Here is a 144,179-nt window from a genome sequence, read left to right as displayed (position 1 = left end):
TGCAAAAATGAAGCAACTTCTCCAAATCATGTTTAAGTATGTGCAATGGTATTGTACAATATGTAAATAGTAATAATGCTTGCACTATAAAAACGGTTTATAAATGATATGTGCAATTTTATTTTTTAAAGTAGAACTGGACTTAACAGTAAAAATGATAGCCCTTCACTGTATCAGGCAATGCCAATGTTAAGTTGATCATACTGAATCCTGTAAACAATTACTAGTAATCTGGTAAATACAAGAGGCATTGTTTTAAAGCTATCTGCATTTAACTAATTAGTCCTATGAAATTCTGATCAACCTCATAATTGGCATAAAACCTTACAATCTGTTCTTAATATAATGCTTTCTTTCCCTTCAGTGATTCTTACTAGATGAATACTTTGCATAGAAAATTAAAGAATTCAGATTACTTTAAAAGGGGGGAAAATAAAGAAGATCCATACTGTAAGTCCATATCCTATTTTTCCATGTCTCAAATTAGTAAAATTCTTTTTAAAAAATTAAGATTCTAGTTTTTTATTACATTTGATTATTTCTCTCTTACTATATATTAGGAGCTCATAATTCCTATTAAAAATTTATGTTTGAACAAATTTTAATCTAGTAATTGAAACAGATCATGTGCGATTATATAATTTATTCTATAGTTATGTGCAAATCATAGAATATTAGGTTGGATGGGCCTTGGAGATCATCTACTCTAACTCTATACCAAAGCTGAGAGTTGGCTTTATTTTTTTCAGCTCATATTAATGAAGTTATTTCTGAATTCCTCCCTGTCCGAGACATCACCATTCTCTCTCATAAAAATTCATAAGATTGCTCCAAATTCTAAGCCAACAACTTAACTCCATGTTCAGAAATATTTGTATTCTTCTATTTACAAAAAGCAATTTGCTCTTTTAAAACTTTGAAACTATTTTTCTAAACTACTGATTATTCTTTTATAAAGCCTCTTTCTGACATTATTCTGACAGAATAATGGACTACTTCAGGCTGAATATCTTGCCTCTTCCTATCTCTGGGAAGACACTGTTTATATATCACGCAGCCTGTCTTGAGCTATAAACTAGTTAAGCATAATGGAAAATATTATTTGGTCACCAATGTTGAGACATGATTCAATTGCTGCTAGTTTCTATACATGAGATATAGGAAGGCAGGAAAATGTCTTAGGCTACTATCTCTCAGGATACAGTAATATATATTTTTCTTAATACATGACCCATTGCTGTGAATGACGATCTCTTGTTTACATTTGCCTATTTAAATATATAAAATACATGGATTCACTTCTTAGAAGCTCCCTCCCTTGTGTAAGACAGAACAACTTAAACATCTGCCATAGTCCTAAAGACAAGGGGAAAACAGCTGGCCAAAGCTTTACCGAAGGGAGTTCTAAAAGTTGAGAGCAGCTACTGGAAATGTTTCCTTATAAGGCCTTCTCAGGTAGCTATTCTATAGGGATGAAGGAAATTGATCCTATCTGATCTGGTCAGATGGGCAAATTAATACAAGAGAAGGGATTCTGCTTTTCATTTTTATGGGAAAAATAATTTTATGCTTTTGTCTGTTTCTTGCTGCTTATAGTACAGTCCTCCAAGTTCTTTTGCTAAGAGCCATCCTCTGTTTCACTGAGGGATATTCATGTTCTTACAATTGAAATTGAGTTTTTGCAGAAGTGCTTGAAGCCACAGAAAGTGCACAACAGTGAAAATATAATTCTATTCACTTGTTTGTGTGTATGATTCAAAAGTGTTAACCTAGAGATTGTCAGACACCATGTCAGACTATCTCTGTTTTCTTGAACCTTAGATAGCTTCTTGTACATTTTTGGTTGTCATTTTAGTTCAAAAATAGTTAGTTGCAATTTTCTAACCAGAAAATTCTGGCTTTAAATTTTAACATCATTTAGACATATGCTACACTGCCAATATTCCTGTGTCAAATGTAGCTTGCTTAATTAAATGACTGCTGTTTCAAAGAAATCATTGACTAACTTAAGAACTAAAGAATGATGTAATTGAATTTAGCACTGCTGAACAAAGGCAGCATACTAAAAGCATTCAAGATGGTTTGCAACCAGGTCACCTTGCTATAAATAAACTCCATCCATAAGTTTAGTCAGATTGCTTATAGATATAACAGCACAGCTTTTCCTGAAGTTGGGCTAAATGACGTATCCAAACATTAGGCCCTAACATGTCAATGTCTTTACAATTCCTATCTTAAGAGTCTTTTAGACTGAAGCCAAGAACCAGAATATTCATTTGAATGCTTCCTACATTTCCCCCCCTACATCAACATTTTTTTCTTTCTGTTGTTTGAAGAGTCAAGCAATCGGGAATGTATGGGAAATCTTGAATCCTGGAATAGTTATATCATAACTATTGCTTTAGATACCTTGAATGAAAAATAAACTATGATCATTTTAAATACTAGATTTAGAAGGCAGAATCCCTTCTCTTGTATTAATTTGCCCATCTGACCAGATCAGATAGGATCAATTTCCTTCATCCCTATAGAATAGCTACCTGAGAAGGCCTTATAAGGAAACATTTCCAGTAGCTGCTCTCAACTTTTAGAACTCCCTTCGGTAAAGCTTTGGCCAGCTGTTTTCCCCTTGTCTTTAGGACTATGGCAGATGTTTAAGTTGTTCTGTCTTACACAAGGGAGGGAGGTAATTATTACTGAAAGTGAGATTTGCAAGTGATGATATATTACTTGATTCTTTTTTTAAAAAATCATTTTTTAATTTTGTTTATACATACATACATACATACATACATACATACATACATACATTAATTATCTGGAGGAGTGGGCTTTTATTTTAAGATTATTAGCCACACAAAGCTTATGGAAATAGATAGCAAACAACTAATACAAACAAATACTCCTTCTTCTGGAGCAACCTCTATGTTGGGCCCAGTGAAATTGCCTTAGCTAGATCTGTCATAGCTCACTTAAGTTTACTTAGTGAGGCTGTATGAATTCTGAAGTTACCAACTGGGAAGATGTTGGCAATATATCAAATCTGGAAACCTTTCACATTTGAATCTGACAGAAGGGAATGCAGCAAATAAAAAACTTGAAAACAATTATTGGGATCAAGGAAAATCTGTTTCCTGGGTTACAAGTTGCAATTCAGGTGTTTCAGAAAAAAATGGAGAGCAGAAACTCAAGTAAGACTGTAAGCAGGAGATTGGAAGCAGAAGAAAGATGAAATTGTCTAAAATCAATTTCAGAAGAAAGATGAAATTGTCTAAAATCAGAATTAGTATGATCACATAAGGTTCTGATTCTCAACATTTCCTACACACATGTGCATTAAACAAATTGGGTGTTGGTCTTACCTGATATACCCTTTCTATATCAGACGGGCATGGCAGTCATGCCTTGGAGTGACATAGCTTCTCCTCCAATGAGACCGGGTCTGCTGAAAGTTTTAAGTCCCACCTCTTCCTGTGTAGTTCAGTTTTGAGACGAGGTAGATCACAGACTGTTGTGTCTGTAAGGTAAGAAAACATATGAAAGTGCCACCCCCCCCCCCGATGCCCGGGAACGGCCTAGACAGGGAGGGGCTGACTGCTGTGCCTGCCTGATATAGAAAGGGTGTATCAGGTAAGACCAACGCCCATTCTCCTAATGGTGGGCACGGCAGTCATGCCTGGGACATACCAAAGCCAATGTCCGATAGGGAGAGGATGTAGGCCGGATCTGGGAAATATTCTCCAGGTGTACTCCTTGCAATACTCTCCGACCGAAGGACGCATCTGCCGAGGCGTAGGCATCCAGTCTGTAATGTCGGATGAATGGTGTAGGAGAGGTCCAGGTGGTAGCCCGGCAGACCTCTTCCAAGGGAGCCCTGGTGGACCAGGCCACTGACATGGCTGCACTCCTAGTGGAGTGGGCCGTTATATTCCGAGATACCGGTAAGGACTGGGCGGAATAAGCTGAAACAATGGTGGCCCTGATCCAACGGCCGATTGCCGTAGTGGACAGCTTGGAACCCATGGAAGAGGGTTGGAAGGAGACAAATAATGCCTCTGTGCGATGGAAGGAAGATGTGTGGGCAATGTAAATTTTAAGCACTCTGCAAATGTCCAGAGTGTGCCATATCTGTTCCAGCCGGTGCTGAGGGGAAGGGCAGAAGTTGGGAAGAACTAGTTCTTGTGACCTGTGGAAAACTGAGTTGATCTTTGGGACAAAGGCCAGGTCAAGATGAAGGACCACTCTGTCTGTGTGAAAAATGCACAGATCCTTACAGATCGACAGGGCTGCCAACTCCGAAATACGGCGAGCTGAGGTTATGGCTACTAGGAATGAAACCTTGAAAGAGAGAAATTTGAGGTCAACCTCCCGCAGCAGCTCAAAGGGAGGTCTGGTGAGAGCCGCCAATACCTTGTTAAGATCCCACATTGGGAATCTGTGGATGGCCACAGGACGGAGGTTAGTAGCCCCACGTAAGAAGCTGCGGATCAGTGACTCCCTAGAGAGATATTGATGAGGCATAGGACAGAATGAATGAAATAGCGGATACCTGTCTCCGTAGGGCAGTGTTTCCCAAACTTGGTTATTTTAAGTTGCATGGACTTCAATTCCCAGAATTCCCCAACCAGTATGCCTGGTTGAGGAATTCTGGGAGTTGAAGTCCATACATCTTCAAAGGGTCAAGTTTGGGAAACACTGCCGTAAGGTGTTTGGGGAGAGACCTGATGAGAATCCCTCTTGCAGAAACCAAGAATTTGAACAATCGATACTGAGGCAGGAACTATCTTGCTCCGTCTACACCAGTTGGAAAAGGCCCTCCATGTGGCATCATAGATATGGGTCGTAGATTGACGGCGAGAGGCTTGGATGGTAATGAGGACATCCGGAGGAACCTGCGCTTCTGTCAAGAGGAACCGCTCAATCTCCAGGCGGCTAGCTGGAAGGACTGAGGATCTGGATGAACAAGTCGCCCTTGTAGGAGTGATGTCTGGTCATCTGGAATCTGCCAGGGAGGAGCTACGGACAGTGACACCAGGTCCACGAACCATGAACGTCACGGCCAGTGAGGAGCCAGAAGGATGAGCTCTGCCTTCTCCCTAAGGAGCTTCCGGATCACCCTGGCTATGAGAGGGAACGGGGGAAATGTGTAGAGAAGAACCCCCGAGGGCCATGGGTTGTGCAAGGCATCCCCCGCTTCCACTCCCGGAGGGGGAAATCGGGAGAAGAAGTTGATGATTATGCTCTGAGGCGAACAGGTCCACCAGTGGTGTGCCAAATCATTTCATCAGTTCCTGAAAGAGAAGAGAGTGCAGGCTCCACTCCACCTGGTCGATTGTAGTGCGGCTGAGAGAGTCTGCCTGCACATTGGCTATCTCCAAAATGTGTTCTGCCCGAAGAGACTCTAGATGGGACTTGGCCCAGAGGCCCAGGCGAAGAGTCTCCTGTAGGAGAGCCCTTGAACGGGTCCCCCCTTGCCTATTGATGTGTGCTTTGGTAGTGATGTTGTCCATGAGAATAAGAACATCCCTGCCTAGAACAAGGTATTTGAAGCTCAGAAGAGCTAGATACACCACTCACAGCTCTAATAGGTTGATGTTGAGATTGCTTTCCAGAGTGTACCTCTTGCCTTGATCCATGTGTGTTCCTAGATGCGCCCCCCAACCTATGAGGCTCGCATCCGTCGTGATGACTACTCTGTGAGGTTCCTGGAACGTGCAGCCCTTGGAAACTGCTTTGGGAGTCCACCATCTCAGAGACTCGACGACGGTCGTGGGAAGAGACAGAAGGAGGGACGAGTTACTGCTGAGGTTCCGTTGATAAGGGAGAAGCAACCACTGCAATTCCCTGCTATGAAGACGAGACCAGGGTACTATGCCATATGCGGATACCATTTTACCTAATAAGCGGGACAAACCTAGGAGGGTGGCAGACTTTTGATGCCTAAAATGGCGGGCAAGGTCAGTGAGACTATCCTGACGATCCTGAGACAGAAAAACCTTTCAGGCAACGGTATCAACTACCGAGCCCAGGTGTTGTAGATGGGTAGAAGGGGTTAGATGGCTCTTTTTCCAGTTAATGGAAAAACCATGAGCCCTCAAAATCTGGACGGAAGTGGCAATATCCCGGTGAGCCTTGGCCTCAGACTGGGAAAGGATGAGAATATCATCTAGGTAAAAAAGTATCCTAACCAGGATAGATGATATATGGGCAATTAGGGCTGCCATATCTTTTGTAAACACTCTAGGCGCTGAGGATAGTCCAAATGGGAGGGCCCTATATTGGAAGTGTCGGCCAATATAACTAAAACGGAGGTATTTGTGATGAGCAGGAAGTATAGGGATATGTAAATAAGCCTCCGTTAAATCAATTGAAGATATGAAGTCTCCAGGTCTAATAGCTAACAGAATAGTTTGTAGTGATTGCATTTTGAACCGGCGGTAAAATACATGCCGGTTCAGGGATTTCAGATCTAGAATAGCCCTCCAATCCCCCAAAGATTTCTGCACTAGGAACAAACGGGAATAAAAACCCTGTCCCCATTATTGACAGGGGACAGGTTGAATAGCCTTAATGCGGAGAAGATGTTCAATAGCCGAATCTACACGGGCTTGCTTGGTCCTGTCCAAAGACAGAGGACAGCGCAGAAAAAAATTGGGATTGGAGCGAAATTCAAGAGCTAGGCCGAATCGAATTGTGTCTTTAACCCAGGAATCTGAAATGGTGGCATCCCAGTGATTTGCGAAAAAAGATAATCTGCCGCCTATCATAAAATCTGGAGGAGAAGGGGCTTTGTCTTACCTGAAAGTTCGTTCTGAGGATCAGAGGGTCATGAGAGGGTTAATGACCAGATCACGCCAATCGAGTCAGACAGAAGATAAGCCCCTCCTCCTGCTGCTGCTTCCCAGCTTTCGGACGAGGAATGCGATGTCTGACGACCCACCCGCCATCCTGAAACTAGAGAGAAAAAGGAAAGGAAGGAGTGCTACGGACACGCGGACCAGCGGATGAAGAGGTGGGAATGACCACTGGTCCTTCCGTCCTCAGAACGGGCATTCAGGTAAGACAAAGCCCCTTCTAAGGAGGGGAAGGACCACTGGTCAAGAGAGGGACCTGCCAAAGCCTGAAAACTATTGGGGGGGATCCGCCCGAGATGAATTGGTCCGCGCACACCTGCTGTAGCACTCGACGTCCAAATGCTGCCTCCGCCGAAGCAAACCGGTCTATCTTGTAGTGGCGGATGAACGGTGTTGGGGACGTCCAGGTGGCTGCCTGACAAACGTCTAGGAGAGACGCCTGGGTGGCCCAGGCCGCAGAAGTTGCCGCACTCCGAGTGGAGTGCGCTGTGATCCTCCTGGGGACCGCCAAGGACAGGGTCTCATAAGCTGAGGTGATAGTTGCCCTCAGCCACCGGCCTATGGTAGGTGAGGAAACCTTAAGGCTCAGGGAGGAAGGCTGAAAGGAAATGAAAAGGGCCTCAGACCTACGGAAAGAGGAAGTCCGCCGTATGTAAATGCGTAATGCCCGGCGAACATCCAATGAGTGCCAAACCTGTTCCCTGGGATGGGAGGGATGAGGACAAAAATCAGGGAGAATCAACTCCTGAGACCTGTGGAAGAGAGAGTTGATCTTCGGAATAAATGTAGGGTCTAAACGGAGAACTACCCTATCTGGATGGAATACACAGAGGTCATCCCTTGTAGATAGTGCCGCCAACTCTGAGATGCGCCTAGCTGACATAATGGTGATTAAAAAGGAAACCTTGTATGAAAGGAACCGAAGTCCCACCCTACGTAGGGGCTCAAACGGTGCTCTAGTAAGAGCATCCAAAACTGGAGAGATTCCACGTGGGAAACCGGTGAATAGATTGGGGTCTAAGGTTAGAGGCTCCCCTCAGGAAAAGTTGGATTAAAGGACGATGGGCGAGAGACCGCTGAGAACCTCAACAAAGGATAGAAGACAAAGCGGCTACTTGCCTGCGTAAGGTATTGGGGGCAAGCCCTGCGTCCAACCCTTTCTGGAGAAAACCAGTACCTGTTTGGTGGACGCTGATCGGGGTTCCAACCCTTGCGATGTGCACCATCTGCTGAAGGAACGCCAAGTAGCTCTGTAAATCCATATCGTGGCCGGATGACGAGCAGCCAAGATGGTATCGACTACATGTCTGGGAAAGTTGGTTCCAGTTAAAAGTTGCCGCTCAACCGCCAAGTGGTCAGTTGAAGCCAAGCGGTGTCCGGGTGACGAAGAGGTCCCTGGCGGAGAATGACATCGTCGGGAGGCAGGTGCCAGGCAGGACGGACTGACAGACCCTGGAGGTCGGCAAACCAAGGCTGGCGCGGCCAATGTGGGGCGATAAGGATCAACTCCGCCCGTTCTTCCAGGAGCTTCCGAATGACTCTGGGTAGGAGGGGAAGGGGAGGGTAGGCGTAGAGAAGGTCACTTGGCCACGTGCAGTGAAGAGCATCTGTCACCTCCGCCTGTGGATCCGGGAACCTGGAGAAGAACCTGGTCGTCTGGCGATTCTTGCTCGAACAGCTGAGTGATGTGCAGGAACAGAGCCAGGTCCAGTTGCCACTCTCCATGGTCCATGGTTGACCGGCTCAACCAGTCTGCTTGTGTGTTGTTCAGTCCGGAGATGTGAGACACCCGAAGGGATCTCAAGTTGTCCTCCGCCCAGACTCCCACCCTCTCAGCCTCCTCCATAAGGGGGCGAGAGCGGGTCCCCCCCAGGCGGTTTAGATACGCAGGAACAGAGCCGGGTCCAGTTGCCACTCTCCATGGTCCATGGTTGACCGGCTCAACCAGTCTGCTTGTGTGTTGTTCAGTCCGGAGATGTGAGACGCCCGAAGGGATCTCAAGTTGTCCTCCGCCCAGGCTCCCAACCTCTCAGCCTCCTCCATAAGGGGGCGAGAGCGGGTCCCCCCTAGGCGGTTTACATGAGCCTTGGCGGCTACGTTGTCTGTGCGGACAAGTACATGATGGTCCTTGTCCTTGTCCTTGAAGACTCGAAGGGCCAGGTGAATGGCCCGGAGCTCTAACCAGTTTATGTTGTGAACCCGATCCTCTGAAGACCAGAACCCCTGGGCTATATGAGACTGGACATGGGCACCCCAGCCTTGTAAACTGGCGTCAGTTGTCAGAATGATGGGATCGGATTCCCTGAACTCCCTCCCCTTGAGAAGGGCTTGGGAGGACCACCATTGGAGGGACTGAAGCACAATCGAGTTAAGGCGAACAATTCTTTTAAAAGCCGAAATACGGGACTTTTGATACGGGAGAAGAAACCACTGCAGGACTCTGCAGTGGAGACGGGCCCATGGTACAATGCCAATGCATGAGACCATCTTCCCCAAGAGTTGAGAAAGAGTCGCCAGAGATACAGGATACCCCTGAGCGACGGAGCTGACCAGAGACTGCAGACTGGCTAGACGCTCCTTGGAAAGGTAGACCCTGCTCTCAACCATATCAATAACAGCCCCAAGGTGTTGGATGTGAGTGGTTGGTACCAGATGACTCTTGGCTTTATTGATGGAAAAGCCATGAGCTGACAAGGCCTGGATGGTGGAGTCCAGATCTCGCCGTGCCCGGACCTCTGAACTTGAGAGAATGAGCAGGTCGTCCAAATAACATTGGATACAGATCGGCCGAGCTCGGAGGTGTGCCACAATGGCGGCCATTAATTTGATGAAAACTCGGGGAGCCGAGGAAAGGCCAAATGGAAGGGCATGGTACTGATAGCGGGCCGGAAAGGACCTGGAAGAGCGAGCCCCTGAATAGGAATTGAAGGAACGAAAGGAACGAAACAGGGTGGAGGAATTCCGCTGATCCAATCGTCTAGACACAGAGGGAAGGATACATCATTTGTGTTTGGTCTCAACTAACAATGGTTCCAAGGGAGCCCCAAAAAGGGAAGGACCATCAAATTTGGAAGTGGCCAAACACCACTTGGACTTGGTGTCCGCCTGCCAATTACAGAGCCATAACAAACGTCGAGAGGTCACAGAGGAACCAATCGACTTGGCCGCGAAACGGGACAAGTTAAGTGTCGCGTCTGCGGAAAATTCCAGGGCTGCCAGAATTTTATTAAGATCCTGATGGGATCTAGTGTCTGAGACTGGGAGTCTATTCTGTAATTTCTTTACCGACAGGATGGCAGCCCTGTTAAAAAATGATGATGCCAGAGAGGATTTGGCTGCCCAGGCCGAAGCCTGATGAGCCTTGACCAACGATTGTTCAAGGCATTTATCCTCTGGCCGGAGGTTATCCTCAGGAGGTCCAGCTAGATTGGAAGAAGAGGATAGAGCAGCTACCGGAGGGTCCACAGTAGGAATTTGGAGCAGGTTAGCCAATTCTGGGGCAAGATTATACATACGCCTGTCCAATTGATTGGGGTTAGGCCCCGAGGTTGGACTTGCCCACTGTTTCTTTAATACCTCCCTGAACAATTTAGGTCCTGGGATTTCCTCCGTCTCTACCACTGGTTCTTCAAAAAGGGGAACTGAGGGATCAGCTTCTCTGGAAGAAGAAGGTTGTGATGCACCCAGCCAGGTGGTCAACTTAGCCTTATGTAAAAGAGAACGAAACAATTGTTTAAACAGGCCCACAAAAGAGGGTTGGTCAGGAGGCAAATCCTCATCATCAGAGAGGTCAGCCTCTCTAGCATCCTCCCCAGAAATTGACAAATGGTCAGATAAAACAACAGAAGGGCCCGCAACCCCAGTTGGAACCTGGCCCTCATCTAACTGAAAGCCTTCCCCCTCTGCATATGAACCTGAAGCTGAAACCCATGATGAAGTGCGGCGTTGTAACTCGGCTCGAACTCCTTGTTGTATGGCAGATTGAAGAAAGGAAACTAATTCTGGGGAGATATTAACCTCCTTCTGAACAGTCCCCCCATCTGAGGCCTGCAAATCAGGAGCCTGAGCAGGAGGCACCTCAGCAGGGTCCCTTGAAGGAGAAGGGTCAGATTGAGCCCCAAATAAAGCCTCCGTCTCCTCCCCTTGAAGGGGAGATACATAAGTCCCACCATCAGGGGATGGGTGGGTAGATCCTGGTTAGGGGCTTGAGCCATCTCAGAGACTATGGGGGGTCAGGAGATGCCATGCCTGGAGTGGAGACCTCAGGAGGAGCGGGAGTTGAGACTTCCCTGATAGAGGCCTCTTTGATGGCCTTTTGAATAGATTTCTCTATTGCCAAATGCAGCCAAGGAGGAAGAAGTTCCTCCTTGGCCTGGGCCTCTGCCTCTTTCTTCTCCTTAGAGGAGGAAGACGTTTTTGATTTTTTGTGAGGCCCTGCAGAAGGGCCTGGGCCCGTGTCCTCGGGAGCCAAGCTCTTGGAGGCCTTGTTCTGGCGACTAGCCATATCTCGGGGATGAGACGCCTCCCAATTCTACAAGGAAAAGAAATGAATGCCGCTATTTAAACTGTCCCCCAAAAATGTCTTCCAACTATTAAATAGAGGGGCAGGCCCAAAAAGGAGCCTAGTAGGCCTCTAAAGGCCACGAGGAAGCTCCAAAATGGCGGCCGCTATAAATGAAACCAAAATGGCGGCCGCCATAACAGAATCCAAAATGGCGGCCACCAGTAAAAACGAGGCAGACAGCAAGCCCCGAGCCGAAAAACGCTTCAACTTTACCCTCCAGAAGATCCCGAAATCGCCGCTGGTGCAGAGAGCGTATGGGGGGATTCCCCAGGAACGCTGAAGCCGCAGGGAAGTTTCCTTGCTGTTTCGCTAAGTCCAGTAATGCGATGAGCGGCAAAGCGGCTTGGCTGCGAAGGCGGCTAATGAAACTGCTGAGAGGAGCCATTTTGCAAGGAGAATCCCCCTCCTTGCCGAAGTAGCCGCCTGAAGATCGCAGCGCTGGAGGGATAAGGAGCCAATAAATGCAGGAAGGCTCCAACAGCGGGTTCGGGCGTGAACCCTTCTCGCTGTAAGGGGAGAGGCTCAACCCTAGGGAGCCTCAATCCCCTTGACCACAATGGTCCAGCAGGCTGGGGCCGAAGCCCTGTTGTGCTGAGACACCTTCAAAACCCAATAAATTTCTTTAACCTAATTATTCAATTTAGAGTGTTCAATTAACAATTTTTAAAAATATAATAAATTCTTTTTAAATTTGATTCTAAAAGGAGCAATGGAGGGTGCATCTGATCACTAGCAGATCGAGTCAGAAAGCTGGGAAGCAGCAGCAGGAGGAGGAGCTTATCTTCTGTCTGACTCGATCAGCGTGATCTGGTCATTAACCCTCTCATGACCACTGGTCCTTCCCCTCCTTAGAATTATCGGGCTTGCCGAAAGGATCGGCCCCTGGAACCTCTAAATGGTCTCCTGGAAGAGAACCTGTACCCATGTCTAACCTGAGTGTCCTGCTGTTGAGACCCTCTTGATTGAAAGGAACCTTGGGAACGCTCTTGGTAGATGTTGAATTCTTGGCCACGAAAGGATCCCGGACGAAAGGAGCTCTGTGGACGAACCTCAGACCTTTGGGAAAGAGAAGGCAAATTTTTTTGATGATCTTTAGTCTCAATAAGAAGGGGTTCCAAAGGGGCCCCAAACAGCTTTTCTCCTTGAAACGGAGAGGAAGCCAGACACCATTTAGCTCTTTGGTCGGCTTGCCAATTTCTGAGCCAGAATAAGCGTCTGGAAGTAACAGAAGAACCAATTGATTTGGCAGAAAACCTAGCTGCGTTAAGGCTGTGTTAATTCTCTGCTGAGAATTCTACTGCTGCTAAAATTTTATTTATGTCCTGATGGGATCTAAGATCAGCAACTGAAATCCTCTCCTGGATTTGTTTCAGCCAAAGGATAGTTGCGCGGTTAAAAAATGAAGCTGCAGAGGAAGCTTGTACCGCCCAAGCAGAGGCCTGATGCCCTTTAATGAGGGTCCTCTCTGCCCTTTTATCCTCTGGGCGCAGGGATTCCTCCGCTGGGCCTGTCACAGGTGATGATGATGATAATGCCACTACTGGAGCATCCACAGCAGGAACCTGCAATAAACTAGAAAAATCAGTTGCCAAATTATAGAAGCGTTTGTCCAGCGAGTTAGGCAGGGGACCTGTACTGGGCTTTCCATTGCCGTTGAATTACATCTGAGAATAATTTAGGTGCTGGAACAACCTCTGTGTGAAGTTTGGGTTCCAGAAAAGCAGAAGTAGTAGGATCAGAAGACAAAGAAGTTGGATCAGACCTAGCGCTGGGGTCACCCAGGCGAGTGGTGGTTTGAGCTTTAAACAACAATGATCTAAACATCTGAGGCCTGAAAAGACCCACAAAGGAAGGCTGATCCGGTTCCAGACCCTCATCCTCAGATAGTTCTTGGTCTGGAATGATCTCCCCTTCAGAAAGAGAATCTTGGCTGTCAGAATTAGGTGAATCATGAACCTCATGTTGAGCTGCAGAACCTCTGGATACCTGAGGTCTATGTGAATGGCTATGATGACTCCCTAAGTCAGAAGCCTCTGAAGGGGCACGTTGGTAAAGGCCTTCAGCAATACCTTGGTGAATGGCATTGGATATAAGAGAAGCGAGAACAGGTGGCATTTCTGAAATTATATGATCTGCTTTGGAATTGCACTCCCCAGAGGTAGAAGCCGTATCAACTGGTTCAGCTTGAGAAGTATCTTGAGCCTCAGCAAGGTTGTGGCTAGGTTCTGCAGGAACAACAGGAAATACTGATGATGCATCAGCTATGCCTGAGCTTTCATGTAGAGATCTATCCGGGGATAGAGAGGGAGTATGAGAGGGCTGGAGAGTAGAGGGGTTGAATCCCTGTGGCAGTGGCAGACACAGAAGGTGCTGAAGCCTGAGTATGGCCTGGGGCATTACTATTCTCAGACTGAGCTTTTTGAATAGCACTTTCTATCGCCTTATGGCGTCTTTCTTCATCCCTGGAGGATTTTGAGCCCTTGGATGCAGATGGGCAAACTAATTTAGAGGCTTTATGCTGATGAGAGGAGGAACCCTCGCCTGGGTCAGCCTCATGCTGTCTTTTCCTCCTGGAAGACTTGCGGGAAGCCTTGGCTGCACCGTGTCAGCCATTTTGAATTTTACAACCCCCAACTTGCAGTAAATTCAAAGACCTCTAATGCCTTAATTACAGGCCTGAACGAAATTCTACACAATGCAGGTGTTAATTAGTTAACACAAAGCCCCAAATACTTGCGATTAAATGACTTCTCAGGCAGTTCAGAAATCGCTAGCTGTCCGGTGTGGCGCGATCGTAAAAGACGCGGCAAGCTCTTCGTGCCAAAACCGCTGCAGAGCAAAGGCTCTATAAGCAGCAATCTGCCCACTCCAAATTGTGGCCTGGGGGGCTCAGCAAGTGCTATGGAGCAAGCTCATGGGCGCTGCTTCCAGAGACCTGCCAGCAGGCAGTCCTAAGCCGCTCAAGCGGCTCTGAGCGGTTTGCAGGCAAAGCCTTCCTCACTCCTTAGATAGCTAAAGAAGAAACGGAATAATATAAAACTAAATTAAATTAAAAGACTTCCAGAATGAAACCAATTGGTTTGGAACAAAAACAGACACGACTGTCCCAGAGAAGACCGAGTCGAAAAACTGAACTACACAGGAAGAGGCGGGACTTAAAACTTTCAGCAGACCCGGTCTCATTGGAGGAAAGCCTATGTCACTCCAAGGCATGACTGCCGTGCCCGCCGTTAGGAGAAGATGTGGCAATGTTGGAAAGACTGGGCCTGGTAAATAAAAATTACACCAAATAATGCTCTTTCTCTGCATATATGTGTGAAGAGAAAACAGTGATCTGATAATGAACAGAAAACCCAAATAACAAATTAATGAATTAATATAAAAAAGTTCAAAAAGTATAATATGCAATTTTAGTACAGATATTCTACAAAACTGATAATCCTTGAGCTAAGGAGATAGCATTTAAATCAGTTTGTTAAATTGTATTATAAAGGAATAAATTAGTTAAAAAAGCACTTTGAATAACAGCTAATCCTAAGTATTTTTGCTTGAAAAAAAACCCTGTGTCTTCTTATGTCACATCCCATCCTGCCTTGTTAATCAGGTTCTCTCTGCTTGGCAGTGATGCATATTATATTGGTTTTAGTCAAGTCAAGTCAACATTTAATTTCAAAATTACACACACAGACATACACCGTACACCAAGATATTTGTAGACTATTTTTATTAATAAAATCTTTCCAAGAAGTGAAAATAAGATAAAACATAGTAATTAAACAGCAACAATAATAACCAATGGTGTGATACAACAGAACCATGTGCACAAGTGATAATAAATTAAACAGTACAATTTAAGCTAACAGAAGCATATCTTCAAAGCCTTCTTAAAAGACTTAAGAAGGTGCCTCATAAATCTTCAGGAAAAATTCATTGAAATTACTGCAGTATCCTTTTCTTTCTGACCTTAAATTGCCAGTGAACAAGGGAGGTCATTTCTTGCAGTAATTGCACATTTGTATATACACTGTCGAGCCAGCAGTAACAGCCAATTCCAATTTTTTGGGAGATGTACTAATAAAAAACCAAGATAGCTGTTTTGATAAAAATCAACTGAGGAACAATCTTGAAATTTGTTCTTTCTCCCTTTGTACAATATATCTACTGGGAATATGACGGACTGTTTCCTTGCTATTAGACTGCCTTTGCATTCATTTTGTAGTTTCCTATTATTCTTATAAATATGGACATGCAAAATAGAGAAAAGGCAGATGGATTATGCCATGCTGGAACATTGGTGTTGGCTGAGGGAGGAAGGGAAGAAAAACTGTGGGGAAAATGAGTGCCAGACTAAGAGTATGGACAACAGGTAATAGCCTTATTCTATTGCTCTGTAAAAACATCTGCGATCTCGGCAAATTTTGTTTCAGCTGAAACCCAAAATGATAAAACTGTTCTAGGTTTTATTTCTGCTAATCCAAAATGATTTGGCAGAACTTTAAAAAATATATTTTATTGGGGTTCAAAACTTTTTTTTTTTTACAGTTGATGAAGTATATTATTTTTTGAAAACACGTGTCTGTTTGCCAGCCCCACATATATTGGATTATTTTAATTTTCATTACTGTATATTATTTTATATTTTTATTCTCAAATTTTATCTCATTTATGGAATTGTATGTTTTACTTCCTCAAACGATCAGTGAAGACTGCTTCACTATTGAACACAGTAACATACAGTTTTGACAATAAGCATCAAGGATTTAAGTATGCATATTTTATTATTTAATTCCTTCTAAGAAAATAAAATCTTCGTGGTAAGAATTATTTGTATTATAGATTCTATTGCATCATGTTAATGACATTGATTATAGAATGAAAATGTGCAATATAAAACTAAATTGATAGTGTTGCAATTTTTGCATTGAATAATTCATTTTAATAACATTACAGACTACTGAAACATTTATAGAATCATCTCATGATAGGAATTTTGAAAGCAGTGCACATACTATTTGCATGGTGAATGATTGAATTGTTGAACTGTTTTGTAGATTTTAATTTATTACCTATATTTCATGGAATAAATTTTACCTCAGGCAGCCTTTTTCCTCCTTATCTTTCCTTTGTAAGATAATGACAACTGGGCATCATTGATAAATGTTTAAAAATCTACTGAATCCCTTTGCACTGAACTGACATTTTGTCATTGTATATGTAACATATAATCATGCCATGTTTGTTTTGTGGGGCACTGCAAACATTTAAATGTGCTACTATTCTTTATTGTGTTCTACAAATTTCATAGGGGATTAGAATTGCCTCAAGGACACACTGACTTTTATTTTTAAATAAAGTTTTTAAATGTAGTTGGTATTGTTTATTTAAAATATCTACTGAACTATCCAATGTGACACACAAAATAGTTTGGTATATGTAAATTCATTTTCATGTAAACTTTATTTTCTTATTACAATTGTTTTAATTATTTGTGGAATGATTTATTCAGTCAGATGAAGATTAGAACAGCAGTGAAATCTGCTGCACATCCCCTTATAGGAAATAAAAACTTACTTTTTAAAAAAAAAAATTGATTTATATGCCGCCCTTCTCCGGAGACTCAGGGCGGCTTACAATGCGTTAAGCAATAGCCTTCATACTTTTGTATATTTATACAAAGTCAGCTTATTGCCCCCACAAACTGGGTCCTCAATTTACCTACCTTAGAAAGGATGGAAGGCTGAGTCAACCTTGAGCCTGGTGAGATTCGAACTTACAGTAATTGCAGAAAGCTGGTATTAATAACAATGCTATCAGTCTGCTGAGCCACCAGGCCCGCAGATTAGAGGAGATGTAATCACTAGATCCAGTTGATTTCTCCAGGATGGGAGGATGTTGGTATTTACAGATAATGTGTTGGCATGACAGGCAAATTAAAATAGGTCACAAAGCCTGAGATTTGTATCTGCATTGCAGGACATTGAATGAAGAGTTATAGAGATGTACCAGATATTTTACCTCCCATGAATAGATTAAAAGTAGCCTGTTACTCTATCCACAACTATTTGCACTTTGATTTATTTCAGTGTAAAAGAAATTATACAAAATGGTATAAATGAATATTGTACTTAGTACTAGGCTATTCCCTAATAAGTATACCTACAAAAACCCTGGCATATTCAGAAAAGGATGTTCTTGGCACTTGGCCCAAGAACAAGCTTTTAGTCAGAATAAAATGAATTTTAAAATATAAAAGGCAGTCAGAAACAATTGCACTTTGGGGGCTTAAGTGTAGACCATCTGGAAGGTTCTTTGCAACAATCGACTGCCAATGGACTGCCAATGCAATATTATTCACTGCCTTGGACTCCTTCAAATGCCTTGTGCTTCTCTCTGACCTTCACATTTCATAGCAAATAAACATACATAAGCATTGCCCATAGTCCTTAGGTATGCTTATTACCCATGAATCCTAAAAGAACTTCTTGGTTTGGTCAGTAATTGATGCTAAAGCAAGATTATAATGATACTTAGCTAAGAAGTGATATGATGTTTAGCCAAAGGGATGAGAAAGAATAACCTGAATAATAATAATGATAGTAATAATACATCAAGTAAATACATCAAGAGAATGAAGATCTTAAAATCCAAATTCAATGGAGGAAATACCATCAAAGCAATTAACACCTGGGCATGTAATTAGATACACAGCAGGAATAATGGTACTCAAGCAGAACTAAAAGCAATGGATAGGAAGACAGAAAAATAATGACAATGAATCATACCCTTCCATCCTCGCAGTGACATTGACAAACTCTACTACCAAGGCAAATAGATGGGCGTGGAATGTTGCAAATACATCAGATGGTTGAAGAAAAAGAAATAGCTTTAGAAGAATAGCTGAAGGACAATGATGAAGATGTACTGACAATTTATTGGAAGGAAGGTTTACTGACTACTGGAGAGACCAAACTGGTCTATAAGAAAGTCCAAATGAACAACAGAATGGAGGCATGGGAAGACAAAGCACTACATGGACAATATATTAAAAAAAATAGCAGGGAAAGCTTATAATAACAATACCTGGCAATGGCTAAGACCAGGAAAGTTGAAGAAAGCAACTGAGGGACTAATTCTGGCCTTAAGGATAAATGCATACAAAGCCAGAATTGAGAAGACAGCAACAGACAGTAAGTATGCCTATGCAAAAAAGCTGAGGAAACGGTGGATAACCTGGCAAGCTGCTGGAAGAAGATTGCACAGACGGACTATAAGTAATGGATATGACAAAGTAGCAACAATGGTGCATTGGAAGATCTGTAAGAAATATCATTTGTTTGCAAGCAAGAGCTGATGGGATCATAAAATAGAGAAAGTAATAGAATATGAAGAAGTTACCATATTTTTCGGAGTATAAGATGCTCCAGAGTATAAGACGCACATTAGTTTTTGGGGAGGAAAACAAGAAAAAAAAATCTGCCTCTGCCTACCAGCATCCATTGGTATTCATCTGGCTAGTGTCCTTGCAGCAAATAGTGTGAGTCTCTTCTATTGAAGTAGGACCCTGGAGTTTAGTCGGGCTTGTTGGTCACATACCTATCTCCCAGCTACGTTGCCACAGCCCTGCCCGCATTGCTCGATCTTGACTGAAGTGGCACTTGAACTCCCCAACCTTTTGGTTGTGGGAGATTTCAATCTGCCTTCGATCGGTGAGTCATCTGAGACAATCCAGGAGTTCATGGCTTCCATGGCAGCCATGGACCTGACTCAGGTTATTCAGGGCCCAACTCATAGGGGAGGACACACACTCGACCTGGTTTTTCTCTCTGGGCAGTGGATAAATGGTCGTGGTAGGGGGGAACTTTCCATTGCCCCCCTGTCATGGACCGACCATTCCCTCCTTAGACTGGACTTTCAATCTGCCAACCCTTGCCGCTGGGAGGCGGGACCCATAAAATGGTTCCGCTCCAGGCGCCTGATGGACCCAGAGAGGTTCTTGACGGAGCTTGGGACATTCCCCACCTCTCAATCCTGCGATTCAGCTGAGGCTCTGGTGACATCCTGGGAATGGGCGGCTGCCAACGCCTTGGACCGAATTGCACTTTTGCGGCCTCTGACCCAACGCAGATCCCGGGTCGCTCCTTGGTTTTCCATGGAGCTCCGGGAAATGAAACATCGGAAAAGATGCCTAGAGGAGAGTTGGAAGTCCTCCCGGTCTGAATCTGATCGAACACAGTTAAGATCTTATCTAGTGGCAATGGAAGCGGCGAAGCGAGATTACTTCGCCACCCTCATTGCATCTGCAGCGGCCCTGTTTCGTGTGACCCGCTCCCTCCTCAATCAGGGAGTGAGGGAAGACCCTTTACAGGGCAGAGCTGAGGATTTTGTACAGTTTCTGCATGATAAAATCGCTCAGATCTGGATCGCATTGGACTCTGACTGGGCAGAATCCAATGGGGAGACTAGGGTAGGTCTTGAGAGTAATATCTGGGTTGAGTTTGACCCTGTTTCTGTCAAGGAAGTGGACAGGATTATGGGTAAACTTGGTTCCTCCACTTGCTTATTGGATCCTTGTCCCTCCTGGTTGGTTTCAGCTGCCAGGGAGGTGACTAGAGACTGGATCCAGGCAATTGTCAACATTTTGTTGAAGGAGGGGGTCTTCCCCGCCTCTCTTAAGGAGGCGGTGTTTCGACCTCTCCTCAAAAAGTCTTCCCTGGATCCAGACTCACTTAATAACTATCGTCCCGTCTCCAACCTTCGCTTCATTGCGAAGGTTGTTGAGACTCTGGTGGTGCAACAGCTCCCACAGTTCCTGGAGGAAATGGAATACCTAGACCCATACCAATTGGGTTCCGACACGGGCACAGCACGGAAACGGCATTGGTCGCTCTGGTGAATGATCTCTGGCGGGCTCGGGATGGTGGTTATTCCTCCATCCTGGTCCTACTTGACCTCTCAGCGGCTTTTGATACCATTGACCATGGTATCCTACTGCAGCGACTTGTGGGGTTGGGGGTGGGAGGCACTGTTTTACAATGGTTCTCCTCCTACCTCTCAGGTCGCTTGCAGTTTGTATGGGCGGGGAGGCAGAGGTCCACCCCAAGGCCCCTAAATTGTGGGGTGCCTCAGAGGTTGGTTCTCTCCCCCCTGCTCTTTAACATCTATATGAAGCCGCTGGGTGAGATCATTCGTGATTTCGGGGTGAGATATCATCAATATGCTGATGATACGCAGTTATACATCTCCACCCCAGACCACCCCAGAGATGCCCTTTCTGTGATGTCCCGTTGCCTGGAGGCGGTGCGGGCCTGGATGGGTAGAAACAGACTCAGACTCAACCCCTCCAAGACTGAGTGGCTGTGGATGCCGGCATCTCGGGTTTCAGAGACCCCATCACTTTTGATGGGTGGGGAAAAACTTGCCCCCATTGATAGGGCTCGCAACTGGGGTGTCCTCCTGGATGCTCGGCTGTCCCTAGAAGACCACCTGATGGCCGTCACCAGGGGGGCCTTCACACAGGTTTGCCTGGTGCGCCAGTTGTGCCCTTTCCTGGACTGAGATGACCTTCGCACTGTCACTCATGCCCTGGTTACTTCCTGCTTGGATTACTGCAATTCCCTCTACATGGGCCTGCCCCTGATGTGCACCCGGAGACTCCAGCTGATTCAGAATGCAGCCTCACGGGTTGTTACAGGAGCCTCTCGTTACTCCCATATAACACCTCTCCTGCGTGAGCTGCACTGGTTACCAGTAGTTCTCCGGGTCCGCTTCAAGGTGCTGGTTCTCACCTATAAGGCCCTACATGACTTAGGTCCGGGATATTTGTAGGACCTTCTCCTGCCTGTCTCTCACCATCCTGTTCGCTCACATAGGGCTGCTCTCCTCAGGGTTCCAATGGCGAGCCAATGTCGTCTGGCGGTGCCCAGGGGTAGGGCATTCTCTGTGGGTGCTCCCACCCTCTGAAATGAGTTGCCTACTGAGCTCCGGACGACTCCTGATCTCAGCGTCTTCCGTCGGGACCTGAAGACTTGGCTGTTCAAGCAAATAGGCTGACTCTGATTCTGGGTTTTATTATTTATTACTTAATTTGGTTTAAAATGGGATTTTATGGCATGTTTTTAACTTGTGTTCGCCGCCCTGAGTCCTTCTGGAGAAGGGCGGCATATAAATACATAAATAAATAAATAAATAAATAAATAAATAAATAAATAAATAATAAATATAAATAAATAAATAAATAAATAATAAATAAATAAATAAATAAATAAATAAATAAATAAATAAATAAATAATAAATAAATAAATAAATAAATAAATAAATAAATAAATAAATAAATAAATAAATAGCAAGCAGCCTGTCAGCTTCAGCACACTATTGCAGCCTGAATCAGCACAAGCAGCTGATTGGTGGGTGGACCACCCTCCCAGAATACCTCCAATCAGCTGTTCCAGGCTGCAGGGATTGCCACAAACCATTGCCGCCTCATGTTTTTGGCCTCAAAATGCTCTGTTTTAGACCCCTTCCAGGCTGCGGGGATCGCCACAGCACATTGCTGCCGATCGCTGCCTCCATGCCTCGCAGTCTACGTGCTTTGCGTTTTTGGCCTCCATACGCCCCATTTTTGGCCTCTACGCATTGTGTTTTGGGGTGATTCCACATGGAGGAGATTGCCGCCACTGCCGCTGATCCCTGCCGGCTGGAAACCGTCCAAAAACATAATGCATGGAGGCCAAAAACGTGATGTACAGAAGCAGCGATTGGCGGCGATGTGCTGTGGCGATCCCCGCAGCCTGGAACTGGTTTAAGATGAAGCGTTCAGAGGCCAAAAATGCGACGCGCGGAGGCCAAAAATGCAAGGCACAGAGGCAAAAAACATGAGGCACGGAGGCAGTGATGTGTTGTGGTGATCCCCACAGCCTGGAACAGGTCTACAACAGTATGCGGAGGCTGAAAACACGAAGCATGGAGGCCAAAAATAGCCGAAAGGTGGGGGCCAGCGGGTGGGCGGGGCTACATTTGGTGTATAAGATGCACCCAAATTTTCACCCTCTTTTAGGGGGAAAAAGTGCATCTTATACTTTGAAAAGTAAATTGCTCTGGGACTTTAGAATTCAAACAGACAGACCTGCCACATAACACCCCAGATTTAACCATTGTCGATAAGAAAGACAAAAAAAGGCTGGATAGTGGATGTGGCAGTGCCTGGAGACAGCAAAATAGAAGATAAAGAATTGGAGAAAATAACAAAATACATAGACCTACAAATAGAAATAGAACGACTGTGGCAAAGGCAAGCAAGGGTAGTACCAATAGTAATAGATGCCTTGAGTGCAACCCCAAAACAATTGGAGCACCACTTGAACACCATTGGCATTGACAAATTCTCCATCAGTCAACTGCAGAAGGCAGCTTTACTGGGAACAGTTTCCATCCTGCGACGATATCTGTAACACCATCAAACATCCACATCTGCCTATCCAAGGTCCTTCAAAACTTTTTTTTGCAAAACTAGCAATTTTTGATAGCTTTGTAGCTTTGTAATTTCCCCATTCTACATTTATATGACAATTTTATATTTTTTGATTGTCCATGGGGTCGCAATGGGTCGGACACTACTTCGCAACTAACAACAAAAATTTGTTTTTGACTCTCAGCAAATCATTGAAGATTTCAAATTTAACTACAAAATATGCACAGACCTAATATGCATCCTGTAAGCAACCTAAACCTATTTACATTTAGTCTTAAATAAACTTGCTGAACTGTATCTAATTTCCTCATTTAAAAAAAGGACAGGAATGATGCCTATTCTTCAGCCACCTATCACCCATGGCTGCCACAGCGATGTAGTCCTATGCATTCTCATCTGGCCACAGGTTCCATTAAACAGGGATTTTTACAGAATGCTTCAGTATCAGTTTGATAACTTTTAACCTGAAAGAAAACTCTGTAAATTAATCATGAAAATAACAAAAAAAAAAAAAATTACCATCCAAGTTAAAGTTAAATATTAATTCAACGATGATAGAATTTCTGCAATGCTTAGTGACCATAATGTGGATGGCAAAGAAATAAAAGTAGTTGTTTTGTTTCCTTGGTTTCAAGAAGGTAAGATTGTCACAGTGCTAGAGAAGTAGAGATTCATCCCAAATAGAAGAGCAATGTCACATTTTCTGTAGACAAAATAGAATGCTGTACAATCAGGCCAGAAACATTAACAAGGGAGATCAGAGCAGCAAAAAAAAGCTATTCTGAAAAGCTAAGGAATCAGTTCTCAACAGATGAACCAAAAAACATGTGGAAAACTCTCACCGGTTACAGCAAACCTCCTTCCCATGCTGAAGGAAATCAACAACTTGCAGATGACCTGACTGTGTTTTACTGTAGGTTTGAGAGAAAACTACTGCCACCTATCTCCACAATCCCCATCTCAGACACACCAACAACAGCCAAGTCTCCTACAACTGACCCCATCCCGTTGGGCCCACCACCACTGGTGATTAAAGAAAATGAGGTGCAAGGTCTATTTCACAGGCAAAAGCCAGGAAAAGCACCAGGCCCAGACAAGATAACTCCTTGCTTAAAAGCCTGTGCTGACCAACTGGCCCCCATCTTCACTCGCATCTTTAATAAATCACTAGAGATGTGCTATGTTCCTTCTTGTTTCAAATGCTCTACTATCATCCCAGTGCCAAAGAAACCCTCCATCAAGGAACTGAATGACTACAGACCAGTTGCTTTAACATCTGTAGTTATAAAAACCTTTGAAAGGCTAGTGCTGGCCCACCTGAAAACCATCACAGATCTGCTGTTAGACCCCTTGCAATTAGCCTATGAGCAAATAGATTGATAGATGATGCTGTCAGGATGACTCTGCACTACATCCTACAACATCTTGAATCTCCAAAGACCTATGCAAGGGTCCACTTTGTAGACTTTAGCTCAGCATTCAATACCATCATTCCAGGTATTCTTCTAACTAAATTAAATCAGCTAGCTGTACTTGACTACACTTGTAAATGGATCATCATCATAAGCTTCCTAACAGACAGGAAGCAACAAGTGAAGCTAGGCAAAATCACATATCTGTAAAATTAGCACAGGAGCCCCCCAGGGCTGTATGCTCTCTCCACTTCTCCCTATACACCAATGATTGCATCTCAAAAGATCTCTCTGTTAAAAGTACTGAAGTTTGCAGATGATACAATAGTGATTGGTCTCATTCAAGACAATGACAAATCTGCATACAGAGGGGAGGTTGAACAACTAGCCTTGTGATGGAATTGGAACAATCTTGAACTAAGCACACTCAAAACCGTAGAAATGATGGTAGATTTTATGAGAAACCCTCTTATATTACCATCTCTTACAGTACCAGACAACACAATATCAACAGTAGAGTCCTTCAAGTTTCTAGGTTAAAATGGACACCTAACATCAAAAACGTCATCAAAAAAGCACAACAAAGAATGTTCTTTCTGCGCCAACTCAGAAAGCTCAAACTGCTCAAAGAGCCACTGATTCAGTGGAACTATTGAGTCTGTCATCTGCACCTCTATAACTGTCAGGTTTATTGCAACCCAACAAGACAGACACAGACTTCAGAGGATAATTAGAATTGCAGAAAAAACAAGTACTACCAACCGGCCTTCCATTGAGCACCTGTATACTGCACGAGTCAAAAAAAGGGCTGTGAAAATATTTACAGACCTCTCGCATCCAGGACATAAACTGTTTCAACTCCTACCCTCAAAATGAAATCAAACTATTTACTAAGTTTGCACTACTATTAATCTTCTCATCGTTCCCACCACCCATCTTCTTCCACTTATGACTGTACGACTGTAATTTTGTTGCTTGTATCCTTACGATTTATATTGATATTGTTTTCTGATTGCTTATTTGTACCCTATGACTATCATTAAGTGTTGTACCTTATGATTCTTGATGAAAAGATTCTTGATCTTTTCTTTTATGTACACTGAGAGCCTATGCACCAAGACTAATTCCTTGTGTGTCCAATCACACTTGGCCAATAAAAAAATCTATTATATTCTATTCTAGTTGTTCTGGTGTGCAGTGCTCAATAGCGTCATTTTGAGGGTAGGAGTTGAAACAGTTTATGTCCAGGATGTGAGGGGTCTGTAAATATTTTCACAGCCCTCTTTTTGACTCGTGCAGTATAGAGGTTCTCAATGGAAGGCAGGTTGGTAGCAATTGTTTTTTCTGCAATTCTAATTATCTTCTGAAGTCTGTGTCTGTCTTGTTGGGTTGCAGATCCAAACCAAACAGTTATAGAGATGACAGACTCAATAATTCCTCTGAAGAACTGGATCAGCAGCTCCTTGGGCAATTTGAGCTTTCTGAATTGGCACAGAAAGAACATTCTTTGTTGTGCTTTTTTGATAACATTTTTGATGCTAACTGTCCATTTTAGATCTTGCGATATGGTCGAACCTAGAAATTTGAAGGTCTCTACTGTTGATACTTTGTTGTCTAGTATTGTGAGAGGTGGAAGTACAGAAGGGTTTCTCCTAAAGTCTACCACCATTTCTACAGTTTTGAGTGTGTTCAGTTCCAGATTGTTCCGGTCACATGACGAGGCTAGTTGTTCAACCTCCCCTCTGTATGCGGATTCATCATTGTCTCGAATGAGACCGATCACTGTTGTGTCATCTGCGAACTTCAGTAGTTTAACAGATGGATTGTTAGAGATGCAGTCATTGGTATACAGAGAGAAGTGGGGAGAGCACACAGCCGTGGGGGGGGGGCTGTGCTAATTGTACAGGTATCTGATGCGATTCTGCTTAGCTTCACCTGCTGCTTTCTGTTTGTTAGGAAGCTTATGATCCACTTGCAAGTGTGTTCAGATACCTGTAGCTGGTTTAGCTTAGTTAGAAGTGTGTCTGGAATGACACACTGGTATTGAATGCTGAACTAAAGTCTACAAAGAGGCCCCTTGCGTAGGTCTTTGGAAATTCAAGATGTTGTAGGATGTAGTGCAGAGCCATATTAACAGCATCATCTGTTGATCTATTTGCTCGGTATGCAAATTGCAAGGGGTATAACAGCGGATCCATGATGGTTTTCAAGAGGGACAGCATTAGCCTTTCCAAGGTTTTCATGACTACAGATGTTAGAGCAACTGGTCTGTAGTCATTCAGTTCTTGATGGTGGGCTTCTTTGGCACTGGTATGATAGTAGAGTGTTTGAAGCAAGAAGGAACATAGCACATCTCTAGTGATTTATTGAAGATACGGGTGAAGATGGGGGTCTGTGTCAGCACAGACACAACTAGACACAAGAACAGTTTTTTCCCGAACGCCATCACTCTACTAAACAAATAATTCCCTCAACACTGTCAAACTATTTACTAAGTCTGCACTATTATTAATCTTCTCATCGTTCCTATCACCCATCCCCTTCCACTAATGACTGTAGGACTGTAACTTTGTTGCTTTTATCCTTACGATTTATATTGACTGTTTCCTAATATGATTTGATTGCTTATTTGTACCCTATGACCAGTGGTGGGTTGCCCCCGGTTCGGACCGGTTCTATAGAACTGGAAGTAAAACCGGCAGGAGGGTCTGCACACCAACCCCGACGTCATCAGAACGCCTTTGCGCATGCCCCGTTGCAAACCGGTAGTAAAGGTAGGTAGAACCCACCCCTGTTTATGACTATCATTAAGTGTTGTACCTTATGATTCTTGATGAATGTATCTATCTTTTCTTTTATGTACACTGAGAGCATATGCACCAAAGAAATTCCTTGTGTGTCCAATCACACTTGGCCAATAAAAAATTCTATTCCATTCCATTCCATTCTATACAGAATAATTTCTATAACAAAAATCAGAATCCTAAAGGCAATTGACTTGTGCAAATTGAAAAAGAGGGAAAGAACTCCTTCAGATACTTTTGAGTTATATCTTTTAAAAACTAGATAATTTAGAGACAAATATTACGAATAACTTGGACTGCAGTCAATAAAAGTTGGCAGCTTCCTTGGGGAAAAGATCAATAAGCAGAAACCCAGGACATGTGGAGACAGGTGGAGGAAGTTATGCTTAGGAGACTGAGGAAAGTAGAACGGAGAAGTCAGCGGACACATTGATGGATGGGACTAAGCTATCTGCTATTCCGAGAGATAGCGAGCGCTCAATAGGAGTTCTGCACACAGCACCTAATCAAGGAAATTAACATCGGAACGAGGATTCCAATGCCGTTTCTTTACCACAAAAGCAACCACGGCGACAATATGATTGGCTCAACGCTAGAAAGGCAGCAACAAGCCCCGCCTCTTATCTTCCCGCGTCACCTCGCGCTTCGATTCCCATTCCAACGCGGCGTCCCCTTTTCCGCATTCCCGTGGTGCTTAGCGACGAAAACCTAAACCGACGAGGGGTCCGACCTGCAGTTTACAAAATGGAAAGGTAAAAAGTGCATACGGATCCCGAGAGGTCTCAAATAAAAGCAAAGGGGCGGGGCAATAATCCCGAGGCGCCATTTTTAAACAGCCGAGCAGGCACCCGACGCCTGCTCTGAACTGGTAGGTGAGGGAAAGAGGGCGGAAAGGGGCCGGTAGGGTTAGGATACTTCCCGAGACATTTGGCGACCCACGGTTTTTTTCTTCAAATGTGACTTTATTGCAAAATTTCGTAATGTACAGGGTTGTTTTTAATGAACTCATACGCTTTCGTGTTAAGTCTGCGACAGCCTTTCTCGGCCTACTAAGTATTATCCTTCCTTGGCTGGAAACTCTCGAATTTATAATGTTGATACTTCAGAAATGACGCTTTCTTTTGCTGAGCGATGAGGGGAAAAAAACACTATCGGGTGTGGTCTTTTACCTGATAATCACTTGAATGTTGGGGAGTTGGGCTGTACAATTTAGGGAAAATTGATGTAAGACATCTCAGCTATGCGGAAATCTCCACAAGAACCCTTTATTGATATCCTAAAACAGACTCCTAAAACAGACTTTGCATGCTCATTGGGTGGAGGTGGGAATTACTGGGGTTTATATCTGAGCAACTGCTTATGAGATTGTGCTGGATAAGATTTAATGTGTCAGGATCTTTCACCACCTGAAGTTTAGAAAGCAAAAAGGCAGGAAAACTTTGTATTGTAACACTCAGCTGCTTACTTATTTTTGTATGTAAAACAAAATTCTGCAAACATCTGCTTCCATCCTTGTTAAGTTGATAGTGATAATAAGAATATCATATAAATAATAGATTTATACTGATAATTGTACCCAAAATATGTTATCTAAAATGACTCTCAATTTTCCTTGGTAAGGCACCTTGATGCTTGTTTTGATATTGCTGTTTTTTGAGTCCCGAAACAGAGGTTTTGTACGTTCATTACCACAAACCCCTTAAAATGCTCAAATAGTGTTTTGTATTCACTCTTATTCTCATGAATAAAACAAGCAATTTCATCAGAATTAGAACTGGACAAGGAATAAAAAACCACTTCTTAAAAGATCTATATAACTTTCACCATAGCCTTTTGACATAGGTTTGCTTTTGTTGCAACAGTGATCTTTAGCTTTGCTGTTAGTATCACAAAAACTTTCCATTTTAAAATAATGGATCAAAAAGCCGGACTTCATTAACAGACTAAGCCAATATTATTCTAGGCCTGCAACTGTGATTTTTAAATTGTTTTAAGAAACATTAAGAAACATTTCACTTTAGACTAGGAACAACTCAGGCAGAGTGGAATTGCTCTCAATTTTCTACTCTCTTCTACTTTGCAGAAGCCAGCTGCTCCCAGGACAAGCCTGTTCAGCTTTTTTAAAAAAAAAATCCCCTAAATTGCTTGCAATCAAACCCTGAATTGGGTGTGGCCCACAATTTGAGCACCTGTATTGTGATTTCTTAAATGTATTCTTATGAAGGTAGTCATTTTTGGTAATCCATAATACATAGTTTAGAATTGTATACAAATCCAATGAATTGTACTTTATTAAGTAATCCAGTTGAGTATGTTTCAGTAGTTTCTATGAAAAGGAAGAAGTGTTCAAAAGTGAAAGAAGGGGGTAGATCTCCTCATCTACTTTTGGTTCTGACTATAATATTCCTTAATTCAGTGAAGTCTCATTGTACAACCCTAGCTGTAATGGAGTGTGTCACAATGAAAAATAAATTACCCATAATTTAGACTAGATAAATTATTTTTATGTTTAAGTATTTATAAAAAATCCCACAAGATGTCAGTAAAATCCGAATAATTTTATTATTTTTTCTTACTAAATCATTATGTTTAATAGTTAATACACAATTTTAAAAACAGTTTACAAAGAAACAAAACTAAATTTGAGCATTATATCATAAGTAAAATGTTTAAATAGGGAGCCCCCTACATATTATTACTGTATACAGTGGTACCTCAGTTACTTGGTTCCAGGAGACATGCTGAATACTAAAAACAAACTAAAGTGCCAAAATAAACCAGGTGACTTACCATGTAAGCCCTTGTTTTGGCTGGGAGGAACTTTTTGAATATTCTTTTTCCTATGTCAGTGACCTTCCCAGCATGGCCAACTTCCTATCTGCCCTCTGCGGCTGACCCCTTCTTCCTTTTGCACCACACCAAATACCAAAGAAACTACGAATACTGGGACAATATTTTCACATCAAAATGTGTCAAGTACCAAATTTGATGAGTTTTGAAGGAGTCGCATACCGAGGTACCATTGTAATTTTCATATATTTGGTATTTATATTTAATAGTTAGATTGTATCCGATCTTCTCCCAGGAACTCAAGTCAGTATGCAAAATACTCACTACCGTCTTGAGAAGTGTAGGTTTAGTTAAGAAACAGTAATCAACTTAAAGTCATGCAGCAAGCTTCTCAACCTTAGTCTTACTCATTATGGTAGCTCTGTTTTTAATGTCCATAATATTTAGTTGAAATGCCATGTATTTCAGACAATTTATAGGTAGCAGTGCTGCACAAGGTAGAAAGGTATTTTAAGGATTAAAATACAAAATGTTATACAATTTTAAAAAATCACAGCAAAAAACCCTGTTCTATTTCAAAGTTTGAGATTTTCTCTTTTAAAAATATGTATTTCTTCCTTAAGGTAATTTTAAATCCTGAAAGGGTATAATATGACCTACTGTACTGTGTATACTCTGTTACTTTTAGGTTTAGCGCTCATAACAATAGGATATTTTAGCAAGAATAGAAGTAAGGGATTCAGATATTATAATAGTGGAGTTTCTGTATAGTTAAGCCAGATACATTCTCATCAAAGGACATGGTCAACTTGATTGGCTTTCATGCAAAGTTCACAGTATCCCTCAGGAATAGCTCTTTTACACCCACAGGGACAGCCAATACTCTTGTAAAGAAAAAAAAGTTCAGATAATTGTGAATTGCATGTATTGTTCACAATTTAGCATATTTGGTTTACTTTGAATTGAATTGTAATGCATGAATATAGATTCTTAGTGAACGTCTGTTGTTTGGTGGCAAAATGAAGTTTTGCAACATGTATTTAAGAAAGAGGTTTTTTTATCATGATGTACTAACTATTAATTGGGTGCTTTTTTGTTTGTACAGATAATTTGGTCTCTGGGGATGTCCTTATGGGAGAAAGCAGTCTCTATGACGGTGATAGTTTTGCACTGACAGCATTTTTACCTGATTGTCATCTCATTAGTATTCAGTCAAAATGGATGCTTTGCCGAATATCTTCTCTCCAGTGGGAGGGAGTGGTGATCTTGTCAGTTCACAAGTAGAAGTGCAAAAGCTGTTAATTGATGAAAGGATGCGGTGTGAACATCATAAAACAAATTATCAAACACTAAAAGCAGAACATACTAGGTATCACATTTACTTTAATAAAAATGTATTGGTTGCAATAGATTGAATATATCAAAGCTATTCTTTCATGAACTTTTTATAGTAATGTGGTTTAAAAAGTTGAATTTGTATGATAAACTATAACACAAGAACAGTTTGCCCATAAAACAAGTGGCTGTAAGAAGCAATTCTAATACTATTACCTTGTGTAAAATAGATATTAGTTTCTTGATCTTAAGTTTATTATGGAGAAAAGCACTTTTACTATTTTAAGCCTTATTAACATGTTTAGCATGAAAAAATATTTTAGTTGTCATATTTTATTAACTAAACTTAAGTATATATATTTGAAACGATTATGCCTCAGTTTATTGTATTTCTCTTCCTTTGTTATTTTTGCTGCAAGTTATGGATTAGTCTTTTGCAAGACCTTTGGTAAAAGTCTCCTCTTCATACACATTATAAAGCATAAAACAGCTGCTTGGCTGCCTTTATGATCCCCTAACATTTTCTGGGTGTATGTGAAGGACATTTCTGAGTAGCTGGTGTGAAGCAAAGTGAGTACTGCTTAGCTTTGCCAGTTGTCCTTGATAAAGTATCTTCTGTGCATTTGCATGCATGTACAGAAGTCCTTGAAAAGGCTAAAAAGTAGCCACACCAAGCCTTCAAGTACCTCCTTTATGCACGTATTTGTTGCATGATTTAAAATTGTATGCATCTTTTTGCAGGCTACTTGATGAATATACCAAATCACAAAGTGAGTTGAAACAACTGTTACATGAAAAGCAAACTGTCCATGATAAATTTCAGTTGCTGCTTGCTGAACTTAGAGGAGAATTATTAGATAAAACTAGAGAAGCAGAGGAATTAAAATTACAGGTAAGACAATATTTCTAAGTTTTGAAAATACTAAATTTCTGGTATATTGTTCAGTATCATAACCTATAGGCCTGATAATTTATAGTTAGTGTGTTTTCATCAATGCCTATTTTTATTAAATAGACTTTTATGTCAAGAACTGCTATGGCCAATCAGGCGGAAGGTTTTTCAAATTAAGTGTAAGATTTTCATATTTTGGGCCATTTCAAACCATTTGCCAGCATTAACAAGGACTGCTGCTACAGTAGAATCTTTAGACTTTCTTTGGATTAATAGAACTAGTTTCATTTTTTAAAGAATTGAAGTACCGTATTGTATATTGCGGTGTGTCATAAAGAAATACCATGAATATTTTTCAGCCAATATGGGGAACAAACGAAGAGCCTAGAGTATTATCTTTGGGAATGTTGTATTTGAAAACTTTCCTTTCTTTACACATCTCAAAAAAATTGCAATTGCATATTCTTAAAAAGCAAATATCATAGGCTGTCACAATTCTCTGTGGTTTATTATGCCAACTTAGTTTGATTATTATCCACATTGAACTTTTTTGGGATTGTTGAAGAATTGTGTAAAATTATGCTTCTTTTGTAAATGTTTTACTCGTCCATTTTTGTTTCTAGAATAGAAAAGCTAGATTTGATTAGTAATAATTTAAGAGAATTAATTTCATGGCTTGTGGACCTAAGAGGATTTGGGTCATATAAATGATCCTATTTTATAATAGTATTTTATACTATTATTCCTCCAAAAGGTCATAGGAGCTATATTATTCTTCCTGTTATCTCATGAAGTTAATGCAAGATAAAAGATAGTTGCGGGACTTGCACATCATGTAAAGTGATTTTATGGGGTTTTGGTGTTACATTTTACTAAATGAGTTGGGCAAATTTAGCACTATAATTTCTTTGCCCCACCGATTCCTTCCTACTAACCCCAATTCTGTTCCCAGGGCCTCTGCTGTTAACCTTGATTGGGTTCTGTAGTGTACTTACTTGCTTCTTCCCATTCCTGCAATCTGTGTGGTCGCTCTATTCACATCATCAAGTAATGGCTAATGCCTGTGACTCCCTTCAAATTTGCTTGTCCCCTAGATCTTCCCTCACAAAACGTTGGGAGATAAAATGAAATAGAGACCACTGAAAATCATCCAATCATCTAGTAAATGCTTCAGTACCATTGCAATTTAGTTATTTGCTTTATAGCTACTTCTACTGTCCTGTAGGTAATAACTCCCCAGAAGCTCGAATTACTGAAAACACAAATACATCATGAATTAGAAACACCCATGAGAGAACGCTTTTGCAAGCTGGATGAAGTAAGTAAAATGGGAAGAATTTTATTATAACAGTAATTTGTTAAACATTTGCTGAAAATACGACAGCAAGATTATTTGGCAGATTTATTCCATTGATGAGAACTTTTTTTAATGGATAATTCAGACATCTCCTAATCTCGTGTTGGCGAACCTATGGCAGGCGTGCTGGAAGTGGCATGCAGAGCCATGTCGCCTGGCACGCGTGGCGTCGCCCATTCCTCTTCTGGGTCTCCAGGGCACGCATGCGCACCAGCCAGCTAGTCTACTGGTTACTGGTGTGCATGCATGCGCGACAATCAGCTGGCCTTTAGCGCGGGTGCGCAACGGCCATGCCATCATTGCCCACATACAGCCCCGGGATATCCATCCCTTGCCAGCCAGGAGCACTGCCACCAGTCGCTCCCCTATGCCCGGCTACCTGCTTGCCTCATCACCGCCACTGTCACTGCGAGGAAAGGCCCCGAAGCTGCGCTGCCTGGAATCCACATGGGCTGCCGCAGGGGGCGGCCAGGTATGGCTGCCTGGATACTGCCCGAAACGTGAGGATGGCAGGAGGACGAACAGTTGTAAATTGTTGTGGTTGCAAGTCACGAGATCACATGACTGGACCATATTTGATATTTTAAACCACAATTAAGATTGATACTATTTATTTTATTATTTCTCGATGACTTAAGCAATTTAAACATTAAAGTTTTAATTATTTTTAATCAACACTGTATAAATACCATTGTATTAGAATAATACGACGTATCTTTTACATCAATGAAATAATGTTTAATGTTTGAAAAAATCCACTAATGTTAAGCATAACCAATCCTATAGTTCAAATATTAGATTTAACCAATATTTTTAAAAAAATTTGTCTATATTTTGGTTTCTAATAAGTCCTGTTCCTTTTCAGTGTAGCATGTTTGACATTTTATTTACATCATTTATATAGTTGCTCATTTTACACAAGTAATTCTGGACAGTTTACAAGATTGGAAACAAGCAAGCTCTCCCAAACATAACATAACATGGAGAACTTGAAATAGTTTGCCTTTAAAACAAAACTCTTTTCAGGAGGTTGACACCGGGCGTTGATTAATTGAGCTCCTTAAAGAAACTGTACAACATTTTGACCTCAAATGATTTGAATGTTGCTGGGAAGTACTATAAAACACAAGCAGCTTTCCTTACAACTCTATTAGGCATTTAGTAAGCTGTTAGTATAAAAATACTTCATGTGGTACTTCAGTAAGAACACTAAAATAGTAAAAGCTTACAATTTTAATTCTATTTATGCTACATATAATTTGTCCATTCGGAAGGCCAAATTTTTGTATTTTTCTTTGCTTTGCTCCAGTTGAATCACACATGCTGTTTTTAATTTAGGAAGTAGAAAAATATAGAACAGAATATAACAAACTTCGTTATGAACATACTTTCCTCAAATCAGAATTTGAACATCAGAGAGAAGAGCATGCCCGTGTATTAGAAGAAAATAAAATAAAATACGAAGCTGAGGTAAGTCCTAATGTAAAATTATATCAATAGAATCATTTTAGATTTTTTAAAAAAGAGATTGATCAACATATCCATCTTACAATATGAGTCCGTGTTTGTTGGTAACGTGATTTTTTTTCATTGAGCTAAATCCCAAATAGGCTTGTTTAGGATTTTAATTTTAAATTGTAATCATGATTTGAGATGTGTAAGTGGATTACTTTGTTTTTCTTCTTTTCATTTGTGAAATGAAAGTAATAGGGCTGTATACTGAATTTGCAGTTCAGGGTCCATTTCAGAAAAAAACTGTTTCTGCTCAGATTGAAACAGGGTGTCTGCTTTAGCTTGATCCAAGAAAAGATTTATCTCACTGACTAGCATGCAGGGAACAAAAATGGCTCATATTTTCCCCTTATGGAATGGAATAGTCTTTGAAGGAATATAAGGAAATTGCCCAAGTGTTAATTATTTAGGTTGAAAGAGTCAAAAGTGATGAAAAGATTTTTACAAACGTTTATTTAAAGTATGTGTGGGAAAAGGTACTGCAATCGGACAGCAGTATTACTGGCAATGTACAGGGTGCTACTATTATTGCTGCTTCTGTGATGGGAAGAGCGCTATAAATTGGCACAGTCAATCATTTTCTGATCATAAAGTTGATAAAGTAAGACATTTGTCTCTATCATCTTCCTAATCCTGGTGTTTTATTAAAAATGAACAAAAAGGAATGATTTTTTTTTTTACAAACAAATGATTATCAGATTGAGCGACTTCTCCTTTATAGAAGCACAGTAAAGAACAGAATCATTCATAAAATATTTCTAATTTTGGTTGTGTTATAGGGATCCTCTTAAAACATAATCAGTGTCCTGCTGGATCAGACCCCTGGCCCATATACTCCAGCAATCTGTTTTTACGCTAGCAAATGAAGGAAGTCCATTAGACTCCCAGCAAGAAGCATAATCATCACATTGACTTCCATGAATTAATCCAAACTTTTGAAGTTAGCCATATAGATAGTCAATTTGGAATAGAGGTGAAGGCACCAGACTAGAAACTGGGAGACCAGGAGTTCTAGTTCTGCCTTAGACACAAAGCCAGCTCGATGACTTGGGCCAATCTCTCAGCCCTAGCAAGCTGCTTCAGAAACCTTGCCAAAAAACCCTGCAGAGACATGTCTAGGCAGTTGCCAGGAGTCAACAGTGATTCAATGGCACACGCAGACACGTAAACCTGGTAGCAAATTCCAAAGTTTAATTATGCATTGAGTAAAAAATAATTGTCCTGATTCTTCCAGGATTCAATTCAGAACAATTTAGTGTCATCAGCAAACTTGGCTATTCCTCTAATGTTTGATTGTAGAGCCTTTAAAAATTTGGGGGAAATGTTAGAAACATTTTTAAAACCAGTCCTAGGCCTTTTCTGTCTCTATGGAGACAGAAGTCGTCTAAATCTGCCTGCTTGAATTCGTTTTTCAGATTTTGTCTGAATTTGATATATAGATCTGATTTAACAGATGTACTCATACTTTAGAAATATTATCCCAAACATGACAAGGAGATATTTCTTGTCCTGCTTTTGCCATTCTCTCTATGCTTTATACTTTGAGTGCCCCTGTCTTCCTGCCATTGCCTGATGCTAGTTGCTTATCAACCACATTTCCTCTTCGATAGCTATTTTAATAAAGTATGATGAGGTCTGGTCAAAACATAAATCTCATGTGTGATGGATTCTTGTATTTAAATTTTCCCATATATCGTAAGCTTTGATATTGTTCCATATGCGACTACCCTGAGTATAGTGTTGGGACGTTACTGTTTTCTGTTCAAATTCTAACAGATAACAAGGCTGGATAAAGATAAAGAAGAATTGCATAATCAACTGCTTAGTATTGACCCTACAAGAGATAACAAGCGTGTTGAAGCACTGTTAAGAGAAAAGGCCCAACTATTGCAGAAATTGAAGGGATTAGAAGCTGAAGTAACAGAACTAAGAGCACAGAGAGAAAATTCTGGCATGCAAGCAGAAAATGTGCAAAGAATACAGTTGCGACAGTTAGCTGAGATGCAAGCTACAATGAGAACTTTGGAGGTAAAAAACCCCACCTGAATTGTTTCTGTATAGGCATACTAAATGCACGCTATGTGTATGAATTTCAAGAATTTGGTCAATGGTCTAAATGCACATCAGGCTATCAGTGAATATTAATTATCAACCTTTTTTAAAAACAGAAAACAAAAATGTACAGTACTGTAAAATGTATAATTTTATACTTTTACACTGGTGAGATATTATGTGACTAATTAAGTTTTCATTGTTGCCTTCTGAGAGGAGGCTTCTTAGTATCTGAATCAGAACTAGATTCTGTAACAGCTTTATTCCATATAGTATCAAATTTGTTAACTCTCAAGACTTTTCCACTAGGTATTGAAAATTGACTGTGATTATAAGTTTTTGTGCCATTTTTGTATAACTTGGCATTTTTGGTAGTATTATATTGTTATCCTTGGAATGGTGACATTGTTCAGTGGGTAACATTCCTTCTTTTGAGAACTGTGCATCAGAATTTCATTTTAATGTGTGTTGTTGTGTAGACAGGTAAATGGCAATAAAGGTTATCTTATCTTAATCATATTTTTGGAAATTTTCTAACCCCAGTTTAAACACTTTACACCTATATAGTTATGTACGCAAAGTGTAGTAAAAGAAGCTTTTTCTCCCTCAAATTCTACACATCATAATCCGTAATCATTATCTTCTGCTTCTTAAAGTAAGCTCTTAAGGATTTCAGAAAATAATTTCTTATAAATTGTTCTTTTTAAAAGTTGTGGGTTATTTTCAGCTATGAAGTCTAATATTCTTTGGAGAATTGGATGACACAGCCCTTTCCTTAAATCATAATTAGCACTGAGCATAGTTCTGACCTATAATAAATTGCTATTAAGAATGAAAGTCATCTGGAAGAGAGAAATGATAGAAGAAAGTTATATGTGACAAGATTTTTGCACATTAGGCTAAATCATGATTTAACGTTGCATGCTAGCTAGACTTTTATTACATTAGATAAGTTTATATAAACTAGATGATTTATTTTCCTTAGTCTTTTCCCCCACACCCACTCCTTTATCTTTTATATTTTATCAGCAATCTGTAAAATCACAAGTGCTTTTGAAACAGGTTTGGGAGCACTAAAAACAATATGTTTCATATACCAGTATGGAACTACTATTCCCTATTCTGTGGTAGTTCTCTTTGGTTCCAAACTGAGTTTCAATTGAGCTTACTGAGGTTTTTTGTTTTTTGTTTTTTTGCTTTTTAACTGTTGTAAAAATATCTATTTTTGCTTTGTAAAAAGCACAATAACCATCATAGCCTCACAAAGTTAAAATCTATTGTTATCCAAATGGACATTCACTGTAATGTTAATAAAAATATTATGTTTGGATAAATACTCAAGACTACAACCTAAAGGTAATGTAAGATAATATAAAGATAATTTAATTTACATCAATAGAAATGCTTCAATGTAAACAAGTTTCAGAATATAATTCAAATAATTTCAACAAATTCAATTTATTAATACAATTTTTTTTCTAATTTTAAGGCAGAAAAACAATCTGGTAAATTGCAGCTTGAACGCATTGAAAAAGAATTGCAGATAAGCATTGAACAAAATACAGACTTAATAGGAAAGCTTCACAAAGCTGAAAGAGAGATTGATGCCTTGAATACTAAAGTAAGTGTTTTATGTATTTTAGCATGTATGTTCAGGTATATTGAAGGAGACATGTTTAATTGGGCCATATTTAATTGCTGTTATTATGAACCAATGAAGCTGCCTTATGTCAAATCAGAATGTTGATTGATCTCAGTGTTATCATATCCAAGATTCTGTTCTCATTTGAAGTAGTTATACTGATTCTGGCCGAGTCATTTCTTGCAACAAATCAAAACTCAAATGATAAAATATTCTTTCATTTGACAACTTTCTGTTCACCTGGAAAAGTAGATGTCCTGGAGAATTTGAGTTTAGCTTTTATTTTAACATATTCACTTTCTATTTGGAAGATACGGACAACATATAATAATATTTAGTCATGTGAATCCTCACTGTTAATATAGTAGTACAGTATTAGAGCTGTTAGATTCCCATCTCTAAAAATCTGGAAGACCACCAGGTGGCAGCAAAGATACATATAATTCTTGCAGCCCTGACCCAAATAATCCCACGCCTAATTTTTGAGAGCTTGAACCAAAAATGCTAAGGACTGAGCTTGGTATCTTATGGTTTAATTAGTACCATTCAAGCAAACAACTAGTAATTTAGTCCTAATAATCTCTGGGATTATTTAAAGTCATTTCTCCTTCAGAAATAAAACCAAAATGTCAGTGTAAAATGGAGGCTTCATTCTCCATTTTGAAACTAAAAATATTTCATAAAATGCATCTCTTGTAATACAAAGATTCTCTTCTGCTCTACTCTATTCCTATTCCTATTCATTCCTGATTGGCCCAATAATGTATAAATGCATTAACTGCTATGTAATTTTCTTAAAAGTTTATTATTGAACTTACATATTTTTAACCTTGTTTTACTATTTATATACCACAAAAGTTTAAAATAGTTAAAAACTACCTATGAAAAGTAGTGGATCACTACGTTTTGCTGAATCTATCATTCTTTGGAACCAAGCCCATATATATAGCGGATACAGTCTTAAAATATAATGAACTGTATACGTCATATATAATATTTAGAATAATAGAATAACAATAATGTAATTTCTGATTCCAATTGAAGAGAATATATATAGCCCAGGTTGAACTCTGGAGTTGGTGTTCTCGAACTTAATTGTTTTCTTACAGGCATTTCATTAACAAATTAGGGAACACCTTGGTTATAGTCGGGAGTGGGGTTTGCTTTCTTATACCATTCTGTGAAGCAAGGGTGGGTTCTATTTACCTTGACTGCTGGTTCGCATCGTGCATGCGCAGATCACTTCTGATGACGTCCGGGTCAGTGGGCGGAGTCTCCCGCAGGTTTTACTTCCGGTTCTTGTGAACCGGTCTGAACCCGGGGCAACCCACCACTGCTGTGAAGGCTTGCATTAAAAAATCTGTTCTTAGATTTCTTGGTTAGCTCAACTCACCAATGTCAATTTTCATAGAGAAATTTGCCCTGTGAGTATTGGTGGGAGTGTTGGTTTCTCCTTGGTAGTTCCTTGATTGAGGTATTATTTACTGTTTGATTGTTTGTCAAGTATTAATCTCTGTTTATCTAGGCATTTGAGAAGGTGTTCTGGTGATGTACCTTCTATGATGAACTGTTTTGTAGCATAGTTACTGATATCAAAGAAATATCGTTTTATTAGCAATTGGAGGTTGCCAATTAGATAATGTAAAATCAATCTGCAAAGATATAAAATCTTTCATTTTAATGAAAGGGCCTTTAATGATAATTAAGAATTTTTGAAGAGACATACCATATATTTATAATATATAATAGTGTTCTCTAGCTGCCATTTTTATGGGAAAAAAGTGATAATCAAAATTAAAACATGCTTACTTTTTTTGAACTTTCACACAATAGCAGATTATGGAATACATTTAACATTGCAGATGAGTTTCAAGAGCTTTCCTCTTGCTACTTAATTGTCACCAACATGTAATTATTGTACAGAAAAGCTTAAACTATAGAATGTCTCAGTTCAGACTGTAATTGTCTTTTGGATTTAAATTTTCTATTGAAAGCTAGTTTTATGTTGTTTTTTAATGAGGCAGGAAGATAAATACATTTAGCTTCCAAATTGTGTTGAATAGTAAATGAGCATGTTGTAATTTCTAAAGATAGCATATTCAGTGCCTGCAGAATATAAGAAAATGGAAGAGGGAACAATATCAGTGAAGAACATCATTGGGCATGATTTAACTGTAGTTAACATGAGCATTTTTCTGACATGAAGATGCATGTTATTGAGCTGACAGATTGCAATTATAAGCATAAAGAAAGAGGAAACTGGTTGTGTCAGAAACTGCTTACTGGTGCTCATAAAATGCTTTAGAATGTTTTGCTTTCTGAAATACTCATGATCTTAGGCTTCACAACCAACTTGCATTTACAAAAGTTGCAGTATCCCATGATTGTGATTTGTGACCTTTCCTGCCTGTTTAGCACAAGCAAAATCAATGGAGAGGCTGGCAGGGAAGGTTACAAAGTACTCACATAAGTCTCTCTCACATGCAAACCCTACCCCAGCCCCTCTGCACTTGCTGGCCACCCCCACACACTTTCCCTCACCCATCAGCAGCCACCTGAACTCCCCTTGCCCCATACATCCCCCACTACTTCCACCCTCATCTGCACTCCCTTTCACCTGGTGGTAGCTACCCCAAACTGCGCCATGCTCACACCTTCGCTGCCATTCCTGCACCTCCTTCCACTTGGTAGTGGCCACTTCAAACTACTCCATTTCCTGCTGCTCTCACATCCTTTTGCGCACTCCCCTATTTTCCAGCAGCCATTTATCTGCCTACTGGCCTGCCTGGGATTTCAACTTCTTGATGGCTTCCCCACTAATTTTGATTGTTAGTTTAGTTTAATGAAAGTTCTGATAAGATGGAGGAGGGAGGTACTGAGGAATAAACAAATGTAGTAGTGATTGGAGATAAAATACTAGAATTAAGGCAGGCTATTTTAGAAGGAAGAAAATATGAACGTTTAGAGGAAAGGGGAAGTTTTAGGGAAAAGAGGAAATGAAAATTAATACCCAGACGGGGTTAACACTCGGCCAACAATTAAGCAATAAACAATACCCCAATCAAGAAATTACTAACTCAGGTAAACAATCAAATAGTGAACAACAAGGAACTACAAAGAAGAAAACAACATTTTCACCAACACCAACAGAGCAAGCCACTGTATATAAACAGAGCAAATCCCACTCCATTCTAGCACTGAAGATGTTACCTAATTGGGTGACGAAAGATCTACAAGAAAACAACCAAGCTGAGAGAGCACCAAGAATTCCACAGATATGAAAACTGTGGCTTATTTATGGGGCCCTTGGTGCTTTCTCAGCTTGGTTGTTTTCTTGCAGACATTTCATTCATCATCACAATATAAACTATATTGTTTGTTTATAAATCACATTTATAAAAGGTGCCCAACTCATTCAGGATAGCATATATATTGAAAACTAAACTCTACAGTAAAATTGATGATGATAGTTAGTAAACCAGTCAAACTAGATATTAATAGGATTTTTACTCTGGGGCACATATCCCACTTAATCATGGGGGAAAATCCAGATCTTCAAGGCCCATTTAAAGGATGGCAACGTTAGAGTAGCTTAAATCTCAGAGAGATACATATTCCAGAGAGCAGGCACTGCAACCGAGATGGCACATTCTACTTCCCATTAGAAATCACTATTTTAAAAAAGGAACCTGGAGCACACCCACTCTGTCAGCTCTAACCATATGGGCAGAGACAAAAGGAGATAAGAGTTTTGTATTAGTGCATCATCATCAATTCCAAGGAAGATGGGGAGACATAAGGCTCATCCATTGGGAGAAACTCACATATATCAGGGGGGTCTCTTCTAAAAGTCATTAGGTGGGAGGTTTGATGTGTGTAATTGAGCCTAAGGGATAAGCTAAGAATAGGGGTATTAAATTGGGAAGGAAGGAAGGATGTATGTGCCTGAAAGTCCTAGCATATTGCTCCACAAGCATCATTCCTTTTTAAAAATTGTTTATATTCCCTGCAAAGATATGAAAAAGCTTGTAAGCACTTTTTAGTCACCTATCCTTTGTAATATACAGTACATACAGGTAGTCCTTGGGTTAAAAACAATTGTTTAGAGACCATTCAAAATTATGACAACACTGAATAAATGGTACTTACAGTGGGGTTTCCAGGTATTGTATACCTTCCTGTCTTCCACATATAACCCTTCGGCACCCATGATACTCCCATGCTCCTTACCTCTTCCAGCTTAAGGACCCACACATCCTAGGGTTATATCCGCAACTGGGACTGCTGTGATTGGCATCACTAAGCAATGCGGTCACTAGATATCACACTTCATGACCATATTACTTAGCAATGGCAATCCCAGTCCCAAATGCTTTCATAATCCAAGGATGCCTATAAAAAGTGAAAATGAAATTCCCTAGTATTAAATTAAAAAGCATTGAGCAATGTCAATATAGGGCTGGTTTTGCACTAAAGTAAGAAGATATGAAAAATCAGAAAATAAATCTAGTTGTAGCTAAAAGCAAGGAAAGAAAAATAAAGTACATGATGATTTAGAAAATCTCTTTAGGGAAGAGGTTTTTTTAAGTGGAGATCACTTGACAAAATATCTTGCTCTTAACAAAACCTACAAAGTCTCATTTGGCAATAATACCTCATGCAAAATATTTTATCAGAGGAGTGCAAATATTACTTCAGGTTTTTAGCTAAAACTAGGTTACCTTTGTAAAGCAGGGAGGCTCAGAAGAACAGTTGGTAGTGTTTGTGAGTCTTGGCAGTAAGATAAGGTGGAATCAGGTATTAATCTTACCATTTTACTACCATTACAAAAAAGACAATTTTGCAATATCTTTTAATCAAAACTAAAAATTGATTATACATTCTTTTTCTATAGATTGAAGAACTGAAGCATTCACAAAAGATAGAAATAACAAACATTAAGTTGGAGACAGCAAGAACAAAGAGTGAGATAGAAAGAGAAAGGAACAAAATTCAAAGTGCACTGGATGGTAAAATATTAGTATTTCAATTATTTAATATACCAACTACAAATATTATATTGGGTGAGATATAATACAGGTAGTCCTTGTTTAGTGGCTGCTTTTGGAGAGTGATCATCCGCTGTTACGATGGTGATGAAAAAGTAACTTTGCAACCAATGCCGGCATTTACAATCTTTGAAGCATCTCTCTGCCTGTGTCAGCTCTTCCAGGTAAACCAAACATGAAACACAACTAGATGAGCTAATTCTAAGGCTATATTAACAGAATCTTGCAAGTTGCAAAGTCAAAACTTTCCACTATCACTTTTTAACTGCTTGATCCATTTGGGCATTTGATCTTTCTCTGACAGTTAAACCACCAGGGGCTCCTTCCTTTCTTGTCTGATTGTGTTGTGGCTCGCCAGCAGCCTGCGGGGTTGTGGCTGATCCCGACGACGAGGAGGCTGGTGTGGTGTCGCGACAGCAGCCTGTGCAGCCGGCGCTCGCGTCGGACAGCGAGGAGGCTGAAGAGGATGTGGTGCCAGAGGCAGAGACTCAGCCAGGGCCTTCAGAACCTCCAGAGGCTCCTTCAAGTGCAGAGAGTGAAGTGGAGGAGCCTCTCCTCAATGCTTGAGCATGCAGGGCTGGCAAAAGGCAGGAGTGGCTACTCAGGAGGAGGAGATCTCGAGAGCAAGGCTTGGGGCTAATTGGCCACTCCCTTAGCCTATTTAAGTTGCATGCAGTTAGCAATTGTTGCTGGAAACAATGTTTAATTATTACGCAGAGCATTTTGGAGAGTGAGTTTCTTATCACATCTTGGTTTCTGGGCTGGTTGCCAACCTTTGTCGGACTTTGTTTATTCTTTGTACTTTATAGCAGGCTGATAAGGACATTTGCACTGAAAGCCTGCATTTTGAAAGGGGTCTGTTTGTAATAAACGAAGTTTTTGGAGCTTGGTGAGTGTCACACTCCTTGGGATCCGGAGCTGGGGCAGAACAGATTGTTCCTAGGCAGCATCTCTTTTCCTCATTCCCTAAGATCATCCACACATTCCCTTACATTCAGTCACATTTTGCCTTTACAATTAGTTAGTCTGTCCTGTGCCGGACCCATTCCCACCCCACAGAGTGGAGAGATTCCTTAAACAAAGAATCTTCTTGAGCTGCTTTGCTCTGCAGTGCAGTGCATCCCTAAAATATGCTAACAGCAAGTTAACAAACTGACCTCTAAAGGCTTTTGTTGGCTCTTAAGCAGCTCTTGCTAATTATCCCAGTGCCGGGGTGACCACCCACTGCTTGGGATCATATGGCTATTTGGGGTTGTTTCATTCTAATACTGTAAAGGAAAGACTACAATAAAATTAGTAAGCACAGTTGTGGTCACATGGTTTTTAGTTTAGCGACTGTCTCGCTTCATGATTGAGTTGATGGTCTCAGTTGTGGTTGCTAAATTAACAATACCTGATAACAACAAGAACAGTCACTGATATTTATTTGATGACTTCCCAAATGGACTTTGTGTATTTTTGAGCAGGTATAGATAAGCTGGTCCCTACCGTTAGGACATTAGGCACATTCCTTGGTGCACAGTAGGCTCACTATACTATTTTTAAAAAGCTTAGATTGTTTTTATTAAAAAAAAAAAGCTGGCATACTGCAGAGCATAAGATGGCAGAAACAGCATTGTCCAGCAATGGCTTAGTGCCACCATATGCTTCTTAGAAAATAGAAGGCATGGGTGATGCTACCTAGGGGTTTGGTTTTTTTGGCTACCTATCTTTCTGGATGGCTAGAGTGAATGACGGAGAATTTATCCAGTAAATATTCAGCTTTCCATCCTTTCTAAGATAGGTAAAATGAGGACCCGGTTTGTGGGGGCAATAAACTGACTTTGTATAAAATATACAATAGTATGAAGGCTATTGCTTAATGCATTGTAAGCCACCCTGAGTCTTTGGAGAAGGGCGGCATATAAATAAAAAAAAAGGGGGGGGGTTGTCACTGGCCACAGCATCTGTTTTGTCACTAGAAAACTCTTTGACTGTCATTTTGTGATAATGCCCACAACTTGTTCTTAAAAGTTCCAGTGATCCCAGCTGCTACACTTAGTATAGAATCAGTCAAATGTAGGTAGTTATTCTATATAGCAGGAGGAGGATCATGTTCATTATTTTTTATAAATTAAAATTTGACCATTAATTTGACCATTCATGATCATGAACTTGATCTTCTCTAATTACTGGTATTCAAATATTACCCCTACCTATAGCTCTGAGCTCACAGAAATAAATGTAGCAATTGGGGGGTATTATGATAGTAATTCCTAGATGAGAAGAAATGTCTGCCTGGCTTGAAAATATTTATTGTTTGTTTCCAGTGCGATATTTCTTTAAAATTTGTGACATTTTGTTTTTAGGTAAGGCGTCTGTGTGTCCATAATAAATTATATTTGTATATTCCTATTAAGAGGTTATGTTATATGAAACAGTGCAAGCCTATACAGGTAATCCTCAACTTAAAACCACAATTGAGCCCAGAATTTATGTTGCTAAGAGAGAAATTTGTTAAGTGAATTTTACCCCATTTTATGACTTTTCTTGCCACATTTGTTAAGTGAATCAATGCAGTTCTTAAATTAGTAACACGGTTGTTAAGTGAATCTGATTCCCCCATTGACTTTGTTTGTCAGAAGTTCGCAAAAGATGATCACAGGACTCCTGGACACTGCACCCTCATAAATGTGAGTCAGTTGTCAAGCAACTGAATGTAAATCATGTGACCATGGGGATGCTGCAATGGTCATAAGTGTGAAAAATGGTCATAAGTCACTTTTTTCAGTGCCGTTGTAACTTCACTGCAGTTCTGGTCACTAAATGAACTCTTGTAAGTCAAGGACTACCTACATTTTATTTGGAAGAGGGAATAACCCAGAATGTCATTGGTTGTCTGGTTAGGCATAGTGTGATGCATAGGAACCAATTCTATTTTTCCGGTGTCTGCATAAAGATTTTAATATTTTTAAATACTCAGCAAAATTGGGACTATAGAACAATAACTTTTTAAAATTTATAATGACAGGATTACATTCAGATAACGAAATACTTAAGACAACTCTTCAGCGGCACAAAGCACTTTCAGTAGAAAAGGATCGTGAATTAATACGTAAAGTACAAGCTGCCAAAGAAGAAGGCTTCCAAAAAATTGCAGCGTTACAGGAAGAGAAGTAGGTACATTTTTGTTAGTTTTTTTCCAGCTTTTTTAAAAATAAAAACAGCAATGTCTGCCTTTGATTCTCTTTGATTATAATTCATTGTGCTCCCTGTCCTGGCTATAAAATTGATATTTTTTCAATTGCTGTTGACATTTTTGTTATACTGTTTTGGATTATAATACCTTTTTTTTGATATCTCATTTCTTGCTTCCATTCCTTTCCATTGCCAAAAAAATGGGTTTGCTTATGTCATATCATCCATGAGGAAATATATGGTATATACAGTTTTTGCTTTACTCCTAGGGCTTTGCCAGTAAGAGATATTTTGATGTTACAGAAGTTGTATGTAAATACTTTAGTGTGATACCAACATTTCTTTATGGCATGGGTATCTGATACCTGGTCTGGCTATGAAAGTCAGATTAGTATAGTGGTGAAGACATCAGACTAGCAGCTAATCCCATTTTACGGCAAAGCCAGCTGGGTGACCTTGGGCCAGTCCGCCTCTCTCAGCCCTAAGAAGGAAGCAATGTCAAACTACTTCAGAAAAACTTTGCCAAGAAAATTGCAGGGACTTTTCCAAGCACCCGGAGTCAGGGCTGATTTGAAGACACCCCCCCCCCCCAAAATCTGGCCTATTAAACATAATCCTATTATTTAAACAAATGCTTTTTATAGTTATTCACTATATTTTAGGTTAGAACTTGAAACTAAATTAACTGAACTAGAGAAAACCAGAATGGAGCAAGATGCTCAGAGGCAATCAGAGAAAGATCAGTATGAAGAAAAGGTATCTGCTATGCGCTTGGAAGAAGAGTCCACCAAAAGGGAAATCCAAAATCTTAGGTAAGGTACTATGTAAGGATTTAATGTATTTAAAAAGTTCTTAGAATGTAACAGTTTAGCTACACAAGATGGATATTAAAGCAAGCAGTTAGTTTCCAATAAAGATAAAACAGATTTACTAATCCTATTTATAAAACACTTTATTAAGTCACCAGTTTTACATTAATTTGATAAGAATAAAAGTTTTTTTGCAGCAGTTTCTTATACAGATTTTGCTATCCATGTCTAATTCTCCAACATTTTTACTCCTTCAGCCTTATTATTTTAGTTTAAACAAAATTTATTAAAATGCATTTTAGGATTGAAAAATTAATTGAAAAATCCATTTTCAATTAGGAAGAATGAACACAAGAAAAACAATGGGATAAGATGGGATAAAAGCAGAAAAAACAACAAGAAATGGCTTTTATTTTGCTGTTTTATAAACTCAGAAAATGTTTAAATTACTTTGTATCTCCCTTATATCTTTGTTACTTCTTCCTTGGCTACCAGATTATTAGCATTTATCACATCTAAGGATCAATATATAATTTGGCCTTACTTTATCATTTATGCAATAATAATGCTTTCCTGAGTATAAATCCTTGGCTGCTTCTTTATTATAACTGATATAGTATTTTACAATGTCAGCATTTTACAAGATTTATGTTCCATTTAATTAATTTCTTGAAATTCAACAGTTAACTGACAGCCCTAATATGCTTGTTCCAAATTTTTTCTGTATCCCAAGCAGTGTGACATTTTATGCTCAATTAAGAATTAAAGGAGAATTTAAGCTATTCAGAATATTTGCCAGCTGCAATTGCCCTCAGGCCTCAGCTTCAGCCCCAGTGCTGCTGCGGAGTGTTGCCTTTAGCACTCCAGCACCAAAACACAAAACCCTCACTGCCCTGTGCGCCACAAGTCCTGCCACACCCAACAGGCCTTAGCCATCTTCCTTCTGCTGCTGACAAAGCACTTGCAGCCTGGCCCTATACGAAGCAGCTTAGGGCCAGATCAGGCCTTCTTCCCAAGGCCACTCTTGCCATCCTCTTAAATAGTGCATCATGAGACTGGAACGAGCTATTTGCAGATATGTAGGTGGGAGTAGTTCAAGATAAGGTGATGGTTTGGAAAGCCTTTGAAAAGCTTCTGAGATCTTCTCAAGCATTGTGACAATGGCACGCTTGCTGTTCTCCAAATAGTACAACCCGTTCCTGTAGTGCTTTAGAAGGCCCCTGAAGTTTTCCAAAGGCTTTCCAAAGCATCACTAGGACAGGGCATAGTATTTGAAGATAAGTGGGTGGGACAGATTCAAGAGGAAGCAGTCTTTTACCTTATCAAGGCTCAGGACCAGGAATGGCTTGGATCAGGGTGGGTCCTTGTCTAACAACTGGTGGGATTTGGCTAACAACAGGGAGTGCTAGATTTTCTGTCACTGAGCAATGAGGTCATGTGATATTTCCCCTGGCAACCAATTAATGATTGTAAGCCACTCAGAGTCTCTACCAGGTGAGATGGATGGCATATAAATTGTATGAATGAATGAACAACAGCATTGCTTAGCCATTGAAATTTCAGATCCAATTATCATTTAACTCAAGGACTACCTGTATAGACATGTTTTTAAGAAAATATTTTATAGCTCTGCTTCGTATTGATTTGTAGAGTAAAGATTCAAGAACGAGTTACTGCTTCTGAGGATCTAGAAAAAGAGAAAAGTGAAAATGCAAATCTAAAGCAGGTACGAAGTTGGTTTATATTCTTTCATCTATTTTAATTTGTAGCAGTTCACGTGATGGTTTTGTTTTATTTCATATTTTGGTTTTTTTCTGTTTTGATTGCCATCTTCCATTTCAAAAATAGAAAAAGAGTCTTCCTTGGATACAAATCAATCCAGAAATCATCGGTATCACATACAAGAATCTGTAGTTTATTTGGTCACGGTATTTGGTGTTAGGAAGAATGATACAATTTTGAACGTTCATTTTGTTTTTGTTTTTTACATGTTCATATTACATGAGAAATTTGGTATTACAGTGTATTTATTTATTTATTAAATTTATATATCACCCAGCTCACTCTAAAAAATGAGTCTAGTGTATTATTTTATACATCTTGGTAATAAACACCAGTATCTTCCTTAATGTACCTTTAACCTGTTCTTCCAACGAAGTTGTAGTCAATAATGACTATGCCATCTATTCTTTCCATTGTACCAGGTTTCCATTCTCATTTGTGATCTCTAAATTCTATGGCTTGGCTTGGAGGTTTCTAGCATTGGAATGAGACCTTCTTACAACCTTTCTTAACATAATTATCATAATGTATATCCATTAACCACTTCCAATATTGGCCTTATTTCTTGTATCCATTATTTCATTGCACCTGACATGTTTTATTTTTATTTTTATTTTATTATTTCTTTGACTGCTCGGGCAGCATACAAGTTTAAAAGATGCTGATGTTGATTTTCTGAAACGTCTATGCCTTTTTGAACTGATTGGTGCCATCACTTGCCAACTTTCCCTCCGAGGCTAGTTTAAAAGTTGCTTTTTTGATGTCACCATCAGAGCTTAAAGATAACAAGCAGCACATTAAATAGCACCTGAAATATACTGGAAGCCAATGTATCTCATGCAGCTATGGTGTTGCACAGGTGAACTTTGGAGTACCAGAAAATGCGTGCATCGCCTCATTTTGAACCAGTTTAAACTTACTAATATTCTTCAAAGAAAAGACTCATTTAGAGCACTTCTGAAGATCATTTTCCGGGAGACTGCTAGGTTTTCTTACTCAATTTCTTGGCCAATATAAGAACAGACTGCTGGATCAGATGGGCTGGGATTTTACAGCAAAACAACTGACACACAACACAAATCTGTACAAAGCCCCCTCTGGCTTACATCTACCACCTGCTTTTTGAGCAGAAGCCATGAATCTATGAGGACTCCTAAATTATGCAATTATGTATAGGGTATGCTCCATATTGTCTCTCTTTTTGATGTTAGTTTCTGGAAATAGGAAGTCAGGATATTCCTCCCACCATTTTCTCTACTAAATTTCCCAGTTTTGCTTCCTCCATCACTAATTCCCCTGTTCCTCTCTCATCCTCTTGCTCTGGTTACGACCTTTCAACCGACTTCACATAATTAGAAACGTGTGAGGTGAAGGATATCTAAATAGGGTCATCTATCACTTTACTCTCGTTTTTAAATGAGCCATATTTTATGGTGATGAATTGTGATAAGCAGTTTCTGATTTTGATGAAGTGCTTCTGCTTTACTACCAATCAATTTTTTTAGCTATTTCTGACTATTTTTTAATATCTAATTGATTACCTTTATAGAGCAGTGTAAATTTTTAACACTAAAATATTCAATGTTAATTGTTCAGAATTCTTGATCATGCAGAGGTTTCTTTCATATCATATAGTGCCATGATGGCGACCCTATGGCACCCATGCCACAAGTGGCACACAGCACCCTCTGTGGGCACACGAGCCATCACCCCAGTTCAGCTCTGCCACGCATGCGTGCACGCCTCCCACTGGTCACCTGGTCGTTGGGTCTCTGCTGTGTGGGAGGCAGGGCTCATGCGGGGGCCATGCATGTGGGACTGTGAATGCATGCGTGGGGGGCAGGGCACATGTGGGCACATGTGGAGGTGGGTGGGGCCCATGCACGCACATCCATTGCATTTGGGGGGGTTTGGGCACGCGCACACATTTTCACATGCCTGCACTATGGGCATTCGGTCCGGAAAAGGTTAGCCATCACTGATATAGTGTGTTCAATTGAATCCCACAAAAAAGAGCCTTGGTAGTACAGGGGTTTAAGGCACCCTGTTATTAAGCTTATTAAGACCAGCTGCCTGCAATTACTGCAGGGTTCGAATCTCGCCAAGGCTCAAGGTTGACTCAGCCTTCCATCCTTTCTAAGGTAGGTGAAATGAGGACCCAGTTTGTGGGGGCAATAAGCTGACTTTGTATAAATATACAAAAGGATGAAGGCTATTGCTGAGCACATTGTAAGCCGCCCTGAGTCTTCGGAGAAGGGCGGCATATAAATCAAATTAAAAAAAAAAAAACCATCTTTTTTGAACTAAAGTACATATTTCAAAATAGCAGATCTGTGTGAAAGTGGCTACACTGAGGATCATAGAAACTATGTTTATACCTACTCTAGAACAGGCATCACCAACCCCAGGTTATGGCCCACTACTGGGCTGTGGCTCATTTGGAACTGGACCACACAAGTGGCAGGCGAGTGTCCATGCATAGCTCCATTTTGTGAGTGGTAGGCACTCACACACACGTGTGCAGCTCCATTTGCATGAGCAGCAGATACTTGCGTGCAAAACTCCATTTGCACGAGTAACAGGCTCATGCAAATGGATTTACGCATGTTCACACGTGCGCCTGCTGCTGACATAGAACCCTCCTCTCCCCCCCCCCCCCCAGTCTGCCAAGCTGGAAAGATTGGGGACCGCTGCTCTAGAATTTGATAAATGAAATTGATTATTTATAAGATATTTCTATTACAGCAACTGCATGATCTGCAGCTTCGAGTGGCTTCCTTTTCACAGTCAGAGAATGATTTTTTGGATTCCAATCAGAAACTCAAGGAAATGCTGGAGAGGTTAAAACATGAATGTCGGAATGCACGAAGTCAAGCAGAAAGAGCTCAAGCAGATTCAGAGAAGTATGATTTCACTGTTAATGCAATGCTACTGTTGCATATTTTGCAACCAAAAAATTGGATGACATGAAGAGCAACTTGCCCTAGACATCTAGTATAGGTTCATGGTCTGTAACAGAATTTTCTCTAAAATATCAAAATTATTTAACCATTTAGAGTCAGAACATTTTAGTCTAGCTTTCTGCAGAAACAAATTCTAAGTGGTTCTTAATAGGAAAGTAGAGCAAAATTAATGTGCACCACTCCTGTGTCCCTTCTTCCTCAGGTTGGCCAATTTGTCAGACTGCCAATTGATCTGAGCACATTCCTGACCATAGGTATGGCTGGTCCATATAACTCTCCTCCAGCTTCCGTAAGCCACCACTATAAAGTCCAGTGACTTTGCTTTTTTCCTGCAGTCTCCTGCTCTTAGAACATTTACTGTGTATTCCAGATGCATGCACAAACCAAACACACATGATCCAGGTCTTTGTCCAGAAAGAAGCCTAGTTTGATCTCTGTGAAATTTGGCTTTTCCATGCTAGGAGGATTTTCCAAAAATGTCCTTACCCTAGGGGGGTTCTCAGTTACATGCCTTCTTGGTTCTCTCAACTGTTGTCCTTCCTTCCCCAAACATCTGACTCCTCAAACAGTAATCAATTGTAAGTAAATGAATAGAATATGACTTAAAGCTGATACATAGAATTAAGTGGACAAACTGTTCTTGACCTTTCCTTCTGTTCAGATTGGGTTTACTTGTATATATTGCTTTTACAAAATACGTTTAGTTTTCAGTCGTATCATTTTAATCACATCAATTGTGATTGTCAGTAATTCACATCAATTGTGACTTACTGATGTTGTAGAAGATGAGGTTTACTTAACCTTTTGTCATCAATTCTGAGTCAGTGGTTTGCTTAAGATTATGGACATGTTAGTTGACAACTTGTTTCTGGAAAAAATAAAGCAATTGGATTCTTAAAATGCTCACAGTTTGTTAAACAATCTATTTTATATATACTGGTATATGCACAGATGATGGCTTCTTAAAGTCACTTGAGAAATTAGGCACATAACGATTTCTATAGCTGTATATTTTGTATTTTTAAATGCTCCTAAAAACTTTAAACACCTAGCTTTTATCTTAGCGTCTCTTATTATGTGGATGCAGTCTAAATGAAATTATTTCAGATAAATGGAACTGGAACATTTGAACAAGCTTTCTCCCCCGATGACACTGCATATCTCTGTGAAGAATAGAGAACCTGAATTAAGATTCTGAAGCTTTTACGTTTATTGCCAATGCTACTGCCTGATTTTGGGCAGCTCTCAAGCATGATTCTCTGATATTTGCTTTGGATACTCTCGTAATAATTGTAGCAATTCCTCTTCTTTTGGTCCTATCGTCCCCATGACAGTGGCAGCAGTATATGGTGGCTGAGTGAAGAGTTTGCTTCTGAAGGAGGGAATTTGAGAACCCAATGTCTTATAATCTGTTTTAGAATCCTTACCACCAAGATTGTCTTATAACAATATTTATATTCTATGTCAAAGTGTTATGACAGGATTTCACATACTGTTCTTAATGTAAGTGACCCATTATTTTCAGAATTCTTCAGTAATTTTGGTAGCACAGTCAGTGCTTTATTCCCAATGAATAATATTCTTGAAAAGACATCCAAAAACAGCTTATGAAGCAGCTGCCTATGCCTGGAAAAAGACTAAAAATTTGATAATATATGCTTTCATATATATTATAGAGTACTATATATTTTTCAAAAGATTTGCACAATCTTAATAAAAGTAGGTAGCAGGGTGATAGCAAAGACCTGTATAAATATTTCTGTATTTATTTAAAAGATTTATGTACCGTATTTTCGGGCGTATAAGACGACTGGGCGTATAAGACGACCCCCGAATTTTCCTGTTAAAATATAGGGTTTGGGCTGTACTCGCCGTATAAGACTACCCCTCTTCCAACGCACACCAAATAAAAATTAAAAAACATCAACTGGCTCACGCACAATATAAAAGCAGCTGTGCTAGCCCCAAAATGGCCCCTGCAACAAGCAGGAACTCACACAGCCACAAACCCCCCGCCCCAAAACAACTTTCACACTTTACACACACACAACACAACACAACACAACTGGCTCACCCACAATGTAAAAGCAGCTGTGCTAGACCCAAAATGGCCCCTGCAACAAGCAGGAACCTCACACAGCCACAAAAAGCCCCAAAAACCCAACTTTCACACTTTACACACACAAAATTCCACATACAGCTTTGTGAGATTTTGTGTGTTTGTGTAGTTAGAGTGAAACACTACAAAAACACACTAAATCTCAGAAAGCTGCACAAATATTATTTTATTTTATTTTTATTTTTATTTTTATATGAAAGCTAAATTTAAAACTTCCTAAACTTTAAATGGCTAGGTCTCAAAAAGAACAACTAAAAAAAAACCCCAATTAACTATTTTTTTTAAAGATCCCAAAGGGGAAAAAAACTTACCCAATAGAACAGGGGTCTCCAACCTTGGCAACTTTAAGACTTGTAGACTTCAACTCCCAGAATTCCTCAGCCAGCTTTTTTTTTTTTTTTTTGCTGGCTGAGGAATTCTGGGAGTTGAAGTCAGAGCTTGGATTGCCAGAGCCATTTAAGGCTCGTCAGAGCCTTTCGGGCTGGTCTGCCTGGTTACAGGAGAACGACACCCAGCGTATAAGACGACCCCCGACTTTTGAGAAGATTTTCATGTGTTAAAAAGTCGTCTTATACGCCGGAAAATACGGTACCTTCCCCCAATCTTTTGTACCATGTACCCTGTGTTACGCTGGCTTAGTAATAAAACAGCCAAAACAAAACAAAAACCAAGAACTTCCTGCACTCCAAAATATATAATACACATATCAACATTCACCTTTGTTGAATTCCTGTCTCCTTGTACCCTAATATTTGTGGGGGAAAGCCAGCAATTCAAGGCATTCTGGAAACCTAGGAGTAGGGGCCTGCTGGATTTCATGGGGAAGGGAGGTTTTCAAAAGGACTGATTCCTCTCAAGAAGACGTGCTGCTTAGGGCCCACTAGAACAGCAAAGCTGCCTGAGGAACTCTGGGAGTTGAAGCCCACAAGTCTAAAGTTGCCAGAGTTGGAGACCCCTGCACTAGAAAGCAGCCTTTATGAGAAGGGATTCACAGAGACTTTTCTCTATAGCTGAATACAGTTTATTGTAGCTTAAAGAAATTTTTCTGCAGCAAGTTTTTAAAGTTTTTTTTGACACTTAAGAAATTCAGTTTCTCAGCATGAAATCCTTCACAGATTATCTTTTTTGCTTAGTGTTTATATTATAGAATAATAAGAAACATGCTTTTTAGGATTGTCTGGAATTCATCTGGGCATATCAAGTATTCTCTATACGTTCAGGAAAGATGGCAGTCACATCTGTGGATTTATAATGTTCACTTCTGTGAAGAAGTAGAATCAATTTGTAAAATAACCACTGTTTGTTTTTTAGGAATTTGGAAGATAAACAGCTAAAGTGGCTAGAAGAAAAACATAAACTTACTCAGCACGTCACAGAGATAGAAGACAAGTATAAAGTAACAAAAGAGAAATTGTATCGAGCATCGGTTGCTCAGAAAAAGGCAAGTCTCGTATGCATAATTTTGAAAAGCTCTTCATTTTTAGTTGAATCAAAATTTGTGCCATAATTAAGCTAAAAGAAGATCCTAATCTGTAAATAACATTATAACATAATTATATCTATTACCAAAGTTTCTTTTAAGTTTGTGAGGCTGAGAAGCCATGATATATATTAACTTAATATAAACAACATGATGCTAATATTAATTGTGCTAAATGTAGCCTTTTCATATGAGTTACTTTCAAAAGAACAAGAGTTGATTCACTCATTACTATTTCTCCTGATGAATGTTTGTGATTGGGAAAGTTTTTGGTCAGGCTGCAAATATTCAGCTACATATTTAAACATGGGAGTCAACCTTAAAAAATATAAATTTGTATATTGTATTAATTACAGAGAAAGACACTTAATGACAACAAGCAAAAGAAATTACTGAACAAGATAGAGCTCTTAGAAGCCAAGAGAGAAGAACTAGAAACAGAAAACCAAGTGTTAAACAGGTATAATTTTATGTTGTTTGATTCTGAATTGCATAATGTTTCATACTGTTGCTGTTAAAACATTTTAGCTACAGTCTTTGCTGTCTTACTTAATGAGAAAACATTCTATTTTGAAAGGAACCTACAGCTAGCCTATCTTGATCAAGACCACAGACTAATTAAATTCATTGGCAAATTTCTGATATTTTTTTTTTATAAAACTGTATGTACTATATATATATATACATATATTTTGTTCTTAGCACTACTGTTACCTTGAAACCATGATACTATATTTCAGAAACTGTTTTAGAAATATAAAAAATGCTTCTAACTAAAAGAACCCTTTTTCAATTGGAAACAGTCATTTCATGTTGAAAATAAGCTGTTCCAATCTTTTGGAACTGTTCTAAAGATGTTTAAACTCTACAGGAAGCATTTTGAAGTTAACAGGACAATATCAAACTTGAAGCATTTCTACTTGCCTTCAAGCAACCTATTTCAGGCTCAAAATGTTTTTATTTTATGGATCGCCAATGGGGGATATCAAAAGGTTATACTTAGAAGCAATAATGTTTTATTGGGAATATGTAAAGGAAGCAGTATTCAGTTTTAAAATCTTGTGTTGGATTTGCCCATCAGCATTTCATTATTTATTTGAGAGATGTTTGGTGTAGTGGTTAGGGTATCAGGCTAGTAACCAGGAGACTGAGTTCTAGTCCTGGGTTAGGCATGGAAACTGGCTGGGTTACTTCAAGCCACAGTGTCAGATTTGGGTGACAAGTTATCTGTCAATTTGTATCGCAACCAATGGGTCAACTCTTGGTTGATTTAAAAAAAGACCGGTCCCTACACTTCAAGGAAAACATTAGTAGGAAAAGAATTTTTATTTAGTTATTTATATTTGTTATAGGCAAAATATTCCTTTTGAAGAACATCTCCGCCTTCAGAAAAGACTAAAAGATTTGCAACGTAGACATAATGAGTTCCGCAGACTGATTCTTTTTCCCAACATCCCAATACTGAATCCAGCTAACTTATTATCTTCATCTTTGATTCCTGGGCCAGAATTACCCTTCCCTCTCCTTCAGGTATGTAATATTCCCATATGACAGAATAGGTAATAGTGTTTCAAAAACCATAAAAAATAAAATTCATATTTTCCCCAAAAGTTATATGATAAACAAATCTTAACCTTAATTATGCAAAAAAGTAGCAATACCATTTCTTTAATTCTATTGATTTTGGTTAAAATCTTACAATTTCTGATTTTTACAGAGAAGGTTACCTAAACTTTTAGTTAATCTATGTAATACTCTCTTAATTCCTCTGGCTACAGGTAAGTTCCTATAAATCAATATAAGCATCTTTATTGTCTCCATTGTATTAAAGTACTGGGTTTGTTTTTTGCTTATACAATCAGAACATATCATTGAAAGCCAGAACCAGTAGCTTGAATCTTCCACGGCTCTACAATATCTTTAAAAATAAAAGTGCTAAATAATGTATTATATTTCTTTCCTCATCTCCTTTACCTCTTGTGAAGGAGGAACAACATCAAAGAGAACTTTCACTGCTTCGCAAACGTTTGGAAGAACTAGAGACCACACAGAGAAACCAACTGCGGGAACTTGGTGCTTCTGCTGAACGACCTCAGTCGGAAATAAGTACTGAATCAGACAGAAATAAGCTTGTGGAACAATATGATCTGTCATCTGGAGATGCCAAATAAACCATTAAACACTTTTCATCTTTTGCCAAAAATTCATCTACAAGTGCCGTGAAATAGGTAAAAGCTCTGTTTTACATCATTTGTATTATTTTTAATATTTTTTAAAAAGAATTATAATTGAAATATTTGGAAAATAATTTTCTAGTTTTAAACTCTAAGAATCATGATGCACTGTAACGTTTTGCTAATAATACTTTTTTCAAATTTTTAATAGTTTTACATTGAAAAAAAAATTCTCGGAGTTGCCCCTTCTCTATTGTTTTCAGGTTGCTATATAACGTTTCCATTTCTTGTAATTCACCAAGCTGGACCTTTGTAATCTTAAAATACTGAGAAAATGGAAAATAACATTGTTTGAGCTCTGTTATCATTATATGAATTTTATCCACAATTTTACCTTTGAAAAATATTTTACTATCTGCACTTTAATATATTACGAAATATCAAGAAAAATAACAATCACGTTTTAAGTGAATATGAATATTGCTTTTCCTACATGCAAAAAAATGTGTGTTACAGATCAAAGTTTTGTTAACTAATCAAATCTATTTATAATATATTTTTTTAAAATCTGTCTTCTCTGTGTTTTATTTATTTAACAGCCATAAAAAATTTTGAGATTAGTGGATTGTTTTTATTTTACAGCTCCTTAACTTTTAATAACCTAAGCAACAAAACAATTTCTAAAGCAATTCATTAATTTGTTTTGAGCAGTTTCCAGTAAGTCAGTAAATAAGCATAAACCAGTGATGGTTAACCATTTTGTCATGGCGTGTGCATGCTGGCACCCATAATGCAATGTGCTTGTGACACCCCCCTTGTGCTCCCCTGCTCGCCCATGCATGTGTGCACAACCCCTCCCCCCGCCCCGTTTTGGGCCTAGCAGGCCTCCCTGCAGCCTCCTGGGATAAAAAATGGGCTGGAGGGCATAGCGCACCTTCCACATGTGCCCCACGCATGCGCAGCAGAGACCTGAAAATCAGTTGGCTGGCAGGAGGTACGTGTGCATGCACGGTGGAGCTGAGCTGGGGTGATGGCTCATGTGCCCACAGAGAGGGCTCTGCATGCCACCTGTGGCACGTGTGCCATAGGTTCGCCATCACAGGCCTAAGCTAAATGGACAAATCATCTCATGAATAATAATAATAATAAACCTCCCTGCAGCTCAGATTCTGCATTTCTTCAGGGATTTGATGCTAGAATAGAATTATTCCACTGTCCAACAAATTTAAGTGATTCTGCTACTTTTACTTTTTTTTTAGGATTGACATATAGGTGAAGACTATTTTTACTGCCAGTTCGTAGGTTTCAAGTGACTAAATCTGTAAATTAATCAGAAGAGTTACAAAGTTAGTTGGTAGTGAAACATCTGTTAACTAGCACTTACTCTGAATGGCTCTTGAACTGACGTATCACTGAAACTTAGCTAAATGAAGAGTTAGGACTCATATCTCCAATGGGCTAATCAGCAAATTTGATAGGAAAACAGTGTGGGTGGGACAGTTCATGTGCTGCTATCATTGACTTTTCTTGAGCTAGCTAATGATCTTAGATATATTTATATTTATATATTTATTATAACATGTATTTATTTATAACATGTACATGGCCACTCAACTAGGTAGCATGCAAAAGAAAAAGAAAGCAACTAATGCAACCACACAGAATATAATGCAATGCAACTAAAAACAATAAAATGAAAATCAGACCAAAATGTATTATAGTTCCTCCAATTGGGATTCCACTCATTCTGATTCAGAGTGTGGAAAAGAACCATGTAAAGGTAGTCCTTGACTTACAGCCATTCATTTAATGACCATTTGAAGTTATGACAACACTGGAAAAAGTGACTTAGGACTGTTTTTCAAACAACCACTGCAGCATACTCATTGTCACGTAATCAAAATTTAGATGCTTGGCAACAGACTCATATTTATGACAGTTGGCAGTGTCCCGGGGTCATGTGAACATCTTTTGCTATGGAATAAAAGTTGGCCTAGATAGTTTACACTACAGATAGTCCTTGATTTAGACCTCAAATGGGACCAGAGTTTCTGTAATAAATTGTAAATTGAATCATGTGACCGGAAATGATTTAATAATTTTTACTGTGATTGTTAAGTAAACCATGTGATCATTAAGCAAAGTCAACTTCCTCAATTGACTTTGCTTGTTGGAAGCTGAAAAATTGTGAATTTCAATTACATGACAACAATGTACATGTACATGCAAGCTGGTTGCCCAGCATCCGAATTGTGATAGAGAGTAGTGTCGTAACTTTGAGGACAGATCACAAGTCACTTTTTCAGAGGCTATCGTAATTTTGAACCATTGTTAAATGAACAATCATAAATTGAGGTCTATATTGTTTCTAAGCACTCTGTTCTGTCTCAAGAACCACAATAGCCCTTTGCACTTCACAGCTTTTGATGTCACCTTTCGCAATAGTCTATGGACCACTTGGCAGGATTGGCCTTGAGGTACTGTTTTGGCTACAGTTCTTCCAACTGGACTGATTCCAGAAAGTAATTTTAAGAGATCACTGTTTGACACTTACAGAATCTCGTAGAGTTTTGTCTTATCGTGTACAGTTCAGTATCTACATATAAGTGCTGGGGCAGTATCTACATATCTCAGTATCTACATATAAGTGCTGGAAGTCTGAAATGAGGTGCCATCAATAATACCAATGCCACTGGAACTCCAAGGAAGCAGTAAGTACCATTGAATATTGCCTATGTTCAGTAATGGGCATGGGGATGTGGTGGCAAAGTGGCTTAATGATGTTGGAATTGCTGGCCAGAAATGGTCTGCCCTCCGGTGGTTCGAGCCCAGCTCTCCCACCACTCACTCCCTGGCTTCTGCCACGTGGCAGTTTGAAAGCATGCAATATTGTGAGTTGATAAATGGATACCACTTCAGTGGGAAAAAACTAGCTGGGTTCGTGTGTGCAGAGAGCGGAAGCTGGTGTTGGACCTGGCCAGATGGTGGGCAATGCAACATGAGGCAAAGCAAGGTGTAACCCGCAGAGGAGCCTGGAAGAGCCAGCAACCCGAGCACTGCTAAGTCAACTGGTGTAAGCTAGTTTGTCCCCCTAGGATGCAGCAAGTACAGGCATGCAAGCATCAAACGGAAAAATAGCAATTTAGGCTGTCGGAACTGCATTTTGTCTAGCATTTGTAGAGTTCCCTGACATCATATGCCATATGCTAAATAAATAAATAAATAAGTAAGTAAGTAAGTAAGTAAGTAAGTAAGTAAGTAAGTAAGTAAATAAATAAATAAAAAGTAAGTAAGTAAGTAAGTAAGTAAGTAAGTAAGTAAGTAAGATGGACATTAAGCTGAACATTTATTTAGTCATGACTCATGCTACTGGAAATATAAAAGCAGATTCAGAGTATAGGTTTGTATAGGTTTACAATTTCCCCCAAAAGAATATTACTAGATTCCTAAATGAAGGCTGAATTTGCCCAATTATATTGTGTGTCCATTCATGAGCTATCCAGCTTTGGTCAACACCTTGATCCCAACATTGTAGGATTATACTTGAAAAGGTACATGGATGAAGCAATTGCACAATTTGGCACATAGGTAATTCAAGATACAGGAACCAAAAATTTGTGATGTACCAGGCAGAATTGATAGTAGTAGCATTAATTTTTTATGTCCTAAATAGCTTAAGGTCTGACTTTCTGATGGATCACTTCTTCCTTATAAACTTTGCGGGATGCTAAATTGCTGGAAAGGCTTTTTTTTTTTTTTTTGCTGTCAGGCTCATGTCACATATGGAAGGGGACTTTTCCTGTTTGTCCAACATTTCCTTCAGAATTCAGTTGGCCTCCATTCTCTTCAAACTTAAGAACTGTAAATCTTCATTTTAAGCAATTTTAATACAAATTTAATGTGCTAACTTTCTGATTTTTTTCAAAACAATTGTTATCCTCTTTGTGTTCTCACTAGCTGAAGCATTGGCAATAAATACACAAATACCATTCTGGTTGATTGATAAAAATTTTGAAGTTTATTTTTTTTCCAGTTATGAAAATTATAATTCTGGAATAAAATTGATTTCCGTAAAAAAAAAAAAAATTCTAAGCTATCTGCCCATTTAAAAATGCTATACTTGTTTTCACATTGATTTTCTTGAAAAACTGGAATATATACTAAAGTTTCAAATGAAACAAAAACAAACATCACAGTTTATATATGTGAAATGAAACATTTTACATGTTCATACAATATATTTTCCAACTCCATTTACACTTGTAAACAATTACTTTAAGCCTAATAGATTGGAATTATATGCATCTATAAAATTTAAAATAAATTTAAATTGTTTTATACATTTATAGTAGGAATGCTAAAATTTGGCTTGTTTCCAGAGATTGTCAGAAATATTTTATTTCAGTAGTTCCTCTCAATAATGCAATATACAACAAATACATTGAAATTTTCAAAGAACTTTTTAAAATCCCGTGTACAAACTCCAGCTAAAACCAGCCCTAGACATTCCCTGCCCCACCGTATGCCTCCATATGTATATGCTTATTGGAAATTATTTTCCCCATAAATGAGTACAGTCCCTGGTCCCACATGTATGAATTTAGTAACTACTGCTCAAAATGAAATAAAGTGCTCCATTTACAGTACTGATCCTTTCTGCATGCACAAACCACTTTCACGCAGAGAAATATAAATATATATACACATTTCCCAGTGGAAATAGAACATTAAAAAAACAGCATGACAATTCAGGAAAGAGTAGCTGTTTGAGGAGAAAAAGAAGGGGGGGAACAACTGAACAGAAATCACAAAATCAGGATGAAAAAAGGGAAGAAAGAAAGCAGAGGGTCATATTTAGATATTTAAAAAGGGCTAATTTTTTGGAAATCCCATTCTGAGTACCTTCCTTGCTGCTCTCCTTTTTTGAGTAGGCTTAACAGTTACTGAATGCAAAGCAACTCTATGATGCATGACAAATAAGAAGTCTGAATGGTCTTTTTCATATTTTTTTTCTTTCACAAGCACCATCATCATCATTTTGCCCTTCAAAAGGGCAGCCCTGGTGCCTGGGCAATAACTGGCAGATATTCTGAAAGCAATTTACATCTGTCTGTGTTGTGCAAGTGTTTAACTCAAGCTGGTTTAGAGCCATCATCACCCCCTTTCCTTTCTGATTCTGCTGAATAAGAGTAACTGTCTTCAAAATGAAACTGAATTCAGGAACTAAAGTCAGCAAGTCCTTCCCTTTCCTGTTAAAAATACAGTTTTAAATATGGGGAGGAGAGGATTGCTTATTTCCAAAGATTATTATGGTTATATTATGGTTTGATATAAAAACTAAATGCTAATTTTAAAAAATGTTATACTTATTTCTTGCCCAACTCTGATCCCAATGTAATCATTTTAATTTTGTGGGGGATGGGAATATACAAATTCATTGTATCACGGATTTAGTTTGGGAAGCTCTGGTCTAGCCTTCAGAGATATCCATGCTCAGTTGTATGCTTTGCTCATTCCTATGTTACTCATCCAATAATTAATAGGTAATTATTTGGGGGAGAAACGTTCGGCACCTATTGGTAAATAAGTCACATTGTGCATAATATTCTTTTAATTTTCTAAAATCTACTTTCCACATGATGTAAAACATTTTCTGAAAAAAGGAAAAAACAATACCGGCCTCAATGGTTTGCTTTTTATTTTTACATAGATATATTCAATGAAAAATATACAGGTCTCTACCTGTTTACACCTTAGAAGAAACAATGTAGGAATAGCTTTTCCCTCCATTTTCCTAGAAACAATGAGTGGTCTCCACCTTTTTGGTTTCACAGACCGGCAGTGGCAGGCTGAGATGGTTTCAGGCGTGCAACTTAATTCTGTACATGCACAAATAAGGCTTCATGTGGTCACCTGCTATTTGCACCGCCCAGTTTCCAACGGGCTGAGGACTGGTACTAGTCTGCAGCTGGGGAGTTGGGGACTCCTATATTAGAACACATCTATTTGTATGTTACAGAACAAGCTAACCATACTGGCTTGGGAATTCTGGGAGTTGGAATCCATAAGTCTAAAAGTTGCCAAGGTTGGGCACCTTCGCCCTAGAGAATCCTCAGCCTATAGTGGCTAGTTAATCTTTTCAATGTCATTAGAATTTTCCTAGCAAGAAGTAGTGGGATCAAAACCTACTATTTGAGGCACTTTTAAGTTTTTCTATTTAAAATTTTAAAAATTGATACAGCATATGCAAACATCTTCTGATGTGTTCCCTGTAAATATTACTCTGAGCAGGATGTGATAGGCAACAAAGCATAGCAGTGCTTCATATTTGAAATCAAGAAAACACTTTAGAGCAGGGATGTCAAACTCGCAGCCACAGGTTGGATGCATCACGTGCTGGCCATGCCCACCCCCGTTTAGCAAAGGGGGAAAAAGTTGTGATACGTCACGTGATGACGTGATGTCGTGTGTTTGATACCTGTGCTTTAGAGTGTGTACATAGCACTCCTTACACCAAACCTATCTATTCCTGAGATTCTGCTATAACTTTGGTGCACCACCTCAATCCCAGGAAAAGATACAACTTCCTGAAGGAGTTGCAGATAATATGTTTTTGCCTTCAAATGCAGGCATTGCAGGGCCCTATAAAATATAACTGAGAAAATTGGTATTCCAATAGCAGGGAAGGCATAGAAGCTGAGTGGAAGAGCCTATATCTATGTGATGCCCTCATTCACATTTACTTTATAGTCAATAATAAAATTATGATACGCTTATGAATCTTCAAAGTTGTTAAAAAACCCTCTTTGTAATTTTTATTTTTGCCCTTATATTTACAATGCATGTACCTTGTTTTCCCCAAAATAAGACATCCCCTGATAATAAGCCCAATTGGGCTTTTGAGCGCATGGCAATAAGGCCAAGCGCTTATTTCAGAGTTCAAAAAAATATGTCAAGGTCTTTTTTTCAGGGAAACATTGTATATACTAATGAAAATACAGATAGGAAAGGCTACCAGCTACCAGCTCCATTTTTAAAAAGTGCAGATACAGTGATGGAAGAATTTCAAAGTGTAAATTTGCGTTCGGAAGACAGAGAATGCAAACCCCTTCCATGATCATGCCAAAAAATTTATATGGATGCGTCCATGACATCTTCAGCGGTAGAACTAGATATGAAACCAACTTTATCAAGAGGTGAATTGTTTGCTGTATCAATGTGCTGGGTGAAAATTTCCCCTCTGTTTCAGTCCCACGTCACTTTTAGTTATGCCACAATGTGTAACTATTTGGGGGAAGTTGAAAATCTACACTTCATTATAAAACCATGTAGCAGTTGAACGCTCTCTAATTTTGATGCTCAGACTATGAATAACAAGAATATATTTGTGCTTATCAGAAACCAACTGAGGTCTTTTTAAGGCACATAAATTGCTGAATGACAGCATAGAAATTAGATGAAGTTGTGAACGATAACACAACCAGTTTGTTTATATAAGATCTGTATTTAAGGTTGTTTTTAATGCAAAAAAATAAACCAAAATTGTTTGATTGTATCTATATAGGAGGGACGATCTGCATAGAGGGATTGCTTCAGATGCCAGCAGCAGGCAGATATACATCTCAGTCCAGGCTCCACTTTGTTGACACATCTGGAGATGTCTGTTCCAATCTGAGGGCATCGGTTGTTGATTTTGTGTGAACAGAACTAGTTGGCCAATATTTTGAATTTGGTTCCATAATAGCAGCAATTATAAAATTAAATTCCTAAGCCCATTTGCATTTTTTCTTTTCATCCATTAAACCTTTTATATTTAAGAGTTGCTGTTGGGCTTCTTCCAATCCTCGTTCTGTCTCTAATTTATTCAGTATCTATGAGAACAAAAGAATGTATGCTTATTTTGCTTATCTAAAAAAAAAAAAAATTTCCCCCCAATGTTAAAAAGTAAGCTCTGCTTAAGTAACCATTCCTTCTATAGCCAGGCTATTTTTGCATCTTCCTTTGCAAGTTATTATTAATCACAAGATGAACACTTCTGTTGGCACTAGCAACCTCAATTACAGTCACAAGTGTTTCTGTAAATACAACTCGAATAGCAATAAATGGATGTTGTATATCTGTTAAAAGCAAAAAAAAAAACACCTCCAACTTCAATAATCAAGAGGAATCAACTATCTAAGTATAAATAATGGCATACTGAGTGCTAAAACATTTTCATTACCTGCCAGCTAGATATAAAATGCTTTTGAGATCATGAAAAAAATGGGATATTCAGTGTGTTTGGAAACTAATTATATTAAGTCAGTCTAGTTAATCTACCTCACATGCATTGACTTCTTTGTTTTATTTATAGAAATCATAGTTTTCCATAAAATAAGATTTGTTTCTAAAAGGTTGCACAAGACAAAGAAGATAGCAATGGCAGGAGACAAAAGAATGTAAAACCCAAAGGAACTCTGGGTTCTCCTAAATTAAATTTTGGCACTTATTAAATCTTAGAAAAGGGGTGGGTAACTTATGTACTGGGCATGGCTTTACCAAACTACAGGTTGCTTTCTTCATCTCTCCCCCCCCCCCCCCCGCCAGACGATCTTATTAGCCAGCCTGTGAAAAACAATGCTGTATTGTCAGTAGGGAAACAGGACTGGCCTTAAGAATAAAATGCAAGGTGCCTGGGGTAAAATAGAAAATAGAGGAGTGGAATGGAATGGAATAGAATAGAATAGGAATATATGTAGATATAGATATAGAAATAGGGTATAAGGACTCAGTCATTATAAAAAAGATCACAACCTATTGCTTCAGGGCCATTAATCCATATGAATTATTAATCCTTAAGGGACAGTTTATTCACTTCCAGTTACTTTCTGTCCAGTTCCTCTCCCTCTCCCCTGTCCTAACTAGAAAAGCAGAGATAAGTATTGGGGGAGGGCCAAACAGGAATTTTAGAGTTGAAAATTGCCCACATATATCATGTGCATTGCTAATACAGTAACCACTTTCTTCCCTAATTGGAATGTTCCTGAGCCATTCTATGGCTATGCCATTCAGTAGCCCACAACTAGCCAGGCTAGATGATTGGGACTCTTACCTTATCAAAGTATCTTGCGATATATTGGTAAATTTTATTCAAGGCCTCGGCCTCATTAAACTCATTTTCATGTTTCTAGAAAAAAAAAGTTTGAGGAACTGTTTATATTTAAAGATACCATTATTATCCATAGCACAAAAAATGGTGAATAATAATTACAGTTGCAAGAAAAAGTATGTGAACCCCTTGGGATTACGTGGAGTTTTGCATGAATTGGTCATAAAATGTGCTCTGAACTTTATCTAAGTCACAACAACAGAAAAACACAGTCTGCTTAAAATAATACTACACAAACATTAGATGTTGCCATGGTTTAATTGAACATAACATGTAAACATTCACAGTGCAGGGAGGAAAAAGTATGTGAGCCCCTAGCCTAATGACTTCTCCAAGAGCTAATTGGAGCCAGAAGTGAGCCAAACTTGACTGCAATCAGTGTGATGATATTGGATGTGTTGCTGACAACTGTCCTGCCCTTTAAAAACACACACCTGTTTTGGGTTTACTGGTTTCAAGAAGCACTATCTGATGTGAACCATGCCTCGCAGAAAAGAGCTCTCAGAAGACCTACGATCAAGAATTGTTGACTTGTATTAGCCAACAGGTTGATGCCAGTTATCCAAGAGGTGATTCATGATGATCAAGCGGGATTTATAGAAGGCAGATTTATGAAGGACAATGTAAGGCAAGTTATAGATTTATTGGAATATCTTGAGAAGAACAAGCAGATCTCTGCAGTGCTGGTTTTCTTGGATGCAGAGAAGGCCTTTGATAGAGTGGACTGGAATTTTCTATTAAAGACTTTAAAAAAGATGGATTTTGGGGATCAATTTATACAGGCGGTTTCAGCAATCTATCAAGAACAAAAGGCACAGATTATTATTAATGGAAGTTTGACAACGGATTTTAATATCGAGAAAGGAACAAGACAAGGTTGTCCGTTATCCCCATTGTTATTTATTTTAACACTAGAGGTCTTGTTGAATACAATACGGGACTCGAGTACCTTGAAAGGTATAGTGATAAGGCAAGAGGACTACAGAATAAGGGCATTTGCAGATGATTTGGTTGTTACCCTAACACAGCCGATGGAATCAATAATCCAGATGAAAGACATTATAAAAGATAATGGTACAGTATCAGGATTTAGACTGAACCAGAAAAAAACTAAGATGATAGTTAAAAATATGACACAAGATCGAAAATACGAACTTGAAAGGAGGGCAGGTTTTGAGATTGTACCAAAGATTAAATATCTAGGAGTTCAGGTTGCAGAATCAAATATGAAATTGTTTCAAAATAATTATGAGGTGTTGTGGCGTGATGTACAGAAAGATAAAGAGACTTGGAAAAAACTGCAGCTGTCTTTACTTGGAAGAATAGCAGCAGTTAAGATGAACATTTTGCCAAGATTTCTTTTTTTGTTTCAAATGATTCCGGTGCTTAAAAGTGATAAACAATTGAAAGAATGGCAAAGTGGATTGAATAAGTTTGTCTGGAACGAGAAAAAACCGAGAGTGAAATTGAAAATTATGCAAGATGTTCCAGAAAGGGGAGGTCTTAAACTTCCGAACCTGCAATTATATTATGAAGCAGCAGCCTTGACTCAACTGAGTGATTGGTTTGGAAGGAAAAAGACTGGAATATTGAATATAGAAAGCTTTGATCTTGAATTTGGTTGACATGCTTACTTATTTTATGAAAACAAAGTGGATAAAGTATTTAAAAGCCATATACTTAGAGACTCCTTGATGAGAGTTTGGAAGAAGCACCGATTCAAATGGGATTACAAAATACCGCTATGGCTGGATCTTGGTCATATTGTCACTCGGGGGGTTTTTATATAAAGAAGTTCTTTTTACAGATGCGGGCAGATAGCAACTGAAGACATTAGAGACACTGTTGGATGAAGGGATTAATTTAACTTGGTTACAGTATAATCAACTTCAATTGAGGTGGAAAGAGGACCAAAAAACTGGTATAATGATGCATGAGAAGGAATTGGTTAGACATAAAAGAGAAAGGTCCAATGCATATTAAAAGGCTTTATTATGTTTTGTTAGAAAGGGATTCAGAAACTGAACTGGTTAAAGATTGCATTATTAAGTGGGCACAAAATTTTGCAGAACCAGTGATGTTGGAAACATGGGAAAAAATTTGGGTTCAGAATGTTAAATTTACACAGTCGCAGAATTTGAGGGAAAATTTTTATAAAATGTTTTATAGATGGCATTTAGATCCTAAGAAATTGTCGTGCATGTACCCTAATGTTCAACCAAAGTGTTGGAGATGTGACTGCTTAGATGCTACATATTATCATATTTTGTGGACTTGTAAGAAAGTGAAGGCTTTTTGGATAAAAATTTGGTGGGTTATGCAGAATGTTTTGAAGAAAAAAATTCAGTTTTCTCCACAATTGTTTTTATTGGGTATAGTTAAGGGTTTTACACTGGGTGAAATAAAGTTGATATTGTATATGATAACAGCAGCAAGATTACTGATAGGTCAATATTGTAAAAATGAAGCTGTGCCCACTATCGAGGAATGGACTTTGAAGATGGCCAGTTTTGCAGAGATGGCGAAGATTTCAGCATATCTAAAAGATCACTCACAAGAGACTTATGAATGGGAGTGGAAAAAGTGGATAGATTATGTGCAGAACAAATATCAGACTAGGAAGTATCAGATAGCTTTTAACTGAAAGTGTTATATAAAGATAGAAATATTTGAATTTTGTGAAGATGAAAAATATATTGGGGATGGAGGGGTTCAAGTTTTATAAAAAGGGGATTTTGATTTGGATTATATTCTATGGAAGTCCGGGGGGGAGGGGTGGGTTAGGGGGGGTTGGGGAGGCTAGGGAGGGTTGGGGGGAGGAAATGGGGAGAAAATGTAATTGTAAAACTTTTCCAATAAAAAAAAAAAAGAAGAATTGTTGACTTGCATGAAGCTGGAAAGGGTTAAAAAAGTATCTCCAAAAGCCTTGATGTTCATGTGTCCACGGTAAGACAGACTGTCTACAAATGGAGAAAGTTTAGCACTGTTGCTACTCTCCCTAGGTGTGGTCCTCCTGTAAAAATGACTGCAAGAGCACAGCGCAGAATGCTTCATGAGGTAAAGAAGAATCCTAGAGTGTCAGCTAAAGACCTACAGAAATCTCTGGCACATGCTAACATTTTTGTTGACATATCTACAATAAGGAAAACATTAAACAAGAATGGAGTACATGGGAGGACACCACGGAGGAAGCCATTGCTGTCCAAAAAAAATATTGCAGCACGTTTGAAGTTTGCAAAAGAGCACCTGGATGTTCCACAGCCCTACTGGCAAAATATACTGTGGACAGATGAAACCAAAATTGAGTTGGTTGGGAAGAACACACAACACTCTGTGGAGAAAAAAAGGCACAGCACACCAACATCAAAACCTCATCCCCACTGTAAAACATGGCGGAGGGAGCATCATGGTTTGGGGCTGCTTTGCTGCCTCAGGGCCTGGACGGATTGTTGTCATTGATGGGAAAATGAATTCCAGAGTTTATCAAGACATTTTGCAGGAAAACATACGACCATCTGTCTGCCAACTGAAGCTCCGCAGAGGATGGGTTATGCAACAGGACAATGACCCAAAGCATACAAGTAATTCAACAAAAAAATGGCTTCAACAGCACAGAATACGCCTTCTGGAGTGGCCCAGTCAGAGTCCTGAACTCAACCCGATTGAAATGCTGTGGCATGACCTTAAGAGAGCGATTCACACCAGACATCCCAAGAATATTGCTACACTGAAACAGTTTTGTGAAGAGGAGTGATCCAAAATTACTCGAGATCGTTGTGCAGGTCTGATCTGCAACTACAGGAAACGTTTGGTTGAGGTTATTGCTGCCAAAGGAGGGTCAACCAGTTATTAAGTCCAAAGGTTCACATACTTTTTCCTCCCTGCACTGTGAATGTTTACATGTTATGTTCAATTAAACCATGGCAACATCTAATGTTTGTGTAGTATTATTTTAAGCAGACTGTGTTTTTCTGTTGTTGTGACTTAGATGAAGTTCAGAGCACATTTTATGACCAATTCATGCAAAACTCCATGTAGTCCCAAGGGGTTCACATACTTTTTCTTGCAACTGTACAAGTAAACATAGAAAGACAAAGGAAAATATTACTGGAACCTTTGATATGTGTCTGAATAAATTCATTAATGGGAATTGTCCTTTAAATACGGTAAGATACAACTCCATTTACAATATACGTTTAAGTTCCAACTACAGCAGAAATAATAGATAGATACCTGTGATTCCAGAATTAAAAATTCTTCCAGCTCTGCTCTGGGCAGTGGAGGCAAATCCCTTATTGCTTTATAGAAAGCTTTAACTTCCTCTTTATAAAGTGGTATATCCTTAGCATACAGAAGTTTATTTGTTGGCGCTTCCTTTGAGGAGGAAGAAGAAAAGACAGGTCATAAAAGTTAGCAAGATGCCTCATTTGTCAGTGAACCCATTGTATTGTCAAAATTAGGGAACAATCAGTTCTGGTCATCAGTCATATCAGGCAATCTTGGTGAACATAATAGACTATTTGCAGATTTACAACCATTCTCTGAAATTCCTGAGTACAACGTTTTAGGAAAAGTGTCTTATGGGACATCAGGGCCACCAGTGTCATTGGAATAGTCTTCTAGCCAGCAGGCAAATACATGTCTGGTTCTTGCCAGGTGCACCAAAACTTTCCTAGGAACAGCGACAGAAGAATTGGGAAGCTCAGAAAACTAGCATGAAGTCCTTTTCAGGATACAAAGGAAAGATAGGGCAGTTGGTCAGCCCTAGAAGAGAAAGGGGCTTTTGCATCTGGTCCCAACTTCTGATAGTGTGATTCCCCCACCCCATTTGTGCTCTGGGCACCCTCCTGCCTATGAGTCCTTTCTTATAAAAGCAAACTTTGCTTGTGCTAAATGTGGCCCTTTCTCAAACTTATCATCACAAGATTTGATAACAATTCATGCAAAATGATCAGAGTTTTCTGGTAATTAGGAAAAATTAATAATTTGTTCACACAAACTGGGCTGAACTGGCTAGATAGCATCCCGTGTGATCCTAGTCTAGCAGACATCATATCAGGAAGCTAGGTAAGAGCTTGTGAAGCTAATACATTTCTCTATGCAGGTTATGAAGCTATTCTAAAAAAAAACTATGGACATAGAAGGTATGAAACTATGCTCCCAAAAGAATGTGGACATGGCTCAGGAAATATTTTTTCAGTGAGTCAAATTTAAAGATGAAATGACCATTTTCAATAGGAATAGTATAGTGCTTGGAAGACTGTAATCCTGTTAACTCACTTATCTGAAAGTTAGTTCTGGACAACTTAACAGGACTTACTTTTTAATCCTGGTTTCTCTCTGAGCTTGGTTGTTTGCAAAATCCACACTAATTAGTACTCATGATGCTACCTAGTTGGGTAATGAAATGTCTGCAAGCAAACAACCAAACTCAGAGAGCACCAAGAATTCCTCTGTAAACCCAAGAATGACAAAGATCAATTCAGCCAGAGTTCAGTTGTTTATTTGCTAACGCACAATAGACAGAATCTTGCTAGACTGAATCCTTACTACTATTATACTAACAAGATGCTAGGGAGTGACTATCCTAACTCACTTCCTCTGTCTCCTATCCAGTTTCAGACTGGGCTGCCTCTTGCCTCCCCACCTCCCATTCTGAATATGTTCCCTCCTTCCTGGGAAACTTAAAAAAGAGATTCTTGGTATGCATGAAAAATAAGACGCTACCTTTCCCAAATGTTGCTCTGACAGAGAAAATGCATCCATAAATGCTTGTGCAATGACTGACAGGCAGCCATCTATATGTGGAGTCTTTTTAATATCAAAGACAAATTGAGGATTCTTCAGAATATTCACCCAGAATCGAAGAGGCAGACTAGACAAAAAAAGTATTTTAAAAAGTTATATTGAAATAAATATAAATCCTTCATCTAAATCCTTCATCCTGCAAAATCTAGCAAATATTTATTGTAAAAAAACACTAACCAAAAGTAATATAAAAATCATTTTACTGTCAATTGATGAACACATTTTCAACATGCCCTGCAGTGCTAATAATTTCTGAAATTGTTATGTGTGTATGCATGCATGCATATATGTATGTATTCAGTTCACACAATTTCTTTGCGATTCTGGATGGCTTACAATTTTTTTAAAAAAAGAATAATATTAGAGATACAAATAAAAAGGGACCATGGCTGACTGAAGAACAATACATCCAGCTATTCAGCATACACAATTTGCTTTGGGGAACAACCATGTTTTTAAAAGTTTCATAGATTTTTAAAAGTTTCCAAGGGTGAATGCTCCCTGAATGACTGGAAAGATGTTCCAAAGCCCAGGCACTGCAACAGAATAGCATGCTTCCTCAGTCCCACAAGATGGCACTGTTTAATCTTTGGGGCTCAAAGCACAGCCACCTTGCTTGCTCACACTGGATGGGCAGAAACAATTGGAGATAAGCAACCTCTCAGAAAGCCAGGCCTAAGCCAGGCCAAGTACTTTTTTCCACTTCTGCATTCTTGAAACTGTGGCTTCTGGATGGTTTTTAAAAGAGGTCCAATCCAGAGCATGTTATAATAATCTAATTGTGAAATGACTGGTTAGTAAGTGACTATCTGAAGGGCCTCATAGTTCAGGAAACTGGTGCATTAGAGACTCTTCAAGCAGGAACTGAGAGTCCAGGAGGAACCCCAGATTTCACACCATCTCAAATGGGGAAGTACATCTGACTGCAAGTTAGTATATTGGGGGAGGGGCTTGAGTAAACATAGCAACTTGGTCTTCTCAAGACTGAGACTAAGTCAGTTTACTCCATCGTATCCATATAGCCTGCAAGCATTAGGCTAGGATTTTAATGGTGTTACTTTGCTAATTCAGTCAATATATAACTGGAGTGATAATACTTGACCTCAAACTGACAGTTGACCTTACCCAGCAGTTTTATGTATATTTTAAACTTGACAATTTCATGTATTATAGAATGGAAGAGAGCCTGTAGTACCTAAGAAGTCCTCCCAATTAACATCAGTTGATACTAGCTGCACAGAAATTCTATCTGAGCTAATAGGCTTGTTCACTTCCTAAGGAGTCACAGAATCAAATTCACTCTAAATAATCCCCCAGAACCACAAACAACTTTATCTGCCAAAAAGCAAGAATATTCTATATGCTGCCAAATTACAGTGGGCACATAAATTACCTGTTGGTTTTCCATATATGGACCACATCAGGATCTGTAATTTTTTTATTTTCAGCCTGAGCATCCAGAAAATCAAAAAAATATTTAATAGCAACTGGGGCTTTATTGTTGGGCAAATTCCAAATGCTTCTGAAGAGCTTTTCAACAGTTGAGTGGATAGCAACCTGTGACAAAACAAAACAAAAAATTCATTACTGTGTGTGTGTGTGTGTGTGTGTGTGTGTGTGTGCGCGCGGGCGTATGTTCATCTAGGAAAATTGACCCAATATATGTGATTTTCCTCAATCACCATTCCCACAAACACTTTATCCTCAATCATTTGATCAAGTGTCATGAAAGCAGCCTTTCTTAGAGCTCCTCTATGTGTAATTGAGACTCCAATGAATCTCAACTTATGTAAGTGAAAGAGGAAGCCTTCTTATATATATGGATGCACACAACCATGATTTAGTGCATAATTATACTTAATTATGTATTTAATAAGGTCAGTATTCAATTATATGTAAAGCATTTCCAAAATGCTGTTGCTTTACATATGAAATAGAAAGTTTTGTCATATATTCCTTTCCCCAGTGCTTTTTAGCTTTCACATGCAAACAAGTCATTTTGTAAGTTAACAGAATATACACTAAATAATTATAGCATTATAGCATTCTTTTACAATAAGAAATAAAACTTTGGAGTCACCTTAGTAGAGAGAAGTTTAGTGAGATACATTTCTTTGACTTTAAATTTTTGTTTTCCTTTATGTTTTGCATTCTGTGTTTCTTTGGCTGCTTCTGCATCTGGTAATATCTGTAAGAAAGGTTTACACAGATGTTCATGGAAATGCTGCGATTAAGGAGCTAAACAAATGACTAATTACTAGGTATTAAGCTGACTTACCAGATGGCAATAGTCCTCAGAATATTCTCCATCTGGTCAACATGGTGAAGAGGGGGGAAAAAGGGTAAACTGAATGTACACATAAAGATCAAGCTATGACCTAGAAAGTAGGCTGATGCTCAGGAAAAATTCACTGAAACATGCATAGTTAGCTAAATTTATTCTTATTCAGATTACTGCCAATGTAGATGGTAAGATCTTTAATCGTGGTAGTCCTTCCTATTAACTGGTACCATTAATATTTAAGTGGAAATAGATGCTTGCTTACAAATATCAGAAAATAGTAATCCCAACATCTCGTCCTCGACTGATGTTATGTAATGCCAGGTCGGTAATTAACAAAGGCCCCCTCATTTGTGCTCTTATTGTGGAGTGGGGTGTAGACCTGGCTGGGATTACGGAGACCTGGTTGGGCCAGGAGGGGGGGTTCCCCTAGTTGAAATCAGCCCTCAAGGCTTCCGTGCATTTCATCAGCCGAGGGCCCAGGGGAGGGGGGGGGAGTAGCGGCAATTATTAGAGAAAGTCTTTGTCCGAGGGAGGCCACTGTTCCTCAGATAGCCGGATGTGAGTCCCTTTTTGTGAAGTGGGGTCGTGGGGTGCAGATGGATTTGCTGACTACGTATCTGGCTCCCTGCCACATGGTGGCGACCCTGCCCGAGCGGCTCGACGTGATTGCCGGGGTGGTGGTTGATACCCCCAGATTTATTGTTATGCGGGATTTCAACCTGCCATCCATCGGTGAGACATCAGAGGTGGCTCGGGAGTTTATGGCTTCCATGACGGCCATGGACCTGACCCAGTTAGTGCAAGGCCCCACTCACACAGGGGGACACACTCTGGACTTTATTTTTATTTCTGGTCAGTGGCTGAATGATCTTGGTAGAGGGGACCTAGACATTAAACCCTTGCCATGGACAGATCATTCGCTCCTTCGCTTAAACTGTCAAGCCGCTTCCCCCCACCGCAGGGAGACGGAACTGACTAGATGGTTCCGTCCCAGGCGCCTGATGGATCCCGAAAGGTTCCAGATGGAGCTTGGGCTGTTTCCTGAGACTCTGGCACACGACTCGACTGAAGACCTGGTGGCCGCTTGGGATAGTGCGGCCGCAGGGGCTTTGGACTGTATCGTGCCTTTGCGGCCTCTGACCCAATGCCAATCTCAATTGGCTCCTTGGTTCTCCGAGGAGCTGAGAGAGATGAAGCGCCGGAAAAGACGCCTAGAGAGTGTTTGGAGGACTAGTCAATCCGAATCTGACCAGACACAGGTGAGGTCTTATATCAAGACCTACCTAGTGGCGATAAAAGCGGCAAAATCTAACTATTTTTCCGCTCTTATCGCATCTGCAGAGAACCGCCCAGCTGCTCTGTTTAGGGTGACCCACTCCCTCCTTTGAGTGGAAGTGCGGGAAGATCCCTTGTAGGCTCGAGCTGAAGATTTTGTGCAATTCCTGCATGATAAAGTCCTCAGATTCGGGAAGGCTTGGACTCCGACTGGGTGAGTCGGGGAGGGAGACGGGGGTGAGTCTTGAGAATATTATCTGGGAAGAGTTTGACCCTGTGGCTTCCGAGGACATGGACAGGATTCTGGTGGGCTTAGTGCTGCCACATGTTTATTGGACCCGTATCCCTCCTGGTTGGTACTGGCCTCCCGGGAGGTTACACGAGGCTGGCTCCAGGGGATTTTAAATGCTTCTTTGAGTGAGGGTGCCTTTCCCGCCACCTTGAAAGAGGCGATGGCGAGGCCCCTCCTCAAGAAGCCATCCCTGGACCCGGCTGTATTAGCAAATTACCGTCCGGTCTCCAACCTTTGTTTTGTGGCGAAGGTTGTCGAGAGTGTGGTGGCATGACAGCTACCCCGGTACCTGGAGGAAGCTGTCTATCTGGACCCGTATCAGTCGGGCTTCAGGCAGGGGTACAGCACAGAAACAGCATTGGTCGCGTTGGTGGATGATCTCTGGAGGGCTCGGGACAGGGGTTGCTCCTCTGTCCTGGTCTTGTTAGATCTCTCAGCGCCTTTTGATACCATCGACCATGGTATCATGCTGCGTCGGCTGGAGGGCTTGGGGGTGGGAGGCACCGTGCTGCGGTGGTTCTCCTCCTATCTCTTCGACCGGTCGCAGTCTGGGTTGGCAGGGGGGCAGAGGTCGACCTTGAGGCATCTCGTTTGCGGGGTGCCGCAAGGGTCGGTCCTCTTGCCGCTCCTGTTCAACATTGCTTTGGGGTGGAGTTCCATCAGTACGCTGATAATGCTCAGCTTTACATCTCCACCCCAAACCACCCAAATGATGCCCTTGATGTGATGTCCCGCTGCCTGGAGGCCATGCGGGTCTGGATGGGGAGAAATAGGCTCAAGCTCAACCCTTCCAAGACTGAGTGGCTGTGGCTTCCGGAGTCCCGGTATAGTCAGCTGGTGCCATCGCTGACTATTGGGGTGAATCTTTGCTCCCCACAGAGAGGGCTCGTAATCTGGGTGTCCTCCTGGACTCACGGCTGTCTTTAGAAGAGCATATGACGGCCGTAGCCAGGGGGGCTTTTTATCAGGTTGGCCTGATCCGCCAGTTGCGTCCCTTTCTGGACCAGGAAGCCTTGCGCATGGTCACTCACGCCCTCGTCACCTCCCGTCTGGACTATTGTAATGCTCTCTACATGGGGCTCCCCTTGAAGAGCACTTGGAGGTTCCAACTGGTCGAGAATGCAGCTGCGCGGTGGTTATAGGTGCACCTCATTACGCCCATGTAACACCTCTCCTCCGCGAACTGCACTGGCTCCCAGTGGTCTTCTGGGTGCAATTCAAGGTGTTGGTCACCACCTTTAAAGTGCTCCATGGCATAGGACCAGGATATTTACAGGACCGCCTTCTGCCACCAATATCCTCCCACCGACCAGTCCGCTCCCACAGAGAGGGACTCCTCAGGATACTGTCGGCCAAGTTATGTCAGCTGGCAATACCCAGGAGGGCCTTCTCTGTCGGAGCTCCTGCCCTTTGGAATGAATTGTCCCCGGATATTCGTAACATCTCTGACCTCCGGGTCTTTCACTTTGCCCTCAAGACCCTACTGTTCCGACAGGCAGGGCTGTCTAACTGAATGATTTTAAATTGGGTTTTAATATTGGGTTTTTAAAATTTGGCCAAAACTATGTAATGATTTTAATTAATTTTAACTATGATATTGTATATTTATGTTTTTAATCTTGGCTGTACACCGCCCCGAGTCCTTCGGGAGAAGGGCGGTATATAAATAAAATTATTATTATTGTTATTATTATTAACATCTGGAGGGAGTAAATTGAGTAACAATTGGTTTTCAATTAGTTTTTCAAAATCGGGTTTGCCAGGACTTCTATGAGTTGATTTTTGCAAGGCATGAAGTATACAATTTGTCTTTCATTTTGTTTGATTCGGAGAGAATTGAAATCCTGGACTGGGCAAATGAGCTTCTTAAAATCATAAAGCTGCCCAAAATTGAGAACAGAATATTTAATTTTTCTTCAGTTAAATAATTTTAGTTCTTATCATATTACTGTATATCTAAATTGGTTCTATATTCTCAGTTCATATGAACTTCTGAATTATAATTCAATTATAAGTTAAAGAATTACCACAAACTTAAAATTTCAAAAATACAATATATTATATAAATATGTTACTTATTTTACCAGCTGATATATCTTGATATATCTTCTTAAATACTTTCATTGTTGCTCCATCTGAAATCTGAAATCATACAATAAAGCATCTTTCTTACTTTTCTTGAAATCTGTATCAAATTGTCATACTTTACATATGCTCTGTATGTTAACAAAATGAAAATGCATGTTATAAATTAACATCTGCCTAATACTCCTCTAACAAAGGCAAATTTTCAACACATTTGGATGTTTATTCTTACCCCATAATGACCTATGGTGTTCAGTTTAGTAACTCCATTTTCTAAAATTACGGAGGAACCATCTACATCCAGAAGTTCTTTTGCTTGGGAACCTGATTCAAGAGCTGACAACACAAATAAAATAGTTAATCTGCGCTTAGATTTAAAAAGCCTTTTCCTGTTAAGTTAAAGCAATATATTATGTGAAGCAAAAGTTATTCTTTTTGTATAGTATTGTTTATTTTGTACGGTTCACATAAAAGATGTTGCTTACAATTGTATCACATTTCTTCTTCGCTTTCTTTATCACAGTAGAATTTTGTGAAAAACTTCAAAGTGACTATGCAAGTGTGCTATTGTCACTGCTGAAGGGGATATTATCAGTATATATTCTAGGTCAACAAAAATTGCTACACTATTTGTAGCATTGTTCTAACACACTACTTGTGTCCAATGCTACATACTTGCTAACTGATGCAATTTAGAATTTTTATGATAAGATCAATTTTATTTGATTTTTATCACTTTCCATTTCTATGTAACAACCTGGATGGCTAGTAACTTATAAAAAACACAGAACAAAATAAAGTTCAGAACCAACAATGTATTAAATCCTAACATGATAACTGAGAAAAGCCCAACATATCACGGACTCCAACTAACCTCCCAGCCCATGGAATCAAATCCAAGCCTTAGAACATTCTGACAAATCAGCTGGGTCATGGTCAGTCTAATCTCTATGGCTGCAATAGAAAAGGATCACTTTCTGAGTCCTGCAAGATGACATTCTGTAACTGATGGGACTGATAACATGCCTGATGGAAGCAACTGGGGAGAGGCAGATCTACAAATAAAGCTCCAGACTGTGGAGGGTTTTGTTTGTTTGTTCAATTTATATAGCCTCCCCGCCCCAAGACATGCTTCTTATAGGTGACAATCAGCACCTTGAATTGTATCTGAAAGCACTCAGAAAGCAGTGCAGCTAAGCTATAACAGGGGTGCATTTCTATTGTACTTTTTCAGCAAAAAGCCACAAATGTATTTACAAAAAAAATGCAAGACATATTCAGGTAATAAATTATACTAAATAACTTCAATAGGTTAATCTTATAGTTCATACATTAAATAGTGAAATAATAATTTTTTGTTTTTAAAAATGCAAACAATACTATTTAAAGTAAATAATAAAAACAATTATATAGTTGTGGAGAAACAAAAACAAAAAGCTATTTTTGAATTTATAACTAGTATAGCACTATTAGTATCTTACTCAGGCCCATTTCTCTTAGCTGGAGACCATAGAGGGATCCGTTCTTGTTCAGAAAGGCCTGTAGGATCTTCTCTTTGACCTGTCCAATGGTGTCACAATCCAATATTTTAACTTGGATATTCTGAGTAGCGCCACTGGACTCATTTTCTTGGATATTTTCAAAGACAACATTTAATACCTGGAAAAGTGTGAATATTCATTCAAAGTGACTTAAAAGTTGAAACTGGATAGAAAATACACATAATAAGGATTATTAGGAATACTTAACAGGAAGAATGGCATTCACTGATTTCTAAATTATTATCATACTTCACATTTCTCTTGGATAAACCTCCAAATGCACATTCTTCTTTCCTCAGATACATACACAATGAACAACCTTCACACACAATCTTTCCCTGTTTTCTTTATTACTTCTATGTCCTATCACTGCTTGTCCAATGTTTTCATTCTGACAAGGGTTTCCCTCTTTCCATAATTCATTCTCTGCAATTCTTTTTCCTATATGGTCCAGTCTAGATTTTGTCAGATAAACTCCATAAAATTCACCATCTCCAAGCTTTCAGAGTAGTAGTTATGGCTAGTACTTATATCCTGTAGTATTTATTTAGGGTAGTACTTATTACAGTAAACTCCAGTAATTCAAGATAACAAATGACAGTTTGCTGAGATTTACTTTATTATATTCTCAAATCTACAGCTAAAGAAAAAACAATCACCAGGGCTTTTTACAGACACATAGGAAGTAATCCATGGGCTTTTTAGAATTCTGATCATGCTGCCCATCTTCAGACAAAACTACAACTTGGCCTTAGGCTGTACAAATACAAACCTGCTCTTCCCTTTTCTCACTTTCCTTTCCTTTGTGGTTATTTTTCTAAATAAGTGGTTTAGAAAAGCAATTTCACAGGAAACCCATAGTATTTGATAATGAATATTCCCAGGGCTAAAGAATGAGGTTATCCTGTCAAACCTCTCCGTAGCTGACCTTTTCCACATGAAGAAAATGAGCACCAGGTGGTACAACTAAGATGGAACAAACTATCAGAATAGTTTTTGCATTCTCCCACAGCTCTGAACTATTTAGATCACCTTGAGCATATTGGAAGGGAATTGTTTACAACACCACAAAAACCATGGATACATAAATAGCTCTCTTTCTTTAATTTCCAATATTATGCTTTCCTCTTACCATTCACAGAGATAAATGTCATATCACTTTTTTCAGTGACGTAGTAACTTTGAACAATTACCAAATGAACTGTTGTATGTCAAGGCCTACCTGTGTAGTCGAGTGTATGAATAACATGCAACCCTGCATCCTTGATAAGAAGGATGGTATTATGTACATATTTTGAAAATTGCTTCCTGTTGAAATGACTGATTTGTGGGTGGTGCAAACCACTAAGCATAGTTTCAGAAACAGAATGATAAAATAATTCCACTGAGCTTTATGCTACCTCTGACCTATACTGTTGATTGTGTTGAGATACTTATTACCACAAAGACAGGATTGAAAAGATGAAATAAATACTTGGAGAAAATTTTATAGAATGGAACTGTTTTCAATTTTCTGGGGCTAATTCATCTTCAACAAAAAATATAAAAATAATATAATAATTCTTTGCCCATTTCCATAACTAGATGAATAGATACTAAGGTACATTAAATACCTGTCAATTAAATTAAGTTAAAGGGTTAACCTTTCTTGGCACTGAATCTTGATTTTTAAAATACATCATGCAAAGCCTTTATTGGAATATATGCTTCTTTCATACAAACTGTCCTGGTTCCAGTCATAAAGTCATTAGGTAACATACCACTGTGCTGAATTCAGGCGCTTGCCACAGTAACCAGTCTTCATTTAGTGTGTATAGGGCCTTGCAAGATATTGCATCCACAGGACCCTTGATAATCCTTTGATTTAAAGTTGTTACAAGTAAAAAGAATGGTTCCCCAACTGTTTCCTATGAAAGAAAATGAAACACACTTATTTTCTTTTGTTACATGTCTTTGCAATTGTTTAATGAATGTGCTGTGAAAAAGAAGGAAAGGGAAAGTATTAAGTATGCCCCAGTTGTAGTTCAAATCCGTTTTGAAAAATATGCATTTTCAATTCACACAAAACTTTGAAACCAAACTATTTCTTTGAATCTATATTTGGCATATGAATGCTGAAAAGCTGTAACTAATATGATACTTGTATGTAATAAATTAAATTAACATGCAGCTGATCAGATTTTTTCCCCCTCATGTCAAAGTGGCTTCTGCAGGAAATATTCAGGAATGTTTAAAGTAATAGATTACTTATGCCTCGTGTATCAATCTGAATTTATTTAATTCATTAAGAACACCAAGTTTATGAAATTTAATTTAATTAAAATAAGAGGCTGTCTGCAGAGCTTGTGCCAGCAGTCCACAGTGTCAAAATAAAGCAAAATAAAGTCAAAATAAAGTGGGTGATCAAGGCTGCTAGGAGACCGTGGAAAATGTGAGCAGGAAAATCTGCATGCAAATAAACCAGTCTCTTGCTCACTGATGCTATATAGCGAAAACATATAATATATAATACTTGCCCGAAGGAAACCAGAAAGGCAAACTGACATCCAGTTTGTAAGCAGCTTTTCTACTACTGATTCTGTGCGCCTTAGCATCAGCTTAGGTTGCATATTGCTAGACTGCTCCATCAAATCTTTTGTCAAAACTTCTAGAATATTAGTTAAATAGACTAGATTGGTCTGTAGTGCAATTGTCAAAAAAGATGCAAACAAGCATCTGTTTAAAAAGAGAAAAAAAAACAGGTTAACAATAATTCTGCATGTTAGGAATCTGAATTATTACCTTATAATAACACCACTAGCTTGATCCAAACTCACTCACATCTTGTCATGTGCCATACAAAAACATGAGATGATTTCTGGAACTACTAAATATAAAGGGTCTAGAACACAGAATAAATAGAGTTGGAAGGGACCTTGGAGGTCTTCTAATCCAACCCCCTGCTCGAGCAAACAAATAGTTGTCCGATCTCAGACAAATAGTTGTCCGAACTCTTCTTATGAACCTCCAGTGTTGGAGCATTCACAACGTCTAGAGTCAAGAAGCTTCTTGGATAGGATTGATAATCAAAGGTAGCCTAGTACATCTAAGAGCAGAGCATTTATTGGCAAGGTCACGAATTAAGGCTAGAAATATAAACAAAATCTGTACTGTTTACAGAGTTAAGAATCTGAATATTATGAATGTAAACTCTGTTAGCCATTATACAGGTGAAGAAAAGGATAGGAAGCATAAAACTAATGCTTATCAATAAACACCTGTGTTTTGTTCAGACAATAAAACTGGTTATTTTTCAATCACCTAATGGCTCAAATTATATAAATTATGCAACAGAAAATTAACCTGCAGAACTTTTTCACATCTGAATTGGAATAAAAAATGGCTTTATTATGAATAATATAAATGCCTTATTTCCAACATCAACATCAGTTGGGAAGTATTCACACAATCTCCCAAATGCAAAGGCTAGATGAAAGTGAAATTATTAATTGATAAGACTTATATGGCTTATCATAACACAGGGTGACATATTCTATTCAAGATGAGAAGACTTTTCCAAAAGTGAAGAAATCAACAAGTAGGAAGGCACTTTCAAAAAATATTTTGACTATTTTAACCCAAAAAATCACGATTTGTCCCCAGTTTTATACAACTTGCAGAATTTAAATTTTATAGCATACCTATCTTTTATATCAAAGGTTTTCTGTTTTTCAAGAATGTGAATCAGCGTAACAAGAAATTTTTTGTTACAAATTAATGCATATAGACCCTGGTCTTTGCTCTGAAAGAAATGAAAGACATAAATGACATTATTGTTCACCTATTTTTAATGTCGTATATATTTAATTCTTAAAACTGCAAAAATCATACTCTGATATTTAGAAATCCTGCTATAGATATTGATGTTACAAGAAATACAAAGGAGATGGATAAAGGAACACATTATTCCTCTGAGTAAAACTTCTCAGAGTTCTTGCAATATCTGTCCCAGCTTGGATATGCAATATTTGTAGATTTTGTACAAAAATCTATATCTTAGAAATATTTTTTAAAAGCATAACAAACTTAAAAGAATGAAAAATATAGGTACTTATACTTACTAGAGGTTCATTAGAGTCTTCAATAAATATAGACGAAATACCTATAGCCTAAACAAAAAAATTGTGAATACAACATTAAACATTTTCTAAACATTTGCAGCATAAATATAAAGATGATGCTGATTTTGATGAGGTGTAATGATGTATTCTGAATGTTCCCTCTCTAAACTACAAATGAAAGTAATCTGAAAATTCTTAGAAACCATGGGCTTTGTAAATTAGCTGCATACTGAAAACTACTTGTTCAGTAATCATTTCTTAAGAAAAGAAAAACAAAACTAATGCTGATTCAAAGCTGAAATATTTGTCATTTGAAACCCTTTTACTCACCCTACATCATCACAGAGGATGGAAACTGATTGGGGTGGGGGGGGCACCAGGATATACTGACTCTTTCTATAACAGGAAAGGTCTCACTATTCAAAAAAATGAAGAAATAAACAAGAACTTAGCAACTTTAAGACTGGCCAGGGAATTCTGGGAGTTGAAGTCCACAAGACTTAAAGTTTCGAGACCTCTGATCTAAAACACTGCCATATTTGTCCTTTTTTAAAATACCAAAGATTTGCATATGTTGAGAAGGAACCCTGAATTTCACTTCTATTTTTATTATCCCTATTCCATCACCTTGAAGGAAGATGATACTTTGCAAATGGATTGATGAATTAGAAAAACTTTTTCAATTGCAAACTGAATGATCATTGGCATTTTAAAATTGTAAGATTCAAAGCAGATCCTTATCAACTATCTGATTTGTGAAATGTTGGTTCTTTCTCCAGATGTTATTTTTGTGTTGTGTGGTCTATTTTATTTTTGAAAAAAATGAAACTATGCATTATCTAGAGTTTTAATGGAGTTGGGCAGGTTACATTTAATAAATTAAAATACATTATTTCAATTACTTGTTTGTTGTAGACAATCATTTACCTCTGGGAAAAATGTCCTAAGAACAAAATGTTTATAATCAAGAAATGGAATTGTTCCAAAGCTATCAACTATATCCAATTCTTCAACTTGTAGTTCAATAAATCCTATAAAACAAAAAAGTCTGCTGTAGTGTTTATTTTTATAAAGTTACATTCTAATAACAATTTTCACTGTAATTCTGGAAAGAAATGATAAGGAAAGAAATGGTTATCAGTATGTGTGTTTGTGCATACATTTGTGTACATGTATTTATTTCTGTGGAATATACAAAACTATCTTTTTAATATGCAGATTTTTAAAATCCATTTTTGTATACAACACAGAAATGAACAAGGGATATCAAATGATTATTTATTGTAAGATCAGCAATAATACTCTGTGGAAAAGTTTAATCCAAACTCCAATAAAGACAACTATGCATTATGTGTCAGAACAGGCTCTTTCAATCACATGAAGATTTAAGATAAACGCATAAAAATAGTTTTTCTCTTAATATACAAAAACTTAGTATGAGATATTTAAGGAATGACTTTTGCTTTATTAAATTGGAGAAATCATGTGTTTTAGCTGTAGCTAAAGTTAACATTATTGCAAATGCATAAACCATTTGTCTAGTCTTAAGAAATTTCTTTGCACGTTATTTCTGATATTGGCAACATCTACATACATTTATCTATTACTGACCTCTTTCTATGAGAGTAGACCTTGTAGGTCTATTTATATTTGTTTATTTGTATATACAGTTCTTGTTTCCTACGAACAAGGGGAGATTGGCTAAAACGAGCACTGAAGTTTTGCAATAGTAAAGGTAGTTTATAAGACAATTTTACAAAGGGTTTTATAAAGAATATTAAAGGAATTTTGCAGAAAAAGATGTTTCCTCCACAATTCTGTCATGTAGTGTGGTAATGTAGGTACAAAACTAAATTTCTGTATTTGATACAATGATAAAACAATTGCATAAAAACAATGCAACAATTCTGGGGACTTTTATACCCAAGTGTCAATTCATTCACATGCATTCTGCTGATATAAATTTACCTTCCCGTATTTCTTTACGAAGTTCACATTCCAATAGTTCCAGATGTTCACTTAATTTTTGATTTAATTGTTTGGACTTTCGCTGGGTGACAAAAAATGCAACTAAAAAAAAATAACATTAAGCTAACAAGGTGTTATCATGCCATCTGTCCTAATACATACATACTTATAATTTGTTTTAAAAGGACAAAAATATCTGAAAACTGGTGCAGCTCAGAGTGGCCAAGTTTAAACTGACATTCAATATATTTAAATCAATATATTAAAAGTATCTGCAGGCTACAAAAAAAAACTAAAAATAATACTAGAACTGTAAGTAGTAGTAGAAGGCCTAAGCAAGCTCCACAATTTTGGGAGTATGGTTCTCCTTCCTCAAAAGCCTTCCTTTCTGTCATCTCACACTGTGGCAAATCTTGACAAGATTTGGAGGCCTCTGCCTAGGAAGGAAAATCCATAAAGTTCATTATATTGATGGAACTGAAGAATTTAGGTAATTCAGTCTGAGGCCTTGGAAAGGTTTTGCATATAGCAAGGGAGAGAAAAGAATAGAATGGATCATTAGTCAGATGCAGTATAAGCAGAACTTCTTGAGCTGTGAGATGATTATGGGTAAAGTGCTCTCTGATGACTCTAAGTGGGTTTAGCTGATGATTTGGGTGACTGGCAGAGCTTTGAGCTGTATCAAATGACTTGGTTTATTTTCATTTATTTTATTTTCATTGACTATCGTATGCAGCCAGTTTTGTAACAAATTAATGGATAGAGATAAGTATGCAGTTACTTACCCGCAATTACTATCGGGATTAACAAAAGAATGTAGAAGAATGAATAGTTTTTGTTTTCATTCGGAACTTCATACACAAAATTCCCTACCTTGACCTATGGATAAATAAGACATTGATTTAGATAATGTATATTATTTATATATTATATAATTATAGAAGATTGCAGTCAGTATATCCAGAATCTGCTATAGGGATAAAAGGAATTGGCATACTCTATATTTCCAAAATAGTTGATAGTAATTGTATTAATTTATTATATGACTCTTCTTTTATTAGTTTTATTATTTTTATATGAGGCTTTATATTCTGTAAGCCGCCTTGAGTCACCATGTGTGAATAGGCGGCAATATAAATCCAATCAATCAATCAATCAATCAATCAATCAATCAATCAATCAATGTTTTAAATGTATTTGATTATACTGTGATGATCTGGGGCAAGGCACAGAGGCAACACAGTCAGCTCCTTTATTGCACCAACTTTCACCTAAATGTTCCTACATTATGGCAAGCCCCAGAGCAAAGTGATCACACACACACAACACAAACACACACCTCCAGCAGCCTCTGGCTGCAAGTAGTCCAGCAAAATGGTGTGAGCACAATGGCTGCAAAGTAAGAAATGCAGCGGGGCAAGGGAATAAGTCAATGAGTCCAGGAAGCAAAGGAACATGGCAATGGTTTCAGGAAGCAAAGAAACAAGGCAATTAATCCAGGAAGCAAGAAATAAAGCAAGTCCAGGAAACTCCAAACATCGGCAATGGCACACAAAACTCCATGAATTCAGTGTTTGTTCCCAACAAACACACCTCCCCACAGTGTCTCCTTAAGATTCAATCCCCAGGTGTGCCTTGTGAAGAGGGGCGGGGCGCTCTCTTTCTGAGTCATCAGGTTGGCCTACATTGTTCTCACTTCCTCTCCACTCTCTGTGCTCGGGGATCAAGAGGGGGTGGTTCTTGCTCACCGCCTGAACTCCTTTGCTCCTCATTTCCACTGCCTAACCTCTGTTGGTCATCCTGGCCCCATTCCTCCCTGCTAGCAAGCTGTCCCACTCTTAAGGAGCCCTGGCCTGCCTCCTCCCAACATTCCCCTGAAGCCAATGAAGCTGCCCCCTCGGTTTCCCTTGGCTCCAGCTCTGGCTTGTTTTCCTCCTCAGATTCAGCATATTCAGGCTCTGGGGCATGACAGATATCTTGTTTTTGTACTTAGACAGCACTCAAGAAAAATATTATTGAAAGATAAAATGCACTTTCCAATTAAACAACGAGAGATCTTTCCTTGTTACAGAATAGTATGCAACGTAAGCAGAGGTCCAATTTCTTCTCTCTCAAAATGAAGAGCAGGTATCACATATGCTAAGCATAACAAATGCAGGTTACTTTTAAAATTTAGTGTGTAGATTTTCTGTTTATTTTACAAATTATAAATACTTTCCTGATTATATGGAAAATTGTAGAGAATTTATAGACATAAATTAGACTGAGGATCTATAGAGAGAGAAGCATACAGAAAAGGAGAAAAAACACAGGGTTAACTACTGAAATATTAAATTGTATAGATCAAGATAGGATACACTTTTATAACCTGAAAAACTAGAGAAAAGAAATGTAATACTAGAATTTATTCAGAGATTATTTTCTGCCAGTAAATATTGTCCAATTTTACAGGATTGTATTGCAATAATACATGTCATGATTAGTGACATCTGGTGTCTGGTTTCCTTGCTTTATTTAAGCACTTTATTAATTCATTAGTAAAGAAATAGAAAAGTGCTAAAAGAAATTTTGAGAAAGAGAAAGAAATTAAATATTTTACAAGACTTTATATAGATTCTAATACCTTTTGACTTTTTCACAATGTTTTGGAACCAGGGATAAGTAAAAGAAAGGACTGAAATGAAAAGAAGAGTTTAAGAGTTTATTAGATTTCTATACCGCCCTTCTCCCAAAGGGCTCAGGGTGGTGTACAGCCATATTAAAATATTACATAGATTTATAAAATTTAAAACCAATTAAAATCGAATATAAAATTTGACTGCGAATTAAAACATACATACATTTTAAAAATTCATACTAGGCCAGTCCGGCTTGTTGAAACAGAAGGGTCTTAAGGGCGCGGCAAAAAGTACGCAGGTCGGGGATAAGACGAAGTTCTAAGGGCAGCTCATTCCAGAGGGCTGGTGCCCCCACAGAGAAGGCTCTCCCCCTGGGTGTCGCCAGTCGGCATTGTTTGGACAACGGCACCCTGAGGAGTCCCTTTCTGTGGGAGCGTACTGGCCGGTGGGAGGTTGTTGCTGGCAGAAGACGGTCTTGTATATACCCCGGTCCTAAGCCATGGAGCGCTTTGAAGGTAGTAACCAACACCTGGAATCGCACCCGGGACCACCGGGAGCCAGTGCAGCTTGCGCAGGAGGGGTGTTACGTGGGTGCGCTGAGTCGCACCCATAACCACCCGCGCGGCCGCATTCTGGACCAGCTGGAGCCTCCGAGTGCTCTTCAAGGGGAGCCCCATGTAGAGAGCGTTGCAGTAGATCCAGACGTGACGTGACGAGGGCATGAGTGACCGTGCGCAGGGCATCGCGGTTCAGAAAGGGACGCAACTGGTGCATCAGGTGAACCCGATAAAAAGCTCCCCTGGCCACGGCCATCATGTGATCTCCCAAATACAGCCGTGCATCCAGGAGAATGCCCAAGTTGCGAGCCCTCTCTGAGGGGGCCAAGGTCTCGCCCCCAATAGTCAGTGATGGGACCAGCTGACTATACTGGGACGCCGGGAGCCACAGCCACTCGGTCTTAGAAGGGGTTGAGTTTGAGCTTGTTTCTCCCCATCCAGATCCGCACAGCCTCCAGGCACTGGGACATCACGTCAAGGGCATCATTGGGGTGGTCCGGGGTGGAGATGTATAGCTGAGTATCATCAGCGTACTGGTGGAATCTCACCCCAAAACCACGGATGATCTCACCCAGCAGTTTCACATAAATGTTGAACAGAAGGGGCGAGAGGACTGACCCTTGTGGCACCCCACATACAAGGTGCTTTGAGGTCGACCTCTGCTCCCCTGCCAACACAAACTGCACACGGTCGGAGAGGAAGGAGGAGAACCACTGCAGCACGGTGCCCCCCCCACTCTCAACTCCTCCAATCGTCGCAGCATGATACCATGGTCGATGGTATCAAAAGCCGCTGAGAGATCTAATAGGACCAGGACAGAGGAGCAACTCCTGTCCCGAGCCCTCCAGAGATCATCAACCAATGCGACCAATGCCGTTTCCGTGCTGTGCCCTGGCCTGAAGCCCGACTGGAATGGATCTAGATAACTGGCTTCATCCAGGTACTGGGGAACTTGTCGCGCCACCACACTCTCAACAACCTTTGCCATAAAGCGAAGGTTGGAGACTGGGCAATAATTCGCTAATACAGCCAGGTCCAGGGAAGGCTCCTTGAGGAGGGGCCATACCACCGCCTCTTTCAAAGAGGAACCCTCACTCAAAGAAGCGTTAATAATCCCCTGGAGCCAGCCTCATGTAACCTCCCGGGAGGCCAGCATCAACCAGGAGGGATACGGATCCAATAAACATGTGACAGCGCTAAGCCACCCCAGAATCCTGTCCACGTCCTCGGGAGTCACAAGGTCAAACCCCTCCCAGATAACATTCTCAAGACCCCCCTCCGTTATCCCATCCAGATCTACCCAACCAGAGTCCAGACCTTCCCGAATCTGAGTGACTTTGTCATGCAGGAATTGCACAAAATCCTCAGCCCTGCCCTGCAAGGGGTCGTCCCTCACTCCCAGATGAAGGAGGGAGCAGGTCACCCTAAAGAGGGCTGCTGGGCGGTTCTCTGCAGACCCAATAAGAGCGGAAAAATAATTAAATTTTGCCGCTTTTATCGCTACTAGGTAGATCTTAATATGAGACCTCACCAGTGTTTGGTCAGATTCGGAGCGACTGGCTTCCAATCAATCTCCAGGCGTCTTTTCTGGCGCTTCATCTCTCTCAGCTCCTCGGAAAACCAGAGAGCCAATTGAGATCGGCACTGGGTTAGTGGCCGCAAAGCCACGATGTGGTCCAAAGCTCCAGCTGCCTTCCTATCCCAGGTGGCCACCAGTTCTTCAGTCGCGCCGTGAGCCAGAACCTCAGGGAATGGCCCAAGCTCCGTCAGGAACCTATCCAGGTCCATCAGGCGTCTGGGACGGAACCACCTAGTCGGTTCCGTCTCCCTGCAGCGAGGTGTAGCGGTTTGAAAGTCCATGCGAAGGAGGGAGTGATCAGACCATGACAAGGGCTCGATGACTAAATCCCCTATTTCCAGATCACTCTGCCACTGACCAGAGACAAAATCAAGTCCAGAGTGTCCCCCCCATGTGAGAAGGACTAGGGGAGACATGATAGCAGTGTTCCAATATCTCAGGGGCTGTCACAAAGAAGAGGGAGTCAAGTTATTCTCCAAAGCACCTGAGGGTAGGACAAGAAGCAATGGGTGGAAACTGATCAAGGAGCGAAGCAACTTAGAACTAAGGAGAAATTTCCTGACAGTTAGAACAATTAATCATTGGAAAAACTTGCCTCCAGAAATTGTGAATGTTCCAACACTGGAAGTTTTAAAGAAGATGTTGGATAACCATTTGTCTGACGTGGTGAAACAGTGGAAATTACAAGCAAATATAAAAGCAATGGATACAGTTTGTGACATAATTCAATCTCACATATATCTCCTTGATTACATTTGAACTGTCTGTTTAAAACTTCATACACATGGTAAGTTTCAACAAAGGTTAACTGAAATAAGTTTAAACAAATCTCCTTCTCCTCTCTGTCCTCCTCTTCCTTGGGCTATTTCAGTAAATAAAAATGAAATCTACATTAATTTGGTTTATTTTTTTTATTATTAGTCACAAACAGATGTAAAAGGGAAGTCATGTCTACATCACCATCATTTTCACTTCAAATCTTCAGAAATCATCCAAAAGTGATTCATGATCATCTTAGTGTCTGCTGTCAAAATGCTGAACAAGGAGTTAAAATGACTGTTACACAGGTCCTGCAGTAATGAAAATACCTACAGAACTATCCAATACACAGGGAAAGAAAGAAAAGGGAGAAAATCCCTCAATTGCTTCGCACATGAGTTGTCCAATGAGCCTTTCAAGAAGATAAAGGGAAAATAAACTCTTGACAATTTCAGCACTAGTGGTTTTTGCTAAGGAAGTACCCCAAAGACATCGTGTTAGCATTCCAGTTCCAGAGAAGGAATCAGGAAAGATTATTCTCAACAGGGAAATTGTCAAGATTGAAAAACGCTTAAGCTTCCTGTGACTATTATTGCTTTTCAACTTGCCAACGAACAGGGGGGAGGGAAGGGTGAGATGGAATGCATAAGCTACATTACTAATCTTCAACCATGAGATCCAAGGACACTTCTGCAGGTGTCTGCCGAGATATGGACAGTTATTAAAATAACAGGCTGATTACTAATTGGACAATGTTCCATGGGAGGAGAGGATGAAACTCATTTTTAACTATGCAGGATTGCGCTGGAAAATTTAGAGTTGGTTTTGCTTTCTTCTGTGCCAGAATGATCCACTCAATAGAGAAATGCTTTTGGGATTTTAAAGTTCCTGAAGATGCCTGCTTTTATTGAGTCTGTTAGTTGGAAGGTTGACAGAAATAAAGTTCCATAATATTAAAAAAAAAAAGAGACCACCAAGTAATCCTAGCTTTCTGCAGTAACATATACTCCATAACTGGCTGTGGGGCCGTGGAGTGCAGATGGGCTTGTTGATCAAGCCCACGTACCTGGCTCCCTGCCATGTGGCAACAGCCCTGCCTGAGCTGCTCAACGTCATAGCTGAGGCTGTTGATACCCCCAGACTTTTGGTCATGGGAGATTTCAACCTGCCATCCATCGGTGAAACGTCTGAGGTGGCTCGGGAGTTCATGGCTTCCATGACGGCCATGGACCTGACTCAGTTAATTCATGACCCTACTCACACGGGCGGGCACACTCTGGACTTTGTCCGAGGGAGGCCACTGTTCCTCAGATAGCCGGATGTGAGTCCCTTTTTGTGAAGTGTGGTCGTGGGGTGCAGATGGGTTTGCTGATTACGTACCTGCTCCCTGCCACATGGCGGCAACCTGCCCAAGCTGCTCAACGTGATTCTTTTTCCAAGCACCCTTGTCAGGTCAAAGGAAAAGGAACTGTTTATGTTGAAGAGCTCGATGCATTCATTCCTGATGTTTATTATATAACAACATCAACTAGTAATTTGCTTAGTCAGAGTCACTTGTCTAGAGCATTAAAGTTCCAGGTTCACCACCTCGAGAAAGCAAGTTACATAGTTAAAGATGGAGATATTGTTGCTGAAACCATGTTAATTGGTGGTGTTTATTACTTAAAGCCAAAGCCTAAATCGCAAACACAGGCAAGTATACAAACTCCAAAAGAGGAGAGCACAGGCCCAGAGAGAGATGCTCCAGTGAGAGATCCTGTTGCTACTCCAAAGGCTCCTAAAGCCAACAAAATGAAAATTAGGAAACAGGTTGCTCAGAGCAAGCCTGAGGTTCCTCATAAAACTGTTAATGTTGAGAATTCACTAACTGGTAAACCTTTGCATTCCAGGTATATCCATAAATGGCATAGAAGATTGGGGCATGCCAGTTTCTGTGTTCTTAGGAAGATGCTGAAGTTCGCAAAAGGTTTGGATCTAAAGGGGTGTAAGGTGTTTTTGGATTGTGCTGTATGCAAAAAGGCCAAATCCAAAGCAGCAGCCATTCCCAAACGCGCTACACGCCTGTCAACACGCATTTTTGATTTGGTTCACACAGACATAGTTGGTCCTTTTCCGCCAACACTTGGTGGTAGAAAATATTTTCTAACAATTGTTGATAATTATTCTAGATATGGATATGTATATCCTATGAAAGAAAAATCTGAGACTTTTCAGATCTTTAAAGATTTTGCTGCTCTTTTTTCTACCCAACACCAAGTTCGCATCGCCAGAATCCAGAGTGATCGTGGTGCTGAATTAATGTCTCAGTGTTTCCAGGACTGGATGCGTAAGAATGGAATTCTTCATCAGACGTCGGCTTCTTATACACCGGCTCACAACGGAGTCACAGATAAACCACAAGGGGTGCTGCAAATCATGATGCGTTGTCTCCTAGAAGACGCCAACCTTAGTATGCCATACTGGGGTGAAGCTATCAAATATGCAAATTACATTGTCAACCGTACTTCATTCCAATGATCCTGGAGTTTATTTTCCTAGAGATGATACTGCTGATGCTGTGCAGATTGATGATCAAGATTACACTAGTTCTTCTCAACCTGATGTTCCGTCTTTGCAAGCCGTGGATGCTGACGCTAGCGACGAATGTGAGGACGAGGACGAAGCAGAAGAAGAATGGACTGTTGTTCCGAAGCGTTCCAAGAGGGTCACAAAGGGAATCCCTCCACAACGATATTCTTGGCAACTGACAAAAACACCCTTGCCTTTGATTTGCAATGTTACACTTCCACCTGATACGTTCACACAAATCAAACATCTTCCTGATTCAGAGCAAGAGAAATGGTATGAGGCAATGCAGGTTGAAATGGACAGTCTAAAGAAACTTAAAGTGTTTACGCTTGCAAAACCTCCAGCAAATAAAAAAGTCATTGGCACTCGATGGGTCTACAGAATCAAAAAGAAGCCAAATGGTGAGTCATTGTACAAGGCCAGATTTGTAGCTCAGGGTTTCGCTCAACGTTATCCTGAGGACTACACAAATACCTACTCACCAACAGTCTGAACTGAAAGTGTAAAAATTGCTCTAGCAACTACAACTATTCTTGGTTTAGAAGTTTTCCAGTTCGATGTTGACACGGCTTATCTACATGCTGACCTAGATGAAGAGATCTACGTGAGAGGTCCTCCAGGGTTCCGACAGCAAGAAGGAGATATCTGGTTTCTAAACAAGTCTTTATGGTCTGAAACAGTCTGGTTTACTGTGGTACTTATGTCTTACTGACAAACTAAATTCAATGGGCTTTACTAAGTCCGAAACTGATGAGTGCGTGTTCACAAAAAGATCTAACAATACATATGAGATAGTTCTTGTTTATGTTGATGATATTGTTTATATTGGTCCAAATAAGCAAATGAGTGAAATTTTTGCCAAAGCTTTGCAGAGATACTTCACATTGAAATCATTGGGTCATATTAGCACTTATTTAGGTGTTCAGATTGACAAAACACAGAAGGGGTTTAGTCTTTCACAAGAGGATAAAATTGAACAAATTTTGCATCATTGCAACATGAAAGATGCTAACACAACAAAGACACCCATGCAAACAGATTTTCATAACTTTACACATGAAGCAAGTCCTGAGTTCGAGGATCAAACACTTTATCATTCAGTTATTGGGTCACTGTTGTATATTAGTAGTTGGACCAGACCTGACATTGCACTTAGTGTTAATCTCTTGTCTCGACATGTAGGTAAGGCAAAACAGTTTCATTGATCATGTGTTAAGAAATTACATAAAGATACTTCAGGTTATATGATGTTCTTAAATGGATGTCCTGTTTACTAGCAAGTGCGTAAGCAGAATTTTGTTTCTTGTTCATCTACTGAAGCTGAATATGCTTGCGTTTCAGATGCATGTAATTCTCTAACATGGTTTGATGCTTTGGTCACAGATATCTGGACATGTCCAATCCGACCGATCACTGTGATGGAAGACAATGAATCGGTGGTTTATATTTCTGAATCACATTTCACAGGTTCTAGGTCCAGACACATTGACATCCGTTATCAAAACATGAAACAATTAGTGAAAAAAGGTTTTGTTAAATTGCAGTATGTATCTACACATGGTCAGATTGCAGACATGCTCAACAAACCGCTTCCAGCAGCTCAACACGAGTATCTGCGTAAGAAGATGTGCCTTATTTGATGATGTACCTGATATTCACTCAACTGGCAAAAGAAGGGGTTGTTACTGCATTTTTGTATTTACCAGATGAGCTCTTATTTTTGAACTTTCAGACTTACCGTAGCTTGCCAAGTTCTTATCAGTAACTACTGCGCATGTCTACATTCTTTTCTTCTTCTCTAAAACTTTCTTTGTTCTCCGGCCAGGAGAGGTGGCCGGGAAAGCTTTGCCAAGATGTAATTAATTAGCTAGTAAGATGTTTTATTTTCTTTATAACAAATAAATTAGTTTTTCTTAGAAAATATATCTTCGGGTTTATTTTCTTAAAGTATACTTCAAGGAAAGGTCACGATCCATTCTCTAATCAACGTGCAATTACCCCAAAGCAGAATGGGATTAATTGCCACCCTGACATTGGGGGCGAATCACTGGCCCCCACGGAGAGTGCTTGCAACTTGGGCGTCCTCCTGGATGCATGGCTATCTTAAGAGCATATGACAGCTGTGGCCAGGGGGGCTTTTTATCAGGTCTGCCTGATATGCCAGTTACGTCCCTTTCTGGATCGGGACTCCCTACGCACAATCACTCAGGCACTCGTCACTTCCCGCCTGGACTACTGCAATGCTCTCTACATGGGGCTCCCCTTGGGGTGCACCCGGAGGCTCCAGTTGGTCCAGAATGCGGCCGCGCAGGGGATTATGGGAGCAATGGGGCGCTCCCATGTGACACCTCTCCTGCGCGAGCTGCACTGGCTTCCGGTGGTCTGCCAGGTGCGCTTCAAGGTGTTGGTGACCACCTTTAAAGCGCTCCATGGTTTAGGGCCGGGGTATCTACAAGACCGCCTTCTGCCGCCAATAGCCTCCCACTGGCCAGTTCACTCGCACAGAGAGGGCCTCCTCAGGGGGCCGTCGTCCAGACAATGTCGGCTGGTGACCCCCAGGGGGAGAGCCTACTCTGTGGCGGCACCTGCCCTCTGGAACGACCTACCCCCAGAGATACGCACGACACCAGACCTCCGGACTTTTCGTCGGGCCCTGAAAACTCATTTATTTCATCTAGCCGGGCTGGCTTGATCCCATCCTTTCATTTTTAATTTGAATTGGTTTTAACTGGGTTGTTTTAAATTGAGAGCCGAAATTATTTAATGTCTTTTAAACTGTTTTTTAAATTTTATATGTTATGTTTTATCTCAGCTGTTCACCGCCCTGAGTCCTGTTGGAGAAGGACGGTATAAAAATCAAAATAAGATAAATAACTGAGGCAGAAATAAATTAACATTTTCCAACACTGAAGTTACAAAGGATCTGAAATTTATTTCCATTGGTATGGAATATGTAGGCATGTTCTAAGTAAAAGAGAGCTTGCTCATGGAATCCTGCTCCCATAAGATTAATTTATTGCTATGTGCATTCATGCAGCATCTGAAATATTATTCTCAACTGACAAAAATCTTGAATTAAAAAAAAATGCTAGAGACACTTCCCAGTTTGAGAAATTGCATTGACACTGCAACTCTGAGAGAAAAGCAGAAGGTATAACTTCATTTTAGAGATGTGCAGCATTTGATCCAAAACAGGAAAAATGCCTTGGAATCAGTGTAAGCACACTTGCTGTATTTGTTAACAGAACTTAAAACAGGTCACACTTTTTCCTGACCTTCCACAATGCTGCATAGCCCCTGAAAATCCAAAATCCTAAATGTGTATTTTCCATGGACCATACTAGCCAACATGTATATTTCAGATGAGCCAGGAAGAGTTCCAGATTCTCTAAGGTGCGGCTGACAAATACAACACATGCATCCACATCAGATCCAAAGTACTTTTCTGCTTTGGATTTGACTATGCACAGGTTAGAGTTTTAGATTAGATGAATGCTTAGATTCTAAAATGCTTAGATTCAAATGCTTAGATTACTCACATTGAAAGCTGTGTAATTCTATCTATATGTACATAATGCCAAGGACTGTTTCCAGAAAGAAGACATAAAAAATCTAATTTTGAAGTATCAATATGATATGATTTACAAATTCAGAGAAATATTTGTAAGACCAAAATTTAATAATACAAACTTAACAAATTAATATATATACATATATATATAATCAATATTTACTCACATAAACTTTCATGCTTGATTTATTAATCTTCCTGGTAAGGTTTTTTTCCTGTTTAGCTCTACAATGTATTATGCTACGAGTAGCTGTTTTTGAAATATTTTGGACACTGAATGTTATGTTGATCAGATTCTTATCAGATATGAAAACTTCAAGTTCATGTCTAGAAAGATTTAAATTGTCTTTTTTTTTCTAGAGAAATGAAAAAAATAGAATGAATCATGCAGTAAAATTCAAACAATGAAAATTGTTTAAAAGGAAAGTTTTAAGACAAAGAACTTAAAAGTTCACAACTTACATGTATTTTCAATTCCAGGTCAGGTTCCAAATCAGTTATTAGTTCATAATGAATAAATTTAGGATCAGGATAATATTGAAAGTCACCGCAAGATATATTAATATTTTCAACTTTAAGAATAATGTTAATAATCTTAGATCCTTTCTCCATCTTAATAGCTGGGGTTGTAAAACTGCATTCAAAACTATTTTTATTGCAAGTAAATTGCTAAAAAAAAAAGCAGTATTGAGAAAATTATAAATTATAGCAATACACACACACACAATATTGTTAAATGCTGCAGATCTATGCACAGTTCAAATGTTTAAACTTCACTTAATTCAGTGAGATTTGATATTGCTTATATACTATATATTCATAAGTTTATTTACATACATTTTAAAACACAATCAGCATGGTGTTGTGTAAATTATACACACACACACATACACAAATACACATACATCCAAATTTGATATTTAATACAAAACCATTAATCAGATGATGTTGTTTTTAGTATAGTATAGTTTATTGAATAGCCCGAAGGCCTTTTCAAACAAAACAGAAAAGAAAAAGGGAAAAAAGATAAAACAGTTACAAAAATAGCAATCTAAAAATATATGACAGATGACATTAAAATTTTACAATATCAAATTTCAATAGCTAAGTTGCCAAGACTAGATAACCCAAATAGGATAGCTCCTCTCTAACTGAGCTCATCTTCCTTACAATCGATAAATTTTTTTTTGATATAACTGGCTCGTATTGCCATCATTCTTTTAAGGTATCGAGTGATCGCTCTTACCAGGGGAGGAGAGTCAGCCCTCAACAGAAACGCTAATTTTTGGCTTATATTCCAGTGGGGAAATTTATTTATAATTGGGGACAGATATTGTTTTCTTACTTCTTGATAGAGACTACATTCGAATATTATATGCGCCGTGTCCTCCACGACGTTTACCCCACATATGCATATTCTTTTGTCATACGGGATTTTCCGATAACGGCCGAATCTAACGTCGGTATCTAGAAGTTCGAATCTAAACTTAACAAATAACTGTCTTTCCACTGATGTCATTTCTAAATGTAAATACTTTTCCAGAGTGAAAGTTGTTTTAACTGCTGTCAGCAGTTTAAGGGAATGATTAGTTGAAAGAGTTGCCATGTCCATTTGCCCATGTATATCTTTAATCCGTTGTTTAACTTGGTTCAGTGTGTCACACAACGGGAACCCTACGCCATATCGGTTCAATATTTCTGACAGCCGGGTTAGCCAGGAATACCTTTGAGGATTTGAAATCTGCTGTTCCTCTAGACATATTTTAGGGAGTCTGCTGGCATCCATCTGGGTCATTTTTAGCCAGTAGGCTACCGCCCTAGTGATTGTATAGGTGTACAGTGAGAAATGTCCCAATTCAGCTCTGACAGCTGCAGCTGAAGTGGAATTGTTTACCCCAAGCATCCTCCTTAACAAATTATTTTGAGTTCTCTCTAATATGGGGGCCTCTGTAAGACTCCAAATTTCAGCACCATAGAGCATGATCAGAACAAGTTTAGCCTGAAAGACTTTACGAAGAGGTAAAATGGAGGTTGGTTGGAATCATTTACTTAATTTGGATACAAGGCTTGCTCCTGCTCTGACCTTTTGAGAAAGGTATTGATGGTGCGGAGTCCAACCTCCTGCACTGGAAAAAACAATTCCAAGATAAGTATATTGGGTAACTTGCTCAATTTTTGTGTCATTAATCTGCCAATTGTGCTTTTTATTCTTATTGCCAAAGACTAAAACTTTTGATTTAGCTACATTTATAGTCAAGTGGTTTGCAGTACAGTAACGTGTGAGCTTGTCAAGAAGTCTCCTCATTCCTATTTGGGTTCTAGAAAACAACACTAAGTCATCAGCATACATTAATACGTTAATAAATCTAGAGCCTATTTGGGGGCTGTGCGTCAGAAGATCATCCAGCTGCACTGGGATATCATTTATATAAAGATTAAAAAGAGTAGGGCCCAGCAGGCAGCCCTGCCTCACTCCTCTAATTGTCGGTATGCTGTTTGTTGAGGCCCCATTTGCTGCATATCTGACTCTAATTGCCATATTAGTATAGAGAATCCTGATCAACAAAATAAGTCTGGGGTCCATCCCCATAACTTGTAGTTTCCTCCACAAGTGGTTCCTATCTATAGAATCAAAAGCAGCAGTAAGGTCAATAAAGGCGGTATACAGCTTTTTCCCCTGGGTCTTGTATTTATTAATTAAGTGGGAAAGGACAAAACAATTGTCTATGGTAGACCTACCTGATCTAAAACCTGCCTGCTCATTTGCCAGAATTTCCTTATCCAAGCACCAGTCCTCTATTTTATTTAGGAGATGTTTCGTATACATTTTTGAAATTATATTAAGAAGACTGATGGGTCGGTAGTTGGATGGGGCAGCTCTGTCACCTTTCTTAAAAATTGGAAAAACTATAGCTAACCTCCATCCTTCAGGGATTATCCCTACTTTATCGATATAAGTAAACAGTGCTACCAGCACCGGTACCCAAAAGTCAGTGTCGGACCTAAAGAGTTCAGGAGGCAACAAGTCCTCTCCAGGGGCCTTCCCGGCCTTTAAGGATTGAATTATATGCTTAACTTCGGTAGGGGTAACTGTTGTTTTTAGAAATGGTGATAAGCTATTAACATTGTTTTTACTTGCTGAGACGAAGGGAAAAGTTACTTCTGTTTGTTTTCTATTTTTCTTTTTCTATTTTACTATTTATATTTTTTGTAGCTTGTATTTTTATTCTTATTCATAATTCTTAATAAATTGGTTTGAATATTAGTATTGTTCTTGTTAGAGCTTATACACTCATCTTAAGTAAAATTTTCATTTAGACATGTTAGGTAAATGCATTTTACTCTTTACCTATTTACATGCAAGTATGGGTTCCCAGAAGCATGGCAGCACTCTGAAACAGCTCTTTCCAAATTTTATCATACAGCTGATGGCTTTAAATACAGCATTAATGTCAGAGTAAAGAAGTCTAGATGTTTCCTTGATTTCTCACCAGCTTCAGATAACATTGTTCATAGCATCATTCTGGACTGGCTCAGGGCATAAGTTTCCTTTCTCCAGAATTGGTTCCAGTTGGTGCTGAAAAGCTCTGTTTTGCAGGACCCCACAGCTTCTCTCCACTCCTATTTTACATTTTTATGGAGCCACTGATCTGTAGTTATCCAATGGCACAAGATCAGGTATCAACATTATGCTTGGTCAGCCAGGGGTTGAGAGGTATAGCTGAATGTTTTTATCAATATGTTGATGATACTCAGCTGCACCTCTCAACATCAACTAACGAAGGATGCTCTCAAATTTCTTTCTCAGTGTCTGAAGGCTGTAGAAGCTTCGATGGGGAAGAAATAGGTTTAGGTTCAATTCTAGCAAGAGTGACTGGCTAACTGTGGGCTTTAGGATTCCCAAGCTGGTAATTTTCCGCATTGGTTATGAATGGGGTTGCACTCACAAATGAAGGCAAATATAATACAGGATTATACTGCAGGATCCAATCTGGGTTGGTCACTAGGTTTAATCTTCCGAGCTTTCAGACTTATGCTGGAGCACATCCTCAGGGAACTTCTCTCCCACCAGAATGTTGCACTGTCCAAATTACAACTTGGGAATAGTTCTAGATTATTGGATCCTGTTCAAAAGGTATCTGGTAGGCATGGCTAGGAGGGCCCTTGCACAATATCATGTGGGAACTGCATCAGTCTCTGGATTGGGAAGTCCAGCTCAAACCTTTGTGTCCTGATGAGCGCCTTTTTGGATTACTGCAACATGCTGTGCAATATGAGACTTCCTTAAGAACTACATGGTCACATCTGTGTACCCACTACTGTCCAAGCTATATTGACTCCCAGTAGGTTTTCTAGTGCAATTCAAAGTTCATATTATCATCTATAAAACCTCTCATGACAGTCTGGGTTACATGGGGGAACCATCTTTGTCCAATTATTTCTGCCCATCCCACAGAGTGAGCATATGATAGGTCCCCTCAATCAAATAATGTCATCTGGTGAAATCTACCAAACCCAGCTTTTCTGTCTGCCTTGTGGAAAGCATAAGCCCTGGAAATTTGGATGGTCCTGATCTATTGGCCTTCTGTAAAGTCTGACTTTTTCTCAGGCATTGGATAGGATAGTTAGAGAACCTATTTTTCAGGGAATTGTGGATATTAATATCCATGTTACCTCTGGTATGATTTGTTTTGTCCTGTTTTCTGTTGATATTTTTATTATTAATTTTAATAGTTCAACATGCAGATTCATATGTTGAGTGAGGGGCCTTATAAATCTAAATTCTTTACAAGCATTATCAATACATTTGGGCACAATATTTATTTTAATCCATTTAAAGGCAGAGACAGACAACGGAGGAAAGACAATGTATACAGTACCTACCATTACGTTTTGTGGGAAATCACTTAAAATAACTTCATCTGTGATATCCAGATATTTCCCATGTATAGTCATATTGCGACCTCCACTGGGGGAGGGGGCAAAACAATAAAAAATCATGTTAAAACAGGAATTTCTTAATAAATAAAAATGAAAAAAAATCATTTTGCAGATTGCAAAAATTTTCAGTTTGCAAAGTACATTAACTCAGAATATCAAACTTTAATCTCAAATAATCAGACACAAGGCAGACTGTTTCAGGCAGCTTGCTAGCTATGGCCTTAGATATTGTCAACACATGAAGTATCTACACAATAAAATTGAGCTCATAACACAATTCCTGCAATATATGCCATGTTTCCCCAAAAATAAGACCCTGTCTTATAATTTTTTGAACCCTGAAATAAGCACTTGGCCTTATTGCCATGCGCTCAAAAGCCCGATTGAGCTTATTATCAGGAGATGTCTTATTTGGGGGAAAACAGGTTAATTATATTTCTAAAAAGTGAATTTAAACATACATGTATTCAGTGCATTACTGAAAGAAGTATTAAAGAAAAATTGTATTATTAAAAATATGCACAAGATACCATAAAATATAAATAGGCTCAAAATATATTTCTTAGATTACTTTCTCCTTACATTATATAAACAGCAAATGGCATTCAATATACAAGAATACAAATAAAAAGGCAGGGAGAGAAAAACTTTTTTTGTTAATCAGTAATTTGTTACCCATACAAAAATACACAAAACTTGGGACAGTTCTACAACTGACTTGGTACATATGAAAAACTATCATGTTATTTTGATTACATAATTGTTTTTCATGCTGATATATTTATAAAACAGAGATGTGAATTTGCTATGCTACTAAAATGTTCTATTAACTTGTAGTTTAATAGTAGTAAAAATAATTTTATTTTGATCTCATTTTTCTAGTAATACACTGAAATAATCTGCTGAAAGAAACATAAAAATGTTTCCTGTTTATTAGAAAAAAAGTGGTGAGGAAGAGAGCTTTCAGTAGCAATGTCAGTGGTACAGAAAAGTTTGTTGTAGTATTTTCACCCACTTGCTATTTTGGTATGGTAGAGGAATAATAATCTGCTTTACATGTAAAGGAAAGTTGTAAAGAGAGAGAGGCAAAGGTCTATAAACTCAAATGATCTACTTTCAATAACAATGCTGTGCTTAGGTTAGACTATTAACTTTCAGATGGTGTAATCTTTTATGATAGTGCAAATTAAATGTTACCTCATCCAAGTAATATTTGGAAGGATCTTAGCGCATGATGGAAAAGAGACGTAATGTAGTGGAAGAATGGCAGAACATTCAAACCCGCTTTCCTTTATGCAAGCGCTCTTGACTTCTTTACGACTTGGTGGTAAACAGAATTTCATGTGTGTGTCATTTAACACCTTAGTAACATGTACCCTAAGAAAAAGAAAAAAACTGTCCCTTATTAACGCATTATTACTCTCACTGAATATTCCTACCTGAACTCCTTTTAAAACTGTCCCCTTTCACCTCTTCTGCACTGTCTTCTGTCTTTTCCTTAAAGGCTTAGAACCTCCCTCCACCTCCATGGGCCTCCTCAAGGGTATTTCTTAGTATAAAATATTGTCTACAGTTCTTAATTCTTGTTGACAGTCCCATTCACTTCTTTCTTTTATTATCTTTCTTATAGAGAGTTGCTTCCTCTTTCAACTAGCATTTCCTTTGCTTGATCTGATAAAACTTTGTTCTCTTATCTAAATACTGTTCACTTAGAATGAAGATATGATAGATATGTAAACTCCTTCAGCAACCTAATGTTTGCTCTCTCTGTTGCTTCACTCAGACTGCTTCTTGGAATCTAACTGCCTCCTGTCATTGCTTGCTCAGCAGGAACAGGCCATCTAATCAACTACAGTATAATGGACAACTATCAGCTCTCAGTATGCATTGCTTGTAATCAGTAACTCTTTGGGATATTGTCTTGTTACTCTTCACAAGACTGCTGAACAAACAGTCCCTCAGAGAATTAGCTTCTCCAGAGACTTTTGTCTTTTCCTTGCTTCTTTTTTACTGGCAATTTCCCATTAACTATCCTTGTTTACCTCTTCAGTGTATTTCTCCTTGGAAAGGACAGCTATTCCTTGTACCAGGGGCCGGCAACCTTAAACACTTAAAGAGCCACTTGGGCCCGTTTCCCACAGAAAACAAAACACTGGGAGCCACAAAACCTGGGAGGGCGTGGCCAACTCGATGTCACTCACTCCCACCCAATCACATGCCCCCTCAGCCACGCCTACCCAGGTTTTGTGGCTCTATGTTTTCTATGGGAAATAAGTAACTCCCTCTCTGTCTATCTCCCTCTCTCTCTGTATCTTTCTCTCTGTCATCTCTTTCTTTTTCTCTATCTCCCTCTCCCTCCCTCCCTCTTATCTTTCTCTCATCTGTCTTTCTTTTTCTCTTTTCCTCCATCTCTATCACCCTCATCCCTCTCTCATTTCTCTGTCTGTCTCTTTCTCTCTCTCTCTCTCTTTCTCTCCCCCACTCTGTGTGTGTGTCTCTCTCTCTATGTCTGTGAGTGTGTGTGTCTCGCTCTCTCTCGCTTCCTGCTTCTGTCTCTTCTCACTCTCAGAAAGCCCTGCTGCCCTGTGTGCTCTCTTTGGGGCTTTTCGCCAGCTGTTTTTTCTTCTTCCTTTTGGAAAGCTGGGCTCGCAGAGCAATGAGTGCAACCTGCGGAAGAGGCTTCCCTCCTCCTCTCCCTCCTCCTCTTGCACCCCCCTGACCAACAGTGGCAGGGCCGGAAAGGTGCGCATGAGAGGAAGGGGTTGCAGGGTTTTCTGAGCATGAGAAGAGACAGAGGCAGGGAGTGAGAGAGAGCGAGACACACGCACAGAGAGACACACAGTGAGAGAGACTGGCTGATGGGTGAGCATCCTTGGCGAGGGCTGAATTGAGCTCAATCTTGACTCAGGTTCAATCCTTTCTAAGGTAGGTAAAATGATTTGTGGGGGACAATAGCTGACTTTGTATATAATATACAAAAATATGAAGGCTATTACTTAACGCCTTGTAAGCCACCCTGAATCTCCGGAGAAGGGCTGCATATAAATAAATAATTTTTTTTTAAAAAAAATCTGTTTTCCCCCTCTCTCTCGTTGCCTGACTTGTGGGAAACGGTGGGCAGCTACTTCTGGGTTTGCTCTCCACCCAGAGAGAGAGAGAGAGAGAGAGAGAGAGAGAGGGAGGGAGGGAGGGAGAGAAAGAGAGTCTTGCTGCACGAATCTCTTGTTGGTGTCTTCTGCTTTTGAACTTTTGCCAAGAGAAGCCTTTGGCAGTTTGCCTAATTATACCAAGGTTGGTGATTAGACTGAAGAATTTGTGTTATGAAGAGTTTGTTTTAATTTAGTTTGGACTATGCTGAGAATGAGTTAATTTTCAGCTGTTCTATTAAAGTTTGTTTGTTTTGGAACTGTTTGCGTTGATTACTACCTATTTGGGCCTGAGTCACAACACCGCTTCTGCTGAGCCATTCCCCCCTCCCCCGCTGGGCTGTTGTGCTTGGCAGGGCAGGGGAGCACTTCCCCATGCTGCCCCTTCTTTCACTTGGCCCCACCAACAAGGGAGAAGGACAGCCAGGCTTGGGGGATGGCCCGCACCCCGCAAGATCCGCCCCTGCCATTCTCTCCAAGCAATCTTTGCTTGTGGCAACAGCAAATGTACCAGGTGGAATGGTGTTGCCATACAAAGGCAAGTGCAGGGGCGCTTTGCTCCCACACTAAGGGTCCGACCATGCCACTACTGTGACAGGGTGACAGGAGCCGTGGCAGAGGGCCCAAAGAGCCGCATGCAGCTCCGGAGCCGCAGGTTGCTGACCCCTGTCTTGTACAGTATCTGCTTACTCAGGAGTTATTACTCAATAAATCACCTACAGTGAGCAATCAGCAACCTTCAGGAGACACTCCTGGCAATTAACATTTCCCCCCTGTACTGTTGAACAAATAATCTCTCAGAATTTACAGTTTCTCTGGTCACTCTTATATTTTGTCTCTTTTTCATATTGAAAATGTGGACAAGCATAGCCAAGGTATACAGTAAATTCTAAGAATGACTATGGAAAATATGAATAACTATCAGGAGTCTGATGCCATCCGTATTGAACTCTCCTTTACATTTATCTTATATTTACTATTAATTTTGCTCATAGCTTTATATCTTCATATATATGTTTCAGAAAGACAAATTCAGTCCATTATTCCACAGAGAATGAGAAAAAGATACGCTAATGAATGTTACTTCCTAATTACTAGCAAAGTTCCACTTTGGGAGTTAACACAACAACAGAACAGTTTCAATTTCCATGTATAGGAGCTGTAAATCTACATTTTGTTAGGTAGACACTATTTGATTATATTGTACAATCACCAGTGCAAATGGTTTCAAGATAAAATCAATATGATGTTATTTTGACTCACACATCTTGTTGGCAGCTGCTGGTTCCAGTTATCTCCATCAAAAAATTTGATTTTTTAAAGTTTTCTCCTATGACTAGCACTTCAGGTTTACCTAATGTTGACATGTAGTTTGGTTCAATGGAAATAATTTTAATAGGCTATTGGAAACAAAATAAATGTATGTTAACATATCCAGACAATCTTTTAAAATTAAGTAACAGAATCATGCATTTATAAACACCTTTAACATTCTTTTGTTATTAATGGTTTGGGAGCTAGTGGTTAAGGATCAAGTTAGAAAGCAAGATGCCATGAGTTCAAGTCCTTGCTTAGCCAAGGCAGCCAACTGGATGAGGAATATTAATTATAGCAGATGTATTCAAAAGATGGGGTAACAAAACTGAAAGTTTGGATTCATTAGGATGGATCCCATTTGAAATTATATATATATAAAAAATAGTCACCTAGGAAATATAAATTTTTAAAAGTTACTCTTTTTCACTGAAACCAAGGTCTGCACAGAGGTGAGAGAATTAAGTTATTTTATATGCAGTGATTCCAAACTGGATTGCATCTTATTCTGTTACATCTGGAAAATTTACAAACCCAGCTTCAAAATATATGTATCAGTAATTTACTTCTCATAAAATAGCCACATTAATCTGTCAGTAAGGAGAGAGTCTGCCTTTCTCCATAGAGACAGATCCATGCCAAGAAGTTAAGGGATAGCTTTCCCTTGTAGCTTTCCAGATGTTGTTGATAATTTTCAGGATTATCTTCCATTGGCCATGCTTAACTGGGCTTCTGGATAATTTTAACAATAAGTCCATCTCTGATGTAAGACATAAATACATCTTTTCCTTTCATTTCTAATATAATAGTTTCAATTTTTTTTCAATTTTTTGTGTGCTGACCTTTGATGTTGCTGAATGATCTTTTTTGTTTAATGCATTGATAGTGCTATTACAATCAATCTGAAAAATAAATAAATAAAAACAAATCAATTTACAAAGACCACTTAAGAGAACAAATTTCATTAAATGATTTTTATAATTCTATAAAATCAAAACATCTTACTTTTTTGGCACAAGTCATAGTAGAGGTAATACATTTTTCTTCTCTACCATTCCAGGTGCAGTGCATATGATTACATTTTGAGCATCTAGTAATATATATTTAAAAAAAGAATATATAGCAATTAGCAAAGGAGAGAATGGACCATCAGCAAAAGTGTGAAGAATGCCTAGTAGTTAGGTCCTATTTATGATATTTACATCTCATAAATATTAAATATTTGATACTAGATCTATCAGTAACAACCTCAACTATACTTCTTTTTACATTTATGAACTGTTTACATTTCTAATTCTTAATGATAAGTGGAATATTATAAAATCCATACAAAACAAATTTAGTAAATGCATCTTACGTTTTTGATAAGGAACAGATGTCAAATTCAAATATTTCTGATAAATTCCAAGTTCCTGAGATGAATGACACTTGAACTGAAAAAAGTGAGAAGAAAACACTTATATTATTAACTGCAAACCTGTGTATAATGAATAACTTAAAAACAACTGATTTAAATCTAGAGCTACAAATTTCCTTTATATTGTGGTTGCTTTAGTATTCTATATTATTTACAACCTATTTTTCAGTCAGGACTGGATGCCTGAAAGGCTTACAATGAATGCATTACTATAGAAATATGAAATGTCTTCAACAACAAACTTCTAAATAGATCGCACCCCATACATGACATAGAATTAACATACATCACATAGAATTAACATATATCACATAGAATTAACAGTTTCAATAAAATGATGTTCTATATTTCTTGAATATTACAGTTAGATTACCTTGCATAGAAGCTCAAGTTATGGTACAATTGTACAGCGTGTACAGATCTCACCCACTTCTGCATGCATTAACTTTTCAATACCATTAATATAATTTCCAGGACTACGAACCTGCTTCTATGAGCAAAATTTTTAAGAGTGCTTTCTTCAAGTGAGTGGGGAGTGGGGAGAAATCCTATCCCAAAGATTCAGACATGAAAGAGTTAAAGAAAAACTGAAATTTAATCCATCAATTAAATCTAACTTGTCCATGTAGATCAAACTCATGTTGTCACGTGAAGTATCGGGACTTTTCCCCCCTTTGCTAAACCGGGTGTGGGCATGGCCAGCACGTGATGCATCCAGCTTGCGGGCTGGGAGTTTGACAGCCCTGATATAGATAATAACCAAAGACTATCAGGGACTGGAAAATCAAGCTCTGAACTAATCAGGAGCAGGAAAATTCCCCTATCAAGGTGCTTTTTTGAAACAGAGTAGCAGAACTCCATGTTGTCTTTTGTTCTAGTTGGAGTTCTTTCCCAGGGCTGACTGAATGCCACTTAAGAGCCAAACTCCAATCCATTTAGCTCTGAATTGGCATTCAAGGAATTACATGGTACAGCTATCTAGCTATCAATGAGGCTGTATGTGGTATACATTTACTTTTATTTCACATACTAAACTGTGCTATTGGGATTTTGTTCTATCTGTTTTCTGTGTCTATTGGAGGAGGGGAGGGTTGTGCAAGAAAAATCTATTTTCAGTCATTCTGTTTCCTTTAAATTTATTAGTTTCTTAAGCTCAATATACATAATAAAGGATCTGCATTTCTTATGAAATCAGAGCTTTCATCTTGACAAGTAATTTCTAGCATATTCCAGCTATTCAGAGAAGGTAAGAAGTTTGCCATTTTCTGCATATGAATTGAAATTAGCAGAGAGTATATTTTTTTCTGGAATAACTGTCCCAAAGAGTTGTGGGAGGGTACATGTGTATTATGGGCGGAAGATCTAAAATAGTTTTCTCAATCTTAGCAGTTTGAAGATGTGTGGACTTCAGCTCCAGAATACTGGATGGGGAATTCTGGGATTTGAAGTTCACACATCTTAAAAATGTTAAGAAACACTAATCTAAAAGAACTCTGTGAGAGCCAGGAGTCACATTCACAATATCTCTATGCATACCTGTACCATTATACCTAGAAATTTATTCAATTTTATTTATTAGATTTTTATCCCATCTATATTACTTTATAAGTAACTCAAGGCAGTGAACATACATAATACTCCTTTCTTTTCTTGTTTTCCCCACAACAGTGCCTTTTTTCCTGTGTCATCTAATATATGGGGGGGGGTGTAGTGTGCTGTTTTGGATACATATTGTAACTATATCATTTAAACAGCTTAATTTGTTACTTAAAACTATGCTATGTTTTAATCGCTATAAACTTTTTTATTGGTTTTCATGAAAATGATGTCAGTGTTCCAAGTAACACTTTGGTTCCAAGTAACACCCCCAACCAAAGAAGACTCCAAGGCTGGAGTCCTCAAAGTTCCAGTTTATTAGAACTGTCATATTGGCACATCTGAATCTGAAAGTTTCCGGGTTTTCCCCACCCAAAAGAAAGTCAAAGACCCATCCCCTGCACCCACATGTCCATTCCCCAGTCACGCTATCCAGGGGCAGGCTGAAAGTCATTGACTCCCAGAGAAAAGAATGATGCTATGGCTAAATATCTCCATCAACTCCTCACAAATCCCCCCTCCCAATTTCCCAGAGCACTAAATGTGGCAGCCCTGAAGATCAAAAAGAAAAGATGGGCCCCAGGGCTGACAAATGGTGTTACAGGTAGTTTACAAGTAGTATTAGCATTATATACAAAGTCTAAAACATCTAAAAATCCAGGCTCCAATAGAAGAGAAAATTTGAACTCACTAATTAACTGTGGAGTCCTTGGTACTCTCTGAGCTTGATCATTGTTACTTAGTTGGATAATGAAACTCTGCGAGAAAATAATCAAGCACCAAGAACTGCAAAGAACTAGGCTTCTTGAAACAATGTGATCTCTTTGTTCAAGCTTGCAGATTGAACAAAGGGGCAACTTTCTCCATAGTAGCCACTGACCTATGAAATAATCTCTCATGAGCATGCCAGACCTCCAAACTGATAATTTTTATATAATTTTTAAAAACAAATGTATTTATGGTGGCTTTTCCCAGTTATTGGAGTTTTTCTAAACATTTGACGTTTTTCCTTTTAAATGAGCTGTTTTATGATTTTTTTTCTAATAAGTAGCTGACCTATTCACATGTCAACTTTCTATATAAAGAATACATAGAAGAAATAAACTGCAAATGGACTTACAGAGCAACTAATTATACATTTATCTTTACATTGATCTGCAAATCTTTTACATCTGCTATACACGCTGAAGCTAATAGATTTGTTTTCAGTCTTCTACAACTGCCTTTACTAAAAAGGTTTGATTAATATTTATTAAAATTGCTCTAATTGTGTCACCACAAGATTAGGCTGTATTCAGCAGATCAGATTTTATTTTTGCAGAATGCTGAATAGTTAAAGCAACTTCCTTAAACTTCCATTCACAGGGTGTGGTTATGTGAAGGCAAATGGATCTTTAATTTCTTTCAGTATTATCAACCACATCTTCCTCTATTCCCATGCAGTATCCACCCAATCACATCTCTCTGTAACAAGGGTTCAAAAATTGTCTGCCAAAGATATCCCCTTTTCTTTTAAGCAAAGTTGTTGAAACCCAGTACATATAAATATTTCTAGAGGAGTGTATAAATAATGCCATAATAATTACTATAATTTCTCCAGATACCCAAGACCACAGTCATCTTCCAAATATATTGGAATAGTAAATATCTCCTAGGAATAGTATCTCCTAGTACATATCTCCTAGAAAAATATCGTCACACTTCTAATATACTTGAATTGCAAGAAAATGCTTTCTGGAGAAGCAAAGTCTCCTGAGTTCCATTTCTAGGACATCACTTCTTTTTATGCTATTTATCTCAGCAAAGTGTTCTTGGTTAAACCACTGATATGCATTTCTTATACAGTCATTGTTTCCAGCATGATTTCCGTTTTCATACAGCGTCTTTACAAAATCAGTATAATATCTCCACTACTACCTAAATGAGTCACAGATTTAAAGCATTCCCATAATTTAATATTTTTTCTTGTGTTGAGCCCCATCTTTATTATTTTTACAAATAACTCAAGGTGGCAAACATATCCAACACACTTTCCTTGTCCTATTTTCCCTACAACAACCCTGTGAATTGAGTTGGGCTGAGAGAGAGAGTGACTGGTTCAAAGTCACCCAGCTGGCTTTCATGGGTAAAGAAGGACTTGAATTCACAATCTCTTGTTTTCTAGCTTGGTGCCATAACTGCTACGTTGGGAGCATTCAACCTTTTGGCTTTCCTGGACCACATTGAGAAATTGTCTGGACCATATATAAAATATATAATATAGTTAATATATATAACTGCACATAATACTGTTAAAAGTTTACAATCTTGTTAGGCCCCATTACTAGCTGTCTAGGACCACATGCAGCCTGTGGACGACTGATTAGACATGCCTGCACAAGACTAAATTTGTTCTCTTTTGCAGATTGCAAATTGCTATCAATTTATAAAATACTTGGAATTAGAAGATTTTCAACATTATTGGGTATCATAATCCAATAATATGCAACCAGGCACACCCATTGAAAATACATTGTGATGAATAATTTATATATGAGAAACACCAAGTTATTTTTCAGGGGGATAGAAATGAAATAGATAGAAGTTGTGACTAAATATGCCATATGTCATATTTCATACAATTGAAAGATATGATCAATAGTGCTGGAACTCTTTTGGATACAACTCTTGTTTAGGTACTCCTCTCCCTTTTCCTTTGTGTTGCTATGAAGAGATTGAAGTTTTTGTCTCAATTTCATTTAACAGAGGTTTATTTTTATGCCCAGATCTTAGGATGCAAGTACTTATAATTATACTTCAAGAAAGTAGGCTAAGATTCTTTAGGCTAAGATTCTTTAAAGTTTGTATCTCTTAATCACAATTTAGATGTGGCACAATATTAAAATGTATTTAACTTTAAAAAATGAGAGTTGCCAATCTACTCTTATTGAAGGAGAGGAAAAAATGTATCTGAAATTTGTTTATATAATTTTCAATCATTATTTAGCATTATGTTTGAACAAGACCTTAAAGTCTATTGTTAATGCAAATTTTGGTTAATTATTACATTGATATTACTACTTTTCTCTTTGGAATGTATTATTATGATTCATTCACTGTCAGCCATATGTTTAGATTGGATTTGGCATTTTCTTATCCATCTATCAAGTCCTTCTCCAAGGACCTGAGATAGGGAGATGTTATTGTTTGATGGTATTAAAGGTATCATCACAGAATATAAATTGTTCCAAGTAACTTCTGCAACTGTCTGATGATGATTTTGTCAATGACGATGGCATTCAACTGATGGTCCAGATATTTCGGGATTGCACCCAAGGCACCTAGTACCATTGATGCTATCTTTGGGGTTTTTTTGCCACAATCATTTTGCAGGTCTTTGTATTTTGTGATTCCCTTCCCACCACGCAAGTTCTTTTCCTTCTACTCTGCTATCTCCATCTACTGCCAAATCCACTATCCAGCTTTTTTGTATTTCTTATTGACAATTGTTATGTTCTAGATGAAACAAATGAGCAATGTTTTCAGCCTTAAAATATAGTGGTATAGCATCATTCAACTTTACATCCAAATTCGATACTTTCTTCCTTTCTCATAATCTCTTTGAAAAAGGAAGTCAAAATGAGGAAAAATATGCACAGGAAATCAGTTACTATGTATTTCCCAATACATTTGCCAGTCAGCGTTAATGCAGTGTTGTTATCTGTCTGAGGTCGTAGAAGAGCACTGAGAAAAAGAATTATGCAATTCGTTTTTGCACATACATTTTAAAAGCTAATAGATTTATGCTCTCCAATTTTGAAACTTTGAAACTTTTAGCAATTTGGAACTCTTGAATCCACCCACAAACATTTATTTCTGCCCTAAAGGATGTAAAAACAGAAAGTGTGTGTGTGTATGTGTGTGTGTATACAATAAAGCTATTGCACTACAATTCCAGAAAGTATTATAGATGACATTATTTATGTATATGAATGTACTTGTAATTGCCCTGATCTTAGAAGGCAGTTACAAAATACATATGTCCATTTTGCTTCAATAAAAATTGAAGACAGGAAAGCAAGTGATTGAAAAATACTACTATGCCATGGCTGAATGTTGGATATGTTTCATAAAGAAATGTGTATTATTTTCTTCTGCTAGAAAGCTTTTATAAATAATGCATAAGTAAAACTATAATTATAGCAATGAATAATACAGAACAGCCCAACAATAAAATGGCCATTCAAATGGACTGCAGATTTTCAACGTCATATAAGAAAGTTGATTCGCTTGTAGATTGCCAACTTTGTTTTTTGGAAATGTTATTCAACACTTAAGGAGAAATTAGAAGTACAGCTGAGTATATGCCAGTGTAAAACCTTTTGTGGCTTTGTTGAACTTGCTGCAAATCTGATGCTGGAAAATATGTTATTACTATAAAGAGCATATTAAAGAAAGGGATTGGTGTATTTCCTCAAAATTATTTCCCCTTTCCAGTGGTGGTTCGGGCCGGTTCAGTCTTGTTTCAATCTTGCTGCCCAAATCAGAATGGCCCTGGAGGACAATACCCAGGAACCAGAGGAAAGTGGCAGAGCCCACATCAGCCTAAAATATGTTAACATTTCTAAAGTGGTCAAGAGAAGTTAAGTCAAACCTTTCTCTTGGGATCACTTTAATACACCCCTGACAGAATGATTGGCAAAGCTTGTCAGTTTATATATATTGCAACAAATATGTTGTGGTAAGAGGAAAAACCTACTTTAAAACCAGTAGAGTTAAAGATACTTGAAAGCTGCCTCAGATGATATCAAGGGATTAGGTCAGTATCAGACAATGATAATGTTGCCAGGGGTGGTTATAGACGCAACTTATGGTGTGGTTAGATGCAAGTGAGGGAAGGCTCAATGTTATAAAGTGGTTCAAATATTGATTTTCTATCTTTTAGGAAACACTTAAAAGAAATGAATCTCTGCCAGAAACACGTTTGTAATCTAAATCATGTTTGTATTAGCTGACATACAATTTAGATTCTAATGGACTGTATTTTTAAAAGAAGGGTATATGGTTGATACTGGCTGCAAGAAGTAAACTAGCGGACAACCCATGAAAGTTTAACCATCATTCCTGATTAAAAAAAAGATTAGGCTATGTGGAAAGATCCATATACTGTGGTATAATGGCAAAGATCAGAATGCTAGATCTGGAACTAACTCAAAAAGATTGTAGTTGCCAACCAGGATTATGATTCAATTTATTTTTATCATCTATATAGTGCAATCTAGGATTGATTTGAAGAACCAGCTTCCCCCCCCGCCCCCATGTGAATATGAGCCACAGGTCACTCTTAAGGGCAGGAAAATTTGTTGGCATCAGGTCTAGGACAACTTGCCATGACCAACTCGCCACATAACAATTCGCCATGGCCAACTCACCATGGGACAATTTGCTGTCGGACAAAAGTTATATAATATCAAAAAAATGGTAAAATAGAATCATTAAAGAAATGATGCAAAAGGAAGGGTAAAATGAAATGTGTTTTATTTATTTATTATTTATTTATTAGTCCAATTTACATGCTGCCCTTCTCCATAGACTCAGGGCGGCTTACAATGCATTATAGCAATAGCCTGCATACTTTTTTGTATATACCTGCTTATTAGGGCTTTCGCCCCCCCTAAGCGGTGTTGTTCTATACTAAGTTGGCTTATTGGCCCCACAATCCGGGTCCTCAATTTACCTACCACGAAAGGATGGAAGGCTGAGTCAAGCTTGAGCCTGGTGAGATTCGAACTTGCACTAATTGCAGGCAGCCAGCGAGGCTCTTGACAAAAATTAAAATAATTTTTAAATTATTAAAATAATTAAATAAAATTGTTGAGTTGTCCCATGGTGAGTTGGACATAGCGTATTGGCAGCGGTGAGTTGGCTGTGGTGAGTTGTCCCACTCCGTGTTGACATCTACTTACCTCTAGCCATCCAGAAAGGCAACTTCCAGCTGTTTTTTTCTTGTTGTGTATAGGGATTTTTTAAAAAAATTACATTCATACTAGCAATGTTTTCTATGTTGTCTTCTGCACTTCATTTCATTGCAGATAGCCCTCTCTATTCCAGCTGTGATTCCCTGTTGCAGGAATGCCCCCTCCCTTCCTATAGCTGGTTACAACCCTTTATGGCCGTCTATTTATTTTACATGTTTCAGAGAAATGAAAGGCTAACTTCTTTTTTTTTTTTTTTAGTTTGTTGTGACTCCGACCCCCGAGCCCGTCTTATCGGAGGGAGAAAACTCCGAAAGTGAAGGAGATGAGTTGGCAAGGCCTCCCTCTCCAGGACCCTCCTCTCTGGCAATGCCTCAGGTGTCTCCCGAAGGAGAAGAGATAGGCCAGGAGCCAGGTATCTCCGAGCAGCTGCAGTTAGACAGCGACGGAGATAAGTCTTGGCTGGATCCTCGCCAGCATCAGAGAAGGAGGCGTGCCAGAGATTAAGCTGAGTCACTGGACCACACCCCACAGGGGATAAAAGGGGGTGTGGTGGCCATTCAGGCTTTGTGACGGACAAAACTGAACAGCTAGCAAGTCATACTGTGTCTCTGGAACTTCGTTATCTGCCTTCCTTGGATTTATTATGGACTGGACTTGACAATTCTTTGGCTTTGTGAATTTATTTTGGTTTATCTGACAGAGGAGGAACACCTCCCTCTGTGAGTAAAGTTTTTGGCAAGCAGCTACTGGGTTGCTGCCGATTCTGTTATCGAAGGAAATTATTGTCTGCAAGTTTATTTTAACTCCTGGCTGACTGTTTGTGTGAGTGTGTGAGATGGGGACAGAACAAAGTTACGTGGTGGAACATTGGAACAGTGAAATGGTTTATCTTTTTTTCTTTTTCTCTTTTTCAAATTAGGTAAAATTGACAAGATTTACATGTTTGCCTTCTAGTCCAAGGCAAAAGAGCCGAGGTGGCGCAGTGGTTAGAGTGTAGTACTGCAGCTACTTCAGCTGACTGCTAGTTCAGCAGATCAGCGGATCAAATCTCACCGGCTCAAGGTTGACTCAGCTTTCCACCCTTCCAAGGTGGATAAAATGAGGACCCAGATTGTTGGGGGCAATATGCTATTTAGTATACTGTCTTTGGTGTAAGCCGCCCAGAGTCCTCGGAGCGCCGCGGGGATCCAGACGAGGAAATGGCGAGTTCTGTGGAGCTCTGCCAAAACTCTGTCTGCCAAGCTGCCGCCGACAGGTCTTCAGACCTCCCCTGTCTTAAACGGACAGGGGGACAAGAAGGGACCCCTTGGGCGGCCGAGAGGAATGGGCAAGTTCCTCGGGGCCGGAGGCTTTCCCTTCATGCCGGCGGCAGTGGAAAGGGCTTTCTTAAAATGGCTTCACTTTCATGATTTAAGGTTGGAGTGTGGAGTGTGTTTTTTTCACACAGGTTTTTCACATGTCAACCAGAGGAACATTTTTAATAACCTAACTGAATTCATTGTTACATTAAGTAATCTTTTATGATACAGCTGAAACTAAAGAGGGTTATGTTATCATGAACATGCAATGCAAATATTAACTAATATTGTAATATAACCTCCCTTTGCACTGAGTTCAATCTGTAAGAGTAGACTTTGAATTTTTATGTATAACTAGAGAAAATATATTGCAAGATATAGAAATATCAACTTATAAAACTGAAATATAAAGAAGCCCACCTTTTTCTGATAGATCTTTAAAATTTATATCACAGGAACAATTGAGATGGCGTTGATTCACTTCACAAAGAATTTTATTGGTCCTTGCATTTAACATCCTGCAATGGGAATGTGCTTCAGAAAGACCAAAAGAATTTACATCGACTCTCACATTAACCTAAAAGAATAAAAACATTGTAAACAATAAATTTATTCAGTGCCAGTTATAAAATTGCCAATTTTATCCTGACAGTGAGCTAGGAAGTAGAAATCTGCTGAAATCTGGGCAACTTCAATGATTAAATCCAAAAAATCAACTACGAAACAGGATCTATCCAGGTTTCCTTCCTTCTGTTCCCAGTCTTAATAATGATTTAGCATTATACAATATATGTAGAGATGCATGGCTTCTTTTGTTTAAAATGTAGCAAAAATTACTTGAAAATTAAAGTACATCCCTATGATCATAGATCTGGAGGGGCCCAAGTAGCCAGACTGGTTAATCTATTTTGTATATACTTTTAATACAGATGAATGTTTAGAAATTTGAAAGTCATAAAATACAAATAGTATTGGTATGATAAGTAGAACAAGTAGGAAATATCTGTGGCATGAGTTACTTTCTACACAGCAAGGATGTACTGTGGTCCAACAGCAGCAAAAATACTAGTTGAATATACAATTGTATTACCACTATTGTATTACCACTATTCCCAGTTTTATTTACTTGTGTTTAATTTACTGGATTGGAATTGGATCCAAAGGCAAAGTATTATAATCATGACTATATCTAGATATGATCTATTATTTTTACTTTTATTGGCATAATGAGAGCTACTACTCTTTGAGAGGAGATTATAAAAATTACTGAGGGCCAATGATCTTACAATTGCACAACCCCAACCCTGCAACAAGTTTCATTGGTAAAAACTAAGAAAATGGGCAATATAGTGTTCCAGTGGCTGGAACACTAAAATAATGCAATATCATCATAGTTTCAAAATCACCATTGCTAACCATTTTATTAGTATTACTGACTTTAATCTATGACTAGAGAATTATGAATTACATACCTTATTATTTTTGAGTTCAGAAGTGAAGATTTTCAGGCACTTATCTTTGCCGTATGAAATATTTACCCAGTTAGGTGAGTTACTAGAAAATGTACATTCACCTTTTAAAGTGCAGCTAAAGAAAATACAAGTATATTTGTTATAGAAATAATAAAACATGTTTTGACTCTATATAGCAATTCAAACTGTTTTTCACTAGCCATTTTTGAATTTTTTCCCCCTCAACTCATAACAGGCTAAAAGGATGTGTTTTACATCAAATATGGTTTGGGGATTCTACCAATTTCTATTCAGCTATTCTTGTAAAAAAAAAAAGTTGCTGTACTGTTTCTGCAAGCAATGCAAGCATTCCTGAGAAACAGATTGGCCTAATCAGATTATTATGCTCTGCTGCATTTGCTTATTGTTGCATATTGGTATTGTTTATATTTTTATGATTCTAAAAATCATTTTACAAAACAGCTAAAACCAGAGCTCAATGTAATGGCTTGAAATTCATATTTGGAAAGGCCTAAATTTGAAATTTTTGGGAGCCTAGAATTAAGAATATAAAGAGGCTCAACTAGATTGGATTAAAATCCATTGATCTTTATATAATTTTCAGCAGTATAACTATAACTCCTAGAACTCACAGTTGCTAGTAGGGAATTCATGGAGTTGTAATCCCTATATTCTGGGAAAACAGCATCATTTTCTTTTTAAAGCTGGCATGCAATCTATTTCTGGGAGTTTTATATGAACAGCATTATTTATTTTGCTTTGGAAAAACTAAATGAACCTTAAAGGAAACTTCTGATTTCTCTCATTCGGGCACTTAAAAAGATCTTAAGCAAAGATATTGCTTTGTTTGAACGTTGTTATGGAATCCAATGCTCTTTGGAGCAAAGAGGTTCCTCCCCACCCCCCCGAACAGAGGTTCCAAAGAATGTTGTCCATAGATTGGTCCATCTAAAAAGAAAGTCAACGTGGCAATAAATACTGAAATGTATTTTGGCACAAATTCATTTATAATTTTTAGGGGTCACATAATTGCAAATTCTGAGAGTCTCTGACTTAGTAAAAATGCCTCTGAAGCACAGAAATAAAATATTCTTTCTTTCTCTTTCTTTCTTTCTCTCTCTCCCTCCTTCCTTCTTCTTTCTTTTAAAACACACATAATTTTTAACAGACATTCAGATTCTGCATGAAATATTAATTATGTTATATTACAATATTAATATCACCTTTTCTTTGTGTGGCACCATCCACAGTGTGGGTCCATTGCAGATAAACAATCTCTGCAGGAAATATATTTGTTGCAATTTGCAACCTGTATTCTCCTGATCTAAAAAAAATAAAAAGTATATTTTGCAAATTCCTTATCAGCCATTCCAAGCAAATCAAATAACATTTTTATGAGTTCAAGATACCCAAAAAATAACTATTTTAAAATAAAGTTATAACTCTTAAAAATATAGGGAAGTATTCAAACAAATATGCTTCATTAGAATACTAGAATAAGATGTGTGTTTTGGGTATGTTGATACCAATTTCTCACTTTTTCAATCTTTTACAAATAACCATTTGTGAACTTGATTTGAGCTTATCCTGGCTGGCAAAGCTGGCTGACAAATAATAAGTCTATGGCTGCTAGTTTATATTGATTTTGGGTTGATTCTGGAACAAATTCTAGGATTAAAAGAGAAACATATAAATTACAGGTGTTTTCTAATATATGGTGATAATGTTTTAATGTTGTATTTAATTATTTTGTCGATATCTAACTATAGGCAAATTCACAGGAAACTACTGCTAAAATTCATTTTGAAATGCACTTCTGGCTAACCCATTTTCCTATTTCTAGGAAGATTGGATTAATTATTGCTCTTAAGTGTTTTATATACTTAGAAAAACATAAATTTTTCAGATATCAACTATTTTAGGTTTTAATGTGGAAGAATTGTAATTGTGGTTGCTCATAACAATTTCTGTTAAAATCAGATGATATCTATTAATCTTATTAAATCATTATTGGCATTTCGAATCTCACCAGGCTCAAGGCTGACTCATCCTTCCATGGTTGGTAAAACAAGAACACAAATTGTTGCAGGCAATATGCCGACTCTGTAACTCGCTTAGAGGGCTGTAAAGTACTGTGAAGCAGTATATAAGTCTAAGTGCTATTGCTATTGGGCCTTTGACCTTCTAGTGTACAGCATTTACTCCATATCAATGAAGAGTTAAATAATGCTAAGTCATCTTACAAAACCAAAGACTCATAATAATGAAGTCCTGAATTAATCACAATGTGGATTAAGATAAATAGAAGGGAGTGAAATGGGGAGTAAAGTGGAAGAATGTGAGTACTGCAGAATGTGAAACGGGGCAATATTTTCAATATTATATTACTAGGATGAGGTGATTTTTAGGACCTGATGATGTAAGAATTTTCCAAAGTCCTCCCCTCCCCACAAAAAAGATCCAGTGTGTGGTAATTTTTCATAATCCTCTAAACTTTTTCCATGGGCATTCCAGCATCTGTTTATCATAAAACTTCACTAGAAAACAACTGGAATATTTGCAAAAGCTTTGCTGGCGTTCGATACTTGGCTACAAGAAGTTTTATATGCAACTTTGAAAACAGCATATAAATGGAATTCTAGAGTATAATTTAGAATTCAACCAACCATATTATTAGATGGTAGATAGATGTAATTCTGATCCGTAGGGTCAAGTTCAAGCCTATGGAAAATGGGTGTTTCTTCCTTAATTTCATATAAAATTTCTGGACAATTTGGCTTCATTTTGTCATCAAGAACAATCTATAAAAACAGGATATATTTAATGAACATAAACTTGCAAACAGTTTAGAATAAAGTTGTCCTGTACTCTTTTGCAACCTATTCATCATCACAACTTCTTTTCCTATGTGATCTACTGTTGTAAGAAAAGATTAAGGCTGATTTTTACCTTGTAAATTATTTAATAAAAAGATGATAGATAGATAGATAGATAGATAGATAGATAGATAGATAGATAGATAAAGATTAAGACTGAAAAGAGTGTAAATAGTTATAGATGTTGTTGCTATAGTAAAAACATATGCTATCTTCCAATATTGTGCAAAATCATTATGTAACTTGAGTTATAGTGGCTTACTGTATGAGCCCAGCCTAGCCAGTCTGCAAACTGTGGTTTTTAAACTGTAGCATATGTAAGTTCTATGCCTTGTTCAAAATACCATGGCTACATCAAATGAATATATTATTAAATCAAATGTACTGTAGCAAAAAAATGTATTTTTTTTTTAAAAGCAGCTTTTTTTTCAAATGTGAAGTTCTAGGGAACAATATAAAACCTGTCTTCCTTCAAAATTTTTTCTATTTGATTTATAGAAAATGGAAGCTCTAAATGTGCAAATAGTGCAAATGTGCAAATGCATGCATCAACTGTTTTATTCCACTCAAAAAAAAAAAGATAAATTGCATGTGCAGATTATTTGTGAGTTCTTAAAAACTAATATACTGATTATTTATATTAATTCTATTAATTTTTTTGAATAAAAACATATTGAAGAAAAATAAATCCAAATATGAAGACAGTTTTCTGCAATTTTACATAAACCTGATGGATGAACGGATGAAATTGTAATGATTCATGGCATAACCTACCTTCAATAGCTGCCCATTTCCTGTTCCTAAAAATAAAACAGTCTTGTTTAGTAGCACAGTGGCATAAACTGAAACCAAATTAAAATGACTCAGAGAAGTTGAGTTGTTGATTGGCCATGTAACATTTACCTGAAACAGAATGAACAAAGAAACAAAACTTTAGAATACATCATTAAATCAAAACTGAAAGAAGAAATATTCAGTAGATATCAATAACTGTAGGAAGATTAGTTGCCACATTATAGATTTTAGGTGCCATTTTATCTCAAGCAGACTTCAACACAATATTATTACATTTTTCATTAGGATTAATATAATATATATATATATATATATATATATATATATATATATATATATATATATATATATATATATATAATATATATTTAATATACTTTTTTTAAAAAATCAGCATAATTAGTTCAGAGAAAAATCTGAAACTGCAGCAAGCATGTCCTTAGAAGTATCTTTTCTTAATTAATGAGGCCTGATTAGCCTAGCAGTTTGTTGCTAGCTACGTGAATCCAAAAAATACAGGAAGAAGTAGACCACATAAATAGCCAGTTTGGTCTAGTGGTTAAGGCTCCAGGCAAGAAAGCAGGGGATTGTGAATTCAAGACCTTCCTTAGCCATGAAAGTCAATTGTGTGATTTTCTCTCACTCTCTCTCAGCCCATAGGTTCATTGTTGTGGAGAAAATAGGAGGAGGAAGGAGTATTAAAGCTAATAACATAGAGACTGAAATATAAAAAACACAAAATGTGAAGGTCCAGATCACAGAAATGTAAATATGTGTGAATTCCTTGCTGTCAATAATTTATTCTGTTCTAAAAGAAGATATTGTGTGATGGATAATGGTCAAGAGGGGCATTCTGGGCACTGGAACCCCAAAATATCTGGAAGGCACTAGGTACAACAAAGTTATACTACCCATTATGGATTTTGTATTCAGAGGTATTCATGTGTAGAAAGTTAGTGCCCACCGCTCTCCTAGAAGAATGAAATATTTTGAGAAATATTAAAAAGGCAGAATATTATATTTCTCTGGATTAGAAATGGAGAAGCATGTTTTTTTTAGAGGCAGGAAGCAGACTCACTCTTAATAGCGCCCACCTTTCTTAATAGCCCTCAGCAGATATCAGCACTTAAGATATAAAAAGATAGCTCTACTCATAAACAAATTTCCTACAGCAAGGTCTGAACAAAGATAGGGTTAGCCCTCAACCACAATAGGAATCACTCAACAAGCCCCTTCATTGCATCAGAAGACCAAACCTCAATCAAACGTAGCTCAGACAAACTCCTAGGATTTGTACATGGCCCCATGGGAATCTGACAATAGCCAATAGAATACATGTTCTTGCACAGGAACAGGAAGTTCAAGTGCAAAACCCAAGACAAGGTATAAATACCTCCCACTTGCTACTCCATGTGGTCAACTGCACCAGAACCACCCATGTGGTTCTGCTTCATCATTGAATCATCTTTCCAATCAGCCTCCATGTTTCCAGTGTCTTTCTCCCGGCTTGGAACTGAACCAGATGGATATTTCTTCCAACACATGTAATGTAGTTATGTGGTTGGATATCATTTAATGTATCCTTTTCATATCATTTTAATACCAAAAAATGTGTGGTATTTTTAGATGATGAAAGTGCTCATAATGCGTTAGCGAAGACTCCTACTGCTCTTTCCCATGATATATTAAGGAGAGGAAATAAGTAAACACAGGTAATCCAACAATGTATATAGTATGTTAGTATATAAAGAATTATAGGTAAATGGAAACCAGTCAGTAGTATACATTTATTTCTTTCCAATGTACAGATCACCCTTTTAAAATTTCCTTTTTCTTATGATGCAGTAAATCTAATATTCATATTATGCCCTCATTGTTTATATATTGCTTTTTCTTTAATATTTCACAGTGCTACAAGAAAGTAAGAAAAACAGGAAATCCTGTACAAAATCTTTCACCTCCTTTTTTGAAATGCCTTTTATAATTTCGTTTTATGTGGGTCATTGTTTCCAGGGCTCATGGAATCATAATGGAAAACCTACTTTAGAAAGACAAAGCTCTATTATCTTTTATTGATATCAGTTCTTCATGTATTCCTTAAATTTCTATTTATGGTTCTGAATAATTATTTATGACAAATTTATTGTGTTATTATATTTGTAATGAAGTTAATAAAAAGCCTTCATATTTAACAGCAGTTAAAATTTGTCAGATGGTTTTTACATTGCTGTAAGCCAAAGTGATGATCAATTACGCCAATCTCCTTCAACCAGATATACTATACTTCAGTTTCCATAATTCTCAGTTAACACACAGTATTAACTGGAAAAAGCTGAACTAGATTATCTCTATATTGCCTATTATCTATTAATTACTATTTGGCATAATGGTTTTCTATCTATAACCAAGCAACACAATTTGGTTTAATAATGGTTCTTAAGCTGTCCTTTCAGCAGTGTTTGTGATGAAGCAATAGCAATAGCACTTAGATTTATATATCGCTTTATAATGCTTTACAGCCCTCTCTAAGCAGTTTACAGCATCAGCATATTGCCCCCAACAATTTGGGTCCTCATTTTACCCACCTCGGAAGGATGGAAGGCTGAGTCAACCTTGAGCCTGATGAGATTTGAACTGTTAAATTGCAGGCAGCCGGCAGGCAGCAAAAGCCTGCAGTACTGCACTCTAACCACTGCGCCACTGTGGCTCATGTAACTATCAAGTGGCATAGAAGTATGCCATAGAAAAAGAAACACAACTTTAATATGATCCTTTAGGCGTTTGGAACATCTGGCATATCTTGCAATGCATATCTCTGTTTAAGCCATGACAACTGCCATGGCTTCTTACCCACTTAAAGGGGGAAACAACTTTAATACCAGAGCACCTAAGGTCAGCCTTAATCTGCCTCAGATATGGATTGGGGATGAGATAAAGGTAATGTGATGAAAAAGAGGGGGGAAAGGGGGGACATGCTGGTGCATACCCATGCCATGCTTAGTTCCAGTCTAAATATAAAAGACCACTCAGAGATCACTCTCATTATGTATTATATTCTCCACTGAAGCCACATTTTCACAGTTCATTACCAATTCTATTGTTTAAATAAGAGAACATAAGAAGAATCATTCTATCAATAATGGTACTTCCCAATACAATTATGATGCGGAATAAATGACTGGGAACAGAAGATAGCTGCTCATTTTTGAAGTTCTACATTCTCTATAAAAAGTGTATTATTATCAGGTCCCAGAATCTAGATACACAATCTTCCCCCAAAACAAGTAGACTTAAATCTGGGGAGATTGAATGTTTAAGTCTAATTTAAATAGCTTTAAATCTGGGGAGATTCCTTATCCTGCAGTTCTCACATATTGGAAGAGTTATTCCTTAGGATGATGACAAAGAAATAAACCTGTAATATCATTGTTATTTTTTCTAGGTGATGTTTTCAGAATTAGGAATAAATGTTACCTTAGGTTAGAATCTTCAGAATTTAAAACATATAACATTCTGCTAGAAACTGCTAGATGTGATAATTCAAAGAAACAGAGGAATCAGATTTAAGAATTAATATCTCAGATACATGGTGGTCTACATATTGAAGGAATTCTATGTTACTATATCAGCAAGGATCAGGAAAATTACTTTAAAATGATTCATATATAGTACTATACCTTCATACAAATTGCTAACATTTTTGAGAGACTCCTACAAATGTTGGAAGTATGGGGAAGCAAAAGGTAGCCAATCACACTCTCAGTCTAACCCAGGTCAAAATGTATTTGCTGCCTTGAGTTACTTATAAAATTAATAATGCAGAATTTAAAATGAATAAATAAATGATGATCCTGTAAGGTTAACAGCATGGAAACCAAAAAAATTAGTTACAGTCTCAAGATATGCTTGCTGTCATTATTTAGTGAGACACAAAACTAAAAACATCGACTTTTCATGTGGGAAGCTGTCAGGGCAATGGTGAGTTTCTACCAGTTCGCACCGTTTTGGGCAAACCAGTAACGATAATTTGGCCTGGGTCACTGAACCGGTAGCGACCTCTGGCTGGCCATGCCCCTGAACCGGTAGCCTGGCACCGCTTGTTTGCCCTGCACACCTGCACAACTGCTGGGAAGCGGCTGGCAAAGAAGCGGTGGCTGGGAGGCTTCTCGCAGTCACATCGAAAAAGAAAAGGCCTTGTCTTTGAGAGCTGCTTTGCAGCTGTGGCGGCTGGCCACAGGCCGCCAAAAGCTACCAGAGGTCGCCGAAAAAGCAACTGCCATCAAATCCCATTGCCTACTGCATCACATTCGGAGTGACACATCTCATTGCCTGCTGTGTCAGTCCAAGTGGGATGCAGCAGGCAATGGGATATGCATGTGTGGCTGGTGCGAAGAACAGGGCAGCAACAGCAGCGGTTTTTTCGGCGACTTCCGGTAGTTTTCGGTGGCCTGCAGCCTGCCGTCACAGCCACAAAGCAGCTCTCAAAGAGAAGGCTTTTTCTTTTTCAATGCGACTGTGAGAAGCCTCCAAGCTGCCACCTCTTTGGCAGGCATTTCCCGGCAGCGGCAGCTGGCTGGAGGCCACAGAAAACTACTGAAGGTCAGCTTGCCTTCCAGACTCCGGACCAGCCACCAGAGGAGGAACATAAGCAGCCCGAAGAAAGAGGCGGTGATGGGTGAGGAAGTGGGGCTAGGGTTGGGGCTGCTGAAGGAGGGGAAACAGGGCGAGGCATGCAACTGGTGAAGGAAGGGGCAGCATGCCAGGGGAGGCCTTTGATAGATTAGGCCAGGCCTGTGCAGAAAATAAGTAGATAGGTAGAAATTCAAAAAAATTTCCTACCTTTTTCTGTGGGCATGGCTAAGTGGGATGGTCATGTGACTGATTGGTCATAGCTGTGAATGATGTCAAATTGGCCATGCCCATTCAGTCACATGACCACCAAGCCATGCCCACCAAGCAAGCCACACCCGCAGAACTGGTAGTAAAAAATTTTGAAACCCACCACTGTGTCAGGGAATATCAACAATTGTGATCACATTATTTTATTTATTTATTTATTTATTTATTTATTTATTTATTTATTTATTTATTTATTTATTTATTTATTTATTTATTTATTTATTTATTTATTTATTTATTTATTTATTTATTTATTTATTTATTTATTTATTTATTTATTTATTTATTTATTTATTTATTTATTTATTTATTTATTTATTTATTTATTTATTTATTTATTTATTTATTTATTTATTTATTTATTTATTTATTTATTTATTTATTTATTTATTTATTTATATACCGCCCTACTCCCGAAGGACTCAGGGCGGTGAATAGCCAAAAGATAAAATACATATAATACAAATGTTTAAAAAAACATTAAAATACAATTAAATAATTTGGCCCAGAAACAAAATTTAAAACACCCCAAATTTATAAGACAAATTTAAAATTTAAAAAAATTAAAAACAGTTTAAAAAAGAGGTTAGGCCAGGCCGGCCTGCTGGAATAGGAATGTTTTGAGGGCACGGCGGAAGGTCTGTAATCCTCCGTATCTCAGGGGAGAGCTCGTTCCAGATGGCAGGTGTTTCCACAGAGAAGGCTCTCCCCCTGGGGGCCGCCAGTCGACACTGTTTGAACGACAGCACCCTAAGAAGCCCCTCTCTATGGGAGTGTACTGGTCAGTGAGAGGCTACTGGTGGCAGAAGGCGGTCTCGTAGATAACCCGGTCCTAGGCCATGGAGCGTTCTAAAGGTGGTAACCAAAACCTTGAAGTGCACCCGGAAGACCACTGGGAGCCAGTGCAGCTCGCACAGGAGGGGGGTCACATGGGAACGCCACATCACTCCCATAACCGCCCGCGCGGCCGCATTCTGGACCAGCTGGAGCCTCCGAGTGCTCCTCAATGGGGGCCCCATGTAGAGAGCATTGCAGTAGTCTAGGTGGGAAGTGATGAGGGCATGAGTGACAGTATTTAATGAGTCCCAATCCAGAAAGGCGAACCTGATAAAATGCCCTCCCGGCCACAGCCGTCAAATGCCCTTCTAAAGACAGCTGTGAGTCCAGGAGGACACCCAAGTTGCAAACCCTCTCTGTGGGGGCCAACGACTCGCCCCCAATAGTCACTGATGGCACCAACTGACTATATCGGAATGTCGGAAATCACAGCCACTCGGTCTTGGATGGGTTGAGCCTGAGTCTGTTTCTCCCCATCCAAATCCGTACAGCCTCCAGGCACCGGGACATCGCTTCAAGGGCATCATTGGGGTGGTCCGGGATGGAGATGTATAGCTGAGTGTCATCAGCGTACTGGTGGTACTTCACCATGAAACCATGGATGATGTCACCCAGCGGCTTCACATAAATGTTGAACAGAAGGGATGAGAGGACCGACCTTTGTGGCACCCCACATACAAGGAGCCTCGGGGGTCGACCTCTGCCCCCCCTGCCAACACAGACTGCAACCGGTCGGAGAGAAGGGAGGAGAACCACCGCAACACGGTGCCCCCCAGCCCTAACTCTTCCAGCCGGTGCAGCATGATACCATGGTCGATGGTATCAAAAGCCACTGAGAGGTCTAATAGGACCAGGTCAGAGGAACAACCCCTGTCCCGAGCCCTCCAGAGATCATCAACTAATGCGACCAATGCCGTTTCCGTGCTGTACCCAGGCCTAAAGCCCGACTGGAACGGATCCAGATAAGCCAATTCATCCAGGTACTGAGGGAGCTGTTGTGTTACCACACTCTCAACAACCTTCGCAACAAAGCGAAGGTTGGAGACTGGACGATAATTAGCCAACACTGCCGGGTCCAGGGAAGGCTTATTGAGGAGAGGTCTCACCACCGCCTCTTTCAAGGCGGCAGGAAAGACACCCTCACTCAAAGAAGCATTTATAATCCCCTGGAGCCAGCCTCGCGTAACCTCCCGGGAGGCCAGCACCAACCAGGAGGGACACGGGTCCAATAAACATGTGGCCGCACTAAGTCTACCCAGTATCCTGTCCATGTCTTCGGGAGTCACAGAATAAAAGTCTTCCCAGATAATATTCTCAAGACCTGTCTCCATCATCCCCCATCATCCCCCCTGATGTTCACTGTGGCTTGCTGCAACACTATAACTGCAAATCATGCACCAAGATCCCAGATTGTGATTACATGGCCACAGGAACATTGCGAAGGCTGGAACTCCATCATAATCCTACTCATGCAGGGCAAGGGTGGGTTCCAAATCCCATTGCTACCAGTTTGTGCATGTGTGTGGCGCTTCTGTGCATGTGCAGAAGCATCCAGGCGGGTGGGCAGAGCCTCCCACCACTGCCACTACTGGTTCACCCGATCCTGTGTATCCTGTGGTAGCAACCCACCACTGATGTAGGGCCATCATAACCTTGAATGGTTAGTGGATGAATGGTCATTACCTGAGGACTGCTGATACTCTCTGACTTAGGAACACTATACCAACTAAGACACATCTGGTGCTATCTTTATTGTCTTTTCTATGCCAGAGAAATGCACTTTATTTTCCACGGTCCTTTTAATGATCTGCTAATTTCACTATGATTTTTTAATTATTTTTCTACTGCTTTTGCTGTTATTATTTTATTGCTTATTGTTTTTCTTCCATATTATATTACAATACAATACTGTGATGTACTTTGCTTTTATTAACGATTTTAACTTTCATTTGAATTGTTTGAATTTAGTGGTTTAATAAAATGTAATAATAATAAAAAAGAGAATAAATATCACTAAATTAAATAAGAAATATTGCTAAGAACCTTACTGTTCTATCTATTCAATCCCTCTCTTCCTTTTTTAATTTTCTATTTTAGATAACAAATGAAAGTACTACTACAGCAGCAAATAATTTTAGCCCACATGATAAACATTTGCACTTTTACTTGAAATGTGAATCAAACTATATATTTTCTATATTCTGTCATAAGGTGGTAATGTAACTAAGCATATACACAAAATCTTAAAATAAAAAATCCTCTAAATTGTATGTTACCATTACAATTACAAGTTTCTTCTTTCTAAGTAATATCACATGAACTTTAGCAATATATGTTCTGTTAGTTAGACATTATTTTTTGCTATTTGCCAATAAGTACCTTTAAACCCACTGTCTGTAATGGAAATTTAAACATGTTCAACTGAAATCAGTGAGGCTTGGTGATATTTAATATTGGTTGGGTCATCATCAGGATTATATCTGCTTATTCTTTATGCATATAAAAACTCCAAGATCTGAACTAATTTTAACATTTCTTATATTTAGAAGACTGTTAAAAATAACATTATTTAGTATGCACCAGCTTAGTCTACTCTGTAATTGTCTAAATTGCACTTTCAGCTCCTTTAGGTGATGAAAAGTTGAAACAGAATAATATTAAAATACAATATATTATATATAAAGGGGAATAATTGCTGAAGGGAATAACAATTCCTCAACATAAAATTTGCAAAAGTATATCAACTAAAATTATAAGCCAATTTTAAGAATTGTGAAGATTTCAAAAAAACAGAAACTATATGTTGCGATATTTTCAGGATCAGACTCAATAAATAATTTGAGAATTAAGAGTTCAAATATATCTCTCTTTATTTACATAAGGCATTCTATATTCACTGAATATTCACAGATAGAAGCAAAGAAGGGATGTATCCAGCTCCTTATATATACAATGGGTGGAGCTAGAAAAGGGAGTGGTGAAGTATGAATACATTAAGAAGTGAAGAATAAGTTAACCCCTGATATCCTGTTCATATACTATTTACATAATGGAGAATAAGGCATTTACTTGTGACAAATCCCCCTCTAAATGCCGATTCGATATATTACACCAATTACATTCAGATTCAGAACAATATAAAACATGTAACTTAGAAGTCAAATATTTATGTTGCTTGGACGGCAAAGGCTTTGTTAATATGTCAGCTATTTGCTCTGATGTTTCACAATGAACTGCTTTGATAAATCCATCCTGAGATAACTGTCTCACATGTTTAAATTTTATATCTATATGTCTGGACCTTTGTCCAATAGCATCAGATCTAGATATTTCGATAGCAGCTTTATTATCTTCATGCATGATAAATGGTAAGGTGGGTTTTTTCCAAATGTCTGAAAGTAAGTCATTAAACCATACAAGGTTATTTGCTGCTTTAGTTAGACAAACATATTCTGCTTCTGTTGTTGAAGTAGCTACTAAATCTTGTTTGCCAGTGTACCAGTAAACTGGACAACCGTTAAGGAGAAATATATAACCAGATGTGCTTTTTCTACATGAAGTATCGCCAGCCCAATCCGCATCAGCGTAACATGTGAGGATGGGCTCCTTGATATTATCAGGTTCCAATAACAAACAAAAGTCTAAACTACTCTTCAAATATCTTAATATCCTTTTGACAGCTTCCCAATGGTATAGTGTTGGTTTGCTGACATGTCTGGACAATAAGTTGAGAGGCAAGGCAATATCAGGTCTAGTCCAATTAGAAATGTAAAGAAGGGAACCTATGATTGATCTATAAAATGTATTATCTTTGAATTCAGGGGATGATTCGTCTGCATTCCTTAGAAAATCAGTTTGCATGGGAGTGTCACAGGGCTTAGCATTACTTAAATTACATTTATTCAAGAGCTCTATGATTTTATCTCTTTGAGAAAGTTTGAATCCCCTTCTGGTTTTACTGATTTGAACACCAAGATACTTATTTACTTTACCCAAAGATTTTAGTGAAAAATGTTCATTTAGTTTTGTTACAAATGTTTCTCTCCTCTCTTTATGTTTACCTATATACAAAATATCATCCACATAGATTAATACAAATTCTATGGAATCACCATCCTTTTTTACAAAGAAACAATTGTCAGCAGTAGTGGCACTGAAATCCATAGTTTTAAGTACTTTCACTAAACAATCATACCATCGTTTACCAGATTGTTTCAACCCGTATAAACTTTTGTTTAATAACCAAGTCTCATTTTTGTTTGTGTATTGACTGTGAGGTGCTCTTACATATATTTCTTTATCTAATTTTGCGTGTAAATACGCAGTCTGTATGTCATATTGGAACACGTTGAGATTGAGTGCTGATGCTATAACTAGAGCTGTTTTGACACTCTCTGTTCTAACTGTGGGAGAGTATGTGTCTGTATAATCCTCGGGATATTTCTGTGCATAACCTTGTGCAACTAATCTAGCTTTGTATAGTGTATTGCCTCCCTCTAAATTTTTAATTTTATATATCCACCTAGTGCCAATGATGGTTTTGTCCTTTGGTGCAATTGCAGGTGTAAATACATTTAGCCCTCGTAAACTATCCATCTCTTTAGTCATTGCTGATTCCCATTTTTCTTTTTCTTCAGGAGGAAGTTTTAACACTTCCTCATATGTATTAGGTGTTGTTGATTCTCCATCCATATACATTACATAATCTTTGTATTTGTTTGGCACTTTATTTCTACTACTTCTGATTGTTCTTTCAGGCTTACTATCATTGTCATGTAAATACCTTGCTTCTTTTTTTGTTAAAGAGTCTGTCTTTATTTTGTGTTGACTGTTTGTCCATGTTTTGGTTTTGTTTCTATGCATGTTGTTACTGTGTTCTTCTATAGTTCTTTTTCTTTGGAGTTTGGTATCTGGTTTGGTGTTTGGGAATATTTCATTAAGATGTATTTTAGACCAGTTGGCCTGTTCATGGAACACAGCCGTTCTGGAAACTATAAATTTATTATTATTATCGATGAATCTGTATCCTTTTGTGCCTGTCTCGTATCCCATAAATCTAAGTCTTCTGGATACGTTCTCTCCTTTGCGTCTTAATTGTTTAGGTATGTGTACGTCTGCAGTGACTCCAAATATGTGCATGTGTGCTAATTTTGGTTTCCTATTATACATTACTTCATATGGTGTCTTATCTACAATGCTGGACCAAGTTCTATTTTGTGTGTAATTAGAATATTGTAGGGCTTCTGACCAGAATTGTTTGCCTAAGCCAGCATCTTCTAATGTGCATCTAATCATGGTTTGTAATGTTGAGTTCTTTCTCTCTACCACTCCGTTCTGGAATGCAGAAAATGGGCTAGATGTGTAATGTAACATTCCTTTGTCCTTTAGCCATTGGGAGAATTCCTTAGACATGAATTCACATCCCCTATCTGTCATGATTTGCTTTATTTTAATATTGTGCTGTGTTTCTATACGTTTGTAGAACTCTTTAAATTTCTGAAAGGTTTCATCTTTATGTTTTAATGTGTAAACAAATCCATAACGACTATAATCATCTACAATGGTTAGAAAGTAATGTTTTTTGTAAGTAATTGATGGTGTTAGCGGACCAACTAGGTCCATGTGTATCAAATCAAAAATTTTGTTGGTTGATCTTGTTGATCTTCTAGGTCTGGGACTAGTTTTTAGCTTTGTAGACTTACACACTGAGCATTCCAAATAGTTTTCACAATTTTTTATTTTAACACCTTCTGCGTGTTCAGTCATCTTTTGTACTACAGGAAAACTGGCATGTCCTAACTTCCTATGTAAAACATGAGCACACTCATCGTGAATTGGCTTACCTATTTTAGGTTTTTTTTCATTGTTTGTATCTTTGTGATTGTGAGTTACTTCACATTCATCATTGTCACTGTTACTATTGTTTCCATTATCTATCTCAATGCTATCTTCCATATTTGAATCAATGTTGTGTAACCATTTCTCCCTTGTCATTAAATAAGGTAGGCCTCCTTTGATTATTACTGTACCTATATCTATTCCATTTTTCTCTAATGTTGCTTTTCCCTTTGAGAACACAATGTTAGTGTCAGAATCTCTGCTTAGTTTTATGGCACTAAGTATGTTGTGAGGTATTTCAGGTATTAGTAATACCCCCTCTATTTTTCCTAGACCAGGTAAGGTTACATTCCCTCTACCTATTACTTGGACTTTTTCTTGATTAGCTACTTTGATTACAAATTTATCCTCTACAAATGAAGACAATATATTTCTATTATTTGTAGTGTGATTAGTTGCTCCAGAATCAATAAGCCAATTATTGTTCTTTGTTTGTTGTATGTTAGTGTTGTCTTGTTTGTTTAGTCCATTCAGTGAACCAGATTTCCTATCCTTTGAATTATCTCTGCCCCCTCTATGTTCTTTATAATTAGGTGGACTTCTATACCTATGTCTATCAATGGAAGACTGTCTGTTGTTGTACTTACTTCTGTATTCTGATCTATGTCTTTCTCTTGTGATTTTAGGGCAATCCCTCCTACTATGTTCTTTGGACCCACAATTGTGGCATCTAAATGTTTCATGATATCTTTCTTGAAATGCTACCTTTCTATATTGTTTGTGTTCTATATGGTTGTCAGAGCGACTCCTCCTTGAATTGTCTTCAGCTATTAACTTATTGGATAGACTTTCTATGGATAAGTATCCTAGATTGATTGTGTCTAAATGTGACATATAATTATCCCATGATGGGTCAAGTGAGTTGATGATAACACTTTTCATCGTTTGATCTGAAATCACCTCCCCCCTTAAATGCAGTTCTGCTCTAATTTTGTTTAAAGATATTAAATGTTCACTTATGGTAACCCCTGGCTTTATCCTAGAAGAGAAGAAATCTTTAGACATTCTTGTGGTAGTAGCTACACTATCACTGTGAAATAAATTGAACATGCATTGAATAATTTCTGAGACAGTCAGATTCTGCTTAATGCTGTGATACATGGCAGGAGACACACTGGAAATTAATAAGAAAAATGCTCTATGGTGTAGGCAATCTAACTTTAGAGTCCAAGGTCTTTTTGGGGGATTAGTGATAAAAAATAATAAGTTTTCTTTCATAAAGACAACCTGGAGCTGCTGATACCATTCTTGCAAATTAATGCCATCTATCCTCAGCTTTGGGAAGTCACTGGATAAATTCCCAACATTGTTGGGTCCATTACTTACAACCGGGGGTAGTCCGTGGTCTCGTAAATGCTGGAAATTGCAAAACGGCGTGGGAATGCTCGCAACGAGTCTACATGATTCTCTCCGCATCTCATGTCTTCCTGGGTCGTCCTCGTAGTCTTGCGCATGCGCGTTGCTCATTTCGTTCCTGGAATCGTCGTGAGAGGTTCTCGCTGCTGCAGCTCGTTCGCTTTGTTTTTCTTCCGATGAATCAGTCTCCGGCTCGATCTTGGGAGTCCTGGTGATAGCGGGTGCTCGTTTCCTTCTGCTGAAGGCGCTGGTCCTTGGATCAGTCTGCGGCGTGGGGTGGTATCTGCAGGGTTCTCTGGGTTCAGGTGTCGGTGCTCTCGTTGTCTGGATAGGAGCGGGTAGATTTTGAGGCTCTGGCTTGCTTGCTTGTTTTTTGGTTGATTTTTTAGTAATCTTCAGTTTCGGTCCAAATGCAGCAAAAAGTGTTTTCATTGCTGACTTTATTTGTATGTCTGTTGAATCTTCTTCGTTCTCTGATTCTGATTCTTCTGAGGTATATATTTTTTCTTTTTTATTTACTTTATCTAGTAAGGCCTTTCGCGCCAGAAATTTTGAATCTTGCTTTCTGATTGGCTCTGCTTCGCTCACCTTGGGTGTCTGTTGAAACCAAGATGGCTGCCATTCGAAATTTAGCGCGGGATCGCTGCCCTTCTTCTTCACTGCGCCTTTGTCTGTAAGCATTTCACTTACTATTTTTGAGTCTTTTGGCTTTTCAGTAGCGATGTGCTTTTCTCTCGCTGCTCCGTTGTTTTTTAGTATATCTTGGAGGTTCGCAATGAGACTTTCATCCCTCTTTTGGCTTTTTAAAAGTTTTAGTATCTCTGACCTGAGTTCGTTGTTTTCTATTTCGTTTTCCTCCTGGTCATTATCTTCATTTATTATTTCTTCGTCTTCTGTGGTGTATTCTTCAGATTCTCTTGAAATTGCATTCGTGGACTCATCGATTATTTCTTGGTCCGTTTCCATTTCTTTGCTGTATGCCCTGGTGTTGGGCCTATCTCTTTTAGACATATTTAAATTTTTATTGAGTCAATTCAACCATCCTCTGCTACCAGATTGTTGCGATATTTTCAGGATCAGACTCAATAAATAATTTGAGAATTAAGAGTTCAAATATATCTCTCTTTATTTACATAAGGCATTCTATATTCACTGAATATTCACAGATAGAAGCAAAGAAGGGATGTATCCAGCTCCTTATATATACAATGGGTGGAGCTAGAAAAGGGAGTGGTGAAGTATGAATACATTAAGAAGTGAAGAATAAGTTAACCCCTGATATCCTGTTCATATACTATTTACATAATGGAGAATAAGGCATTTACTTGTGACACTATATTATCTATATATGTATATATGGAATATATCCCTTGAAGTTACTACCAAAACAATTGGATAGAATGTTAAATTGTACAGTGTTACTATACACACACACACACACACACACACACACACACACACACATCTGCTGAAAATTAAGCTCAGGTGAGATCAACATGGAATATTGTCCAAAAATTGGTCTGAATTTTAAGTTGCAGAACACGGAAAGTAGCAAAAAAAAATAATAGTTTTTTTTTTAATTGTACAATAGCTGATAGCTAGTTTTAAATGGATTTTTTTAAAAATATTTTTAAGGCAGTTCCAAACAATGCATACACAATAATGAAAGAATGCAATAATATATAACCTGCAACAAATATTTATATAGGAAAATTATTATCTGGATTTAAAATCCACTGACCTATTTAAACACCTTAAAAATCCCATATAATTAATATTTCTAGATTTTAAAAAGATTAAAACTGCAAAATATAAGTACAATTAAAATCCAAAACTGATATCTAATAGACATATGGCACGCACCACAGATTCCAAAAATTAAAATAGTCAACACAACGTTGAGTTAAAAGTAGACTAGGAAACAGTATCTACTTTTGGGGTTGAATCCAATTCACTCAGAGTCAAAATCAGTTCAACTCAACTTTTTCATACCTGATTTTAAGAAAATGAGGAGTGAATTTCAACAGAGCAAATAATTCCAACCAAGTATATCAGAAATTTGGACTAAACCGCTTCTAGTACAAGGATATATTTATATCCATAGCACTACACACATAAAGTATAGCAAAAGTCTTAATTCTTTAGTTCTGAAAAAAATAATTGCTACAGGCAGTTAGCACTTAGTGCTTTGACTGATTATTGTGCATGGAGTGTAAGATTTGAAGATTGACATTTCCAGGAGATAGAGAATTGAAAATTGAGCTACAGCAACTGTAGCTCAATCACAGCGCCAATCAGGATAGAACCTGGATGTGGGTCTCCCAAGGCTTATCTGAAGCTCTCCCCATTAAAGTACTGGCTCAAATAAATCTATGAGAATGAGTTTCCAGTCCAATTAGTATTGATGGACAGAGAGCATTGACAGACATAATTTCCCATGGAAGAAGCAAATCACTGCCAAATTATTCCAGGTAGTTTCTCATCGTAAGAATGAGAAATTACCTGGAATGTGTTTTCCCGAAAATAAGACCTTGTCTTATATTTCTTTGAACCCTGAAATAAGCGCTTGGCCTTATTGCCATGCACTCAAAAGCCCGATTGGGCTTATTATCAGGGGATGTCTTATTTTGGGGGAAACAGGGTAGCAGACAATTAGGCTCAGACAAAGCCTGGACCAAAGTCAAGCAAAGAATCATTGATCTTGATGTACAGAGGAACCTTATTGTAGCAGAGATCTCAGATCTCTGCTACAATAAGGTCATGGATCCATCCATCCATCCCCAAATACTTTCCTTGTATACTTGCACTCTTTTTTAGGAGGCCACTCAAACTGACATGCCTAGAAAATAGAAAAAGGTATTGACTAGGAAATTCAATAATATCCCCTATTCGGAGTTCTTACGCATACGCTCAGACATTGACATTGAGATGGTGTTTTTGAAATGCCCTGTTATCTTTGAAGGACGGAGTTAATCTCTCTTCCATTTACAAATTACTTAGTCCCTACAGGCAATTGTATGTTTCCTGTTAAACATTTAGGACTGTAAAATTTCTAGGAAATTCTGTGCCATAGCGATTGCAGCTAGAAACTGTTGGGTCTGAAAGTATTACTGTATGGAACATGTTAGTTTCTGCTTTGAATAGGCTTTTATCCAATTTTTTAAAATCTTGACATTATTTTCTTTTCTCTCTTACTTTGACTTTTTTTGAATGATGGTAACTTTTAAAAATAACATAAGAGAATGAAAAATAAGGTGGATTTACACACTACACTAATCCATGATGTGATTTTCTTTATTAGATAAGCATGTTTATAAATCCAGCCATTTTATTTTAATTCAAATATCTTTTTGATATTGTTCAAATATCTTAACAATAGTTAAAACAAATTATGACTCAATATTATATGTGGTTATTCAAGTTTATCCAAACTACTGTATGATTAAAACAAATTATGGTTACTGATATGTGCATTATTTGCATACAAACCATTATGCACTACAAATAGCCTTAGCCACCAATTTAAGATCAATGTTAAGTAGCCTCCGGAATACAATAACAGTCAGCTAAACTGTGTTGCATTATCAATATAACTGAATATTCCAGCACAGCTTTCTATGAATTGATGACTAAATAAAGATTCCACCTCACAGTTTTAAATGGGTACCATCCTTGATGACATCAAAAAGCAGCAAGACATCCAGAAAAATAATGGGATTGCATTTCTTTTCCTCATTTTGTTTATTTGGTTTGGCAGGAAAAAATGTTTTAGTGCCCAAATTTGACTGAAATGTATTCAGGAGAAAAAAAGGCAGCCCAAGGACCCTAACCTTTGCCATTAGTCCCCAACAAATGCTCAGGCTAAAAAGAGTCTTTATCATTAGCCTGTTACATTCTTTAGAGCCCTATGGGGGTTCACGTCTAGAGGAATGATTGCATTACTTTTATGGATGGAAGGGATGGGAGGAATTCTCCTTTCTGTGGGATGTGGCAACCTCATGGATTCAGCCTTCTATCAAAAGTGGCTAAGGACACACAATATTTCTCTTTTTCCAATGCTTCCCTTTTTAAAGGGTCTTTGGTGCTGAGTTTGGTTGTTTTCTTGAAGACATTTCATTACCCAAACTAGTAACATAATCACTGCTAGCATTGATTATGTTATCTAGTTTAACATAAAAAATAAAGTATAAAGAAACATCTGCAAGAAAACAACCAAGCTCAGAGAGCACCAAAGACCCTTCATTTCAACCCTGAGTTATAAATATTCTCCTTTATTGCTTCCCCCTTTCTCTCTCCCATTCTTTTTCCTCACATCTTTGTTTCTCTCTCCCAAGCAAGAGGCTGCAAGAAATGAACAGACACTAAATATCTGAATTTACATCATCTCTTGCAGGGAATATTAAAAATTAGGCCAATTGTCACAGACTGCTCAGAAAAGATCACCCATCCTTTGAAAAACATGTGAAGGTAAGATTCATAATTGAAGAAGAAAAACATTTCCCCCTAATTCTACCATTATCATCACACAGATTAAACTAAGGCAATGAAACTCTTACTATTTTCTACCATTCCCATTTTAAATGATTTTATTACTTTGAGTTTACAAATATACCAAAGTAATAGAAGCAATATAAAAGGTCATTTGAAAGTTCCCAATCTATTATTTTATTCTGCAACTGAAGAGGATCCTTATAGCAGTGTCAGCTATATAAGCCAAGATCCCAGCAATCCTAATGCCCAGTAAAATCAATCAATACTTTAGAACTCATAGCTTTCCACCATTAAAGAGAGAAATAATTGCTTTTAGTCCAATTGAATCTGGACGTGGACAAGCACTATTCATTGATGGAAAGATTAAATATAAAATAATTGCTTTCACTTTTGGCTTGGACCACCTACTGGTTTAAAGCATGAATGCCAAGATTTTTCTCCAAAGGAATTTTATTATCCAAACTGCCTAATCTTATCCATGGAATTTCATTCCCTGGTTAGTCTCTATTTGTTCCCACTTCCCACAGTCATAAAAGAATAATGGTACCTTTAAATGAGTGGATCTTGGTGCTAGTCAGCTGGCGACCCCTAGGGAGCGGGTCTTCTCTGTGGGTGCACCTACCCTGTGGAATCAGCTCTCCCTGGGGCTCCGGGTGGCCCCTGACCTTCACTCATTCCGCCGTGGCCTTAAAACATGGCTATTCCGCCTGGCCGGCTTGGACTGAAGGGGTTTTAGAGGGGATTTTAATGGTTTTTATAGTTTTATTGGGTATTTTTAAAAAATTGAACTTTGTGTGCTTTATTGTTGTGAGCTGCCGAGAGTCCTATCGGAGATAGGGCGGCATATAAATTCAAATAATAAAAATAAATAAATAAATAAATAAATAAATAAATAAATAATAGTGCTAATCCTAGCTTGGGTAATGAAATATCTGCAAAAAAACAACCAAGCTCAGAGAGCACCAAAGACCCCTTATGAGCTAAGCACCCCTCATGGTGCCAAGAGAGCACCAAAGACCCCCTGAGCTATGAACATTCTCCTTCACTGATACTTTTAAAGCATCTCCAAAGCCCAGAGTCTCATACTATCAGCTTTCTTCTCATTGCATAAGCATTCTTTATCTACTGGGTTTTTTTTTTTTCATTGAAGCCAATGGAAAGCGAACAATAACAACATTTTTAAATGTTTAATTGGTTTGTGGTTTTTTAAATTTGGGCCAAATTTATATAGATTTTAATTGTTTTTAATATTTGTATTTCATGTTTTTAATTCTGGCTGTGCACCGCCCTGAGTCCTCAGGGAGAAGGGCGGTATATAAATTGAAAAATAAAATAAAATAAAATAAATAAAAAATAACATTATGGAAAAACAATGAATCTGAAATAACTTTTTGACTGCTGTGTCTCATCACTGCAAAATACAGTAGTGAATCACTCCTTCAGAAAATACACCTTACCCCAGGATCCTGGCACAATCCTGCAGAAAATGCTAAACTTTCCTTTTAGTTTTGGCTTCCATTGTGATCTGCTTGCAAAGGATGGAAGGCTATGCCTTTTTTGGGGGTGGGGATCAGTCTGCCAAAATATTCTGTATCTTTCGGGGCTCCTGCCTCTCATAAATACATAGCTTGCAACAATTAAACAAGTTGACCCTAAATATAGCTGATTTAGCCAGGCATCTGGCCAACAAATAACCCAAGGTACTACTCACACATGTGTTTGGAGGCTGGAAATCCGAAATCAAGTCGGAAGTGGAGAACTCCCCGAACTTACACTCGTTCGCGTTCTTCAGCAGCTCTTCAAGAGCAAAGATGCAAAGGCCGGTGGAAGTCGGAGTGGCGGGACTGGAGGCTGAGCCGAAAATCCCGGCCCAGAGCGCGCGTTGCTCCAGGTACGCCGAGGAAAGAATTTTGATCTTTTTGCCGGCGCCACATCGCAGGACCTGGCTATTGTACCTGAGGTTGTTTTTCTCGTATAGAGCGATGAGCATCTTGGCCTCCGGGTTGTCATTGTTATAATAAGGGAAAAAGAAGTACTTCTGCCAGCGAAAGGCATCCTCGAAGTGCAGGTTGTACACCTTCTTCATGGCCACCTGCCTGATTTCGTTCACTGATTCCTCGCCTTCTAGTATGATGAAGACCGCCTTGTTGGCGTTGCTTTCCGGGGGGTCATCGGGGCAGTTGTTCAGTTTGTGGCTCATGGCCCAGACCAGGGACCAAGGTGAGCGATCGTCCTCGCGATACATCAGCCCGGCCACCGCGCCTTCCGACGCGAAGGTCACCAATTCACGGCCCAACTTCTTCGCGGCTCTCCCTTCGGTGACGTTCTGCAAATAGCAGACGCCTCGCGGCTGACTCCAACAGGTGAGCAGGCGGTCGCGCCCGAAGGGCAGCAGCAGCTTGTTGACCGAGGCCACCGTCTCGCCGCAGAACTGGGCCGGCTCCTCGCAGAAGCGCTCCTCCTTCCACGCCAGCGAAGGCGCCACTTCGTACCAGCAGTTGCCGCTGGCCACCAGAAAGCGCTCCCCGCTCACGGCCAGGTTAACCACGGCGCGAGGAAACTCGAGGGGCCCCTGCCCTCGGGCCCCCGCCGCAGCCCAGGCTAGCAGCAGCAGCAGCAGCAGCGACGGTGCGGACAACGGCGAGCTCCCAGCGTCATGGCGAGTCAGCTGCCTTCTCGTGCCCCCCGGCCCTCGGGCCATAGTCCCCTGTCTGCCCCGGTTATCTAGGGCTCCTCGGCTGGCGGGAGAGGCTCTGGTACCACCGACATGCAAGCAGCTGCGGCACCGCCCCACCCCTCGGACGAGCAGGGAACCGCTCCCGCGGCTGCCCTTCCCCCGCTCTGTGGCTTCCTCTGTGCCTCAGCTACCTCGCGCCTCATCGGTTCCTCTTTTTTTCCCTGGGAGGTGGGAAGCCCGCCTCGTCTCCTTCACTTGCGCGGCCGACCCCGGCTCTCTCCCTCCTCCTGAGGGCGTGCCAGCCGGGGCGCTCCACGTGCTTGTCGCTTTCTTCCCGAACTCTCCAGCTCGCTGTCACCCAGGCGGGAAATAGGCTGCTGCAGATGTGCGCCGTTCTCCTGGCGAAGCTGAGGCCAGCTGGTTATTTAAGGGTGGGGGGTGGGGTGGATGGGTCTCCTCGCTGGTGCCAGAAGGTTCAATTCTTGTCCTCGGCCTCCGCTCCGGTCCATCCAGGCCCTGCCGCGAGGTGCCCCTTCTAAAAACGTTCCAAGGCTGACTTTCCCTTCTCCAGCCGTTTTTTTTCCCCCTCTAGCAATTTACAGCACCAACCAACCAGCCCTGGTGCGATATAACAAGCAGGCTTGATCTGCCCTCAATAGACCTGTGATTTTAACTAACTAGCAGGGGTCTCCAACCTTGGCAACTTTAAGCCTGGCGGACTTCAACTCCCAGAATTCCCCAGCCAGCTGGCTGGGGATTTCTGGGAGTTGAAGTCCGCCAGGCTTAAAGTTGCCAAGGTTGGAGACCCCTGAACTAGAGACA

At 38.9% G+C, this 144,179-nt stretch overlaps 2 protein-coding genes across 2 annotated transcripts; one reads left to right on the top strand and one right to left on the bottom strand.

Moving 5' to 3' along the window:
* Positions 1-31,109: 31,109 nt before the first annotated feature.
* On the top strand, positions 31,110-58,295 carry CEP83 (centrosomal protein 83). Its single transcript, XM_070946666.1, has 15 exons — positions 31,110-31,261; positions 31,969-32,119; positions 33,345-33,437; positions 34,815-34,946; positions 36,765-37,016; positions 38,530-38,661; positions 43,577-43,691; positions 46,741-46,885; positions 47,570-47,719; positions 49,367-49,442; positions 52,244-52,401; positions 55,892-56,021; positions 56,417-56,520; positions 57,413-57,590; positions 58,046-58,295. The coding sequence occupies exons 1-15, from the start codon at positions 31,110-31,112 to the stop codon at positions 58,229-58,231; spliced, it is 2,154 nt and encodes a 717-aa protein (XP_070802767.1). The 3' UTR covers positions 58,232-58,295.
* Positions 58,296-65,166: 6,871 nt separating this feature from the next.
* Positions 65,167-143,381, bottom strand: PLXNC1 (plexin C1). The gene is made up of 31 exons (XM_070946665.1): positions 142,392-143,381; positions 123,179-123,307; positions 122,195-122,329; positions 120,752-120,852; positions 119,529-119,643; positions 118,477-118,633; positions 109,146-109,221; positions 108,794-108,878; positions 108,631-108,690; positions 107,738-107,874; positions 104,526-104,705; positions 103,272-103,356; positions 98,850-99,056; positions 98,555-98,743; positions 87,521-87,614; positions 86,736-86,837; positions 85,695-85,798; positions 84,768-84,815; positions 84,348-84,448; positions 83,184-83,382; positions 82,428-82,574; positions 80,608-80,785; positions 79,359-79,462; positions 79,126-79,183; positions 75,469-75,500; positions 75,271-75,378; positions 74,584-74,747; positions 73,110-73,257; positions 71,616-71,756; positions 67,326-67,400; positions 65,167-66,105 (listed from the first exon to the last, which is right to left on the bottom strand). Exons 1-31 carry the CDS (start codon positions 143,379-143,381, stop codon positions 66,001-66,003), a joined length of 4,554 nt encoding a protein of 1,517 aa, XP_070802766.1. The 3' UTR covers positions 65,167-66,000.
* Between the last annotated feature and the right edge of the window lie 798 nt (positions 143,382-144,179).

This window comes from Pituophis catenifer, unplaced genomic scaffold, assembly GCF_029215685.1.
Source record: "Pituophis catenifer annectens isolate HBS135680 unplaced genomic scaffold, rPitCat1.0.hap2 SCAF_7, whole genome shotgun sequence".
In the NCBI taxonomy this organism is placed as follows: Eukaryota; Metazoa; Chordata; class Lepidosauria; order Squamata; family Colubridae; genus Pituophis; species Pituophis catenifer.
This window is presented reverse-complemented; position numbering and strand designations above follow the sequence as displayed.

Excerpts from the sequence above, each read along its gene's own strand:
- CEP83 (XM_070946666.1), top strand. The coding sequence starts at position 31,110 with ATGGATGCTTTGCCGAATATCTTCTCTCCAGTGGGAGGGAGTGGTGAT. Across the intron at positions 47,720-49,366 it reads AGGGAAATCCAAAATCTTAG|AGTAAAGATTCAAGAACGAG; the intron begins GTAAGGTACTAT and ends ATTGATTTGTAG. Across the intron at positions 57,591-58,045 it reads TACCCTTCCCTCTCCTTCAG|GAGGAACAACATCAAAGAGA; the intron begins GTATGTAATATT and ends CCTCTTGTGAAG.
- PLXNC1 (XM_070946665.1), bottom strand. The coding sequence starts at position 143,381 with ATGGCCCGAGGGCCGGGGGGCACGAGAAGGCAGCTGACTCGCCATGAC. Across the intron at positions 98,744-98,849 it reads ACCTGGAATTGAAAATACAT|AAAAAAAAAGACAATTTAAA; the intron begins GTAAGTTGTGAA and ends TCATTTCTCTAG. Across the intron at positions 73,258-74,583 it reads CATATATGGAAAACCAACAG|TCTGCCTCTTCGATTCTGGG; the intron begins GTAATTTATGTG and ends TTTTTTGTCTAG.